The sequence below is a fragment of the Pinus tabuliformis genome, chromosome X (genome assembly GCF_031772625.1).
Source record: "Pinus tabuliformis cultivar Carrire ecotype Pingquan chromosome X, CPIR1, whole genome shotgun sequence".
NCBI classification, from domain to species: domain Eukaryota; kingdom Viridiplantae; phylum Streptophyta; class Pinopsida; order Pinales; family Pinaceae; genus Pinus; species Pinus tabuliformis.
This window is the reverse complement of record NC_142308.1, coordinates 887,527,143-887,671,321: the sequence shown is the minus strand read 5'-3', so window position 1 is coordinate 887,671,321 and position 144,179 is coordinate 887,527,143. Positions and strand designations below refer to the sequence as shown.

The window sequence follows — 144,179 nt, the reverse complement described above, 5'->3', positions numbered from 1 at the left end:
GCTTCAAAGTACTGAAGGGGTTGTTCCCAGATCAACTCCTTGGATAATGAGCTGATGTCGACAAGGAGCGATCCGTCAAAGGAGGGTCTTAATGAATCCCACATCAGTGACATGGAACGGAGCTAGTGATTGTGATGAGGTGAAAACAAACTGTGATGTATGATTCAGGGTGGCGGTCATGAAATGGATGAAGGACAATGTATGGTAGTCGATGGGACACGGTTGACTCTTTGCAGAACAACATCTCTTGAACATATAATGACACTGATGTGATGGATCGGTAGCATTACCCCAAATGTGGATGGTTTGGTGAGGACCATGGTGATGAGACCAGTGAATGAAACAACCCAACCCGATGTGATACGGAGGACAAAGTGTCATGTTCAAGAGCGACTTGCTACCATTAAAGCTGTGAGGTTCTCCCAATTTTTCCCCAGTCATTGCTGACCAGTACCTCTTTATTTTTGTAAAGCTTGAGGAGGATAACATATGCTTGTTCTATAACCTGCCCTTCGGGCAAGCCCATCGCTATGTTTTAACGAGCCTAGCGATAGGGAAACTTGTTCTCGTCTAAAGACAAGTTTGTCGCTATTTAATGAATTTAACGAGTCTAACGACAAGGATAACTCGGTCCTTTTCATTTTTAGAGAGTCTGAAAAGGTACATAAAGTCAACTCCAGAATTCCTTTTTCGTCATCTAATCCCTTCAGTCCGAAAAAGTATAAAACAATACAGAAGGGATGAATTTTCGATTGCTTTAACGAGCCGAACAAAACAAGCGCTCGATCTTTTTGTGCAATAATCCCTCAGGTCCAAAAAGATTAAAATCTAGAGGAGGGATAACTTTCCGGTCGCTTTAACGAGCTGGAAGGCCAAAACTCGGCAATCTTTTCATATTTTATGAGTCAGTGAAAAGAGCTTAAAGACGACTCGTCTTTCGAGGAACGAGTGATGAACAGGGCAGCAACAGATTCCAGGTACGGGTTGGAATATTCCAATCACGGCAGTGTCACAAGGATGGCTTAGTGAAATCACTCTTCGCAGCTGTTCCTCAAAATGGGTAAACAAACATATGGAGATGAACGATTGGCCAAATGAACGGATGGAGGTGAGACTGCAAGAACACGACCAAGGGCTTTAATATGGCTGTCAAAGGTTACATTTACCAATGTTATTTACCGGTTCATTTTTTCTGGGTGAGCTTGAACTCTAGGGGAAGATTGCTCACAACTTATGTTTATTTTTTAACGAGCATGAACTATGTGCTAAAACTGCTCGGATCTTGCGTTTATTTTTTAACGAGCATGAACTGTGTGCTAAAACTGCTCGATTATACCAGTCTTAATACAAGGAACGCCTCAGGTGAGGTAGTCATATTTAAGGAGCTATACCTCACTAGTTACTCCAATTTGGCAAGTTTTAACTTTTGCCCCACATCCTTTCTTTATGCAAGCTGGAAACAGCTAATCCTACGAGTTTAACGGGCTAGACCTACAGGTTTAAAGGGAGGACCTAAAAATTTAAAAAAATAAATAGTCGTCTCGTGTTTACACTCCAAAAGGTTCGCATGCCCCCAGGTATAAAGTATAATTTCAAGGCTACCCCTCCTCTGTCTCACCTCTATTTTTCTACTTGTCGTCTTGCTATATTTTTAACGATACTTGTCTTCTCGTTATTTTTCGGTGCCGACGGTACTTGTCTTCCCATCAGTTCACTTTTTGATTTTTGCAAGATCACAGCAGATAAAACATTGGCATTACAGAGGGAGGTTTGGCTCTTACTTATTATCCGAAAAATGGTTTTGTTCGCTGCCGCAAACTAAACTCTTTTTTCCGGCGGTGTCTATTACTAGGTTACTAAAGACGGTGACCACTTGTTGCAGCAATTTCATCTCTTTCTTTGGAGGCTGCCCCTACTTATCCTTCAAAACGTATGTTTTAATGGGTGAGGCTTGCCTTCAAAGATGGTGGCTACTTACCGCCACAAATGGATCTCCTCCCTCGGCATCCTACTTACCTAGACAAGGGGAGCGAGAAGCTGATTATCTCACTCACATAACTTTGACAAAAGAACCTTATCCTAGAACAACCCTCTCTTCCATGCCGGACGGGGTATGGACTAGTCATATTCTTCTGCGGAAATTAACTTTATACCCAAGGTTTTCTCTGCCCAAGGCAGGCCAGGGTGCATGCCCCCTGGGTCCCAGTTCTTTCTCCCGAATCACTCGCATTCATCGGGAAGTAGAACCGGGGGTGGAGGCATTCCTTGAGTGAATAAACCGTTAAGGGATGGTATTTGACTATTTGCGATGCGTGATCCTGGAAATGAAAGTTGGTCTACGAGCTTGACCATCCTTCCTTCGTGCGGAAAACACATGACTCTGAAGAGTGAGGACATTATCGCCTCCATGCAATATATATAGTCTCGTCCGAGGAGTAAGTTATACACCAAGGGTCCCTGGACGACCATGACGTTCATATGAACTGTCTTCCCCTTCAATGTAACGGGAACATTGGGGAGAATCCCTAACGGGCGACTGGTTCCTTTATCAAAACCTGATAGATTTCTCATCTCAGGTAAAAGTGCCGGGGAACCCAGTGCTTTCCAAGCAATAGAGGAAAGGATACTCACAGATGCCCCTTCATCAATGATAGTTCCAGCCATCACCATTCTGTAGATTTGGACGATGATTCTGAATGGGGTACTGGCTGGTAACCGGGGTCTGCCTAGTTGATTCCAATCAAAGGACACAACCAGGGTGCTTGGTGGTGGGACCGAATATACGGCCGGATACGACCCTGACGATGTTCCTTCCTGCGATAAAGGAATGGGCGCGTTGCCCTGATGCTCATCAGAGTCTGTGTTGATGAAAAGAATCTGGATGGTGTCATCCTTGTTCTCTTCAGTGAGGGTGTCATTTGAAGATGAATCTTCAACGACGGTGTCATTTGAGGATGAAACCTCTGAAGGAAGAACCGGGTCAGCTGCCGTTTCGACCTTTAGACTTTCATCTGGTCTGGATTCAGTAGGTTCATTCTCAATGACCAACACTTCAGCTGACCTCTTGAGCGGGCCAGCTGGATTTTCAACTATCGAGGGACTTGGCGCGAGTTTTTGGTATCCAGGAGGAAGTCGTGACGGTGAAACCGAACGATCTTCCAAAACTCTCTTTGCCTCATCTAAGAATGGACAATGGTGGATGGCGTGATCGCCTTCACACAGCATGCAGGGTGATCTTGGTCTCCCTTTTCGTCTTTCACTCTCGCTAGTTGACGGACTGCAATCAACATGACCACCAGAGGTTGATGCTACCGGATTGTGCAACTTGGGGGACCAGTCCCTTAGTATCCGGGGAATACAAGGACAATCACGGTGGAAGTGGGTCCCTTTGCAAATGACACATGGCGATTTAGGCCCAGTCGGTGCAGTGTGTGGATTTTTGTCAGATGTCTTTTGCTTGCCCCCAGTCGCCTTCGCCATAGGCCCCTTCTGCTTCTTTTCTCTCTTCTTCTTTTCCTTCTTCTCCATGGGAGGCTGACTTCTGCCGGCTCTACCTTGTGAAGATGGAGGATCAGAGGAAGAATTGTAAGAAGTGGAAGGCTGGTGGGCAGCTCTAGACTGGTCTGACTGTTGATTCGACTGCTCAGGATTTGTGGTGGTCTGAACTACAATAGTTGAAAAGAGCCATACAGGTAGGCCAATTGTCAATCCTGGAAGTGACAATGTGGCCATATGGGGCGCACCAACATCTCCCCAAGAGGAGAAGGGACTGGGACTTCCACCAAGGTGACTTCCTTGGTTGGTGGGCTCCATACTTTTCAACTGAAAGATCAACGCGGGAATAAGAGGTGATTATGTTCCGTTTAAAATAAATTTTATTAACGACGCTTTAGACACAACTTTGCTTTTTCATGTTTTAAGAGTCGAGAAAAAGCTAAAGATGACTCTAGTCCCCTTCGATGTTTTAACGAGCCCGAAGTGACAAATGCTCAGATGGACTTTTTCAGTTATAGAGTTTGAAAAAGGCCAAAAGAAACTGCTCTGGAGTTCTAGGCAGAGGGTGTGCCAAACTTTTCGCGAAACCACAGAATACGTTTTACAGTACGGGTGGTCGATCTCCGTGAATGCTGTGTTCACTGCATCGCGATCAGTAGGGCGGCCGACACGGCTTCCTATGGATAAAGGCTTTGTTCCTATAGGGGTCTCAATATATACGCGACGGTACGTGGGAGCACAAGTCCGTATTAGTGCCACCGACTCTCAGGAGGAATCACCCACCTTCGTAGAGATCGACAGTCACTACGTTTAACGACGCTGGAACACGTCTCTACCTAGACCTCTATGTGTTTGCGTTATGTTACAAAGCGTTGTTATGTAAATTGAATTTATTTTAATGTTGATCTTGCTTAGCAGTTTGCCTTTAAGGATCACCACGAGATGTATGTAACAAATTCTTGAATGCAGTCTAAGATGAGAAGCAAACTTTTCAATCTTTCAACTTTGAAAATCTTAACTACTGAGGAGAAGAAAGGCAAATCTTTTCACACAGATCATAGAGCACACACTAATGCAAAATGTCCTAAATCAGCATGTAAAGAGTCAAATGCAAAATGCACAATGCATGTATTTTCTTTTCCCTTTCTTAATGTTGATGTATTACAAAAAGAAAGTTGTTAAATAACTTTGATTTTGATTTAAAGCGAAAACAAACAAGCTTGTCCAAAATCAAAAGACACCTTAAGATTTACTTGTTTAATCACTAGAAATACATGAAATCAAACCATAATGACGAAAGTAAAAAGACTAATCAGCTATGGACAACAAACAAGCTAACTCTTTAGACCAGCAAAATGCCTAACACAGGTTCAGATCTAAGAGGCCAAAGCAAGACTAATTCACTTTCGTTATGGGAAATTGTAAATGATGTAAGAAATACAAAAGAACAAGTACAATTTCATTATATAACAGAGGCGGAATGATGGCAAGTAAGGTTGGTTTCAGAACAGGTACAAGACTGGTAACTGGCTGCAAAATCTATAGTGAAAACAGGCAAGAAAAAGGGAGGAAACCCCACATGCACAAGGCAAAATTGGGCCAACGCAGGTGCTGCACAGCCAGTCTGGCTCTCAGCGCAGGTAGCCCCTTCGGGACCTGCGTTGCAAAGCAGGTAGCCTGTGTACTACCTGCTTTGGAAAATGAAAGTTGCGTTTTCTCAGTTTCCGGGTCACAATTTTCTCAAAAATTCACAGTTTTTGCTCAAATCAGAAGCTATCAGTCAAGCACACACAAAGGGATGACAAGGAGGATGAAAAGCTATCACTAAGAGCTTACAAGGATCTTTGTAGATCAGCTCTTCAAATCATGAACATGCTCAGAAATGAGCTAGAGTAGCTGCCCTCTACTTCGCTTTTGATATAGTCAAAAGCTTTTCGATTTGGTACTCTTTTGTTCAGGAAATGAATAGCAAAATACTACAAACAATCAAACAGATACGTTCCCCAGCGGAGTCGCCAGTTTGTTGTAGGGAAAAGTATCCGATTCGGATGACCCTATCCCACTCTAAGGGTGATAGTACCTCAGCAACAACTGTAAACAAAACTACTTAAGGTTTACTTCTTTATGAAAGCAAGAGAGAATGAAGAAATGCACTAACCGTTGCCTTGCGCTTAATATTTGCTCCAATCTCTTCTCTTTACTGCTTGCTCCTAGCTCTTTGCTCTTTTGCTGGCCCAGCTACAATGAGATCCTGCAAAATAACAAAGAAGGAAACTACAAGAAGCATGCATTCATAACTGATTCAAGGATTAGCATAAATCAAATATACAATCATCACAATACATCATTGAAACAAATGCATATAGAAGAACCTCAATAGCTTTTATTAGTGGAAGAAGTAAAGTTCTGAGAAGGTTACATCCATTGAAGGCCCCAATCCAGCAACACCTCCCAGCAGAAAGAATTTCTCCTCTTCACCTCCTTCAAGCAATCACCCAATAGTTCTATAGTGAAACCAACAGCGTGTCATTACTTTGCACAAAATTCCAGCCTCCTGAGCTCATAGGAGAGAGCTCAATATATAGATGAATTGAGAAAGGATGAGTCAGCTTGCAACTGATGTGTAGCTGCCTTGTGTCCTCTCTCTCTTCAGTTGATCTTCAGTTCTTGAGTCCACTTGGAGAACCTTGCTTCCACTTGGAGAAACAGAGCCTCTGACTCATCACAAGGCGAAATCCCTGATCCAAGTGTCATTTTTGGAAGATTCCAGAGCAATGACTCAGTGTGCCACTTGTCCCATCTCGCTCAGCGCAGGTGGCCTTTGTTCTACCTGCTTTGCAACGCAGGTACACCATGGAGGAGTTGAGTTTCAGCGCAGAAGCCTAGTGGAGCACCTGCTTTGATTTCAGGATTGCTTGTTTTTGAGTGTTTTCAGGTGGAGAACTTATCTGAGAGATGTTGGTTTGCTGACCTTGTTCCTCTAGGGGTAGGAACATCATGTTTAGGGACTTTGGATCCCTTGGATTACTGACAATTCATGCCTGATGCTGCAAGGCACAAAATTGTCTATAACACATGCCTTAACAATAAGTTCTTCAAATCCGAAGATGAGTTTTCATCATTGGCCTATGATCATATGATCCTATGAGTGTTTGACTTCAAATTCATTTTACATTGACAAATTGTACTGTCGTGCCTTGAGAGCCATTGTCCTTATTGGTTGTTCCTCTCATTCCTATTAACAGTCGACATCATTGACCGGTAATCAGGTGGTTTTATATCATGTTCAACTTCGACACATTCATTTGCATGTTAGAATTTGTAATTTGATCGGGTTAGGGATGGAGTGCAAGACCTTAAGTTTTATCTGATATGACTAGGTTGCGTGGAGTTATGTATTGTTCATAATTGTACACATGTTTCTTTTATATGGATGGTTGTGACCATACCATGGGACTTTATACTTATGATGATGAATATCCTTCTATATCGGGTGGTTGTGCCCATACCTTAGATGTTACACTCATAGATGATCCTTTCCATTTAAATGGCTACACCCATGCCGTGGATCTTTCCACATAGTCCTTTCTATCAAGATGGCTATGTCCATACTATGGATTCATGTTTTGGTATCAGATATGTATATGTATATGCGTCCTTGATTTGCAGGTCTCCTGATAGTTTTTGTTCTCATCCTTACAAAAGCTCGTAAAGAATATCAGCCATCACTCCATGTTCTGGCTTCATGCTTTAGGGGGCATCTATTACACGGTATTTAGTCGCGCCTCCTGCACTTCCTTGTGTCATATCCTGAAGTGCCCGAAACTTGGCAATCATGCAGTGTATCCATACTGATATGTAGTTCGGATCCTCCCTGAAACAGTGATGGAAACATCACTTAAGCCTTCCCTGAAGAAGTAAGCTATAAAACTCTAATTTTAGGATGAGTGCGACTCTGACACTGAAAACTAGAGTTGATGACAAGTTGCACTATACTAGCCTTGCACTGCTAGCACACTTTTTACTTGGAGACTCACACTCATCCATAAAAGGAAAGTTTTCCCAAAGAGGATAAGAGGCTTCATCATCTAGAGGCTTCCAGAATGACAACTCAGAGGTTGTTCAGTGTGGATGTGGCCGAATTCCCCCAATATTTCTCTTTGATCTTATCCCTCTGAGCTACCTTCTTCAGATGAGGGTCTTCCCCTATCTTTGGAGAGATCCTAACTCCCTTTACTTGCCTATATGTCCATCTTGTCCCATTCCCAAATGGTTGGTCTCTTATTATTTTCACCCTTATGCTGAGATAGTGCCTACATGCTACTCATTTGGCTTGGAGGAGTGCTTGGAGAGCTTGAGCTTGGACTTGGGCACTCACTCAAGGAGAGATTATTGACATGAAGGCTTGGTTGTATTTTTCCTCCTTTATTTCATTAATATATACAATTGTTGGTTTAATTTCCACAATTTTTTGTGTTAATTCATCATTTACCTTAATGCTCCTTGATCTATTAATTGGATTACTTTCAATTATTTTCGTTGCACTTGTATGCTTTGTTGTGTCTTTGATCTCTTGTGCAGGTATCAAAACATTGTGAGAAATAGAGCTGAGCCTGAGGAGGATCGATTGAAGATCTTCAACAAAGTAGTGAATTATAACATCAGAACAAGGTAGGCCATCTTCCTCTTCTCTCATTTCGATTGTAATTTAGGAAAGTGTCTTGTAGATTGCCATGTAGGTTACTAGTCCCACTCATTAGGCTAGAGGGATCATATCTATCCGCAAAGACAATTTACCTCGCCAACACTCATGATCATACGTCTTGTCAATTTCTTCGAATATTATGATTATTAAAAAAATACTCAATATATTTCGTTAACAAACTTGAGAATTCCTGAAAGATTATATAATTACTAATCTGTTGCATATTGACATATAACATGTTTTTTAATTTAAGGACCTATTTCCTTAACCAAAGGCTACATTGAACATGTTCCTTCCAAAAAAATATGGACATACCAATATCATAGTTTTTTGCATTCCAATGAACAAGATAGCCAAACTATGAAATTATGATACACAAATGTTAGGTAGATAAATCTCTCTTACTGACAAGGGTGATATCCTGAGATCGTAAAGGAAACTAGAAACAAACAAACAATTGAATAGCTCTTTCCCTAAGCTTACTTCATTTGAGTTATGGGTATAAAAGACGGTGAATAAGCTTGTCACTTATTTCTGAAATCCTTGATGAAGATCCCCTCTTCTCTTGATGTAGCTTCTCAATGCTTGAAAATACCTAGAACCAAAAACATAAGAAAGATCAAAGGCATATGCAACATAAAAATTCAAACAAGATTAATCTGATGGTCAAGGAGATTAGAAATTTAAATTGCATTAATGAATATCTAAAGAAGTATAAACCATTCATCATTTCAGTAGGACAATGTAATGGAAAAAATGATTAATTTGTATTAATTCAAGGATAAAGAAGAGCCTTAGAACCTTTTCCTTGATGTCATGAGGCTCCTCCCAAATGCCTCCAACCCTTTACTTAGATGACAAGCCTTCCAATTCAATTCAACAACATAAGTGTATATTTTCTGACCTCCTCGATCCGTCTACCCTCTGGTCGATTTATAGGCCAAGAGGAAAGTTTCAGATCCAAAAGAGGAGGATGAGATCCCCTAATTGGGGAATTAGGGTTCATTAATGAAAGGGAAATAGGTCCATCATTTGAGGGGTTTGGCTTGAATACTTATGACCTAACAACTTTCAGTTCGGATATATTCACCTAACAATTCTTTTATATCTCACCTTTTAATTTTACTTTTATTTGATTCACCTAGGTGGCCTATAGTGCTAGACAGAGCACAGTTATGCACTATTCTCAGGGATAAGTACAACGAATGTGGAGACACTTCTAGGAAAAGTGCGCAGGTCATACTTAACAAGGTATACAACCCATTTTTACCAAAATTATCATATTCTTCAAGGGATTTTTGATTGTTTGACCTCTAAGGGAGTTCAATGGAACATGTTCACGGATGGCGACAAAACCATTTATATTGATCAAGTGTCATGGTGAGAAAATGATTTGTAATAGATTTTCCCCTAAAGTGTGAAGTCTAAAAAATATGTTTTAAATATTGAAGAACTTTATCATGCCAAAGATCGGTTTAGATACTGTGGTCGGAAACCTGCAAGAAACATTGAAGGATTAAAATGCAAGCATATATAATCATCACCAAGGTAGGCATTCCCATACTCAGAGTAAAGCTAACCCAATTAACAAGTACCGAAAAAAACCAAGAATCATATTTATAATAGACACAGTACAGACACAACCATCTATTATGAATCGGTCTACATGATCATGAATATAAAACTCCTTGCAACCTGAATTGATGAAACTAGATCTAGGGTCTTGATCTCCTCCTCTAAATCCATAGTATGAATCTACTCATGTGAGTGAATGTCTCGAAGTCTAACATTGTAGAAACCACTTGATTATCGTTCAATGATGTGAATCGTTAAAATGTGTGAAAGAAACCTCAAATAATGACAATGGCTCTCAAGGTACTTCCAGTACAATCTATGAAGTGTGAATAAGTGATCTAGAGTCGAACACCCATAGAATCTTTCGATCAAATTCCAATGATGAGAAACTATCGTTGAAGGTGAGAAACCTACTTTTAAGTCATGTAGGCCTTAAGGTACTAAAGGTTTCTAGATCAACTTCCTAGATAATGAACTGAAGTCGATAGGAAGTTTCTCGTCGAAGGAAAGCATATGACACGAAACACAATGTCAAGTTTTAAAGAATAGTTTGCAAGGTCTGATTTAGAGATGGCCAATGCGATTGAAGGCTAAAGTTTTCAAAGGAACAAGAACTAAGGTTGAACTTCTCTTTAACACATAACGACATGACAATTGACTTGCCAATATTTAACTCAACGATAATACTCAAAACCAACTAAAGACTTTCAATGAGTTTTGTTTAACAATATGAAAAATGGATTTCCCAACCAGGACATAAATGTGACAGAGTGTCATGTTCAAGAGTGACATACTGCCTTTATAATGAATACCTTTTCCCAATTTCCCCCCACCATTACTGGAAAGTACCTCTTTATTTTTTAAAAGCTTGAGGAGGATAACATATGCTTGTCCTATAAGCTCATCCTTCGAATGAGTCCATCAAAGTATTTCTAACAAACCCTAAGAAGGAGTGGTTTGGTCTTGTCATGCTTAACGAGTCCTATACTATTTAATTTTTACAAGTCCAGAAAATGGGTATCTTGATGTTGTTTTATTTTAAGAGTTTGCAAAATAAACAAAAAGAAAAATATTTCATTTCTTTTATCATAAAATTCTAATGAGCCTGAAGAAGGTAAATCTCAGTGTTTTTTAGTTTTAGGGAGTGACAAGAAAACCATAAGTAAACTCCACAATGTTCTTTATTGTAAATTTAGTCCCTTAAGACCGAAAAAGGATAAAATAATGCAGGAGAGAACTCTATTGACCATTATAAGTCAACATATACCTTTTTCATAAAAATCTAGTTCAATCTGTAAAATAGGTAAACTTATACTAAATATTTGGTCAGTCATTTACTTTTACAAGTTCGAAAAATCAATTGCTTGGTGATATTTTCGCTTTTAAGGAGTTTGAAAAGGGCGTAAAGAGAACTCCATGGTTCCACTTTTTCATAAGTTTTAACAATTTTAAGTGATAAAAATATACTCATATTAATGAATTTAAATTTAATTAATGAGCAAGAAAAGACGAAAGGAACTTGAAATTTTCATGTGCCTTTTACGAGCATGAAAATATAGCAAAAGAAGCTAGGGATTTTCCTAAGCTTAACAACTCTTGAAAATAATAATCAAAGTGGAATTGAGATAGATTTCATTTTTACACAGGCTTAAAACATCTGAAATTTCTTCTTGAAATTGGTTTCATTCTTACACAAGCTTGAAATAGAGAAACTTGTGCTTGAGATAAGTTTTCATGCCCCGAGCATAATGACAGCAAGGGCACATTCCCCCCAAACTTCGTTTCCTTTAGCTGGGTAGACTACAAGCTACTAATGGGTGGATGAAATCAATGCTTGTTTGCAAGATCAGAAAGACTCAACTCAAATAGGGGGGGATTTGTTTCATTTTTTAACGAGCTTGAAACAGTAAAATAACTATGCTCACAATGATCTATTTCATTTCTTAACGAGGTTGACACATTAAATGAATCATCCTCAGAGCACCTATTTCATCTTTTAACGAGGTTGACATAATAAAAGAACCATCCTCATAAAGAATTGTTTCATTTTTTATCAAGGTTTACACAATAAAAGAACTATCCTCAAGGTGACCTGTTTCATTTTCAAATGAGGTTGACACAGTAAAAGAAGCATCGTCATATGGTACCTTGTTTCATGGCTTTTAGATGGAGGAAACATATTTCAAGGGATACCCCTTGATGATGGCTTCCATAAGGTCTTCATCAATTGGAAGAACAATTCTACCGAAGGAACACATGTCAAGGGGATCAATAGTGATAAGAAAATTGTATTCAAATGCCCCCATTGTAGTTTTGACCATGTCAATTACTAGATCTAAGTCAAAATAAGTCGAGTATATAGTGAGAGGATTGCTTACATCGGTAGCTAAAAACATGGGACATGTTGCTACATAATTAACTTTTGGTGGGGTAGGTACCACTTCTATATAGGGAACATTTAGGGGTGTCATATGACTGGCAGTCAAAGCAAGATCAACATATGAAAGTTAATCAATTGTCACAATGTTTCCATTGTGAGGGAGGGACATCATGTGAAAGAGTGTTGATACGACAATGTTCATGGCATAGACGTACTCTTGCCCAAGAAGAAAATCCAAATCTAAGGGACCTTGGACTACCATAAGATCAACAAAGACAATTTTACCTTCCAAGGTAATATTTAACTTAGGAAGGATCCCTAAAGGTTCACTAATGGTTATGTTAAAACATAATAGATTGAGAGTAACAGACACAAGATCAGGGGATCCCAAAGCTTGCCAAGCAGTTGAGGATAGAATACTAACAGAAGCACCTTCAACTACATTAGTGCGCCACACATTCTTACCATAAGCCTTCACAATAATTTTCAAAGGGGTGGAAGTAGAAAGAAGAGGTCCTGTCATTCTACTCCAATCAAAAGAAATAGCCTCATTACTTGGAGGGTGTTCAATTGAAACAGTTGAAATTCCTCCTGTGTAGAAGAATCAGAGGTAACATGAAGAACCTGAGTTGTATGACGTTCACTCTCTAAAGTGAGAGTGAGATTAATTGAAGATGGAATCGATTTGAGCACTTGATCAACAAATAGTCCATCAATGTGGGTGTAGTTAGATGTTTCACCCTCCAATGGAAGAGTCGGATTGACTATACTTGGATTTAGATCAATCACTTCCCAAATTGATGGTAGATGGCGAGAAATTTCACGGTAATTAGTTTGAAGTTGTTGCTATTAAGCAGTAATTTTTCCAACAATTTTGAGGCTTCATCCATGTCAAGCCAAAGGTGACTATGATGAGTCCCTTTCCATAACCTACAAGGAAACATGACCTTAATCATTTTCCCTGGAATTTGAGAATCACGGGTTGATGGATCAACAATAAGTTGATGAGAATTATTTGACCATAATTCCAAAACCTTAGGAGTACCATGCAAATTGATAAGGAAGTGGTCACCCTTACAAATATTGAAAGGGTATTTTGGTTTACAATGCATTGTAGAAGTTCCCTTAACATTACTAATACTTACGACTATGGTTGGTTGGTTGAATACTGTCTTATCTTGCTTCTTCTTCTTCTTCCCTTTATTCTTCTTCTTAGTCACTTAGTTACTAGCATCAACGCTTTTACCAAGGGAAGAAGAATAAAGTGAGGAGTACATGTTCGATGAAGAAGGTAAAGGGCCAATAATAGGTTGGTGATGTTGAGATAGAGAACTCGGTTGAGGTGAGAAACTTGGTTTAGCTGGTACAATTAGAGTATTTGGATTCAAAGAAGTTGAGAACATCCATACAGGTAAATGCATCGTGAATCTGTGAAGTGACATTGTAGCCATATAAGGAGGACCAACATTTGCAAAATGAGGGCAAGAATTAGGGTTCCTATTAAAAGGGAGGTCTTTATCGGTAATTGATCTGAAATCACTCATGAATGATCTCAGTTAATTAATGAAGGTATTACAGACTCATGTGGTGGGGTGTTTCTATGTTATTTTAGGCAACGGATCGATAAGATTACGAAATACACAGACACTTGAAACAACAAGAGAAACACACTAAGAAAATATAAAAACACAAAAGCTTTAATAAGGGGTTCAACCAATCCTCTTGGGCTACGTCTCCTGGTCCAGCCTTCAGTGGTGGCCTTTTCTATTGTGTCTTAAAGTAGAGATTTTACAATAAAGAGCTCAATTTGAGTCTCACTTAACAGATGATGATCAGTAGGGTGGTACTTAGATTCCCCAAGCCTCTAGAGGACACAGACTCCCCCTTAGTGGATCTCGACCTCGACTCGTCTCAATGGTATGAGTCCAATTTGGTACTCAATACCTGATAGGTCTACACAGAGGAGTTGCCTGAACCTCTCAAGCCGTCTCTGGATTTTTCAGACTCTCAGACTCTCTCTGTTCTGTCTGTTCGATGCTGCCTTTGCTCTGTAGGTCAGCTCAGATTCTTTATTCTTTGAAATTCAATTTTTTCTCTCTTCTTATGTGTCTCCCCCTAATCTTTGTCTGTTCATGGCTTAAAGCCAATCTACTCCCTAACTGTTCATTTCCTCTTCTCGGCTCTCTGGATCACCTACTTCTATCCGCTGGAATTCTCTACTCTATGTCATCATCGCTGTGTAACGCTACACAGAGAGGTGGCCACTTGTTGCCTTGTGAACTAACTGTCAATTTTCTTCAAATGACCGTTATTTCCATTACCCCAGGATTAGCCCATGTAACGGATTCTCTTACTAGCTCATCAGTCATGCCAGACCTTAAATCTTTATGTGCCTTAGTCTATTTTCCCATTGAATATGGTCATCCATCGGGTTACTTCCTCGATGTTGATCTGGAGCCTCTAGATCCTATGGTCTCCGTCTATATCGTGCAGGTAAGTTTCTTGACCGTCACTCATGTGATGTAAGCAGTTTTCTCTCTCATTTGTTGGACACGCGTTGCCCGGTGTATGCCATCGTGCTGATCTCAGCCAAACCTGCTTATCGCTCAAAGTGCACATGATATCCTACTGGTTTTGGGAGCGGGACCCACCTTCTGACGTTTTCCACATGGTTTCCTATTTTTCCTCGTGACCAAGCATTCGGGGCTTTCCTTCTCTCAGGGTTTTGTCCTGCCATATGCGATTAATGCTTTGTGCTAATCACGTATCAAAAACTGCCTCTGTTTCTGGGTCTGGGCTTCCTATTGCCAATTTGCATCCATGTGCAGTCCCCACGGGCCAACGGTCAGTGTGCTTTGACTGAGGGTTCTCATTGTTTTGTGTTGGCCACAATTGCCATTGTCCAGAGGTCATTTCTGATAAGCTTGTTATTCATAAGATTTGATCTGACATGATTTGAAATAGTGATGAAATATGTCTAAGAATCCCATTCAAATCAAGGCATTCCCACTGAAAAATATTTTGGACCACCAAAAGTTCATTTTCAAGCATTGACTAAGTGAGGATATAATTGTCTCACTTGTCCAATCTCTATCCATTTTGCACTACTTGGCTTTGAACCCTTGAGTCCAATCTTGAGGTAGTCAACATCTCCCCTACGCGTCATCCTCAACTTCCTGTCTAGAACTGTATCTTCTTGCAATTCATTGAGATATTCAGGTAACATATCATCAATAGAAGGCAATTGACTTTGCTCTTCGGGATCTTCAATTAATTAAGGTTCAAAAAGTTTCAAGCTATCTGCATTAACGACTGAGTAGATGTGTATGTAAGCTGGTAAATCAAAGCGAAAAGCATTCTCACTAATTTTCTCAAGTATCTTGAAAGGTCCATACCTTATTGGCTTTAGCTTTTTACCTTCACCTTGCATTCTGTCTTTGCTGATATATAGCCAGACTTAATCACCAACTTGGAAACTATGCTCCATTCGATGCTTGTCATGCCGTGCCTTGTATTTGGCTTGGCTCTTTTCTAGCTGTTCCTCTACTGCCTGGTGAATCTCTTGGATTTTTTGGATGAACTTGGTTGCCTCATCCACATCACTGTGTCCATCAACTACTATGTCTTTATCGAAGACAAAATCCAAGGGAGACCTTGGTGTGAAACCAAAATAGGTCTCAAAAGGAGATCTATGTGTAGAAGAATGTTTTTCTCGGTTGTAAGCATGCTGAACATAACACAAATGTTCATCCCAAAGTTTGGGATGCGTGCTGCAATAGCCTCGGAGCAACTGGATCATTGTCCTGTTGACCACTTTTTTCTAGCCATCTGTATGTGGATGAAAGGCTGTGCTTTTCTTCAGTTTGGTGTCCATCAGTTCCCATAGACTCGACCAAAACTTCCCAACAAATTAGGTGTCTGGATTAGATACAATGGAAGTGGGTAATCCAAAATGAACCCATACATGCTGAAAGAACAGCTTTTTAGTTTGTTCAGCTCTAATTTTCTTATTACAAGGTATCAAAATATACATTTTGCTGAACGTATCTACAACAACATATAAATAGTCATGACCTTTCCTCGATTTAGGCAATCCTCCAACAAAATCCATGGAAATAATTTCCCAAGGATGAGAAGGAACTGGCATTGGAGTGTACAAGCCTAGTTTTCTATTGTTGGGCTTGGTTTTAGCACACATGGTACACCCTCTTACATATCTAGAAATTGTCTCATTCATTTTTGGCCAATAACAAAATCTTTGTAGTTGTGCAACCGTTTTACTTACACCAAAGTGACCTGATATTAGAGAAGTGTGTGCTTCCCGAATTATCTTTACTCTTTCAGTTTGTGGAATGCATAGCTTCCCACAATGATACAAGAGTTGGTCCTTAATGTGATAATCCAATTCTTCTACTCATTTTCCTTGACTTAAAGTTGCATATACATCTTTGAAATCTATATCTTGAGCATATTGTTCAATGTAGCTCTCATGCAGTACTAAATTATGCTTAAGTATAGTGGATGCATTTATAATAGGTCTAGACAACATATCTACAACTTTATTGTGTATGCCCTTTTTATATCTGATGACTAAATGAAACTGTTGTAGAAAACCCATCCACCTATAGTGTCTTGATTGCTGCAACTTAGTTTGGGAGTGTAGATATTGAAGTGGTTGATGATCAGTATGTATGACTGTCTCTTTGCCCATTAAGTAATGTTTCCACTTTTTCACACTCTGTACTAATGCATACAATTATTTATCATATGTTGGATAGTTAACTACTGCAAAATTAAATGTCTCAAAATGATAACATATGGGTTTACCGTACTGTATCAACACTGCTCCCATGGCATAGTCACTGGCATCTGTTTGGATCTCAAATGGTCTTTGAATATCTGACAGTGCTAGTATTGGTGTTGTACTAATCTTTTCTTTCAAGGCGTCGAAGGCTTTCTGCTGTTTGCCTCCCCACTGAAACACCTTGTTCAATCCTATCAAAGCATGTAAGGGAGCTGCAATTAAGGAAAAGTTAGAAATGAACTTTCTCCAATATTGTGCTGCTCCTTAGAAGCTTCTCACTTCTGTAATAGATTTGTGTTTAGGCTAGTTTATAATGACTGCAACTTTAGAGGGATCTATCTTCAATTCACCACCCCCTACTATATGACCCAAATAATTCAAAGATGTTTTGCCAAATTCACATTTAGATAGTTTAACATAAATTTTTTCTCTTTTCAAAACATCTAGTGTCTGCTTAACATGCTTTAAATGTTCTTCCCACATTTTGCTAAATATAAGAATGTCATCCTGAAATACAATAACAAAATCATCAAGAAAATGTCTGAGTACATCATTCATTATTCTCATGAAAGTAGCAGGAGCATTAGTTAGGCCAAAAGGCATAACCAACAACTCATATATAATCCCTGCTTTGTTTTGAAAGCAGTCTTCCATGCATCTTGTTCTACAACTATGACCTGATGATATCCACTATGCAAGTCTAACTTGGAAAAATAAACAGCTTCCTTTAACTGATCTAATAGGTCATTTATGCGACGAAGGGGATAACGATTTTTTATCATTATCTTATTCAGTGCTCGGCAATCAATGCACATTCTCCATGAGCCATCTTTATTTCTCACCAAAACGATTGGTGACCCACATGGTGATGTGCTAGGTCTAATGAACCCCTTCTCGAGCAACTCCTACACCTACTTCTTGATTTCTACATTCTCTAAAGCGGACAACCTGTACATCCCAATGTTAGGCAATGGAGCATCTTGCTGCAAATTAACATCACGCACTATTTCCTTTTTGAGTGGGAGACCTTTAGGTTCTTGAAAGAAGATATCATATTCTGAAACAACTTTTTCTAAATTAGCTTGCTGTTTAGCATCACAGCCCTCAAATACATTGGTTTTATCAGGTTTCTTTTCCTTTACAACCATCAGTAAAAATTGTTTTCATGAATTTACAATCCGTTTCATCTACCCTGAATTTATGAGAGTATAATTATTCTTGAGCTTATGAGCTCTTACAAAGTATTCGATTCCATCTTTAATGAGTAGATACTTGTTCTCAGCTCTATAGAAAATAGATTTTCTATTATACAAGTAAGGACTTCCTAAAACAATTCCACATATATCCAGAGGAACTATATCTAACTCAACCTCATCTACAAATGTTGACCCAAAAGAAAAATTAAGTTTACATTGTCTAGTCACTCATAGTTGTGCTTTATCACTTAACCAACCTAAGGGGTATGGTTTCCTGTGAGGTGTAGTCAGTAATCCCAACTTCTTTACAATTGCTTCAGAAATTAAATTTACTTGTGAGCCATTATCAAACAAAGTGTCAATCTTTTGATGTTTGGAAACAACTCGAATATGGAAAAGCTCATGTATTTTTCTCTCATTTTTTTCATCATTAATAGATTGTGTAGAATTACTAGTAGATGCTTCAGAAGTTTTACCTTTTATACATGTGGCTGCAATGGTTGTTTCATCTCCTGAGTCCGTCCCCAAATATTTTTGAATAGCTACAACAATCTTCTTCTTCTTGCCGTCGAACTTCTTAGGTCTCGGCTTTGGATGCAAAATCCAACAGTGCTCATCATCATGCCCATCCTTTTTACAGTGAGTGGCTAAAGACTTTGTCTTTTGTGCAGTATTGGTCTTCCTTTCTTTCCATCTTTGCTTTCTTTTCTCCTTATTCTTGCTTGCAATGGGATTGGAAGATCCTCCAACTTCTGGGTTCCCATTCTTTCCTCTAGCTTCTATATGCGTAGCTTGAATAGATATCTCATCTATACTAGTGGGATTAAACATGAGGATAGTGTGATTCACGTAGCTATGTTGAACCCCTATATACTTCAACAGAATCTCAGGTGAGTCTAATGAAATTCCTAGAATTAAAGCTCTCTTCCTAAATTCTTGGGTGTAACCCTATACACTTTTCCATTTCAATTGGTGAAGAGTTTTCTAGCTCATCATGGCTTGCTGCATGTAAGCTAGTGGATAGAACTATTTTTTGATTGCAGAAACAAATTCAATCCAAACAGAAAAATTCTTACCATGTTTCTTCATGTCAGCTTGTGTCTTGCCTTCCCACCATACCAAGGCAGTGCCTCCGGGGCGTAGGTTGGCCAGCTGAATCTTACTCTTGTCTAAGTCTATAGTATGCACTCTGCAATAAACATCAATTTTCCTGATCCAATTATCCAGCTTCTCTACCTTCAACTCCATCATATATTGGTAAATCAAATTTAACATCTAATTTAATCAAAGATTCCTTCTTTTTATGTTCAGGGCTATTAAGAGGTGTGAGAAAGCTTTCTGCTTTCCCTTTGCCTTTTGAGTGGTCATGGAGGAGATATTCTTCTTCTCCTTTATCCTTTTTGGGGCCTGATGAATCCTCATCTTCATGCTTCCTAAAGTTATTATACATTTCCTCTACCATGGACCTCATCACTAGGAAACTATCTATAAATTAACGGTCTAGCCCCACGAGACTTTCTTCTGACATTTTCTTCTGAGGATAGACTCTTCCAATCTTTAGGTTAGTTTTGACCAGCTCCCCTTCTCCTAATTTAAGCTTTGATCTAGTTAGCATTCAACAGCAAAATCCAGCACAGGATTTTCTAACCTTAAACAACCTAGGAGCTCTGATACCACTTGATCTGAAATCACTCGTGAATGATCTCAGTTAATTACTGAAGGTATTATAGACTCATGCGCTAGGGTGTGTCTATGTTATTTTAGGCAATGGATCGATAAGATTGCGAAATACATAGACACTTGAAACAAGAAGAGAAACAAAGAAAGAAAATATAAAAACACAACAAATTTAATAAGGAGTTCACCCAATCCTCCTGGGCTACGTCTCCTGGTCTAGCCTTCAGTGATGGCCTTTTCTATTGTTTCTTAAAGAAAATATTTTATAATAAGGAGCTCAATTTGAGTCTCACTTAACAGATGATGATCAGTAGGGTGGTACTTTGATCCCCCAAGCCTCTAGAGTACACATACTCCCCCTTACTAGATCTCGACCTCGACTGGTCTCAGTGGTATGAGTCCAATTTCGTACTCAATACCTAACACATCTACATAGAGGAGTTTCTTAAACCTCTCAAGCCTTCTCTAGAGTTCGCAGACTCTCGAACTCTCTCTGTTCTGTCTACTCGATGCTACCTTTCCTCTGCAGGTTAGTTCGGCTTCTCTGTTCTCTACAATTCAATTTTTTCTCTCTTCTTCTGTGTCTCCCCTTGCAATTTGTCTGTTCATGGCTTAAAGCCAATATGCTCCCTGACTGTTCATTTCCTCTTCCCAGCTCTCTGGATCACCTGCCTCTGTCTACTGGAATTCCCTACTCTATGTCATCATCGTTGTGTAACGTTGCATAGAGAGGTGGCCACTTGTTGCCTTGCAAACTAAGTTTTAGTTTCTTCAAACGGTCATTATTTTCGTTACTCTAGGATTTTCCTGCGAAATTGATTCTCCTGCCAACTCATTGGTCATGCCAGACCTCAAATTTTCATGTGCCTCAGTCTATTTTCCCATCAAATCTAGTCATCCATTTGGTTAATTCTCTGCCATTGATCTGGAGCCTCCAGATCCTATGGTCTCCGTCTATATCGCACTGGTAAGTTTCTTGACCATTACTCACGTGATGTAAGTGGTTTTCTCTCTCATCTACTAGACACATGTCACCTGGTGTATGGCATTACACTGAACTTGGCCAAACCCACTTACCACTCGATGTGCATGTGATATCCTACTAGTTTTGGGCATGGGACCCGCCTTTTAACATTTTCCACACGGTTTCCTATTTTCCCTCATGACCGAGCGTTTGAGGCATTCCTTCTCTGAGGGTTTTTTTCCTACGAATCGCGTATAATAAACTGCCTCTGTTTCTAGATCTGGGATTCCGATTGTCAATTTGCATCCATGTGTGGTTTCCATGGGCCAACGGTTAGCGTGCTTTGACCGAGGGTCCTCGTTGTTCTGTTCTAGGCACAATTGCCATTATCTAGAGGTCATTTCTGATAAGCTTGTTATTCATAAGATTTGATATGACATAATTTGAAAAAATCATGAAATATGTTTAAGGATCCCATTCGGATCAGTAACTTCTGGCATTGTTTCCATTAGAGGCAATCGAAATAAGTTTTTATTATTAACATTAAATAATATTTACAATCCACAACTAAGGTCTTGTAAAAAGTAAAAACAAACAAGGTAACACATGCTAGAAAATCTAGGGATTCAAAGCATACAAACTGACTTATCACAAAGATCAATAACTACTCTTTTGTGGTGAAATCCAACCTCACAAAGATCAAAGTGGATTTGTTTTTATAGATATGAGTGTTTGGAACCAGTTACACTAACAACCTGTCACTACTACCCCAAGGGCACTTTTAAGACATTTTTTTAAGACAAAAGAAATCTTTTGTCTTAAACAGTCAATTTTTATTTTAGTTATTTTAATTCAAAATTTAATATCAATTGAATTGTCTTAAATATAAACTTTAAGACAAAAAGAGTTTGAGACAAAAATACTTTAAGACTAAACTTTCTATTTAAGAAAACATTATTTTAAGACAAAAACAATTTAAGACAATTATTTTAAGACAAAACTTTATATTTAAGACAAAAACAATTTAAGACAAAAATATTTTAAGACAAAACTTTATATTTAAGACAATAGCTACTTTAGATGAAACATATTTAAGACAATTAACAATTAAGAGTCCTTCATGCTTTATCTTTACATAGAATGTGTCATCTTTGGGCATGAGGGTTGTCGCTTGTCATGTAAAGGGAGGTTTGTTTTGCTTCAAGGGGAAATATTTGTGAGAATGGGTTGACCTCACAACATAGACATGTTTCGCACTCATTTCACACACTCTTACACAAGTGTCGCCTTTATCCTCACAAAGTATATCATTGGAGCCGCAGTTGTCGTAAGCTACCACAAAGATTGTTGTATTAAGAGAAGTATGTGTTATATGTTCTAGATTGTCTATGTTGTATTCTTAATTGTTCAGGTGTGTGATCATAGTCAAATTTTATCACTCTTCACATCAGTTCCACTAATCCCACACTTAGCCAAATTTCAAAGTTTCCCTAGCAACCTAGCCTCATCCAACTTTCTTGAACTGCTCACTTCACATCTCTAACCTTCAAGATTTTCCCTTGCCTACTGGAACTATGCAATGCACAGAAATCCCAACCTACCTTAGCATTCAAAACTACATAGTGGTTTCCTCCAATGTCCTTCCCTCAGCTGGAACCCACTATCTCCAAAAGCTATGAAATTTTGTCCCTTGACTACCATGTTTTCCTTACATCCCGAAACTTTGTAGATGTGTCCTCCTAAGGCCTCATCCCACAATAATCACTACCCACTGAAACTATGCAATTATGTCTCTCAGGGTCCACGAAGAAGGATGACATGTTAGATGACTCTCAAGGAGCTCAGGAGAAAGATGAAAATACCAAGGAACCCAAGGTATGATAGAATATCGTGACCACATGAAGAATCCATCTGATGCATAACCCTTTGGAGGGTAGGTATGGAAAAAAAGCACATATTCTGAAATACAACTCTTAGTGTTGCTTAAAGGAATTCTTATCATTATCGTATCATTCTGTCTTCAATGACATTCATGGTTGCAAGAACTGAAAGTCATTCCATGTGGTTTCTATACATGTCCTGCTCCCTTTCGCTTGTTTATTACATAGGTTAGAAGATGAAGAGTATTACCACTTGTTTATTTAAGCTAGGGAGGTTGTGACTGACATGACCTTATGACTAACCAGGCATAATTCAAGGTAGCATTAGTGGGATGGAAGATGTTTCATGATATGTAAATAGTCAATACACTCCTTTGCATTAAGCCTTTCTTTGTATCTTGCATGTACCCTTACTGCTTGTCAGATTTGGCTACCTACTGATAGTAGTCTCTTGGCTCTTTCCTAACAAACTAGGGGAAGGAATTTCCTTCAACCTCATTTATTTAAGGCTCTTCATAGCAAGTATAAAGCTAAGAGAAGGAGATGTCGAATTTCACTATCAAAATCTTGAAAACACTTTGCATGTTCGAATCTATCCAAGCGATTAAGTTGCCGCTCAACAACATTGTCAGTCTTGGAAAACTCAAGAAAGATCACATCACTAGATATTATAAACTTCTTATTCACTTAATCATAGAGATGGTATGCTTTGGAGGTATGAGTACCCAAATAAGATACATTCGTGACTCCTTGCACTAAGTTTATTTCTTTGTTCCTTAGGTATGAAGGCATAACAAGAGGAACCAAAAACCCTGAGATGCCTCATTGAAGGAATGTGGCCATACCACATTTCATAGGGAGTCTTGTTTCTGATAGCATGATATGGATGCCTATTCTTTATATACACAACACATAGAACCACATCAGCCCAAAACCTTATGAACTTAACATGTGCGCTAAGCCAAGTTCATAGTGAAAGTAATACATTCCATTGAACTATGTGTTGAAAAATGCAGCAAGAAATTCTCAATATGATTTTTCCTTGATTAAATTGAGAAAATTTCAATTTCCATGTCAACAGAAAACTTGGATGATGTTAACTTGTGTGACATGGCTTGTGTCACCCAGTTTACTCAGTAAATTCAAGTTGGAGGAGTTAGAGTTCAATTATGCATATGTGATTGCTAATTTGTAGCAATAAAGGTCAATTATCTCAGGTTGTTGTTAGTTAAAATAGTTCCAACTTTTGGAGGAACTAGTGGAAGGTCATTTAAGTAGTGGGACTTCAGTCAAACTTAGTGATCATCAAGTTAACTGATCAATCAACCCAAAATAGTTGGTGCATGCAGAGAAGTCGAGTTCCCTAATATTGGTGGATATTCCAAGGCAATTTTAATTTCTTGTAGCTCACACAATTGTAAGAACTTACTATAACCATAGTGGAGGAGGTAGCTTGAGTAGGAGCTTCTTGTGAAATTGGAGAGGGAATGATTGTTGGTAGCATTAATAGCCTACCAACAATTTGTTTTGCACCACACTTCAATTTATTGTCTAGGGTTTTTGAGGGTGGATATTTTTTTCTTATGCTTTTTGGTCATGCACGTCCTCACTAACTATATTGGAAGGTCTGTAATAGTTCCTTGCATGCATGTCCTCACTAAATATGTTTTGGGAGGTCTATACTAGTTCCTTGAAAATTTATGTTTGTCAAGGCTTAACTACTTATGATCTTAGGTGCTCACAATAGTCCGACTATGACACTCTCCAAATCATCATTCTTGAAAGGATCCAACAAAATGACTTGAGAGGAAAATGAGAATGGCACACTCTTATTGGAAATAGCCTAGAACTAGTGGAATTGGTTGGTCCCAATGGTTTTAGAGTTGTACTAGTCTAGTTTAGTGGTTCAAATTGTTTAAGGTTGGTCTTGTATTGAACTGACTTTAAAACACCAAAGTGACTAGTTCTCTACTAAATTGACCAATTTCGAGGAATGTAGTGCAAAATAACTAATGACCACCAAATATTATTTTTTAAATAAAAAACACTTAAAAGGAAAAACAACATCTTAACCCTAAGGCCCTACAAAACCTACCCTAGTAATTAATTGTAATATTTAATTTTTAAAGTTAGAGTAAAAGTTGAGATTCTCCTTATCTTTGCTTTTTGAAAAGGAAAGATAAGGATAATGTCAAATTTTAATCAAATTTTTAATATTAACATTAATTGTTTTAGGTTGTTTCAGAGTGGTTCCAACTTCATTCAGTTTGGAGAAAGTCAAATTTTAGATCCCATTCAAAATTTAGGAGGGTTAAACAGTTTTCAAGAATACATGATTGGTAGGATTGCAAGGTGTCCATTGGATTCTATGATGTATGATGTTATGGAATTGACATTGAATCAATAGCACTAGACCAATGTACCTTGATGTTGGTTGCATTGATTGTTGAACTCCTTTGTCATGACATGTGTGTCTCTGTGGCTTGAGTGAAGGTGTACATTTTCACTAGGGTCATGACAGTGGGGGTTCAAAAATCAATGCAACCACAACCAGACACTAGTACCATATGACAAGATTGTAAATTCTAAATTCTAGACTCTCAACTATGTCACTATAGTTACTCATTAGTATTATGCTTATTTTTGGACTGTAGAGTTCATTTAGAGAACCTTTGTTGATGTATTATGGTTCAAAGGTGTATGTAGTTGGTGTTGTTTTGGTTATATGCACTCCTACTTAATATAAAAATGATAAACATTATATATTTGTGTGTAAATTATTTGGATTCACATGGATGCAGATGAATATATATGTTTTTCCCTAAAATTTGAATATTTTATGTATTTTTTGAATAACCTTTTGCTCATTTTTTTTTTGTTGGCTCCACTCTGGTTCACATTTTTGGGTTGATCATATGAATGCAGATGAATGTACATGATTTTCCCTAAAATTTGAATGTTTTATGTATTTTTTGAATAATCAATTTTTTGGTCTAGTTTTGTTGGCTCTAGTCTAGTTCAAATTTTGGGGTTGACCATTTTGATGACTCATCTAGTTTTGATAACATTGAAATAGAAGACCCATTAATGTACCTCTTCATGACCAATGTTGTTTCCTTATAAATCTTGTCAAGCATAAGTTATTTTCATGGAGAAACAACTGTGGTGAATTAAGAACACAAGTGTAATTAGTTTCTCATTCAAAGGTATGAAACATATTTTGGGGCTTGTTAACAAAATTATTATCAAGCATGGTTTATTTAGAAAATAACGTATATTAAACTATATAATGAATTATTGAATTGATAACTATTTAATATGGGTTGACTTTTAGTGATATTTCTATGGATCATCTTATGACGTTGTCGACTATTCAGAAGTCTCGTCACTAGTAAGTCACGTTTTTATGTCTCCTTCCCATGTTTATACAAAATAAAGTAGAGAAAGGATGGGAATGTTTAATTCATGATACTAAAAATGGCATCACAAATTATCTTAAGTTTACACACAATATATTGACAACGTATCCATGTGAGAAGTACTAGAGTAGAGGGATTGGATCAACCAAGCCTTTTCAATATATGAAAATATTAGGCTTCAAGAGTTCATGTGTTGTACTGATGGATGCATTAAAGAGGGACAATCAAATTAACTCAAACTAATAGAATGGGATACTGATGGGTGGAGGCTAAGTTGTACCTATTATGGGAGCCTCATCTTTAGTATCTCCTTCGTCTATATGTTCTCCTAAGGTGATGGAAATGTTTCACTAAACTATTTTGAGCGTTAACTGTTAAGCCTCTATACTACTAGTGTAACCCCTTATTGTTATTAGTAAAACCCCCTTATTATATTGTTGTACCCATGTAGTCCCCATATTGTTACTATTGTGCCCCATAGAAGCCCACTATTGTTATTATTGTGCCCTTACATTATTATTGTTATGTCGGCTCTAATTATATTATGAATCCTTAGACTCCTATATATAGAAAGGACGTCTTTTCATTTGTATCATCCAAGAATTGTTCATTTATGTAATGTGAAGTAGGTTGCCCCCTTGAAGAGGCTGAATTCTAAGGCATTGATCTATCTTTTCTATCTTTTTGTGAGCTGGTTTCATAACATTTGGTATCAGAGCTTTGGATTCTAGGGTTTCACTACTCCAAACAGGTCATCATGGCATTTATGCTATAACTTATTTTTTGTGACATTTCAGAAGTGAAAAAAAAAAATTTGAGATGAAATCGCACTGAACCTCAGATCCAAATTTCAAAGCATTTCACGCTATATTTATAGAGATATGATCTGAGGAAATTGGTATTGTTTCAGACTCCTGAATTACTTTCCAAACAGGTGACCTTGGGAAAATCGCCATAACTTTTGTTTTGAGAATCAGATTGCAATTTCGTAAGAAGTTACAGAAAGAGGACATACTATAGTTTCCTTTGTATATTTTTCATATCCAAAGGTTGAAAAGGTGACACGTGGCACATCGCACAATTTCCCTCCACTGAACTAGTCTATAATTAGGTCATTGTGGGAGATTTGGAATAACTCTTCCTTGGAGAATCCAATTTGGATCAGATTGGTGGCATTGGAAAGAGGACATAGAGGAATACTGTAGATCGTGATTTCAGAACTGGAAGATTTGAAACTATAGAGTTACAATCATTTCAAGATCGAGCTTCTAGAATCAAGAAAAGTGAGATGAGAAAGTTTGATGGTAAGGATCCGATAAGCTGGATACTACTGATGGAGAAATATTTTGATCTACATGGTGTACCACTGTTACAAAAGGTATGTATTTCATCTTTATATTTAGAACGAGATCAATTTTTATGGTATAAAGGGCTTTGTTCTCGTAAACCGCTTGTTACGTGGTCAATTTTCACAGAGGAAATGATAACACATTATGAGGATAAAAAGAGAAACACCTTGTTTAGCCAATTGATAAATCTCAAACAAAAGTGTTCAATGGAAGAACACATTGAGGAATTTCAAAAATTGAATATAAGGGTAAATGATATTCCAGAGAAGCAAAGGACTGATGTCTCCATAAGTACTTTAAAGGATAACATTCAACATGAGCTTCATCTTTGGGAACCTAATTCATTGGTGAAGGCATTCAAGTGGGCAACAAAAATTGAAAGCGAAATTATGGTAACAAGGAATCCAACCATTCATGACTATAATTATGGAAGTTTTTATTCTCCTAGCCTTCGACAACCTATAAAGGTGACACCACAACAATTGGAAGAAAAAAGAGAAAAGGGACTTTGTTACAATTGTGATAGAAAATGCACTAAAGGTCATAAGTGTGTTGAGAAGAAATTATTTTACATAGATTATGAAGAGGAGGAAGAAAAGGATGAAGAAGCATCAAAAGAAGAGTATATACACCAAGAACCAACCCCAGAGAAAGGAGAAATGAATTCGACCATATCTTGTAAAGCATTGGCAAGAGTTAACACTCCTCAAACTATCAAGATAAAAGGACATATCAAGAAGAAAAAGGTTCAAGAAGTGAATGATCACATCGAGAAAGAAGAAATGAATCCAACCATGTCTTGTAATGCATTGGCCGGAATTACCACTCCTCAAATTATGAAGAAAGAAGGACATATCAAGAAGAAAAATGTTCAAGAAGTGAAAGATCACATCAAGCATCAAGAAATGAATTCGACCATATCTTGTAAAGAATTGGAAGAAATTACCACTCCTCAAACCCTAAAGCTAGAAGGACATATCAAGAAGAAAAAAGTTGAAGTAGTGAAAGATCACATCGAGCATCAACAACAAGTTCTCCAACTTTTAAAGGCCAATGCCACTTTGGTGCAAAATCGAATGAAACAACTGGTAGATCAACATCGCAGTGAAAAATGTTTTGATGTAGGTGATTGGGTATTTTTATGGCTACATCTCAAGAAAGCTATTTATGAGAAGGAAATGTCAGAAATACTACATGCACTTAAGAAATGGTGACCTTACCCAATGGGAAGACACTTCAAGGTAAAAATGGATCATGATAGTCTTAAATACTTTTTAGAACAAATATTATCTATAGAAGAACAAAAAAAATGGTTCACAAATAATTTGGGTTATGAGTTTGACATCATCTATAGAAAAGGGAAGCAAAATTTTGTTGCATATGCACTCTCAAGAAAGGATGAGGATGTGGAAGAATTGTTTTGTGCTATTTCTATTATCCAACCATATTGGATAAACGAAGCAAGGGATGAATGGAAGAAGGATGAAGAAGTGTGGCCACTCATTCAAAAGTTGCAGAAGATCCCAATTCAAACAATATTGCCAGAAATTGAAGATGAAGGAAAAATCATATTGGAACCTGGAGCAGTCACAGAAACAAGAACCCGATAGCTACGAAATCGATCAATTTCATAGTATCTCATCGAGTGGAAGAACTTACCCACTAAAGATTCCACATGGGAGGACAAGAATATTCTACAGAAGCATCAAGAACTACTCAAGTGTTGAGGACAACACTTTTTGAAGGAGAGGGGCATGTTAGGCCCCTATACTACTAGTGTAACCCCTTATTGTTATTAGTACAACCCCCCTATTATAATGTTGTACCCATCTAGTCCCCATATTGTTACTATTGTGCCCCATAGAAGCCCACTATTGTTATTATTGTGCCCTTACATTATTATTGTTATGTCAGCTCTGATTATATTATGACCCCTTAGAATCCTATATATAGAAAGGAGGTCTTTTCATTTGTATCATCCAAGAATTGTTCATTTATGTAATGTAAAGGAGGTTTCCCCCTCGAAGAGGCTAAATTCTAAGGTGTTGATCGATCTTTTCTATCTTTTTGTGAGCTGGTTTCATAACATTAAGATTTGTTGATTACATAGTTATCTTATTTCATTAATATAATTATATTTCTTGATAAAAACAAGTAGAAAAAATCCTATTGGTGTGTTGGGATTAAATGTAATTTTTCCTTCCCCTAATATTATTTTTTAACTTGAGGAGGTGGAGGATTTTGAGGATGGCATATTATGTTCTTCTAAGCAATGTGAGTAGGCCTTTTACTTAGATTCTCTAGGTAAAGAAATTTGTTCATATGTTCTTAGATATGGTCCAAGATTAAAGTATAAATAATTGTGGTTGGATCAATATATTGTTTTTTAGCCATATTTTACAGCAGCATATTTGGAGGAATCAACCTTATGTGTCCTTTTTACTACTTCTCCCACCTTGAAAATTTTTGGAGAAAAGCCTTAGGATCCATCTTAAGGCCTTAAATGACCAAATTTTTTGTTCTCAACCTTATTATGGACCTTGATCAATAATTCACATACTTTTTGATAACGAAAATTTTCCCAACAACAGTTTGTGACTCTCGCTAGTATGAGGTCCCAAAGGGACCTCACAAAATTTGGTATGAGAGGACCATTAAAATTTTGGCTCAGCTCCCATGCTTAGTTGTGTGTGATCATTACAATGATGGGTGCACCTATTGGACTAGTAGCTATACCAAATACAAGAATGCAAGAATTCTAACTTGTTTAAAGGGGAAAATTGATGAGAAAATTTGAGGTGATGGACTCGTAGAAAATTACATATATCAACATTTAAGGATTGTTTATTATAAACCTGGAAGGCATTGAACACTTAAAATATCAAAACAAGACATATAATAGTCATTGACCAAACCAATAAGTACCCAATGTAGAAGGCAACCAAATTGAAACCAAGTACAAGGGATGATACTTCCCAAGGATCAAACATGCAATTATTCTTCTCCAACAAGTCCTTATTAAGTACCTCTTGAATCTGAAATCAATTGCAGGTGGTTGTCAAATTCGTCAGCTAATAATTGAGGAGAATGTTAAGAGTATATAGCTTTCTCCATTGGTTCTCAGTGAATTCTTTAAAGAAATCTCTTTAGAAAGTCATGTGGCATGTTGCTCCTAAATCAAGCAACCAAGCATGTTTCCATGAAGCAAGTGAAGCATTAAATAAGTCTTCAATTACTCCAATGTTGCAATGTGCCACAAGATAATGAGCAGATTCAAATGCTTTTCCTTTCGCTTTACCAGGTGTTTTACCATGTTCAATGAAGGATTGTTCAATGTTGCTGCCATAGGCAATGCACCGATGCAATAAAATTATGATACCAAACAACACACAATGATGAACCAACAAACAGTGATGAACTGATGAACCAGCTAGACATCAACACAAATTATAGGGGTAGCATTCCAACACAGAGAGCATTGAATGCACCAAACAACATGGTTCACAACCATTAAAAAGGACTCACCACAACATTTAAACAACCATCCAACCATTCATACACACGACTTGTAAGCCTATTTAGAACTTAAATAATACTTAGGATTAGCAAGGGTTATGAACAAAGTAATCTATATGCCACGACTCTTTTATAATAGTGTTCGTTTTTAACAACTCACATTCTAATGCATACCAATCCAACACATTTCAATGCAGGGTTTGCATGCAGCAAATCAACGTTGTTGCAGGAGAGCACACACCATTGAAAGAATCAATCACAATTTGTAGGAATTCCAGGCACAATTCAATGGTCTTCTCAAGACTTCAAATGACCTCACATGGAATATACAGTAGGGGCACATGCTTGGAATAAGAACATAGCTATATAGAGCACAAAGGGATAGAATATAGAATGAAATAATGGTAGGGAATATGTCAATGAATATGAGTTACAAGAGGAGAGAGTTGAATTGGAACCTGTTGCTCTGATACCATGTCAAGCTAGGTTTGTAACTCCGAATCAAATTGTGTTTTTCATTAAAATAGAATATGAATATATACAAGGAGAGAGAGACTATTGGGTTTCATCTCCCAATGTCTCTTCGTCTTTTATCTTCCTTTATTTTTGGCTATTTAGAATATTTACATAAGTTTTCCTAATCCCAAAGATTGGGTGTCAACATTTCCAATATTGGGTGTCAACATTTCCTTTTTTGTGCATGGAGTTTCCCTAAAATTAGGAGTGCATGAGGCAGTTAACTGATGTGTTGAAGTTGAAGGTAGAGTTTTGATCTTCTAGTGTGAGTTGATTAAGGAAAAGAATGAGTGATTGAGTTTCAAGTGGTTGACTTGAAATAGGACATGTTGCATGAGTATTTAACTCATTCTAATTCATCAATCACAAAAACACTTACCTTAATTAGAAACTCACTAATTTTAGCCATTTGAATTGCTTTAAAAGGAGTGAAGGCACAAGATTAATCATTATTTTGGTGAGCATGAGTTGGTGAGGCCAAGCAATAGGAAGCACAAGTTTGTGCGTGGAGCTTGTGAGAGGAAGAGTGTGCGAGAGAAGCTTGTGCACAAGTTAGCAGAGGGCAGCAAAGATCAACAATCTTGTAAGGATTTCATTCTTAGATCAAGTAGGAAAGATACGTGTGTCTTTCATATTGAAACAATTGTATTTTGTAAGATATCAATTGCTCAATTTTTGTTATCAATAAAATTATCATCAAGCAAAGGGTTTTCCTAGTTGGATTTCCTAGTAAAAAAAAACGTTTTGAATTGTGTGACTCTGTTTTATTCTCCGTTCCTATTCTGTTGCACTCTAGTAGAGAATTTTTGTGTCTTATGAATAAAACTAGCCTCATATTGTTCATAGAAACATATCAAATTCATGGAAAATCTACACTCTGCATGTCTCGACTTTGCCCAATTGTCAAGTCATGGACACTGCTATGTGCATCGGAAACCCTCCTCCACAAGACCTCAAAGTGGACGTTGAAAACATGGTCCCAACCCTACATTTTTTTCATCTTTTCTACAGACTCTTCCACTTGAGGGGCCGAACAACTTTCATAGACGAAATCTATAAGAAAACAGAATCTCAGCCATCAGTAGGTCCCAGGAAAATCATTTCTAAGCAGCCTACTAGTTCCCTTCAGGCCACAGGATCACCATCTGTAACCTTTGCTGAGGTGCATAGTCAAACTGAAGAGCAGGACTTTCAGGAAATTGAAAATTCTACTCCAGAACTATTGCAGGAAGGGAATTTCAGTAACTTTTGTGAAGGAGAAGGAGAAACAGGGGAAACCGAGGAACCAAAATCTCCCATTGGAATAGATCAGCCATTAAACAGCCCAGATAAGGGGAGCGCTGCGAAAATCATTGTTGAGGGAATTCAATCTCCTCAGACGTCAGGTTTTCCTTTTATCCCAGATAAAGGAAGTGCCATTAAAACTATCCCTGCTAAAATCGTTCCCTCTCAACCTATGAATACCCACCTAGATATCCCAGAAGTTTCTTGGCACATATTCGATCCTATGGCTCAGAATCAGCCAAATACTCAAACCTCTACATTACAATATCCTATAGTGGATTGGGTAGCAAATGCGCCCATGAAAGCTATTAAATCAAAATTTAAATAAATAAATTTAATTATTTAATTATATTGATTTTAATTAATTCTAAATAAATTAATAAAATTAGTCAATTTATAAACTAAAACAATTAATAATAACCAATGATTAACATTTGATTAATAAATGAATAAAAGATTATAAATTAATTAATTGAAAATTAGGGCTAGATAAAAAATAAAAAATAAAAAATGGTAAATAACAATAAATAAAGTTAATAATAAAGAAATTTGGATAAAATTAAAATTAATTTAATTAATTAATCAATTAATTTCAAATTAATTAAATAAAAATAAAAATAAAAATAAAAATAAAAATAAAAAGAATTAAAAGGAATTATAAAATAAATATAAATAAATTAAACCTATTTATGAATTAAACTTATCAATTAAAACATTTTTAATTAATAAGTTTAATTGAGTCCGTGTTACCAAACAACGAATAATAACCAATGATTAACATTTGATTAATAAATAAATAAAAGATTATAAATTAATTAATTAATTACTTGAAAATTAGGGCTAGATAGAAAAATTGGTAAATAACAATAAATAAAGTTAATAATAAAGAAATTTTGATAGAATTAAAATTAAATTAATTAATTAATTAATTAATTTCAAATTAATTAAATAAAAATAAAATTAAAAATAAAAAGAATTAAAAGGAATTATAAAATAAATATAAATAAATTAAACCTATTTACGAATTAAACTTATCAATTAAAGCATTTTTAGGTTCTAGGTAAAACAATAGGAATAAATATATTAATTAATAAAAAAATTTATAGAACTATTATATAAAAAAATAAAATAATAAATAAAAATAAAATAAATAAGAAATCATATATATAATTGTCGGCTTCTTTATAAAAATTAGGGATCTAGGTTTATTTATTCCCAGGTCAGAAGACTCTTCTCTCAATAAGCTTTCATTCATATTCTATCTAATTTGTCCTGATGATGGACCCCCTTTGGGGTTTGAAACGTCGACAGAATGAGCACCAAACTGTGGATAATCCGGATCATGCCACTGTAAAAAGCTATTCCTCTTCAACATATCCCTAGCTTTCACGGTCTTACATCAGAAGATCCGGATGTATTTTTATTCGAATTTGATGTGTTGTGTAGGGGATATGATTACACCATCGATCCCCAGAAATTGAAATTATTCCCCTCGACATTAAAGGGGGCTGCTCTAAGATGGTTTATGGGACTAGATGGTGGGGTCATCAACAATTGGGATCAGATGAAAGAATCCTTCTTAAAAAAATATCAGGATTATTGTAGGTCTAGAGAATTGAAAGATGAAATATTTCAAATGACAGCCAAACCATATGAAACATTAGAAGAATATGTGGAACATTTTCAATATAATTTACAAAGATCTCCTTATGGATCACTACCTTTACCTGATAATGTATTAAAAACTGCATTGATAAGGGGCATGAAGGAACAGTGGATCGAAACATTAAACATTATGGGAAAAGGGGATATTTATCAAGAGAATTTTGCTGACATTATTGATTTATGCATCAGGAGTTCGAGAGGCAGCACAAGAATAAAACCGGCAGAATATGATCGGTTTGCAAGAGACAATAAAATAGCAACAGAAGGAGTAACGCATGTGGAGATTGGAAATTTATTAGAAAATTTTAAAACTGATATTCTAGGGACACTAACTACACAACTTGATATTATGCAGGCCAAACAGAAGCAGATGGAGGCAGAACAGAATTTGGCAATCTTCTGCCCCCGATGCAGAAAAAAACATAGTCACAAGGAGTGTCCACTGGATACAGTCCAAACATGCGCCATCTGTACAAATGATCATCTTACGGAAAGCTGCCCCTCACTTCCTGGATTAAAAGCAGTATACAAGGAAGCAGAGGAAGAACTAGAATCAGTGTACTTGATCAACCAGCATCGCCAGTGGCAGCAAAGACAATCTGGTATGTTTACAGACCCAACCTCTTCTTTTCAGCCTCCACAATATAATGCTCAGCAATATAATATGTGGCAAAATCAACCCTCACCCCCATTCTCAAATTGGTCACCACCACCGTTTCCTTCTTCAAACCCATGGCTGAATCATCCAAATCAATGTAGTTGGCCTAATTTTCCTTATAATTCACCATATTGGCAAAATAGCCCATATCCTCCGCAATGGACTCCCCCTACTTCACAAGGTTCATCCTGGCAGACAAACTGGCAAAGACCGATGCAACAGCTAGTAGGAACTATTCCGCTCCCTCATCCTACTCTGCCAGCTCTACAACAAAATCCCCAGTCTAATTTGAGACTGCAACTCCCAGCCCAACCCAACCCCAATCCAAATAATAGACCAGTCCAATCTCTTGAAATCATTGAATCACCAGAAATAGGACCTGACCTGCGGGAGTGTAATGATCTTCAATTATGATCTAGACGTATCATCGAAAATGAGGGAGATAAAACAGTTCATAATGAAGATCAGTTAGTAAGAGAACATCAGTTACAGCAAGAGGATGCAAATAATGAACAGTCTCATAATCAAGCAACCACATCCTCTCCCCCATTCCCAGAACGATTAGTCATACCTCGACCTTTACAATATCCTGACTTTGACATTCTGGGGGAATTACAAAATTTGTACATAAAAATACTGTTCCTCCAAGCCATTCAAGATATTCCTATATATGCAAAAACTATTAAAGAATTGTGCATAAAGAAACCAAGGAGGAATATAACAACTAATCCAAGAGTCCAAGTAGTTGGTACTTTATCTGATCTCTTATCTGGGAAAGAAACACCCATCAAATATGAAGACCTAGGAAATCCAATTGTCACTTTTCAAATTTACGGTCAGACCTTGTCTAATGCCTTAGTTGATCTAGGAGCTGCAATCAATATTTTAACAACCACCACCTGTCAAAAACTCGGCATTACATCTGTAGAACCTACCTCTACTTTGTTAGAATTAGCTGACCGATTTGTGATTAGACCAGAAGGTACTCTACACGATGTCATGGTCTCCGTAGACTCCTGGGAATATCCGACTGATTTCCTGATAATTAATCCAAAAACCCGACTTGATGGACACCCGCTAATCCTAGGAAGGCCTTGGCTTGCCACTGTCGATGCTTACATTGGTTGCCGGCAAGGAAACATGACCATAACTAAAGGACCTGATATTAAGAATTTGGTTCTATACCCTCCAGCGTAGCCAAGTCTCACAATAATTAAAACTAACAAGTATCCTGTATCATACCTTGCTGATAACATTAGATCCCCATTGACTTTGCAAGAGGCACTTGATTTTAAAGACCAAACAAAAGACGATGCCATTAACAATTTCATTAGTCAAACTGAAGCTGAATCCTACACACAATGTCACATGATAGAAGCAACATTTGATAATGAATTAGAAGAAGATCCTCTGAAAGACACACATGATCAAACAATACCTGTTACTTCTGTCGCAAATAGTAAAATTGTGGAAATTGAACTGGGAAAAGCTTTAAATATCAATGCCAACCTCACATCTGAACATGAAACTAAGCTCATCCATTTATTAAGAAAATATCAACAGGAATTTGCATGGGATTACCCTGATATGAAAGGAATCGACCCACATTTGTGTACACACCACATTTATATAGAAAAAGATGCTAGACCTGTCCGTCAACTGCAGAGAAGACTTAATCCTCATTTAAAGGATGTGGTGAAAGCGGAACTTCAGAAACTGTTAGATGTTAATTTTATTTATCCTATTTCTGACAGTAAATGGGTCTTTCCACTTGTGGTCGTACCAAAAAAGAATGGGAAATGGAGAATTTGTGTGGATTACAGGGAACTCAATAAAGCAACAAAAAAAGACCACTTTCCACTCCCATTCATAGACCAAGTGCTAGATACTTTGGCAGGAAAAACATTCTTTTCCTTCCTGGATGGCTTCAGTGGATACAATCAGATTCAGATTTCCCCTGAAGACCACGACAAAACAACTTTCACTTGTCCTTGGGGGACATTTGCCTACCGAGTTCTACCATTTGGCCTATGTAATGCTCCCGCCACATTCCAAAGGGCTATCCTTAACATTTTTGCAAATTTAATAAATGATGGACTTGAAGTGTATATGGATGACTTTATAGCCTATGGAGATGATTTTGATCAAGCACTAAATACCCTAGAAAAAGTCCTACAATGCTGTATAGCTACCAGGCTTTGCTTAAGTCACGAAAAATGTTACATGATGATGACTGAAGGACTTATTCTAGGACACTATGTTTCAGCAGCCGGCATTCAGGTAGACCCGGCCAAAATCCAAATACTTTTGCTTATTCCCTCTCCTACTACTCAAACAGAGGTACGAAGCTTTCTTGGATTTTCTGGATATTATAAACGATTTATAGAACATTATTCACACATTGTTGCACCTTTATATGCACTAATTGGTAACGTTGATTTTCTTTGGACAGAAAAATGTGAACGTGCTTTCAAGGATTTAAAGAAGCTTGTATCCATAGCCCCAGTGCTGCGAGGACCAAACTAGGATCTGCCATTGCAGATATCAGTTGATGCCTCAGATACAGCCATTGGCGCAGTCCTTGGGCAGGAAGAGGATAAAAAACCATATGCTATCTATTGCATCAGCAAAAATTTATCCCCTGCTGAATTAAATTACATTGTTACTGAAAAGGAATTCCTAGCTGTAATACATGCTGTCAATAAATTTAGACATTATATTACAGGCTATCCTGTTATTTTGTATACAGATCATTCTGCCATAAAATACTTAGCAAATAAGCCTGTCACAAATTCCAGAATAACTAGATGGTTAATTTTATTGTAGGAATTCGATATCACAATCAAGGACCGGCCTTGCAAAGAGAACCCTGTAGCCGATTTTCTCTCGAGAATGCTAAAGCCAATTGATGCAGCAGCAGTTGAAGATCAATTTCTAGACGAACATCTATTTGCTGTTGCTGTTCGAACACCCTGGTATGCCGATGTTGCCAATTACCTTGCAGTAGGTAAACTACCAAAACACTTAACCCCTAATGAGTGAAAACATATTGTTCAGAAGAGTACTCGATTCTCCTGGATTGGGGGCTATTTGTTTCATACAGGGGTAGACATGCATATCAGGAGATATGTTCGAGAAGATGAAATCTTTGACATCCTAAAAGCCTGTCACGACAGACCATGTGGGGGACACTTCGCTGAGCATAGAACGGGACACAAAGTATTACAGACAGGATATTACTGGCCCACGATTTTCAGAGATGCAAAGAAATTTGTCGAAGCCTATGACAGCTGCCAGCGAGCAAGATGTCTTGGTCAAGCTGACAAGATGCCTCTCAAAGCTCAATCAGTCATCGAACCATTTGAGCGATGGGCTCTTGATTTCGTTGGACCCATCAACCCCTCATCAAATCAAAGAACATATATCCTGGTGGCAACAGAATATGTCACCAAGTGGGTTGAAGCAGAAGCATTGCCAAGAGCCACAGAGGACTCTGTTATACAGTTCCTCTTCCATCTATTTGTACGTTATGGCCTTCCAAGGGAAATAATCACAGACGGAGGACCACAATTTGCTGGCAATAGATTAGCAGCAACACTTAATAATTATCACGTCCAGCACAAAATTACTACTCCATACCACCCACAGGCGAACGTACAAGTAGAAAGCAGCAACAAGGTAATAGAATCAATCCTAACAAAAACCATTGCGTCACATAGGCATGATTGGGCTGCACGACTACCTAAAGCACTTTGGGCCTATCGAACAACATGGAGAAGTACCATTGGTTACTCACCTTATCAATTAGTGTTTGGAAAACAACCCATTTTCCCTATAGAGTTTGAAATCCAAACATTACGAACAACACAGGAAGTTGGCTTAGATCTAACTGAGACACAGATGAATCGACTACAAAAGATCAATGAATTGGACGAAATTAGGCTCTCCGCACTACAAAATACAGCATTGATTCAACAGCAGCGAGCTAAATGGCATGATGCCCTCATCAAAAATAAAATCTTCCATGAGGGAGACTGGGCCCTATTATACGACACTCGGTTTCAGGACTTCCCTGGGAAACTCCAGACTCGTTGGTTGGGACCATACGAAATCCAGAAGGTACATGAAAATGGGACCATCACTTTAATCACCATTGACGGTTCTAGATATACCTTCAAAGTGAATGGCCATTGAGTTCGTCTCTATCGTAAACCACTCACTCGGGAATCCTTCTGCCAACAGCTACGCAGAGACGCTGATATGGAGATTTTAGGAGAGGAAGATAAATCTTCCTCACCTGTAATTCATTAAGGAATTCATTTCTTTTCGCAATTTGTACATAATTCTTTTCTTCAGACTTGTTTGTGCACACATAGATTTCAATTTCTCTGTCGTTCCTGAAACGAATGGCATTTGCATGTTTCTGCTGTTCCTTTTCAAAAGGAACAACACTTTTTGATTTTCTGCTATTCCTTTTCAAAAGGAACAACACTTTTTGATTTTCTGCTATTCCTTTTCAAAAGGAACAACACTTTTTGATTTTCTGCTGTTCCTTTTCAAAAGGAACAACACCTTTTGATTTTCTGCTGTTCCTTTTCAAAAGGAACAACACTTTTTGATTTTCTGCTGTTCCTTTTCAAAAGAAACAACACTTTTTGATTTTCTGCTGTTCCTTTTCAAAAGGAACAACACTTTTTGATTTTCTATTGTTCCTTTTCAAAAGGAACAACACTTTTTGATTTTCTGCTGTTCCTTTTCAAAAGGAACAACACTTTTGATTTTCTGCTGTTCCTTTTCAAAAGGAACAACACTTTTGATTTTCTGTTGTTCCTTTTCAAAAGGAACAACACTTTTGATTTTTGTTGTTCCTTTTTCAAAGGAACGACGTTCGCTTGTCTTGTTGTTCCTTTTCTAAAAGGAACAGCATTTTGATTTTTGTTGTTCCTTTTTCAAAAGGAACGCCATTGGTATGTTCTGCTATTCCTTTTTCAAAAGGAACGACATTGCTGTGTTCTGCTGTTCCTTTTTCAAAAGGAACGGCATTTGCACTTTTGAAACTTATGCTCCTTTATTGATCTAGCATTCTTCTTCTCTCTTTGTGAAACAGCTAACCTCTTGCTGGTCCAAGTGAGGATGCTTCTTGCCCCTATTCTTTCAAAGTCTTTTAGAGACAAGCGATGCACTTATGCAATGAATCCAAAATCACAACACACTGAAATCAGGCAATTATAAATCGCTATCTTTATAAGGCTATGTATTGGTAAGAGGACAGAAGGAAGGATGTACTTATCTTTTGTTGTCATTGTCTTACTAATTTTGCCCTGATTGGTTATCTTTTATCATGCCATTCTTTTTTTTATTTTTGTTCAGGAATAAGAGCAAAGGGTTTATATCCTCCTATTGAGATGATAAGACTTCTTCCACCATTCCTACTCTTAAGGAGTGTTGAACCACCCTTTGTAGATATATAAGGAAAAGTGCTTTATGAAAAAAAAAAAGAGAAAGAAAAAGCAAATGAATTATAAATTGTCAAATGCAGGATAGGGGGTCTCATCAAGAGCCAGCCTACCATGATCATGAGGATGGAAGCGAAGTGGCATTCCCACTATGGCCACCACACCAGGGATATGGTCCAAAAGGTATAGCAAATAAACAAACCTTGGAACAGGAGGTCTCATCATGAGCCGACCTGCCCACTCTTCGCCCCCTCCTCGTGAATGGCATTATGGCTAACTAGTTACCAAGCCAGCATAATGACCTACACTTTGACATCACATTCCTTAATATGCACATAAAGGATCATGGTTCCGGGGGTGAAATAAACAACTCTGCCAAGGTTATGGACACTTGTCGGCAGCAAAGCATTGTTAATGGTATCGAAGTTACATTAATTACACCAATAGGTACGATACTAATACTCTTTTGTTTCTTATATTCTAGGCACTAATCATGCATTACTTCCCGACTTATATACCGCATGGATATTTAATACACCAATCATGGCAAAGGAGGTGACAATGACCACTTGAGATTTAGTAAAGTACGACAGACGTCCTATCCCCCGCCCTCACATCATATCATAGTAGCCTCTTATGTAATATGCGATCTAACTTTACGCCTCGATTTCAGCAATCGGTTGTTTTTCTAAACATGGCATATTTTCATACGCTATTCCTTTATGACTTGGTTACAGATTGGGTGCCGCTCCTTTCTTTGACGGCTGGGGCAGCCTATCGCATTGTGGGGGGGAGCTTCACCTCATGATTCCCTGAGTTATGTGTCAGCTCACTATTCGGGAAAAATAGTGTACCAGGAAATGGCACGGTTTAACGGCATAACATTTCTATTTTTTTCTATACAAGTTGCTGTTCATAAGTCATTTCTGTTGCATACTCTGTGTTTTTTTCTAAATCCGACGATTACTACCCTCTATGTGTTTCAAACAACACAAGCAGTTGCTGTTCCATTGAGAATCCACAGTGAAACCATGGGAGGCAGGGCAGTTCGAAGTGAACCTCAAAAGTTGACAGTCTCCGCTGCTGCTCGGGAGATCCTGGAAAGAGCAGGGTGGCTGACTTATCTCAATCGCTTGAAGGAGTCCAATGAAATAGTGGCGATGGAATTTTTGCAGAACCTGTAGGAGGATCACTCCACGGTGCGGGGGAAGCAGATAGCAGTCACCGACGATATAATTGCAGAAGTCTCGGGACTACCAGCCACCAGACCTGTATGGACATTGAAGAAGGAAAGACTCCAGAAGATCATGGAAATTTTCCAGGACGAAGGCCAGAGCTTAACAATTAAAGGGAAGGGAGTCCTGCCAGCAACGCTAGGAGAACGCTGTGCAGAATTAGCGAGAACAGTGCAAAGCTACATCACCTGCGAGGGGAGAAAAGACGTGGTAACGCCACGACACCTTAAACTCATAGCTGTTTTAAAGCAAAAATGCTCTCTAAACCTTCCTGCACTTTTGAATTCTTTACTCCATGACGTCGCACGAAGCCTGAAAAAGGCACAACATGTAGAGTCAGTTGTCGGCCACCATGGATTAATCCGACTAATAGTTAGTCATAGCCTCACCCAGCAGCAAAGCAGCTAGGAAGAATTAATTGCAATAATTGAGGGGAGAGTGATAGCACCTTCCCCAAAACGTAGACATACTCTAAGTACACCTGAACGTCCGGAAAAACGCAGAGAATTAAGAAAACAAAAACATGTCGCAAGCACATCCGAATGACTAGAAACCCGCCAGGAATCAGCAAAGTGCAAGCATGACACTGATACACTGGAACAGCCAGAGAAACACAGAAAATTAGTTCGGTTAGCCCGGATAAGAGGAAGGCTAGAAAAACTCCAGGAAAGCACTAGCCAGTCAGTGGTAATTGAGGATGAACAGCCCTCACAACCAGAAATAGAAGAAGAACAAGTTAAAGGAGAAAAGGAAGGAGAGGCCAAGGAGGCTAAGCGATCCAAAGAGGAAAACGATGAAGTAGCTGAGCATTCGGAAACATAAGCTGAGCATCCTGAGATAGAAGCCGAGAATCCTGAAATGGAAATTGAGCATCCTGAGGCAGAAGATGGACAATCCAGGCAGGAGGAGGAAATGGGACAGTAGGTAGGTAGTCCACCACAAGACCCAGTGGGAGAAGAGGAATTGGCCGCAATCTTGGTCAATATGGGTGAGTATGGCCAACCTTCCACTCCATCATACCTCCACGAAAAACCCCAGGAAGAAGATGCACCCGAAAAACCACATGCAGAAGAGGCAGAAGAAGGAACTCTGCCCATTCATGATGAAAAGGAGATAGGAGATATTGAGAGGGGACAATCTGTTCCCACGGCACCAGAGGAAATTCTAGAGGAAGTGAGGATAGAAAGCGAAGCCACGGAACCAGTTAGGGTTCTTACCCCAGAACAGCCAGCACAAAACAGTGAAGAAGCACCCTAGGAGAAAGATCAAGGGGCTAGTCACGGCCCAGAACGCAGCAAAAAGCCTATTGTTCCTTCTAATAAAACATTGGAAATTAGAGAATTACGAAAGGAACAACGGAGGTTATTGAGCATAATAGCCCAGCTCCACCAGAAAATCAGGATCCTGAAAGCGAGGCAGAGGACAAGGAAGACCGCCGGGAAGAAAGAGATGACCACTGTAGTAAGAAATCGCAGGATAAAACGGTGGAGGACTAAAAATCGCTCTGTTGATCAAAACCCTGCCCAAAATCCAACTATTGTTCCAATTGAAGCTGAAGGCCCAGCTGCTGTTCCAAATGAGGCTGAAGGTCCAGATGCTGTTCCAAATGAAGCTGAAGGTCCAGCTGCTATTCCAAATAATGCTGAGGGACAGACTGTTGTTCCATTTGAAAAGGAACAGCTGCCAGCTGGTATTCATGTTAAAAAAGAAAAGGACAACAAGGACATTCAAACAGAGGCACCACCCTCAAGGGTGATAAGGGTTCTGAACTCGAAACAACGCAATAAGAAAGTTCAGGTAAAACTCCCGGCCTTCACTGATGTATGGAAAAGAGATCCAAAGACAAGGACCTTCCACAAAGGATTGAAACAGGCTTAGCAAGAAATGGAGAAGCTTAGAGAGCAAACAGTCCCTCGTGAGAAGTATGAAGAACTCTGACAACAACTAAGGAACGTCAATCAATCCGAAAGCCAGGCCTTTGAAGGGTGGCAAAAGGAACAGGAGAAAGTTGCAAAGGTAACCCGTAGGCTCGATACTATTATCAAACAGATGGATACCTTGTGTTCTTTATACAATGACATTTTAGCATGTAGGGCCCGTGCCAAAAAATATGCTCTGTTTTTATTGGAACGATACTTACAATTAAAAATAAAGGCTGTTAAAGCAGGTGCCCCGATACAAATTAATACTATCAATGACTTTATAGATTGTTGTAAACATTATGGAGTGAAGGTCCAGAGATTGCTATGTGAATTTTATTTGCATAACCTCGTGCTAGATTAGGAGACTGAGTTGAACCCTGGCCCTTTTGTTTGGGACATTCAATTGCAAGCATTCATTTCATTCGGGGTTAATCAGATTAAATGGCTCAAAGCCTATAACACCTTCCAGAGACAGGAAAATGGCCTAGACTTGTGGGTAAGGGCTGAGCCTAGGGACCCAGTACGGCTATGGAAAGCACATAGAAACCTTATGAGAACTCCGGGTGTCATCAAAACATTAGGACCCATGCACGAGGCACTCATTCGACAAAGTTTAGAATATTTTCTTTCTATCAAAGACCTTGCCATTGATGCAGCCAAATTATGGTACCGAACCTCTAATCCAAACATCCAGCTCAGGGAGCCATTTAAGTATGAGAATTTTCAATTAGCTGCCAATCGTTTGAACCTCTATGGCGAAAGCATTTTGAGGGCAGGGCCATCCTAGTTAGGATATAGATTCCGCAGTCCAATTATCTGGCACCCTGCACCCGGATATCAAGCCCTATATGAGATGTCTGAGGGTCAAACAGGGCAGTTCTTTGACTACCTAGTCACTCACCATGGCTGTAGGTCTCCGCATGAGATTCCTTCTCCAGCCTACTCTCTCACTACTTTGTATGTCAACTACAACGTTTTCATGAGGGCATGAAATAGGGTAAGCAGGGGGGGGGTGTGGAGTACTAAAAAGGTATGTTTTTAATGATCATTTCAGTGGCTTTTCAATAGGACTTACGAATCGTTTACATCATGAATGTGGAAAACAATAGAGAATTGTGGTAAAATATGTGGAATTAGTATGCAAAGACTCATCCGCTGATAGTTGTCATTCTCCTGTGCAGGAAAGGGTAAAAACGAGGAGCTGTTGTTCCAAAGAAGAAGATAAGAACAGGGTAACTGTTGTCCCTTTGACGAAGGACCGAGTGCAAACGAGGCAAAGCAGGCTGAAGCAAACCGGTCCGGAAAAGGAGGAGAAGGCACCAGCTCGGCGGAGGAGAAAAGAAGTGATTAGGGATTAACAGTTTGGCGAATCCCTCAGGATCTTCGATCCTGAGGGATCACTGCTTTATTTATCTTATCACTTAGACATCTCCACCGTTACCCTTATATAAAGGGATGGCACTGTTAGTCTGAGGGGATGCTTTTATGTAACTTTTTGTTAAAGACTGAACTTTGATCATCGAGTCTCGTTGAACTTGGCTCATTGTACTTTCTGTTTTATGCATTAATATAAACTTGGTGATTATCTTATCTTTGCGTCTGGATTAACTTAAAGCGGTGTACCCTTGAGGCTAAGGGCCCGGCCCCGGAGGACACTTGCTTCTGTATCACTATGATTTGATTTCTGCGTGGTTTGCTTATCATCACTAGTTGGTAATCTGATATGCTTTATAAGTTACATCACATGCTCTGCTAAGATTCATTCATTAATGTTCTTTCCATTGACTCTGCATTATATTATCAATACTTTCGGAGTGGATGAAATCTTATTAGACTTAATTGAACAGTGTTATCATTGTGTTATGAAGCTTCTATGCTGAGTATGTGTGTTAAGGTAATTATCTGAAAGGTGTGTTCTTTATGATTCAGGATTCATGCTGTTCCATTTTGAAACACAGTTGTAATTCCTGTTGATGATTGGTATTAAATCAGATTACTTCTTTAGAGTGTTATGTGTGTATGATTTTCACATGCTGTTCCATAATTAAGAGTTATTGCTGTTCCTTTAGTTGGTTGCGTGATTTGCTTGGAGAATGAAAGATTGGAGTTTTGATTACAATGAGAGCATTTGAGTTGATAGGGTAAAGTTGATTATTACTCGCGAGGTTTAGTTATAGCGATTGCTGTTCCATTTCAGAATTGTTGTTCCATTTTAAGCATTGTTGTTCCATTCTAGATTTTCTGTTCAATTTCGTATTTTCCATTCCATTTTTATCTGCCATTTCATTTACTCGCATTTGGTGTGAGAGACGGCCTGTGGCTGTAGTGAGCCTCTGCATTTACTGCCTTGCTCCCAGACCCGTGGTCCATGCTCTAGTTTCCTTTCCATCAGTTTCCAAAGGGATGGTCTATTTTTGTCGAACCCTTGACTGATAAAGTTGCTTAGCTTTAAGAGTGTGTGCTTTAGTCATTTGAAGGAACTTAGTCATAGACAAGCATTAGTTTACTCTTGTGTTTTTTTGGGACACTGTACTACTAGAATTACTCTGACAAATAGCCTCAGATTGAGTCACTCTTTGAAATAACCAAACGCTCCTGGATTGACATATTAATGTGAGGTAATTAGAGGTGAAAGAGACCCTTTTTATAGCTCTACAGCCTTAACCTTCAGATAATGCTTTGGTACGAAGGTGGTGGGTCTTGGATTTGTTGGTGGTTAAAAAGAAATTCATATGCCAATTTAATTGAGTAGGTACCATAGGTTGGATTTTCACACCAAGCATTTGAATCCTCTTCTCACCTTCTCTTGATTCTAGCCTTATTTGGTTGAAGCCTCATCTCCTCCCATTCGATTATTGCTAACTGTATTAGCCCCAAGTTGATATTACTACTCTAGACCTAATCTAGGGATTGGTGAGTGTGTGGGAAATATAGATCTACTAAGTTCTAAATGCCTTTAAAGCTTAAAAGGCTCCATGAGCTGACCTGGCATTTTGTAGTGTACCTCTTTGCCTATCCAAAAATTTGTAGCCACTTGGATGCTAGCCTTGTTTCCTACTTTCCAAATTGGGTAAGATCCAATTAAATGGTAAGAAGATGACATATCTTTCCAAAAAATTTACCCCCATTTTTGGTTCTTGTATGGGGATCTCATTCAATTTGTGATAGTTTTTAGGGAAATATAATTTAGATGTAGGATTTCCTGCCATAATCTTTTTCTTGTAAACAATTTATAGCCTCCAAATTTTTGAGCTTTACATTAACTGCTACCCAAACCTCCAAAGCCTTCGAGAGCAGCTTTAACATCTCTTTGTATATTGTAGACATTTCTTTACCCTTGGGTTCAAAATTAGGAAGGTCACTTTATTTTTTAACTTTCTTGGTCAAAGAATCTGGAAAGCCTGAAGCATCATATGGATGTTTTTCATGTACTCTTACTCTGATCATGTAACCTCCTACAACTGGAGTCAAAAGTGGCATATCCATAGACTGAACATGCCCCTCTATGTCTGATGTTGCCTGTGCTTCTGCTTGATGTTGTTTTTCTCATGCAACAACAAGCCCAACGAGCTCTATAGCTAGATGTCTATTTTCTTGGGGGAGTGTTTTGATACAGTCCAAGGTGACAAAGAGATTTTAGCATCTATGACACAATTTGGGCTTGGTAGCTATAAAACAAGTTTGAATGCCGTAACTAAGCTGGAAAATGTGAACCAAATTAGAAATTGAATGGCACTCTTCAACTAGTATTTCCTTCATATAATGGATCCTTAGAGGTATCTTGCTTTCTACCAAGAGAGATATATGTGATAGTTTTGGTATGAATATATGCAGAGCTCGGTTAACTATATCCTTGTTCTCTGGTTGGGACATTTTTTAAATCTCAAGAAATGTGTGAAGTATGGTTTTCACAAGAACTTCATGAGCCTAGAGATATTGGAAAAACATAACAAAGGCACACGACTTGCTGGCACTTTCCTTTTGAGTGAGACATTTTTCCACTAAATTTTCAAGTTCCTTTTTACGTTCCATAAGATCATTAAGGACATACTTCAACAAGTGCATTGCTAGCTACAAAAACTCTATCTTTAAGGGCTCACTGTATTTTGCACTTATCCTTTCAAGTGGATCAATCATCTTTTGAACAATGGTTTTTATAGTAGAAGAATCAATAGCATGACCACTTTGAAAGGAATGGACCAACATAAGAAGAATCAAAATTTGCATAGCAATGACTACTTCATCATGTGTTAGTTCCTTGGACCAAAATAAATTTGAAAAGTGCACCAAAAGTTCCTTCCTAATTTGACAATTGTATCCTTGTTTATTAGTTCTTTGACAAGCCTCTCACTTTCTTTCACCTGTTCCAAGATGAGTCTTTGTTCATGCCATATGAAATTTTGTACATGAAAATTATTGTTTAGCCAATCTAGCAGAAATTTAACCAATGTTGACACCTATGAAATTCCCTGGAGATGGGCATCCTGCTACATGGTCTTCCTAGTAGTTTCTATGTAACCATTACCCCAAACTTCCATCACCTAAACGTTGACATGCCCCTGTGAAAGAAGAAGAATGGAGCTTGTCTCCACAAATTTTCCATTTCCCTAAGTTACAAATAAAAAGAGTCTAATTCTATAGCCAATATACTAATAACCTCTTGAAATACCTTTAGTGAGCTATGCATAGCTCTCACCTATCTCTATGGCTCAATTTTCCCAGCTAGACTCACAGTGCAGAGCCCCAAAAATCTATTTTATGGGCTATTGATGCGACAATTCACTAAAGAAACTTTACCGACTACCTTCAATGGTTATGTGCTTAAACCCCATGATAGGAGAATAGTAGTATTCAAAGGTAATGAGTGAAGCCCAATAAATTCCATAAAGTTAGAGCTAGATCCTTCGAAGGAGAGTCTCAAAACTGACCCTATCTTTGTGACTCATCATTCTCACTCATGGCTAAGGTTGGATCCACACTTATGTTGACCAACCTATTGAAATTGATATATTAGCTTTTCCATAACATAAAATCAACAAAGAATTTTGAGACATAGAAATGGATTATGGAAGTGGGACAGAGCCCTAAGGAAAAACTCTCTAAAGGGTACTAAAGGAGTTAATTGATTGGTTGCGTGTAAGATCATATTATCGGGGGCTTATGGTGGTGGATCAACTACTTCTGGCACAAGGTAAATCGGTAATGGATCTCGTGGATATGGGTAAACTATTGTCTCTCCCATTTACATTCCACCAAATCATTCACAGATCATTTTGATGATGTGACATTATTTGATTGCACAATCCTATGGTACAAACCACTCAAGCTAGGACAATCTAATGCAATTTATTTAAATCTAACCATAAGCATCCAATAACCATGGTCATGCCATCTCACCAATGAGCATGGTTCATTCTCTGCAAAATCACTCTCAAAACTATCATTTATGGACAATATACAACAACCCAAGTCCCGATCCATGCTATAAATGGGAATTTTTTGGGTTACTGAGCATCACTCAAATAAAGCATGTCGAAACATAGCAGCGAATTATGGAAGTGGGATAAAGAATGCGCTAAGGAGTTGCTGCATCAGTTCAAGATGCTCCTTTGGTGATGAATGACTGTTGAGATTAGTGTCTGTATAAATGAATTCCTTAAGCCTTGAATAATGCCTCCAAACTCCAATCTAAACACATAAATTCAGATAACATTAAAATTCCTATTAGCATGAGGATGGGAAAGATGAGAATAACTAGCAAGAGAATGGTAAAGATGAGAATGGAGAAGTTGGATAAGCATACTACAACTAATTTCATATAATAAAAAGAACCATCTATTTTTTTTTTTTAAGCTTGGTAGGACTCTCATTTTTCGATTTTACATGTTCATTATTCACCCCACAACGATCGGAGGGTAGTACAAGATTTGAACCCAAGATCACTAGTTTAGTAAGACTTCATACCATGGCCATCGCCAGTTGAACTACCCCAAGCAGACAAAAGAACCATCTAATTTAAAAAACAAACATTTAAAATAATCATTCTATTTCTTCAATATATTTTTTCATATTTTCTCTAAAAAAACAAAAGTATAGTTAAAAGAACATCTTAAAAAATTATTAAAAGACTTTATATATATATATCTCTATATATATATATATATATATATATATATATATATATATATATATATATATATATAGATATAGATATAGATATAGGTATAGATATAGATATAGATATATATATAGATATGTGTGTGTGTGTGTGTTTCATATTGTTTTAAGAAAGTCAAAAAATAATGTCTCTAGGGAGAAAAATAAAACTATCTATTAAAAAATGTAATTAAAATGTATTAAAATTATTTATTTATTTTTTTAATATATTTTTATTTAAAATAATATATTTTTTCATCATTGCTATGAAGCTTTTAAGAAATTTCTTTAACACAAAAATATATTTTGATCTCAAAATTAGAATTTTGTATTAACTTACTCACTTTTCAATTATTTTAAATAAAAAATCGCTCACCTTTTCCAACTTCTCATGGTTGAGCATCCTTTCATCTTAAAATGAAATTTTTGTCTTAACGTATTCACTTTTCAATTATTTTAAATTAGAAATGGGTTGTAGTTTTCAATTTTTGGTCTTTTCTTAGAATTTTAGGGCTATAGGATTTATTTCTTTTGCATGGAAGTTAGTAGGGCATGGATAGTTAAGGGGGTTATAAAATTTTGCTTTCTTCACACCAGAGTTATCAAGGCACTAAATGGTAAGAGGAGAAGATCAACGCTGCCCATGGCTAGGGTCAACACACAATTCCTAGTGTGTGACTCATATACATCTGTTTGTAGCTGAGCGAGGGAGGGTTGTGAGATGTATCCTTAGGGAATCGATGAGCAATCCAAGAGGCAGTTCTCTATAGCCTAGTTTGTGGAAATCAGTAACTGTATATGTGAAATTCATCTGCACTGATTTTGCTTTTGATTCTTTTCCTCCAATTATTTAACTCAAGGGACCTCCTTTTCGATGTAGAATGTGCTTCAACTCCTTTCAACCACAACCCTCATGGGCTTCCACCACCAGGGAATGGCCTTTAAGCAAAGGGAGGTGAGGAGGAGGAAGCTCTCCTTCTCACAATCTATGTTTAGGTAATGTGTCCAACAAGACAAAAGAGCCTATGCTCATGGAAAAGTTCATTAAGTTTGGGGAGATGGACAACATAGTCATTTACCCACAACAGAACCACACACTTGTGTATTTCAAGCCCATTGAGCATGCTAGAGAAGCTAAGGAGTGTCTGCAGGGTTTTGCCATGAGAGGCAAATCTTTATTAATTGAATTTACCGAGGTGGTAAGTATTTTACATTTCATTCCTCTTTGTTTGTTCCTCCTCTGGTGGAGGTATTTCTGTTAGTTCTCCGTACACCCTTAGCTTAGCTCAATATTGTGATAAATGTTCTGCAAACCCTTGATTATCAAAATATACTCAATCTGAACACTATTGCCCAAGGGATTTTATCAAATTTCTTCTAATTTTTTTTTAGTTAAAGTATATGGGTTGAGTTCTTTCAATTTATTGTTTGGTTGTTTCCTCTTAATGCTTGTTTTCACATGAATTTGATTTATTTGCATATTTTAAAATTTACGGAAAGACAGGAAGATGCTATGATATTTCTTCTTTCTTTGGAGTACAAGCAGAAAGATTGGTTCAAGCACTTATGCATCCTGAAGAGCATATCTTCTATGATAGCTCTCATTAAATGTTTTCTCAAATATTGGGGCCTGGAAATGCATATTTTTGGAGACACCTACCAACACTTGTTGGCAGGTTTAGAAAAGGAAGGTCTTCTTGCTCACCATGAATGATACTATTAAAAAACCTTCTTGTGATAAATCTACTACTTTGAAGGATAACATAGGCCCAAAATTTGGATTGAACAATGTTGTTTGCTCTAGGGATAAATTTTGTACTAAAGAAGCTATCCTTCACCATTTTTAAGACAATAATGTGCCAGATCTAGGAGGAAGCTGCCAGGGTTGTCCTGATGGTGAATGTGAACATAATTAAGAATCTGATCCTCAAGCTTCACATATGTAACCCTAAATCTTTTCTGTTGCTTGTTCGAACTGTGCAATGTGCAGAAATCCAAACCTCCCTTACCATTCAAAAATGTGCAGTGATTTCCTCCAGTGTCCTTCCCTCAGCTAGAACCCACTGTCTCCAAAACTTGTGCAGTTTTTTCCCTTGACTACCCAATCTGCCTTGCATACTGAAATTTCATAGATGTGTCCTCCCAAGGCCTCATCCCATAGTAGTGCCTTACATCCTAAAACTATGTAAATGTGTCCTCCCAAGGCCTTATCTCGCAATAGTCACTGCCCATTGAAACTACACAATTATGTCTCTCACGGGCCACGAAGAAAGATGACATGAAAGATGACTCTCAAGGAGCTGAGGAGAAAAATAAGCAGACCAAGAAACCCAAGGTATGATAGAATATTAGGACCGAATGAAGACTCCATCTGATGCATAACCCTTTGGAGGCTAGGTATGGAAAACAAAGCACGTCTTTTGAAATACACCTCTTAATGTAGCTTAAAAGTTTGCTTATCATTGTCGTATCATTCCGTCTTCAATGACATTCATGGTTGCAAGAACTGAAAGTCATTCCATGTGTTTTCTCTACGTGTCTTGCTCCCTTTCACTTGTTTATTACATAGCCTAGAAGATGAAGAGTATTACCACTTGTTTATTTAAGCTACTGAGGTTATGACCAACATGATCTTATGACTAACCAGGCACGATGCGTGGCATCCTAAGTGGGATGAAAGATGTTTGATGATATGTATGTAGTCAGTACACTCCTCTACATTACTCCTTTGAATTAATCCTTGCTTTGTATCATGCATGTACCCTCACCACTTGTCAGATTCAGCTACCTACTGCCAATAGTCTCTTAGCTCTTTCCTGACAAAGCAGGTGAAGGAATTTCCTTCAACCTGATTTCTTCAAGGCTCTTCATAGAAATTATAGAGCTAAGAGAAGGAGATGTGGAATCTCACTATCAAACTCTTGAAAATACTTTGCATGTTCGAATGTGTCCAAACAATTAAGCTACCACTCAACAACATTGTCAATCTTGGAAGACTCAAGAAAGATCACATCTCTAGATATTATAAACTTCTTATTCACTTCATCATAGAGATGGTATGCTTTGGAGGTATGAGTACCCAAAGAAGATACATTTGTGACTCCTTGCACTGAGTTTTTTTATCTATTCCTTAGGTATGAATGCATAATATAAGGAACCAAAAACCCTGAGATGCCTCACCCAAGGAATGTGGCCATACCACATTTCATAGGGAGTCTTGTTTCTAATATCAAGAGTTGGACACCTATTATTTATATACACAACACATAGAACCACATTAGCGCAAAACCTTATGAACTTAACATGTGAACTATGCCAAGTTCATAGTGAAAGTAATACATTCCAATGAACTATGTGTTGAAAAATGCAGCAAGAATTTCTCAATTTGATTTTTCCTTGATTAAATAGAAAAAAGTCAAATTTCCACATCAACAGACAACTTGGATGATGTTAACTTGTGTGACATGGCTTGTGTTGCCTAGTTTACTCAATAAATTCATGTTGGAGGAGTTAGAGTTTAGTTATGCATATATGCGATTGCTAACTTGTTGCAATAAAGGTTAATTATCTCAGGTTGTTGTCAGTTAAACTAGTTCTAACTTTTGGAGGAACTAGTGGAAGGTCATTTAAGCAGTGAGACTTCAGTCAAACTCGGTGATCATCTAGTTAATTGATCAATCAACCCAAAATAGCTGGGGCATGAAGAGAAGTCAAGTTACCTAAGATTGGTGGAGATTTGAAGGTAGTTTTAATTTCTTGTAGCTCACATAGTTGCAAGAACTTGCTATAACCATAGTGGAGGAGGTAGCTTGATTAGGAGCTTCTTGTGAAATTAGAGAGCGAATGATTGTTGGTAGCATTAATTGCCTATGAGCAATTCATTTTGCACCACACTTCAATGTTTTGGGCATGGTTTTTGAGGGTGGATATTTTTTTTTATGCTTTTTGGTCATGCATGTCCTCACTAAGTATCTTGGGAGGTATGTAATAGTTCATTGCATGCACATCCTCACTAAATATCTTTTGGGATGTTTGTACTAGGTCCTTGTAAATTTCTGTTTGCCAAGGCTTAACTACTTATCATCTTAGGTGCTCACAACAATTCGACAGTTTATGGCACTTTCCAAATCACCATTCCTAAAAGGATCCAACAAAACGACTTCAGAGGAAGATGAGAAGGGAAAACTCTTATTGGAACTAGCCTAGAACTAGTGGAATTGGTTGGTCCCAATGGTTTTAGAGTTGTACTAGTCTAGTTTGGTGGTTCAGATTGGATAAGGTTGGTCTTGTATTGAACTGACCTTAAAACACCAAATTCACTAGTTCTCTAATAAACTGACCAATTCTAAAGAATTTAGTGCAACATAGCTAATGACCACCAAATAATAATTTTTTAATAAAAAATATTGAAAAGGAAAAAAAAAATTATTAACTCGAGGGCCCTACAAAACCTAACCCTAGTAATTAATTGTAATATTTAATTTTTAAAGTTAATGTAAAAGTTGACATTCTCCTTATCTTTCCTTTTTGAAAAGGAAAGATAAGGATAATGTCAGCTTTTACTTAAATTTTTAATATTAACATTAATTGTTTCGAGTTGTTTCAGAGTGGTTCCAACTTCATTCAATTTTGAGAAAGTAAAATTTTAGATCCCATTCAAAACTTAGTGGTTATTGTTTGAACCGCTTCTTTATAATGAGTCCTAGACTTTGACTTCCAATTTTTTAAGTGCAGTTATTGCATAATCATATTCCTCGTGAGACTTTGTAGTAGAAGTTGATCTTTAATCCATTGCAAGCACTTGACCTAGCATAGGGAACCATCAGCTACCCCTCCCAAGTTGCACCTCAACATTGAAATTTTCTTTTTCAGTAGACATTCATTTTATCCATTAGATCATTTCTTCCACTGTGACAGTCCAAAAACACCCCTGCCAGCATATGCTTGACAATCCATCTCATCTTTAATGCTACCTTATAAACACTCTTAAATCTTGTGTCTCCAATATAAAAGAGGAAGAACCAGAAAGGGCCTTCTTGGCCCTCTTCACAACCCACAATATGTTTAGCTTCTCTCTTGTGCTTACACTCTAGTCTTCTCGCAGCTTCAAAATGGTGAATCTCAAACACAGTCTCATGATGTCCACTCAGGGAAGCATAATTCACCCTTTGTTTGAATCAAATTACCCCCCTAGCATTCCCTTTACCTTTAAATGCAAGCATATATTTTCCTTCTAGATGACTGTTAAGCTTCCCATCTCTATTGCGCCTACCTCTCCTACCCTCATGAACCCGATAAGCTGAATTTAACCAATCTCAATGTATCTGAGATAAACAATCCATCCAACGGGGTAGATTGAGTTGAGACCCTTTTAGAAACTAAATCCATCCCTCCACAATGATATATCCCTCCCCAAAAACATCATCATGCTCTGTTCGAGATCTATCATTCCCATGATCACTATAAATTTTCGAGTCCTTCACTCACATATTTGGTAACATCATCATTCAGATCACTTATACTTTGTTGTGTTGTTTCTTGTGTTATGATTTCCTTTAATGGAAATATCTCCCTAGTAGGCACTAGTAACTAAATTCAAGTTCTTATTGAACTCTTGTGTTAACATACTTAATTTTCATTTTGACCTATTCAGTTTCAAATTCGTGTGTGGTTGGTTTACTGGTTGACTACTAGCATTCACCAAGTGGTTATTGATGATCATAGTTAGTCTAGAGTGAACATTGGACTTTGCCTTGAAAACCAAGCCCCAAGAATAAGCACTTATCGTGGAACATTTCAGAGCCCAGACTAGTGGAAGGCCAATTGTGCAGTGGGACTTTAGTCAAACTCAGTGATCATCCAGTTAATTGATCAATGAACCCAAAATATCTAGTGCATGGAGAATTCGAGTTACCCAAATATGGTGTATATTCCAAGGCAATGTAACATCAATTGTAGACTATCCTTGAGTGTACAGGTGTTTCATGTAGTCACATGATCAACCTTGGGAATTTCACAATCCATTTTGTAAAAATTCCTAAATAATAGTGGCCTAATTTTTCAAGGAATTTCACAAGGAAATGTGGGCTCAAACAGAGGTAGAAATTTACTAAGTCTGGGTTATAGCTTCTCAGTGAGATGAGAGACAGGTTATTCGCTTTCAGGTTGTGCTCAGTTGAGCAAATAAATTGCAATACTTTTCTATTCATCATATTAATGCAAGCAGAGATTGGGTTTTTTAGCATATTTCATTCCTTGGGAAAAATTATGTGTGCATGTGTGTTATTTCTTATTGCATGTATGAAATTTTTGTTCTAAATTGTGAATTAACATTGATAGAGTAATAGAGTAGGTTTGTGTCTTGTGATTTTTATTAAAACTTCATAAGTAGTTGCAACTCTACACCATAATTTCTACAAGGATGGTGGAGGCAAATTACAGAATATTTGTTAGTAGACAATATACCTACTTAAAAGTATCTATGACAACTTTTGTGAGAAGAAGATGTTGAGGATAAAATATTGGATTGTGGAAGGATTAGTCACAAAATTCACAAGGGCAGTATTTTTGTTGCAGGTGTGGAGGTAGATGGATTAAATGTAATTGTGTAGTAGACAAGTCACAACTACTCCTTTGATATTTGTCGATGATGTGTTACTATTTGGTAGATTGACCTCTTTTGATTAGTATCTGCACTTCTTATGAATAATAATAAATCTCATATGATTTCTTCTTACCGAGATGATGCATTGGTACTAGAGATTTATCATAATTTTGGTGTTATCTCCATTGCATTGGATGCAGATTTTGAAAATATTAGATTTATGCTCCAACGTAATTGTTATGGAATTAAGGATTGGAGTTGACTTATAGAGAAAATCCACTGTAAACTTTTATCATGGGCACAGAGGTGGCTCTCCCTAGGAGGCAAGTTGACTCTAGTTCGAGCAGTCCTTCAGAGAATCTCTGTATATTGGCTTCATATTTTCGCTCTGCTTAAGAATATCAGTAAATGTATATTTTTGGCTTCATCTTGGCATGAGACAATGTGTCGTAAAGGACATAGTGGGCCTGGTTGTTGTTTACTATGTATGGAGGCGATGGATAGCCAGACTCATCTATTTCTTTGATTCTCCTTAGAAAAATCATTTTGGAATGGTGTATTTAATATGTTGCATTTACAGGCAGATTATAACTACTCTTTTGTGGTTGATTGTATTCGAGACTGGATTATTGAATATAAAACATTTGGATAACTTCCAATATACATTGGGGTTTCGACCCAAAGAATTCATTATTGTCTTGAGTTCCTTTGTTGTGATACATCCACCTCCATCCTTGTCAAAAAAGTTAAAAACCTCCCTGAACTTAGACATAACCTCCATCCCATATTCCTTTAGTAGATAAAACCCTTCTCTCATTTTCTAACCATGCCAATCTACCCTCCATCCCATATTCTCTCATCAGCCCTGTGTAAACCACCATTTTATTCAAGGATGGGGAATTTGATGCTTACTCTAACCATATTTGTTAGATACTTTCCCCCTTTTCTTGCTTATTCGTTCATTGCCAAACACTATACCACTAGTTCTAAGAATCTTGTGGACACTATCACCACAATAAATGTATATTTTATTTTATACGAGACAAGAATTGTATGTCTACCTTTGGGACACTCCAAAAATATTTTGATGCACCTTTGTGACCTTTATGACTTTATGACCTTAATTCCCATTCCATGTTAATCCATGTGGACACACTTTATGATGTTCTATGACAACCTAATGTCCTTGTCAACTTCCTCTCATCTTCCTTGTCATGTTTTCAGGACTTGTGTATCCAACAAGAAATTTGGGAGATGAATTCCATCAAGGTAGAAAATCAAGGGGGTTTCAAGTCATTTATTTAGGGTTCCCACTAGCATAGTCCCACCATATGATCCACCCAATCCCTAAATTTGGGTCTACTGCTATTTCAATTAATTATTAGATGATCATGGTGGGCCATCATTCCAAGTTGAATATTATGACTCTTCATATGATATTATTGGAGATACTTGAGGAGACATATTTTTGGATAAAGGGTTAAGGGAGGATTTTGAATTCAATTTCGACTCATCAACCATATCCTCAACATTTGTCCCATCAACCATATCCTCAACATATCTAACCAACAATTAAGAAGACAACTGAGGTGAAGCATGGGCATCCTCTCTCGCCCACGTTGTTCAGGATATATATCAATCTATGAATGCCTCTACACTCCACCAACTGTGCATCAATAAAATTTTAGGTTTCCCTACTGTCCTCTAAGATGGATACATGTTGTCCCTACATTGTGTCTTTGATTGCAGAGTGGCTAATAATCATAGTTTTTCGTGGATGATTGTGATCGTACGTAACATCCATGGTCCAATTCATTTGTTTGGTGCCCAATGCTGGTGAATCATTATATTGCATCATGGTAGCATATATTTCCTTTCTTAAAGAAAAAATATATTGAAAATAAATTAAGTTATGTCTCATGCAAATGTTCAATATTATTGTGTTGTGAGAGCTTTGCATATTATATGTATCATATATCTATAATCACTTATTTCAAGCCTACTTTAAGAAATAAAGGAAGAGGTGCAAGCCCTTGCCATAAGGACTCCCACCAACTTCTCTTCTCATAGAAAAGTTTCAAACGTTAGCCCATAAATCAAACACATGCCCTTGTTTCCCTAGTTTGGAAACCCTTGGATGTTTTTGACAATGAACTCCTCCCAACCACTACTTTAACCATCTATTGAATGCCTTTGATTGGTATGTGTATTTGATTGATTCCTGGAGAGGTGTGAAATCTAATTTTGCATTACATGATACAAACACCAAATTTAACCCGTGGTGGCCAAAATTTTAGCCTTACAACTCTCTCATCCAATATTAGATACTTCACTAATTATTCAATGGGTAATCTACTTAACAATATATTAAATATTAGAAGCATTCATATTAATATAAAAAATAAGAATAGTATTTAATATTAAGTTATAATGCAGGTAACTGCCAAGTTGAAATATTCTTGGCCTTGGAAAGTGAATAGTCAGCTTGACTTAATGTTCGATGTTAGTTTTAAAACAATTAAGATAAAATTGTTTAAGAGAAATCACATAGATCTATAAGTGTTGAGATGATAAATATGATGCAAAAATTTACTCAAAAGTTCACATTGTAAAAGAGGTTTTCACTTATAGTAATATGACCCCATTCCTCCCCTGATAGATCCAAGGTTAGTATATTTGTCCCAATATAATAAATGTGTTTCTCTTTTATATTATTAAATTAGGTTGCTTCAATAATCATGTCCTTATTGTTAAGGGGAGATTGTTTTAAAGTAAGTGTTGTCATAAGTAGTGTGATAGAAGTAACAATGGGAAACTATATCTATATATTCTTTTATACATGTGAAAAAGTAATCCCTAATTTACTTATGTCCATGGTAGTGAAAATCTATTTTTTATAGTGGTAGCTCAATTATTTGTCATGTTAGTATGAGTAGTGGTACCTTGTGGTCATTGTATTATGTTTAGTAGATATAGTAATAAATGGTGTAATTTAAAAATTTTAATTTAGACTACATTTACATCACAATGTGATACTCTATAATTGTACCAAAACTTAGCAGTGAAGACATGACAAGTAAGTAGATGTATTCAACAAAATTTTAATGCTTATCATTGTGTCTTCGAATAATATTTATAGTGCTAGCTAAATTGGGTAGTATTGACTTACTTTTACAATTCACATAGATATCATCATAACTCGTTGGTTTTGATACTTGATTATTTGAAAATAAATTCTAGTTTAATTAGGTAGTATTGACTTAGTTTTCCAATGCTAATTAAATTATTAACTCAGTTAATGCTATCTTGGAGAACATGTGTAGTATTTCATCTTTTACATGCTCCATGTGCCCATTTCGATTTCATGTTTTTCAGAGTTATTTTGTAGCCAGTGCACCCAGGTTCGTTTTGCCAAGGTTGATGTGCAAAGGTTTGATTTCATTTTTACACGCTCTATGTACTCATTTTTTATTTAATATTTTTAAGGTTCAATTTTGCAGGTTAGGGTTTTCCTAAGTATGATTTCCTCATTTTAAATGAATTAAATCGAACAAGGAACCAATGTTCTATTTAAATACCAATTTATTTCCAATTGCATACACAATAAATTTTAAATTATTCTAATATGGTGATTCCACACATAGATTCTCAAAGCCACTTGTAGAAACATGTTGATCTTCATTAACTTGCGACCATATTTTTGCACTAACGAATTCATCTGTCAACAATGGTGATGGCTTTGCAAGATCACTCATGACTCATTGGTTTGATACCTTAATTACTTTGGTTTTGCCAATTTGTATTCAAAAGTATATACAGGAACATAGAGGGTTTCAAGGAACAGAGGAACAAAAAAGATTGAGAAATGTTTGCAAATTCACGAAGATGGTGACAGTGCCACACCAATGTCACTTTGTTTCTGTTGTGCTAAGAGATGGCTAGAGAATCGCCTCAATTTGTTCTAGAGGGATTCTCTAGACGGCACGAGAAATTGGGCTTTTGGGAGGAATTGATGGAACGAAATCTAGCAGTGGGCCTGGCGGAACTACTCCATTCCCTACCTGATTCCTGCCATGACTTTCCATTACAAATCCACTAGAAAATGGTGTTGCATCTTCATCAACCAAACCTTCCTCCACACTACAATGAACCAACACCTTTGCTTCTACAACCAAACCTTCCTCCTCGTCATCAACCAAACCTTCCTCCTCGTTTGCCCCATTTCAATGGAGGGTTTGTCGAGAAAATGGAGAGACAAACACCAATGTTTGAGAGCCACAAGACTAGGGTTTCTGTGATGGGCATTAAGGGCATGAGGCCCAACGGCAGCAGAGTACATACTCATTTATTCGTGGGTGGAGGGAGATAGATATTAAGACCATCCTTATGAAAACTGGGAGACATGGGTGGGAAACAACAAGAAACAGTGGGCTAGGCCATCATAAAATGGAAACAAGACAACTGAAACCATCGAAACTTTTTTTGTGTAGAGGCCAAAAATATTTTAGGCGCTAAATTGTTTTAGTTTTTATATGCTGTGGCTTTCACTGTTATTTTGCAAAGGAACTCGAAGCTAAGCTAGAAGTTTCAAGGAAGACAGTAAAGGGTTTATTTTCCATAGGTATTTTCCTTTCAATTTGATGTATTTCCCTTGCAAAGATGTTGGCATTGGTATTATTTTCCTTGCGTAGCTGTATTCATTGGTATAGCTGTAGGAATTGGGATTATTTTCATGGTATAGATGTAGGCATTGGGATTATTTTCAGGGTATATTTGGGTTTGTGAGTATAATTTAACGTGTTTTCCAACTATGGAAAGTACTTTTGAATTATACTAGTGCATGAACATGGAACCCAAACCTAATTTGAATTAATTGGTCTCTAGCAGAGTCTATATATTGCATTCATGTTCATCAATAACATATTATTAGATTTTATTAGAAATTTGAATTGTCTCTCTCGTTCATTAGTTAATTTCTTAGTGGTTTTATTCTCTCTTGTTTCTTGTTTTGCAAGTAACTATCTAGTATTTTTTCACACTTATATCTTTCTATTATAGTTTTATCTTGGCTAAGAAACTCATCTTGGTACCATTTCCTAAAGTCTTGCATTATTGTGATTTGAATCTATTCTCCTTCAAGGAAGTTTTGTTCAAGAATGCTTATTTTTATTTTTCTTATGTAATTCACTCTTGGAACCATTTCCAAGAAGCTCATATGAATTGACTATCCCAACCTTAGACAAATCAAATAATGATTTGTTACTAGATGTATCTATCCTTTTAGCATGGTGTATTTTTATGGAGGTGATTTTCGTCATTTTATTTGTAGATAATATGTGTTTTTTAACCTCTCGGCAAATCTTTATCTTTGAAATTAATAATTGGTATCATTAGGTCTTCGGAGCAATTGCTTCTGAATTTTAGATAGATTTTCTAGTGACAATGCATTCAATTCTAACGATCTTTCTCTCTCTTGGATTATCCTTTCATTATCTATCACGTAGCTTTAGAGTATTTCTTTTAGGATCCTCACTATTTCTGCAAGATTTAGGAGTGTTTCTACTTTAGGATCCTCACCATTTCTGCGATATTTAGCGGTTTTTCTACATTCATCCTCTCTTGATATTCCTCACATTTGACATGGTTGGTTTCTTCAAGAGGACATCATACCATATTGGGTTTTTCTTGTGATGTTGGTTCCACTTTTTTCACTCAATTATATTTTCTTTTTAGTGTTGTAATGAAAAAAATTCAATAATTAGTTGTAAATTAGCATCACAATTTAAATTAATAATGGAGCATAACCTTTTATATGCAATTGTGTCTTATAACGTGATAGTGTTGCACCCTAACCCAACATACAACATTCTAACAATCATAGTTCCTTTGGGTGTGTTTTAAGAAATGAGGTCATCCTTTTATGAAAATGCACTCCCCATTGGCTCATTGCTATATAATTCAACTTCTATGCAATAAATGGCCACATTGTGTCACTTGATATCTACCATTCTAGGAGATGCACTGGGATGATCTTTTGCTTGGATATGTGATCATGTGTTTGGCACTAGACTCTAATTCTTTAGCATGAAATAGGTCCATATCACACACAACTTGCTTTTACCAGCAAGATAAAATCACATATAATATGGAAATTTTCTTTATCAACAATATAGGGAATGGTCCTTGTAAGTCCAATTGCAAATTTTGTAATCTATTGCTCAAAGTTAGTATTTTGTCTACAAGTTTGGTTCTTCTTGAATCCCCTTTACTAGGAACATTCATATCATCCAAAATAGTATAACCCTCAACTACTTCTCTAGATTCTATAGGATTTTATGTGAGGAGAATACTTTTAGAATGATCTATCCCATCCAAAACCGTAGCATCCTTCTCCATGACACACACATGGTCTCCAAGTGGGACATGCAGTGACAAATATTCAGTCTCTGATGTCACATCAATTTCTATAAGCTCAAGATTTTTCACTAGGGTATCATATTCTGGTCCCTCGACATGTTCAAGCCTCTTCAATGGATTATCCAAGGAAAGTTGCTGATTGCACACATCCTTGTCTTCTAGATGAGATTCATTCATACTTAAACAAGGGGATATATTGTATCTTTTTCTAAGTTCTTGAATTTTTGGATGGAATACTGGAGTCCAGGCCAAATCAAGTGCTTAAAAAAGGAGATATATTATATCCCTCCGTAACGTCATGGATCCTCGATGGAGTATCAAATTGGGAAGGTTCCTGCTTTCTCACCACAATCTGTATATTTTCTCCAACTTTGAAATTTTGGGTCCCTCCAGCTTCCTGGCCATTGTTTCCCTCAATTTTGGTAGGGTCAATGAATCACTCATGTTTTTTGTTGTTTTCCATATCAAACAATTGTTCTGTAATTGGACTTGCATCAGTTATGCCATCAAAAATAAAAATGCTTTCCTGGCATGCTCCATATTCAACTTCATTCTTTTCCACGACTATATTATATCCCTCTCTAACCTCAGTGGTCTTCAAAGGATTATCCAATTGGTAAAGTTCCTACTTGCATGCAGCTTCTGTAACAAACTCTGAGATATTTTCTGTAAGAGAATCAGCTATACCTTAACAAAATAATGCATCATTACTCTCCATAATCTTAGGCATATCTAATGAATCACTAATTTCCAATCCAAACAAAGAATTCAAGCAAGGAGATGCACTTGATATCACTTGAGTCACTTGATATCTATCATTCTAGGAGATGCACTGGGATGATCTTTTGCTTGGATATGTGATCATGTGTTTGGAACTACGCTCTAATTCGTTAGCATGAAATGGGTTCTAGAGGGGTGTTATGGAAATATGATTGATTCTCCTTTGAACATCTCAAATCTCCACAAATCTGCGCATAGGTATAATACCAAGCCATGATATTTGTAGCTTGGGTCTTTAAGAAGTATGAGGCATGAAATTGGCATTATTTGGTTTAATCCCACACCAACATTTACTCATGAATTGATGAAACCAGAGCTCATGGGCATTCACTACATTTTCATTCATTTCAATTCACTTATTCGATGTGTGGTTAACTATATTGGAGGGTTAAACATAATTCTGGGTTTTTATACCCTCTCTGCCACCAGTACTCTACATTATTTTATGTCTTTTCATTTTCCAAGCATATTTCAGGGTTCTTTATTGCATATTGGTGCTCTTCTAAAGCAGCACACCTTTATGTATATGGAGACATAAAGGTAGTGGTTCGCCATGTGGTCTTAAGTGGAGATTACCCATACTCTAACAATTAATCAATGCTCAAGCATAGATTTAGTGGCTGGGTTGTGTTTCATGGAGTAAAAACACTTATAAATGTGGAGAAAACACATCATTACTATAAATATAGAGGAAACCCATATTTTTTCTTGAAGAATAATACCTGAACAAGGGAACAAATCAGTATTGTCTTAAGAATTGATTTTATTTTGAACAGTCTCCTCAACTGTGACTGCTTTTTCAAGAACAGATTCATCCATACCTGAACAAGGAACACATCATTACTGTCGGTAAGGTTGGGCTTGTTTAATGGAGTATTGAAATCATTATAGCAAAGGGAACACATCATTAATATTAATACTAGGGGAACTAGAATAGAGTCAAGGCATTCCCGAACTAGAGAACACGTCAATACTACCTTCAAAACTGTTTGAAGAATCAACAATTCCTTGAGTTGTGTCTGGTTCTGTTTCTTTATAATTACATGAACAACTTAATTTCTGCTTTGAAGTATCACTCTCTATTTGTGTGTAGACATGAATCCAATCAACCTTGTAATGAGATGACTCACCTGCATGTAGGGAAACACTAGACATTGGCTCATACATACTAGAGACACTGTCCACTTTCGAACCATACAATTCATCAAGGCCATAAAACGGTTTGTCATTATATGGACTCTGAATAATGAAATTTGTCTTCATGAACTTCATCCTCAATAGCTGAGTTATGAGGTTGTAGACCAACATCTGAAACTCAAATATTCTCATAAGCTTCTTGAGGTTCATCGTATGATGAATGAATCAGTTGATGATCTCCAAATTTCAAAGAAACTGCATTAGACAACATGGGACAACCATCATTTTGGCTATTGTTATAATTCTTATGTGATTTTCATTCTTCATCATCGTGAGTTTCACTTTTGTAAACCTGTTCAATTTGCTCTTCTTTTTCAACTACATGATCTTGATATCTTTCAATTACATCTGAATTCTTAAACCCATACTCGTGAGTTTCATTATTAACAAGTGAGATGGGATTTTCCTAAACAGAAGTAGCTGAAATGTACTGTATGTTGCATTCTTCACCATCTCGAACTTCATTGGATGATGCCTCCTTTCTAAATAACAATTCTTTCTTATCAACGAAAAACTGTCTCCTTTCTAATTAAGACAAGAAAATGAATTTTCTTTATGTATCCCATTGAGTTTATTGTGTCTTATAACATGATAGTGTTGCATCCTAACCCAACATACAACATTGTAACAATCCTAGTTCCTTTGGGTGTGTTTTGAGAAATAAGGTCATCCTTTTATGAAAATTCACATCCCATTGGCTCATTGTTATATATTTCAACTTCTATGCAATAAATGGCCACATTGAGTCACTTGATATCCACCATTCTAGGAAATGCACTGGGATGATCTTTTGCTTGGATATGTGATCATGTGTTTGGCACTAGACTCTCATTCGTTAGCAAGAAATAGGTTCTAGAGGGGTGTTATGGAAATATGATTGATTCTCCTCTGAACATCTCAAATCTCCACAAATCTGCACATAGGTATAATACCAAGCCATGATATTTGTAGCTTGGGTCTTTGAGAAGTATGAGGCATGAAATTGGCATTATTTGGTTTAATCCCACACCAGCATTTACTCATGAGTTGATAAAACCAGAGCTCATGGGCATTCACTGCATTGCCATTCATTTGAATTCACTTATTCCATGTGTGGTTAACTATATTGGAGGGTTAAACATAATTCTAAGTTTTTATACCCTCTTTGCCACTAGTACTCTACATTATTTTATGTCTTTTCATTTTCCAAGCATATTTCAGGGTTCCTTATTACATATTGGTGCTCTTCTAAGGGAACACACCATATTGCTTCATCTACCATAATAATTATTTGGACTCTGATTAGTAGTTTCCATGCATGCTTAATATGCTTCATATGCATTGCTTTTCAAATGTTGATTTCACAGTTTAATATAAACTGGTGACAATCTATTTAAATATTTTATATACAAAATAATGCTTGTTTGTTAGGGACACTGTTTATTTTCTGAGCACCATATATGGAACCCCGTTGGTTTCAATCCATAATTGCAGAGAGTCAACCAACCAAACTTTCATTTAATTTTCTAAAATCTCTCACTTTAATCCAACTTCTGAATGTTGTTATATAAATGATCGAACAGACACTAATTGTGGCAGCAAACTATCTTGAGGCAGTATCTGGGTAGCGAATCATCCCTGAGACATTATCTGAGGCATTGGCCTATCTCTAAGGCATTATCTATAGTGGTACATTAAATCTGAGGCTTCACTGTGGTAGCAATATGTCTATGAAGCAATTCTGAGATAGAAAGATACCTCTGAGGCACTGTTGATGACAACAGATCATCCCTGAGGTATCAATTGTGGCAGCAAACCACCTATAAGGGATTGTTTGGGGCAACGAATCACCCCTAAGGTTTTTATGTGGCAGCAAATCATCTTGAGGTATGGTCTAGGGTTTTGAGGCAAGCAAGGTATGGTTTGGAGTTGATTGTGGCTGCAATGAGATAGTGAAGTAATGTTTATAGGGAGCAAGGAGATATTCTACATAGATTACTTTGCAATATGCGACAACAATTTAAGACAGTGCATTACCCTTTGTAATATAATCCAGAGAACTCCTCAATGAAATTAGTATTACATGCATAGAAGTTTAAACCAACATATTTTAGAATAATTTTATGGTTTTACACGTTGTCTTATATTTCAAAATTTATTTATGTAATGATCCTAACTAGTGTCCATAAACTTTTCTTTGCATATTTCTATTACATTATTCTATACAAAATGGCAGACCGGGCATTTATGTTGCTTTTGGTATTTGTATTATTTATGTTGTTGATTTAGTTAGAGTTTGGATTTGTTTTTAGAAATATCTTTAAAATGATACTTCAAAAGTTTGTTTGTGACAAGTTAAATGCTTGTTGGAACACTCTGATAAGCTTGCCTCAAAGTGTTGGACAGATCTTCAATGCTCACTCAACACATATTTGGTGTTACCAATTCTATTTTCTTATCGGTTTTTTGATCAAGGTTTTCTTATTTTTATGTTATTATGTGGTTTTTTAAGAATGTACCCATGGGTGTTACCGATGCTACTATGGGGGATTCAATGATATTCACTACTTTTATGGAAATGTTAACAAATGCACGAGGGCAAGATGCTGCTATGATGATGCATGAGGTAAGCTTGAATATTGTCTTTTATATGTTCAATTATCTTATATTCCTTATTATATTATGCTAATTTATGTTTGTGGAATGTAGGAAATCACTAAAGTCATTCCAACCCCTATAACACCTTATAAAACATCTAAGGTAATGATAGTGGTAAAACTTGATCAATAGTTTTGCGCATTTAGTTAACTTATTTCACTATATATATTTATTAATATTTGTGTTTTTACTAAGCGTGCATTTTGTTGGCATGTAGGATTCATTTATGCCCCTCAATACAACCAATGTTGGCATGCAGGGATCATTAATGCCCCCATATACATCTAATGTTATGCAAGATGTAAGATTCAACCATTTATTTATGTGAGTTTGATTATGTTATTTGTTGAGAAATCTAGGGCATATATTTAATAAAGCTTTTGCACAACGACTCCATGATTTATGAGGTGTTAAGAAGAGCTACATCATGCCTTCAAATGGATCACACCATCCGTTTTTTTCTTCTTGTACATACAATACTATTTTAACAAGTAACCCAAGCAATATATTATTCCAAAACATGATGTCAAGTTACTTTTTTAGGGTTTTTATGTAATCAAGAGGCCTTTTTAGGGTTTCTTAAATTCAAACCTTAGATCATACTCTTTTCCCTTTATGCCATTCTAGAGTTTATCCCATGCCCTAGAAATCAAATCATAGGGAACAAATACCTTAATATTAAGGTTTCTAAATACTAGGGTATTTCTTAAAATATAAACCCATAAATTCAACCCTACTACATCTTATGATAGACCCTTTAAAAGAAAAATATTATACATACCTCATGGACACCTATCTGTATTGATTAGTATTTTGGTTGCCATGATTATTTGCAACTTTACTATACATTTCATTGATCATTTTCCACCTTCATGACCTTCTTTTAATGAGTCTTCCGAGATATTGTCATTCTATAATGGGACTTGCTTCTTCATGTGTTCATGAAACCCATGCGTCAGTCATAACAAAAATAATCTTCTTTTTCCTTTTTTTACATAAATTACATAGAATTGTGATTATATATGTCATTATGAAGACCGAACCTAGTTACATATTTCAACATTATTCATCTGTTATTCCATCTTATTATTTATATTTGTGCCTTGAAGGATGTTTCTAGGGTGACTCCAACAAGTATACAATATGTTTGTATAGAGGGTCATGTTATGCCATCTACACCTAGACCAAAACCCCATAACATGCCCTTTACACAATCTGTTGGTATAGAGGGTCATGTTATGCCATCTACATCTAGAACAGAATGCCATAACATGCCCTCTACATCAAATTTGGGTCTAGTCAGCATTCTCCCACCAGGACCAGAACAAGTTTCTTTCAGGAGTCTTATAGACTCATAAACAAGAATGTTAAGGCTCCTACCAGATATTCCTGCAAATGCCCAAACCTGACAAAAAATAATTGAACAAATTTAGTTATGGGAAATGTCATTGTTGGAGAGTGTAGCTCCTGGAAGAGATCAACAGGTAAAATTATTTTATTTTTTTTATAATTTCATTTGTTATGTCTAGGATCATTATTTTAGAAGTGAAAAATAGTTTCATATTTTGGTTGGGTTCTTAATAGTTCCACAATTTCATTATAAATGCAGGAAGTAAGTGACACAGTGCCTAATGCTTCTATAAGGGAACCTTCCTCAATCCCCAAGCCTACAACAATATCATCGGTGACCACAAAAGGAATGCAAGAAGTTACAATATTGCTCACTTCAGAAGGAAATATCTTGAAGGATGAAATAGGGCTTGAATTTTATCACTTTATTTTTCTTCGTGCAGAACAATTATTTGGAAATACTGTCCAAATTGATTGGAGGAAACAAGCCAATGCCAAAAAAGAGGAGCTATTTAAACATGTAGTAATAGCATTTGATAATCCTGGATTTGATAAGGAACTTATTTTATAGATTGCAAGTAAATACATGCACTCAAAGAGGTCCAACTTAGTGACAAAGTTGACAAAAGACTTGATGTATCCACGTCCAGCTTGGATCACAGACCAAGTGACGTGGGATGAACTTATGAAATATGCCAAGTTTAAGAGGAAAGTCCTCATAAATCCAAACTATACGCCATATGTACAAGGAGGAGCTAAGAGACGCCTACGAGATACAAGAAAAGCAACCCAAGCTAGGGTGTCAAAAATTGGATCTCACAAATTAGGCTCTGGTGGATATAATAGTATTCGTGGTGGTATGGTAAGTGATATTTCCATCTATTATATTTTCTATTTTAGGCAAAGTAACCATGGTCACGTTGAGTTAATTGTATCTTATTAGTTATTTTACCTTATAGATATGATTATCTTTGTTAATGTAGGTTCACCAGTTTCAAAAGGGAGCCTCAGAGGAAGACCTAAAATATGCTTTATTACATGGTTCCCAAGGTCTTCGCCAACACATGATAAATCAAGGGGAAAAATTAATTACTGGTTATGGATCCGAGGTTAGTTGTTTATAATATTATATGAATAATGCAATAAATCAATTGGAGGTTTTAATGTTATTATAACAAATTAAAGTGTGTTGTGTATAGGAATCAAGTGAAACATCTAGGAGTGAGCATGGGGACGAGATACAAGCACATGATGATTTTCTTGTTGCACAAAATCATCCAATAGTCATTCCTGAACCTTGGTAGGAAACTATTGCTGAATTTCAGCGAATGGGAGACAGAAATAATGAGGAGGGTGTTCAATGTGATGAGCATTCCACACCCACAATTAATGTAGCACCTCCCAAAAAGAGGACAAAAAGGATTGATATGTGTTAAATTTTAATAACTTGAATGTGCATCGCTCTTTCTTTTAAGGAGCACACTAGGTTGTGAGGGTCCAAACATAAACTAATTATGTGTGCAACAAAACAAATTTTGAGGATACTTTGTTTTTTTCATGACTACTTACACATTATGGGCATCACTAAGACTGTTGTAGGTCCTAACTTGTATTATTTGTTTGATTATGATCAATTTAATATGCTTATATTTGTGTTGTATGTAGATGACCTGGTCCTAAAATTTAGTTAAAAGAACTCTATCCCATGGTGCAAGAAGAAACTGGCAAGCGAAGTTGACATGAAGGACTTACACCTCATGTGTTATTTCTTAGTCTTGGAGGTTTGCCTGAGTTGAGGTGAGGTGGTCCTCGAATAGGGGTAAGTAAGAAATTGAGATTCTGAAGAAGTTTCGGATAATGGACAATAAACCATAGGCTACTTTTATGATACATACTTTGAAGTTATCAGTAGATTAAGATTCAGATTTGGTTGATTTGTCAGCGTACAAAAAGTATATAGGTTCCCTAACATGTTTGGTAGAATTTAGCAGTCAAATTGTTGTGTGCATGAGATCCCTTGTCTCACAAACAAGGGGGGCTCAGACACAAATTTAGTGTCCATCTTAGCTGCTAATATGATTGAGCTGAGGTTGCTGCAAATATGCTCCATGGTCTGAGGTATGCGAGGTACTTAAAGGGCACATTGGCACAGTGCTTTGAGCTGCTGCATGCTTTAGTGGATTTTGACAGGGCCAAAAATGCAGGTGGCAGGAATAGTGATTCATGGTTTTGTTTCAGCTTGGGTTCAAATATAATATCTTTGTTAGGATGGGATACCCATGTGTGCAAGTTGAAGAAGTCCCTTTCCGGGCTAAAGTAAGCTCCTATGCTTGGTACTCATGGATTTATGAGTACTTAGAGATTATGGGCATCACTAACACTGTTGCAGGTCCTAAATTGTATTATTTGTTTGATTATGGTAAATTTGATATGCTTATATTTGTGTTGTATGTAGATTACCTGGTACTAACAGTTAGTTTAAAAAACTCTATCCAATGGTGCAATAAGAAACTGGCAAGTGAAGTTGACATGTATTATTTCTTGGTCTTGGAGGTTTGGCTAAGTTGAGGTGAGTTGGTCCTCAAACATGAGTAAATAAGCAATTGAGATTCTGAAGAAGTTTCGGATAATGGACAATAAACCCTTGGCAACTTTTATGATACATATTTTGAAGTTTTTAGTAGATTCAGATTCCGATTTGGTTGATTTGTCAATGTACAAAAAGTAGATAGGTTCCCTAACATGTATGGTAGACTTTAGCAATCAAATTGCTATGTGGATGAGATCCCCTGTCTCACAAACAAGGGGGGATGAGACACCAATTTAATGTCCAACTTGGCTATTAACATATGGTTGAGCTGAGGTTGCTGCAAATCTACTCAAAAATGCATTTGCCATCCTTAGATGTGTTTTTCCTCTCCAATTCAGTTCAAAAATTATTTGCTGTCATAGCAGTTTTGCAAATGGTTTTTATTATTCTGGATTGAAATGAAAAAGTAAACCTCTGGCTCATGTACCCACTTTTTATTTGGATCCGATTTTACAGATCAATGTCTTACAATGTTTCCAGTTAGCCTGCTCTGTTTTCATTTATCAATTTCTTATGCTTTGTCCGGTTATTAGGCCGATAGGCCTTCCTATGCATCAACAATTGTCAACACTTTTACCCTTGCTCCATTCGATCAAGTGAGACACTTTCAACCATTGATTTGAAGTGTGACTGCTTTTTCCAAATATCGGTTGAGTTTTTACTACTTTTTCCCATTCTTTTATGTCACTCTTGAAGATATTTTTACTGCTTTTTCCAATTCTTTTATGTCACTCTTGGCCTCAGAGTTAATCGTTTCTTTGGATATTTTTACTGCTTTTTCCCATTCTTTTATGTCACTCTTGGCCTCAGAGTTAATAGTTTCTTTGGTCTGCCAGTTGTTGTTGTTGTTCTTCTTCCCTGGCTTTTGGCAAGCACTGTTCTTCTCCACTTTCACTACTCTGTTTGAAGAATGAAGCAACCAACCATTACAGGCCTGCAGGTTTATACACTTCAGTTATTGGTTCTTCATCATAAACTAATGTTTTCTCCATTCCCATTCCCATTGCATTTGTGGAGCTGCAGCTGCTCAGAAGGGTTGTTGAACTCTTCCTCTAGGGTTTCTGCCTGATTCATTAATTGATAATATCAAAGGCATCATGGAGAGAAGAGAGTTAAAGTCTTCAGAGGGAAGAAGTTGCATGCAGAATTGCCATATGTTGATCAGGAATGCAGCTGGGTTTTTCTTGGCATTAACTATCTTGGCTATTGCATTTTCACCTGCAGGTGATGTTTCAATTCAGGGGTTAAATTTTGCTAATTTCCATTTTACATGTTTAAATTTTGCAGTTTGTTTTCTATAACACGCCAAGATTTATAATATAAACTTATTTTTACCATAAAATTTGGCAAAATTTTAAGTTTTAAGATCAATTTCCATTCTTAAACTTTTCCATCCTTATCAAGGATATGAATACAATATTAACTTAAAATTTATCTACATTGTGTGCTTTACAGGTGCTTATGATCCACTGGATCCAAATAGTAACATAACGATCAAATGGGATATTGTGTCTTGGACTGCAGATGGATATGTTGCAAGTAATGCCCTTTCATCAAATAGGTCTTGAATTATAATTCCCTTTCCTCATTTTCCTGAAATAGATGTTGAGATTTTCTGAATTTCATTCCTAGTAGCCTACAAGTTAAATTCTCAAAGCTTGACATGATGACAAATTTGGAAAACCTTCAAGTCAGGTAGAGTTTATTTTGATATTGATGAAAATTTCTGATAAATTGTGTTGTATTGATTGGTATGTTCGATATTTTGAGTAAATACTTCACTCATTTTTAATTAGCTTTATGTCCCTGAAATTAAGTAAGTATTCACTAGAAACATTGGTACAATTTACTAAAAATTCCCTGAAAATCTTCATGCTAGAACTTATTTTACTCTTTGCTGAGTCTAATGAGCTTCCCTCTGTAGGTGGTCGTGACCATGCACAATTTTCAGCAGTACCGCCATATACCAAGCCCCCTAGGATGGACTTTGGGTTGGCACTGGGAAAAAAAGGAGGTCATCTGGGCTGTGGTTGGTGGCCAGACAACAGAGCAAGGAGATTGCTCCAAATGGAAAGCAGGTGTTCCACACTGTTGCAAGAAGGACCCCACCGTTGTTGATCTCTTACCAGGTGTGCCTTACAATCAACAATTTACTAATTGCTGCAAAGGTGGAGCATTGGCATCTTGGGCTCAGGATCCTCCAAATTCCATCGCATCCTTCCAAGTTAGTGTTGTTATCGGGAAAAATGTCCATTTAGATCTACTCTATCCCACTAAGGTGTGACAGCTACCTTAGAAACAAATAGAGAAAACTACTTTTGTATTCTTCTTTATGAAATATAAACAAAGAGGAATAGGATGAACCAACCTGTGTCTTGCGCTAGTCCTTTGATCCAATTTCTCTCCTCTTTGACAGCTTCCAGCTACCTGCTCCCTTACTTGCCCAGCTTCACCAAGTACCTGTAAGATCACAGAAGAAGGAAACTATACAAAGACATGGGTTTATACTCATAAATAACTTAGGATCAGATTTAAGTTAACCATACAAATGTAACAAGCATCAATGAAACACAAGCATGGAGAAGAAACTCAAATAGTTTTATTGATATACAAGAAGATCAAGGAGGAGTTACAACCGATGATTCCTGACCCAGCATCAACCTCCCAGCAAAGAAGTCCCTTCTTCAACCCCAACAAAGCATAGATCACTCAATTCTCTGATATGTATCTCAAAACCAACAGCAATTCCTTACAATGTGCAAAATTCCAGCCTCTGGATCTCTGGGATGAGGGATCCATATATAGATGTATGCAAGGAGGATGAGTCAGCTCATGAATTAATTAGTGGCTTCTCTCTGTCATTTCTTGCTTCCACTTGGAGACTGAGAGCCTCTTACTCATCCTTGGTCGAATTCAGTGAGGCAAGTGTCATTGGAGAAGATTCTGGAAGCTTCCATTGTCTCTCCACCTTGTGGAATGACTCTGCCACTTGTCATTTCCCGCTCAACGCACCCTGGTAGTGCATTTAGGTGCGTTGCAACGCACCTAGCTAGTGGCCTTAGGTGCTATGCAACGCACTTGGCTAGTGGAGTAGCTGAAATGATCATGATTTGACTAATTCTGAGCAGTTTCTGGTGGAGAACTTCTGGGAGAAGCTGTAATTTGTTGACCTTGTTCCTTTAGGAGTTAGAACAACACTTTTAGGGACTTAGGAGCCCTTGGTTTATGGACATTTCATGCTTAGAGCTGTAAGGCACAAAAATGTCTATAACAGTTGCCCCCTAAACTATGAGGCCATTTATCGGGCGAAATGCTTTATTAGGAGGATCCGAAGTTCTTTCAATGCTGGGAGGAGACCTGTAATAAGATACAATACAATACATTATCTTCATACTGTTTTCATGATCTAGCTGAGGCGGGCATTCCCATGCTCAGCTTTATAAATTCATTTTCATGTACATAGGACAGACAATCGTCTGATGGTAGAATGATGATTCTGATAGAGCCATCATCCTTTTGGTAGGATGATTATCTGTGCTGCAATGCTGTACACTTCAACGTCTTTATTTTCCTGAATATATATCGCAGCCCGGATGGATGAAACTAGATCCGGGGTCTTCAATCTCGTTCGATCTTCACTCGAAGTACAAGTCGATCCATGTGAGAAATGTTTTGAAGTCGAACATGGAAAGACATCGCTTGATTACCAGTCAATGATGTAAACTGTTAGCAAGCGCGAGAGGAATCACTGATAATGATAATGATCCTCAAGGTACTGCAGTACAATTCACGTGGTGTGAATAAAGGACTTGGCGTCGAACACCACGCAAAATCTTTCGGTCGAAGGTCATTGATGTATACCTGTCGCCGGAAGTGAGAAACTTGCCATTGAGGCATGCAAGCTTCAAAGTACTGAATGGGGTGTCCCTAGATCAACTTCTTGGATAATGAGCTGATGTCGACAAGAAGTGATCCGTCACAGGAGGGCCTTAATGAATCCCACATCGATGACATAGAACGGAGCAAATGATTTTGATGGAGGTGAAACCAATCTGATGATATATGGTTCAGGGTGGCGGTCATGAAAGAATGGAGTATAATGTATGGTAGTGGGCGGGACACAGGTGGCCTTTCTGGATGACTTCTCTTGAACATGTCGGCGACACTGATGTGATGGATTGGTAGCATTAACCCCAAATGTGGATGGTATGGCGAGACCATGGCGATGTGACCGGTGAATGAAACAACCCAACCCGACTGGGGCACGGAGTGGAAGTGTCATGTTCAAGAGCGACTTGCTACCAATAAAGATTCTTTGAGTTTTCTTCCCAATTTTTCCCCAGTCATTGCTGACCAGTACCTCTTTATTTTTGTCAAGCCTGAGGAGGATAACATATGCTTGTTCTATAATTTTCCCTTCGGGCAAACCCATCGCTATGTTTTAACGAGCCTAGCGATAGTAAAACTCGTTCTCGTCTAAAGACAAGTTTGTCGCTATTAATCTTTTTAATGAGTCTAACGACAAAGATAACTCGGTCCTTTTCATTTTTAGAGAGTCTGAAAAGGTACGTAAAGGTAACTCCAAAATTCCTTTTTCGTCATCTAATCCCTTAAGTCCGAAAAAGTATAAAACAATACAGAAGGGATGAATTTTCGATTAGCTTTAACGAGTCGAACAAAACAAGTGCTCGATCTTTTTGTGCAATAATCCTTCAGGTCCAAAAAGATTAAAATCTAGAGGAGGGATAGCACTTCCTGTCGCTTTAACGAGCTGGAAGGCCAAAACTCGGCAATCTTTTCATATTTTACGAGTCAGTTGAAAAGAGCTTAAAGAAGACTCGTCTTTTCAGGAACGAGTGATAAAATGGGTAGCAGCTGATTCTAGGTAAGGTTTGGAATTTTCCAATCACGGCAGTGTCACAAGGATGGCTAGTGAAATCACTCTTCGTAGTTGTTCCTCAAAATGGGTAAACAATCAAATGGAGGTGAATGATCGGCCAATGGAAAAGTGGAGGTGATGGTGCAAACACGACCAAGGCTTTAATGGCTGAAATGCTACATTCACGGTGGTTATTTACCAAGGGATAGTTAATTTTTTAACGAGCTTAAACACGGGTGGAAACATTTGCTCGATCTTATGTTTATTTTTTAACGAGCTTGAACTATGTGCTAAAACTGCTCGATTAGTCCAGTCATATGATAATAATGTCTCATATAAAAATGGAAATTTTTAGATTTTTGCCCCACATCCTTTCTTTATGCAAGTTAGGTGACGACTAATCCTACGAGGGGTTAGAGGTCCTAAAAAGTTAAAAAATAAATAGCCGCCCCTTGCTTGCACTCCAAAAGGTTTGCATGCCCCCAGGTATAAAACAGAGTTTCGAGGTCTCCCTCTATTCGAGCTGACAAAACAATCGTTTTATCAGGAAGGGTCACCCTTTATTCGAGCTGACAAAACATTCATTTTATCAGGAAGGGTACTACCTCTTACAGGTTACCCAAAGATTGTTCTATTCACGCAGCAAACAAAACACTTCTTCGGCAATGTCTACCGAGATAAACAAAGGTGAGTGGCGATGCCCACCAACTCACATAACTTTGACAAGAGAATCTTATTCTAGAATAACCCCTCTTCCAATCACGGACGGGGTATAGACTAGTCATATTCTCCCGCGGAAACCTACTCTATACCCGAAGTTTTCCTACCGAAGCAGAACAGGACGCATGCCCCCTGGGTTTCAGTCATATCCCTCCGAATTACTCGCGCTTATCGGGAGGACGGACTGGGGATTGAGACATTTCTTGCGTGAAGAGACCATTTAGGGATGGTATATGACTATTTGCTATGTGTGATCCAGGAAATGAAAGCTGGTCCACGAGCTTGACCGCTCTTCCTTCATGCGGAAAACACATTACTCTAAAGAGTGAGGAGACGATGGCTCCCATGCAATAAATATAGTCTCGTCCAAGGAGTAGGTTATAATCCAAGGGTCCTTGAACTACCATTACGTTCATGCGAACTGTCTTCCCTCTCAATGTTATGGGCACATCAGGAAGGATCCCTAAAGGTCGACTGGTTCCTTTATCAAAGCCTGTCAGATTTCTCATCTCAGGCAAAAGCGATGGCGAACCAAGCGCTTTCCAAGCAGTAGAGGAAAGGATACTCACAGAAGCCCCCTCATCTATGATGGTACCAGCCATGACCATTCTATATATTTGAATGATAATTCAGAATGGTACACTTGCTGGTAAACGGGGTCTGCCTAGTTGATTCCAGTCGAAGGAGACAACTAGGTTGCTTGGAGGTGGGACCGAATAGACGGCCTGGTATGGATCTGATGAACTTCCTTCCTGCGGTAAAGGAATGGGTAGATTTCCCCCATGTTTGTCGGAGTCTGTGTTGATGAAGAGAATTTGGACGGTGTCATCCTTATTCTCTTCAGTGACTGTATCATCCGAAGATAAAAACTCTGAAGGCAAGACCAGGTCAACTGCCGCCTCGACCTTTTGACTTTCATCTGGTATGGATTCAGTTGGTTTATCTTCAATGATAGGCACTTCAGCTGACCACCTGAGTGCGCCAGCTGGATTCTCAACTCGTGACGGACTCGGCAAGAGTTTTTTATATCCAGGAGGAAGTCGTAACGGTGAAACTAAACGATCATCCAAAACTCTTTTAGCTTCGTCTAAGAAGGGACAACGGTGGATGGCATGATTGCCTTTGCACAGTTTACAAGGAAATCTAGCTTTCCCTTTTTGTCCTGGGGCTTCACTTTCACTAGTTGACGGTGTGCTTTCAACATGATCACCAGAGGTTGATGACACCGGATTTTGCAAACGAGGAGACCAGTCCCTTAGTATCCGGGGGATGCAAGGACAATCTCTGTGAAAGTGGTCTCCTTTGCAAATGACACATGGCGATTTAGGCCTGGTCGGTGCAGTGTGTGGATTTTCGTTAGACGACACTCGTTTTCCCCCACCCGCCTTTGGCTCCTTCTTCTTCTTTTCTTTCTTCTTCTTTTCCTTCTTCTCCTTAGGAACATGGCTTTTAGCTTTACCAGTTCCATCAAGTGAAGAGTAAGGAGGAGAGGAAGAATTAGAGGAAGTAGAAGGCTGATGGGCAACTCTGGACTCGTCTAATTGCTGATTCGATTGTTCAGGAATTCTGAAAGACATTGGTTGAGAAGAGCCATACTGGCAGACCAATTTTCAGTCCTGGAAGCGACAATGTGACCATATGGGGCGCACCAACATCTCCCAAAGAGGAGAAGGGACTAGGATTTCCACCAAGGGGAATTCCTTGGTTGGTAGGCTCCATTTTCTCAACCCAAGATCAATGTAGGAAAAGGGTATGAATATTCCATTTAAAATAAATTTTAACACGCTTTGACACAACTTGTTTTTTCAGTTTTTAAGAGTCGAGAAAAAACAAAAGATGACTCTAGTCTCCTTCGATTTTTAATGAGCCTGAAGTGACAAGTGCTCAGATGGACCTTTTCCGTTAAGGAGTCTGAAAAGGAACAAAAGGGACTGCTCTGGAGGTCTAGGTAGAGGGAGTACCAAACCAATTGCAAAACTGCAGAATACTTTTTACGGTACGGCAGTCAATCTTCCCGAATGCTGTGTTCGGTGCATTGCGATCAGTAGGGTGGCCGACACGGCTTCCTATGGATAAAGGTTTTAATCCTATAGGGGTCTCCCAATATATACTCGACGGTACATGGGAGCATAAATCCGTACTGGCCCTTATCGTCTCAAAGTGGAGGAATCACCCAACCATCAGTGAGGACAACAGTTACCAGGCTTTACGACGCCAGAATACGTCTCTAGCCTAGACCTCTAAATGTTGTGCATTAAGTTCCGAAGCATTGTTAAGTTCATTGGATTTATTTTAAGTTGATCTTTCTTATGAAGTTTGCCTTTTGGGATCACCACGAGATGTAGATGTAATTCCTAAAATGGAATCTAAATATGATAAACAATCTTTTATCTCTTTTCAGTAATGAAAATCCTAGCTACTAGGGGAAAAGAAAGACACAATCTTTTCGCAAAGAGCAAAGAGCACACTGTAAATGCACTTTTCCTAAATCAAGCCAAACAGACTGCCAATATGCAAATGCACATGCACGTGTTTTGTTTTTCACTTTCTTAATATTGATGCCTAAAAAGAAAGTTGATGTACAAATCTGAATTTGCTTTCAAGTGACAAACACAAACAAGCTTCTTTTCGAAATCAAAAGGTAGAGACGATTACGACACTTTATGATTTTGAAATAAATACTTGTTTCGACACTAGAAAGTCACAAATTCAAACCAAAGGCAAAAGTAAAAGCATAATCGACTATCAACAGCAAATAAACTTTCTCCTATGATCAAAATCGACACTTGCGACAGATCTAAATCAAAGGACGACAGTACGACTATTCTACTTTTGCAATGGAAAACTGTAAACGACACCACAAACACATAAAAACATCTACAGTTTCTTTTTTACAACTGAGGCAGAATATCAGTAAGGAAAAGGGGTTTAAAACAGTGAAATACTGATCACAGGCTGCAAAAATTAGAGACAAAACTGAAGAAATGAAGCAAAGAACCTCAGCTGCACAAGGCTAGGCTGATCAGCGCACCTGTTACACAGAGAAACTGCATTGCAGCGCAGGTAGCCCTCTCAGGAAGTGCATTAAAATGCAGAACCTCTTCACAGAGCCTGCGCTAGGGCAGAAACGAGAATTCTATCCGGGTTCTGGGTCACGGTTTGCAGTTTAATATATGGTTTTTGGCCGAGTAAAAGCAATCAGTAATGCACAATCAGAGGTAGATCTAAGGGGGGTTCTAAGAGCTATCACAAGGGTAATCAGTTAGTTTATGAATCAGCTGTTCAAATCATAAACAGATCCAGTGAATGGATTGAAGCAGCAGATGTCTACTTTGCATTTGTTAATGGAAAATGCAGTTCGATTGCTACTTCTAAGTTTATGAAACAAACAACAAGAGAAACACAAAAAAAACTAACTAGACACGCTCCCCAGTGGAGTCGCCATTTTTTTATTGGGAAAAGTGCCCATTTAGATCTACTCTATCCCACTAAGGTGTGACAGCTACCTTAGAAACAAACAGAGAAAACTACTTTTGTATTCTTCTTTATGAACAATAAACAAAGAGGAATAGGATGAACCAACCTGTGTCTTGCGCTAGTCCTTTGATCCAATCTCTCTCCTCTTTGACAGCTTCCAGCTACCTGCTCCCTTACTTGCCCAGCTTCACCAAGTACCTGTAAGATCACAGAAGAAGGAAACTATACAAAGACATGGGTTTATACTCATAAATAACTTAGGATCAGATTTAAGTTAACCATACAAATGTAAGAAGCATCAATGAAACACAAGAATGGAGAAGAAGCTCAAATAGTTTTATTGATATACAAGAAGATCCAGGAGGAGTTACAACCGATGATTCCTGACCCAGCATCAACCTCCCAGCAAAGAAGTCCCTTCTTCAACCCAAACAAAGCATAGATCACCCAATTCTCTGATATGTATCTCAAAACCAACAACAATTCCTTACAATGTGCAAAATTCCACCCTCTGGATCTCTGGGATGAGGGATCCATATATAGATGTATGCAAGGAGGATGAGTTAGCTCATGAATTGATTAGTGGCTTCTCTCTGTCAGTTCTTGCTTCCACTTGGAGACTGAGAGCCTCTTACTCATCCTTGGTCGAATTTAGTGAGGCAAGTGTCATTGGAGAAGATTCTGGAAGCTTCCATTGTCTCTCCACCTCGTGGAATGACTCTGCCACTTGTCATTTCCCGCTCAACGCACCCTGGTAGTGCATTTAGGTGCGTTGCAACGCACCTAGCTAGTGGACTTAGGTGCTATGAAATGCACTTGGCTAGTGGAGCAGTTGAAATGATCCTGATTTGACTAATTCTGAGCAGTTTTTGGTGGAGAACTTCTAGGAGAAGCTGTAATTTGTTGACCTTGTTCCTTTAGGAGTTAGAACAACACTTTTAGGGACTTAGGAGCCCTTGGTTTATGGACATTTCATGCTTAGAGTTGTAAGGCACAAAAATGTCTATAACAAGTGTGGGCAATTCAGGGACCACTAACAAGACTATAAAATTGCCAAAGAATTTCACTTTGAAGGCTCTAGGACCAGGTTATACTTGTGGCCTTGCTAAGATTGTTAAACCCAACCTATTCTTTAGTCCAGATTGCCGCAAAACCACTCAAGTTCTGAGTAATACACTATTATAATCCCTCATAATTTATATATTTGTGAATTTCCCTTGTCCTTGTGTAGTGACACGGAATGTAACATGCACATATTCTTAGTTCCTGGCTCAGAAAAGTTCAACATGCTGTGTCTCCTTATCATCATTCTATAATGATACTATAACACCATGCCCTACTTGCGCCTGCGCTTGCCGGAACAACATAACTCAACCTGCTTGTATTGAGTATGATTCTTATTCCCTTGCAAATTCATTCAATTAATTTTAAATTTGCAGATTTGTGAAATATTTTAAAATCTGACCGATAGCAGCAACTTCTTTTTTCTTTCTGGTTCATTACATTCCAAAATATTTTCAACAATACGAAGTCATTTCTATCTTTATGGCAGATTGGTAAAATATTTTAAAATCCAATAAATATGTAATTAGGTTACTGTTAATAAGATTTCAAAATATTCTTAAAATCTTCAATCAAATTAAATTCGGCAAAAAAACCCTGATCTTCTACCAAATCTAGATGCATCAGATTCTAAACTGTGCTGTTAATTTGATGCAGTACCGATTCACCAGTTCTTAAGTTGCCGGGGACAAATTCTGCCACAAACACCTTGCAGCCACCACTTCTACGGTGCACCCGTCATATGTGCCCGATCAGAGTACACTGGCATGTGAAGTTGAATTACAAAGAGTACTGGAGAGTGAATATCACAGTGACAAATTTCAATTACAGAATGAACTACACCGACTGGACATTAGTTGCACGGCATCCAAGCTTTGATAATGTAACCCAAGTTTTTGGCTTCAACTATTAATCTCTAACACCATATGGATCGATCAGTAAGTACATATTTTGAAAACATTTACTGTTATTGATTTTCAGCATAGTTAATTTAACTATATCTATCAAATCAAATTTTCAGAATATTTTCGAATTTGCAATCAACTATACAGACTTCAGGTTAATTGTGATTAAGATATGAATTGATGCTATTCACCTGAAGCCTAAACTTATTTCAGATTTAGGGATATTTTAGAAATCTGATAGAAATGGTTAATTGTGATTAAAATATGAATTGATGCTATTCACCTGAAGCCTAAACTTATTTCAGATTTATGGATATTTTAGAAATCTGATAGAAATGGTTAATTGTGATTAAAATATGAATTGATGATATTCACCTAAAGCCTAACCTTATTTCAGATTTAGGGATATTTTAGAAATTTGATAGAAATGAATGCATTCATATCATTTCCATCAAATTTCCAAGATCTTTTGAAATCTGCAAAACTGTTAATTGTAATCTGTATATGAATACTAATACTGTCAATTAAAACTACCTACACTTGATCTGGTTTGACGTCTTCTCGTCCAATCCAGCCAAGACGCAGACCCAAACTTGGTTAGCTTTTCTGCTTTTCACCCGTCGGGTGACCAATAAATCACTGTTGTTTGGGTTATTGGGAGGGAGGACAGTCAAACATTCAATGCACTCTGCTGGAGTCTGAATGTGCAGATCCTATCATCTTAAATATTTCTGTCATGTAATTCTATCATCTTGGAATTTGAAATAGAGTTGGATCCTGTTATATTTATTTTGTTGCCCATAAATGTAATATTGGAGGGAAACTCGATTAATTGCAATAATTGATGTCGTCCATCATTCAATTTTGATGGCTTTCAAATTTTACAAGTGGTCCAGCCAAATCAAAGAAAAATGGAGGAGGTAGTGTAGGCTCTAGGGTTTACAGTGATAGTGCTCTGCTTCTTCCTGCTAGGTAAATATTGTGCTTCCGCAGGTTGCTTAAATTTTTTTTGTCGGTGAGTAGCCAGGCCAGCTAGCCTTTTCACTTGGTGGACTATGTGGATTACATAGTACTTGGCCTTCGTTCCTTCTATTTTTAATAGTGTAAAATGCTATTTAATTTCATTATTTTATCTCAATGGTTGAGTTTACAAGTTTTTGCAGGGCATGAAATAGACATGCTGTGATTTGTGAGCTGCTTTGCACATCAATATATTATTTCCGGATGACTAGGTACGTCTAGATTGATACCTTACATCTAAATTAATTAGAGAATTTGGTCCTGATTCATTTCACAAAGTTCTAACCAACCATATTCATTAATTAGAAGTGTTGAGAGTGGGGTATGTCTGTCAGAAGGAATCATAGTAGTTGACAAACATCATGGGATCATGAGAATATCCATGAATGGCTCTTGTTATGCTATGGGAAAGAAGAATGTTTCATGGAATTATTTTGCAAATATTTCTATTCATAGTATTCTCATTTCATCTATTCTACCAAATGTTAAATTGTTATTCTAAAGCACCTTATGATTGGACTGTACAAGAAAACTGACATTGTTGTATCTATTTTGTGATACTATATGTTAATCATTAACAATATTTGATTTCATACATCTGATTCCAATGGTTTTCTATTTTTTCAGGTGTTTATTTATTTTTCTGGCAGAAAAAAATGGATAAGGCATGGGCATGTCAAGATCATGGAATCAAATAGATGGATGGGACTTATAGGGTTTTGAGTAGTAATTATCATCTACTTCACCTGCCCACCAGCCAGGTAGATTGTTCAATATTTTACCTTTTTGTCCATGGTTCTATGTTTTCATCCTTCGGGCGACCAATAAATGATTGTTGTTTGGGTTTTATAAAGGGAGGGAGGGAACTTAAACATTCGATGAATTCCACCTCAGTCTGAATGTACAGATATCTTAAATATTCTCATAAGTAATTCTCTCATCTCAGAAATTGAAACAGAGTATCAATTCACATCTTGTGTCAGTAGGAGGACATGTTATATTTATTTTGTTATTAAAGCATGGTTTGAGTTTGACAAGCGATCAGTTGTGACTTGCCATGCGCCTTCAAAATCTCCAAGTTGGAAAGCATTTTGGAGTGATTCTACATAAGATAGGTCCAATTCTCCTCTCCACATCATTCTTGAGACATATGGTAGCTTTTTTTCCTTGAGCTTTACTATGTTATAAAAAATCCCTATTTCTTTCAAGATTAGTTCTTCTCAAGCAAGCGTGTTTGAAGATATCTACACGGATCTTTGGACATGGTCTTCAATTCTCTAAATTGGAAATTGGCTCCATGGTATGTTTGCATCTTCAAGATAGGTTTCTGAGCAAGATGAGCTCTTCGTTTTGTCATTTTTCCAGGGGAGCGTGAATCATTTCTTGATTGCATATCTGCTTCTAATCAGCGGATATGTCTGAATGTCTTCCTTGCCATTTTTATTGGGCAAGTGACAAGACCTTCCCGCCATTGCGAGACACATCCTTCAATTATAAAGTAGAGGGTGCATAAAGTACCTGGCCCTATTATGAAAAAAATCTGATCAGATTGCCACTGGGGAAAATATTAGGCAGATCCTGTTTCCGAAACTAGGTTTCCCAATTTTGTTTCACTGTAGGACAACGTTGCAGCTTTTGAAGTCGACATTTTTCTTTATGTGTGCGAGCATGAAGCCTTATGGGCGAAAGGCGGCCAAAGAAGCCCAGAAAAAAGGTCACTATCATCTTCTTAACTAGTCATCATCTTTATTTTCTTGATTTTTCAGATGGTAATGATTGTTTTGTGCAGTTAAGATTGTGGAACACTGGTGTTTATATTTGCTACTTCTTTGCTTTTGAATGGGGATAATGCTCTGGCATTGCAAGGCTGAGTTTTGTTTTTTGTGGTTCTATTATGGCTCATAAATGGATGTGTTTATGGATTGAAATTTAAGGAAAATATGGGTTTACTGTAGCATATGAATGTGATGCATCCAAGCATTGAAATTTCAGAAGTTGGGTTTATTGTGCATATGAAATGGCATGCGTTCATTCTTTTGAAATTTTACTCAGAGAAAAGAAATTATGGATTTGGTATTTCATATGAATGAGATGTATTCTTCGTATATGCTTGGCCAATGGCCATCTATAAAGGTTTCTTGATTTTGGGTAATTAACTTAACCTCTTGATTTTGGGTACTTAACTTACTCTAAAATGAAATAAGACATTCAATGTGTTCCTTGTAATATAGATATAAACAAAACATCTAAAGAAAAGTAATTGCATAATGATCCAGTCTAATAAAACAAGGTTTTCCACAAACCAATTTACTCTTCTAGAAAAATCAACAATTCTCATATAATAATCCTATCAGCCTCTCTTTGTACCTTTTGGGACAATTGCTAGTTATTTGGTTGCTTGCCTATATGTCCTCGAAATATTCTTGGATTTTTATCTCATATACAAACATAAGTTTTTGGTTTTCATCGTTTATGTAATTCACCCAATTGCAGGTCCAGTCAACTGTAATCTACCAAGGATCAACTGGTAGGCCTGTTACACATTTAGTTGAAGCAAAGAGACTTGTTTCACTGTATTCAAACATGACTCCACCTAGTGCTGATGGTCTAGCAAAGATACCTGTTCCACCTAGTGTTGAAGGTCCAAGAAACGGAGGAGAATCATGCTTTCCTTGTCCACCTCTAAATGAAAGGATTCTTTCATCTCTATTGCGATTCGGCATATACATATGTATACTTCCATCCATTTTATCTTGCGCTGAGTGGATGTATGCCCAGGGTGTCTTTATATCATATTTTAATGTTTTGCTTCAATTCCTGTATACATGTTGTACATCCACCATTGTTTACATCCAACACGGAACAGGGCTACTAGTCATCCCTTTTGTTCAGGAGTTGGAGCATACAAAACACATGCATCTATTTAAGTTAGTATTTATCGAATGTCAGAGTCTCTTCATACAAATTCCCTCACAATTGCTTTATTGAGGCTCGCAAGTGATGATGGTCAATGTTTTTTTCTATTAATCCTAGACTGCCAGCATTTCCAAACATTTTTGAGGTGCTACAAGTCTAATTCATGAAATTGTATATATTCGTATTGTTGATTTTGCTAGAAATCTAAGGTTGCCAGCATTTCCATGCATTTTTGATTCTTCTACAATTCTAATTCATGTATACGCTCTATATATACACCATTTTTCACATCCAACTGGGTAATAGGTATATACAATTGTTACACATTCATTCTGTTTATGAGATGGAGCGTGCACAACACATGCACTCATCTATTTCCTGTCAGTCTTTTTCTAATGCTCGAGTCTCTTCATACAAATGCCTGTGCTATTGTTTTATCAAGATTCATAAGGGAGGATGATCGATGTCTTGCTATAAATGTAAGGCTACCAACATTTCCAAACCTTGTGACCAGAGGATGTGTTCTAAGCCTCCATAGGTTTTTAGTTTTTAGTTTTACCGTTTACAGGGGGTTGATATAGGTGCACCCAGTGGACAGTTAGAAAAATGTCCATATTCATTTGAATATTTTCAAGATTACAATGACCGTAGGGCTCACTAGAGGGGTCTTCCATGGCAGATAGTCCATGCCATGCTAGAATATGGACTCCTAAAAGGTGTGAACCCTGAGTTTAACCAATAGAAATTCAAAATCATATAAACCAATTCTTATTGGGCACAACATTCTTAACATTCATTGCAATCAGAACACCTACGAAACCTGGTATCCAAAAACAACATAATAAAACAGAGGAGAAAATATATGGCTATCCAAATTGATATCAGGTAGCTTTTTATTTCGCATCTAGAGGGTACCTTAAACTTTTATTTAAAAAAAAAAAAAAACTCACATACATTGGATGTTTTATTCATTTTACGATTTTGTTATCCAATGCTTCTCATCTCAAATCCCTCACATTTTAGTCTGGTTGGTTCTTTTAGATTAATTCTTCTGCTTCTCTGTTTTAGCTTTAATGCTTCACCTATTGCTTCTTTGTCTAGGATATACCTGTTTGTATTCTTTATTTCTGTTCCTCGTCATTTCTGCATCTAGGAGATGGCTTTAGCACTCCCTCATTGCCACTATGACATGATGTACTTTATATCCCATTAACTCTTTTCGACATCTTTTTTTCACATGCTTCGTAATACTAAGTAGTTTTCCTATCTATCAGTGGAAATCATGAAGTTCGATGCATGCAAAGGAGTGTGCTTCTAGATATCCTTGCAAAAGAATTGGCTCCAGGAACAATCAGATTCAATGCTAAAGTCGTTTCCATTCAACAGTCTACAAATTCTTCTTTAACTATAGTAAAACTGGGAGATGGAATGCTTATCAAGGCTAAGGTAGCATCTTAAATCCAAAATTCTAACTCCCATTTGAAGTAGTAAAACTTGGGCGTAAATTTAGTAATGAATTGAATCCCCTCTTGCTAAACAAAGGTAATATTAATAACCCATATGCGTTGGTTTCTATCAGACAAGAATTTCTGTGGTGGTTTCTCTCATACACGAGTACTAGATGTCCTTTTGTATTTGAGAAAAAATGACAGGGGTCTGTTGAATGCAAGTTTGATCATTAAATATATCTTCTATGTTATCATGTTTCTCTCAACCATTTGGAATTTGTTTCTACTCACAGGTACTGATAGGTTGTGATGGAGGGAATTCTGTAGTCACTGAATGGCTGGGTCTTCCAGCCCCTAGTCTTTCTGGGAGATCTGCTATTAGGGGATTGGCAACATACCCTGAAGGACATAAGTTTGGGCCAAAGGTGCAGCTATTTTGGGGAGCACATTTGAGGGCGGGTTTTCTTCCATGCAATGAGAAGGATGTTTACTGGTTCACAACCCAGAGTTCACTTCCTTGTGGTATAATATTATAGAACCCTTTGTTATAATTCTTCTATGGATCATGTGTAGGTGCAAGAAATCATCAATATTAAAAATAGATTCTTCAAAAATTATTGAAACCTTGTATTATACTCCTTTCAGATAATTTTGAACAACTGCGTTGCATTTCAATTTTTTATCTTGATATTATAATCCTCATATAGTAGTCACAACCTCTGTGAACTATTTGACAAAAAATAACAAGAATATAAGGCATGCCTAACTGGATGTGTTGCAGATTCAGATATTGGACGTGATCCAAAGAGTATATTGGAAAATGCATTGGAAAGACTTCGAGACTATCCAGAGGAGATTCTGGATATAGTAAAGAAAACTCAAATAGACACTTTAACATTAATGCACTCAGCTTGAGGTGGCCATGGGCAGTGTTATTCGGAAAACTATGTAAGGGAAATGTCTGTGTTGCAGGGGATGCAATGCATCCTATGACTCCAGACTTAGGACAAGGTGGATGTTCTACACTTGAGGATGCAGTGGTGCTAGGAAGGTGCTTGGGAGAAGCAATGACAATCACAAATGGTCTAGAAGAAGACAAAAGAATTGAAGCAGCACTGAAGAAATATGTGGAGGAGAGGAGATGGAGAGCATTTGGGCTGATAAGTGGAGCATATATAATAGGAATAGTGCAATAAGGATCTGGGGGCTTTACACATTGTTATAGAAGCTATAAGGAGACTCACAATTTAAAGTAAGCTACTTTAGCTGTTCATTAGGAATTACTCAATTATACTCTTTATTTATCTGTATGCTCCAAACCCTACATTCTAGCACTTGCCTCATGAATTCATAAGTTACATTCTTTGTTTAGTGACTAGTCGATATATTCAAACTATCATTTATGTTTACAGGGTACTATGGGAAACTCTCGATGTTCTCGGTGTTGTAGAGTCCCTTCACCTAAAGCATCCATAGTTACAGGGGTATTGTCATTACATCATTCAATTTGATCTTCTGTAGTTTACCTCCAGCTGCTCTTCCCACTATAATTTAGCTTATTGTATGCCAATTTATAGGGCACAGGTGACTTACTTCCCTTTAGCATTTACCAAACAGCTCTTGTACACTGGCTTTGGAAAATGGTAAGTACACTAGCATAACTCTTGGCTGATAAATGTCTCGGAATGCATGCAAGACCATAGAAAACATAGATGTAGAAATTGTAAAAGCTCATCGTATTATTGTTTCTGCCCTCATGCATTCAAGATTTGATCACCAAAACAATAAGACCACAATGGCCAACACACAACTTATCTCAATGCATGCAATGTTGTGTTTAGAGTAGAATCTATAAGGAGACTCACAATTTAAAGTAAGCTACTTTAGTTGTTCATTAGGAATTACTCAATTATACTCTTTATTTATTAGTATGCTCGAAACCGTGCATTCTACCACTTGCCTCATGAATTCATAAGTTACATTCTTCGTTTAGTGACTAGTCGATATATTCAAACTATCATTTGTGTATGCAGACTACTATGGAGGGCTCTTGATGTTCTCGGTGTTGCAGAGTCCCTTCACCTGAAGCATCTATAGTTACAACGGTATTGTCATTACATCATTCAATTTGATCCTCTATACTTTACCTCCAGCTGCTCTTCCCACTATAATTTATCTTCTTGTATGCCAACATACAGGGCACAAGTGACTTCCTTCCCTTCAGCATTTACCAGACAGCTCTCGTAAACCGGCTTTGGAAAATGGTAAGTACGCTAGCATAACTCTTGGCTGATAAATGTCTCAGAAAGCATGCAAGACCATAACAAACATAGATGTAGAAATTTTAAAAGCTCACCGTATTATTGTTTCTGCCCTCATGCATTTAGGATTTGATCACCAAAATAATAAGACCATAATGGCCAACACACAACTTATCTCAAGGCATGCAGCGTTGCGTTTAGAGTAGAAGCTATAAGGAGACTCACAATTTAAAGTAAGCTACTTTAGCTGTTCATTAGGAATTACTCAATTATACTCTTTATTTATCTGTATGCTCCAAACCCTACATTCTAGCACTTGCCTCATGAATTCATAAGTTACATTCTTTGTTTAGTGACTAGTCGATATATTCAAACTATCATTTGTGTATGCAGACTACTATGGAGGGCTCTTGATGTTCTCGGTGTTGCAGAGTCCCTTCGCCTGAAGCATTCGCAGTTACAGGGGTATTGTCATTACATCATTCAATTTGATCCTCTGTACTTTACCTCCAGCTACTCTTCCCACTATAATTTAGCTTCTTGTATGCCAATTTACAGGGCACAGGTGACTTCCTTCCCTTCAGCATTTACCAAACATCTCTCGTACACTAGCTTTGGACAATGGTAAGTACGCCAGCATAACTCTTGGCTGATAAATGTCTCAGAAAGCATGCAAGACCATAGCAAACATAGATGTAGAAATTGTAAAATCTCAACGTATTATTGTTTCTGCATCTAGGAGATGGCTTCAGCACTCCCTCATTGCCACTATGACATGATGTACTTTCTATCCCATTAACTATTACCAAATAGCTCTCGTACACCGGCTTTGGAAAATGGTAAGTATGCCAACATAACTCTTAGCTGATAAATGTCTCGGAAAGCATGCAAGACCATAGCAAACATAGATGTAGAAATTGTAAAAGCTCACCGTATTATTGTTTCTGCCCTCATGCATTCAGGATTTGATCGCAAAAACAATAAGACCACAATGGCCAACACACAACTTATCTCAAGGCATGCAACGTTGCATTTAGAGTAGAAGCTATAAGGAGACTCACAATTTAAAGTAAGCTATTTTAGCTGTTCTCTAAGAATTACTCAATTATACTCTTTATTTGTGTGTATGCTCCAAACCCTACATTCTAGCACTTGCCTCATGAATTCATAAGTTACATTCTTTGTTTAGTGACTAGTCGATATATTCAAACTATCATTTGTGTATGCAAACTACTATGGAGGGCTCTCGATGTTCTCAGTGTTGCAGAGTCCCTTCACCTGAAGCATCTGCAATTACAGGGGTATTGTCATTACATCATTCAATTTGATCCTCTGTACTTTACCTCCAGCTACTCTTCCCACTATAATTTAGCTTCTTGTATGCCAATTTACAGGGCACAGGTGACTTCCTTCCCTTTAGCATTTACCAAACAACTCTCGTACACCAGCTTTGGAAAATGGTAAGTATGCCAGCATAACTCTTGGCTGATAAATGTCTCGGAAAGCATGCAAGACCATAGCAAACATAGATGTAGAAATTGTAAAAGCTCACTGTATTATTGTTTCTACCCTCATGCATTCAGGATTTGATCGCCAAAACAATAAGACCACAATGGCCAACACACAACTTATCTCAAGGCATGCAGCGTTGCGTTTAGAGTAATAGGTTTTTAGTTTTACCATTTACAGGGGGTTGATATAGGTGCACCTAGTGGACAGTTAGAAAAATGTCCATATTCATTTGAATATTTTCAAGATTACAATGACCATAGGGCTCACTAGAGGGGTCTTCCATGGCAGATAGTCCATGCCATGCTAGAATATGGACTCCTAAAAGGTGTGAACCCTGAGTTTAACCAATAGAAATTCAAAATCATATAAGCCAATTCTTATTGGGCACAACATTCTTAACATTCTTTGCAATCACAACACCTATGAAACCTAGTATCCAAAAACAACATAATAAAACAGAGGAGAAAAAATATGGCTATCCAAATTGATATCAGGTAGCTTTTTATTTCGCATCTAGAGGGTACCTTAAACTTCTATTTTAAAAAAAATCTCACTTACATTAGATGTTTTCTTGATTTTCCCATTTTGTTATCCAATGCTTCTCGTCTCAAATCCCTCACTTTTTAGTCTGGTTGGTTCTTTCAGATTAATGCTTCTGCTTCTCTATTTCAACTTTAATGCTTCACTTGCTGCTTCTTTGTCTAGGGTATACCTGTTTGTATTCTTTATTTCTGTTCCTGGTCATTTCTGCATCTAGGAGATGGCTTCAGCACTCCCTCATTTCCACTATGACATGATGTACTTTCTATCCCATTAACTATTTTGGTCATCCTCTTTTCACATGCTTTGTAATACTAAGTACTTTTCCTATCTATCAGCGGAAAAGATGAAGTTCGATGCGTGCAAAGGAGTGTGCTTCTAGATACCCTTGCAAAATAATTGGCTCCAGGAATGATCAGATTCAATGCTAAAGTTGTTTCCATTCAACAGTCTACAGATTCTTCTTTAACTATAGTAAAACTGGGAGATGGAATGCTTATCGAAGCTAGGGTAGCATCTTAAATCCAAACTTCTGACTCCCATTTGAAGTAGTAAGACTTGGGCGTAAATTTAGTAATGAATTGAATCCCTTCTTGCTAAACAAACGTAATATTAATAACGCATATGCATTGGTTTCTATCAGACAGGAATTTCTGTGGTGGTTTCTCTCATACACAAGTACTAGATGTCCTTTTATATTTGAGAAAAAATGACAGGGGTCTGTTGAATGCAAGTTTGATCATTAAATCTATCTTCTATGTTATCATGTTTCTCTCAACCATTTGGAATTTGTTTCTACTCACAGGTACTGATAGGTTGTGATGGAGGGAATATTGTAGTTGCTGAATGGCTGGGTTTTCCAACCCCTAGTATTTCTCGGAAATCTACTATTAGGGGATTGGCAACGTACCCTGAAGGACATAAGTTTGGGTCAAACGTGCAGTTATTTTGGGGAGAACATTTGTGGGCAGGTTTTGTTCCATGTAATGAGAAGGATGTTTACTGGTTCACAACCTAGAGTTCACTTCATTGTGGTATAATATTATAGCACCCTTTGTTATAATTGATCTGTGGATCATGTGTAGGTGTGGGAAATCATCAATATTAAAAATAGAGTCTTCAAAAATTATTGAAACCTTCTATTATATTCCTTTCAGATAGTTTTGAACAACTGCGTTGCGTTTGAATTTTTTATCTTGATATTATAATCCTCGTATAGTAGTCACAAGCTCTGTGAACTATTTGACAGAAAATAACAAGAATATAAGGCATGCCTAACTGGATGTGTTGTAGATTCAAATATTGGACGTGATCCAAAGAGTATATTGGAAGATTCATTGGAAAGACTTCGAAACTATCTAGAGGATATTCTGGATATAGTAAAGGAAACTCAAATAGACACTTTAACATTAACGCATTCAGCTTGATGTGGCCATGGGTAGTGTTATTCGGAAAACTATGTAAGGTAAATGTCGGTGTTGCAAGGAATGCAATGCATCCTATGACTCCAGACTTAGTACAAGGTGGATGTTCTACACTTGAGGATGCAGTGGTGGTAGGAAAGTGCTTGGGAGAAGCAATGACAATCGTGAATGGTCTAGAAGAAGACAAAAGAATTGAAGCGGCACTGAAGAAATATGTGGAGGAGAGGAGATAGAGAGCATTTGGGCTGATAAGTGGAGCATATATAATAGGAATAGTGCAACAAGGATCTAGGCGGCCCAACAAAAAATTACAAATATCAGATCCTATTTTTAGTGGTTCTGCAGTTTGATCTACACTGTTTACCATAAATATGCCCATGGACAAAACTTCAAATATGATTTTCTTCATTAGCAGGCAGATCTTGGGTTCTGTAAATTAGAAAGATAATATAATGCCTTAAGCCTTAAGGGAAATCTTGTTATTTCCCCTTTCATTCTCCTTACGTTCTTACAATCAGTTCTCTGATTAAATCACTCTAGCAGATTCAACCACCATTAATTGCTTATACTTATTTTTTGGGATTCTAGGAACTGAATCTTTTCCTTAATATGAAGAATCTTAATCATGCCTTGTCATAACTCTCTTTTTTGGATCCTTTGGTAGAGCAACGATCTCTTGGGAATTTACGAAAGTAGTGTTTTTTGTCATCCTCTGTAGGCGTAGTAGACACTTGTTGATTGGAGCACTGTACATTTGAGCTTTTGGGGTGCCTTTTCAACTTTTTGTTTAATAAGGTCCTACATGGATTTAAACTTGGATCGATCCCAAGAGAACTTTTGACTTATCAATTCTATTTTCCCGTGTTGATATGTATGTAGTGTGGGCTCAGTAGCAACACCTTTTAACCTCAATATCAATGAAAATGGAGCAACTATGAGCCCTTTTTTGGTTCCTTTTTATTAGCGCTCTGTTTTATTCGTTTATTTCTCTTTATTTTGAATTTTAATTTAATTTAATTTTGAATTTATAGACAGACTGTGTTATTGGTTGTTTCGATCAATACTAGTTTGCTTTTCCTGCTTCTGTTGGCATTTTCCTTGTTGAATTGGTGAGGGTTCTATATTTTTCCACCTATATTTATTTGAATTTTGAATTTATAGACAGACTCTGTTATTGGTTGTTTTGATCAATACTGGTTTGCGTTTCCTGTTTCTGTTGGCATTTTCCTGATTGAATTGGTGAGGGTTCCGTGTTTTTCCACTTCTATTTATTTGTTTCCTTCTTATTTACTGATTGGGATTTTGTTTGTTGTGGTATTCATGGGCAATGTGAAGTTAACATGTTTGATGTTACTACATGATTGACTTACAAGAATGTCCCAATGTGGCACAGAGATCTTTGCAGGGGGGTTGGATCTCTAAGTAGAAATGAAGGTTCCTTAATTGTGTGGTGGCACAACTACCTGAACCGATTAGATAAATATCTTTGTGAATTTCAGGGTGTGTGAGAACATTCCTATTGTTCTTTGTGGAAACAAGGTTGATGTGAAGAATATGCAAGTGAAAGCTAAGAAAGTTACTTTTCATAGAAAGAAGAATTTTTAGTACTATGAGATATCTGTAAAAAGTAACTACAACTTTGAGAATCCATTCCTGTACTTGGCACAGAAGCTCTCAGGGTGAGCCTTTAATCTAGTTTCTGATGCTCCTTAATATGAATGTTATATTAAAAAATTTGCATTGATTCTATAATGGGTTATTTTTATAGGGATCCAAACCTTCATTTTGTGGATTCACCTACTCTTGATCCTCCTGAGGTTCAGATAGACCTTGCAACCCAACAACAGTAAGTAGAATTCTATTTTCTTATTAGTTTTTGTTAACTTTTATTGAAATAATTTGTTCCATTTCTAAAAGATTGAAACTTTGGCTTACAATCTTTTATGTTGTTAGGTACGAGGCAGAACTTATAGCAGTTGCGGCCCAACCCCTTCCAGATGATGATGATGTTTCTCCTAAATAGCTTTGTTAAGATGCTTTTGCGTATTTAGGGATTGGCGGATTCACTTAGTTTTGTATCATTGGAGTTTGCTCTTGAGTTCCCACATCTAATTTTGATTTTTATTTGGGGCTTAGAATAACATTATCGCATCTCTCTATATGTGATTTGGGTACTGTGTAGATGTTTTCATTGATGGAGTTGGCTAAGCTAGCTTAGGTCAACTCCATTACAATGTTATTTTTATATGCTAAGACAGTTCTTTCCATTATATACTCTTGCACATTCTGCACAAGAACTTTTTGTACTCTTCAAATATTTCAAGAATTCTCAAGTGCCTTTCGTTGTGTACTGTTGGGGGAAATGCTAGTTGCGATGATTGTTGCTTGTAATATATTATGGCTTGTTAAAACTTTCTCTGAAAATTCTAGCTATGTCTGAGGATTTATTTTAACTCTGAAATTGGTTTACATAGTTGATAACTGTGGCTATCAAGCCTGCCTGGGTATTCTTATGGGTATGTTGTCTATCAAACACATAAAGGTATCGCCATTTCATTAATTGTGCTCTCGATTTATTTCTGCATTAAGATTCGCATTGTCTAGATCTAAAGTCGTTTCCATTCAACAGTCTACAGATTCTTCTTTAACTATAGTAAAACTGGGAGATGGCACGCTTATCAAAGCTAAGGTAGCATCTTAAATCCAAACTTCTGACTCCCATCTAAAGTAGTAAAACTTGTGTGTAAATTTAGTAATGAATTGAATCCCCTCTTGCTAAACAAAGGTAATATTAATAACCCATATGCACTGGTTTCTATCAGACAAGAATTTCTGTGGTGGTTTCTCTCATACACGAGTACTATTTGTGAACATTGAATGTGAAACTACTTTGATAGAACATTCAAAATGATTTTATTTATTTTTTTTAAAATAATTTTTTATATTGTCTCTAGAGAGACAATAGTTTGAATTATGGACATATAGTCTCTATAGAGACAATATGTTTTTAATCTCAGCTATTGTCTCTAAAAAGACAAAAATGTAATTGTCTCTAAAGAGACACAAATGAAGTTGTCTCTAGAGAGACAAATGAAATTGCCTCTAGAGAGACAAATCAAATTGTCTCTTAATAGACAATAATTCCTGTCTTTAAAGAGACAAGAATAATATATGTTCTATATTGTCTTTATAGAGACAAATTTTTAAGACATTATATTTTGAGAAACCCGCTTAAACACAATAATTAAGACAATACACAAGTTTCCTTTTTTCTCAAGTTAAGACAATTGACTCAAAAATTGTCTTAAATATTGTCTTAAAACACCCCCTACATGTAGTAGTGTGTTTAATGAAACGATCTGGTGCAAGTAACTTCACTTATGTCATCTTGAGTGAAGATTACCCTACAAAACATCCAAGTGACTCTAGCCAATGTCTATTCTAGGTACAACAAGACCTTCCCTCTACCATCACCTGTGGCAATATCCCAGGGATTATGGTCCCTAATGTTACTAACTACAACAATTTTACCTCAGGGAATAGTCACAAACTGGATGTACATGCAAGGGCATAGTAACAAAGTTCAATCCCCTTGAAAGCTTGTCAACATTGTTAATTGGAGGTTTACTTTCAAGTGACCCCAAGTACCTTATAACACCATTGTAATACGTGAAAATCGCTCTTTCATTGGGTACGAGCACTTCACTAGATCCGACATGATCTCGTACTTAAATCATGTATAAGAAGAGCTCCCCAAAGAAAAACTGAAATAATTGGATTTCTCTCCCTAACTCAAGATTCTATTTTTTTTTGTAGCTTTGGAAAGTTTACTTCACTATTCCAAAGCCCTGCACTTAAGGTATTGTAGGTGGTAGGAGCCCTAAAAATAATAAAAAAGCTAGATGAATTTTATTAACATTGTTTTATTAAGGTGCTATTTACTCAAAGGGTAAATGGACGTGAAACTATTGGTATTATGACTTGACTCAAAACTCTAATGTATCAAAGATGAAATTTGCAATCTCTTCATTTTGATGAATTATAGATAGAGTAAGTAAAAAGGTTCTTCTTTAAAATGTTAACTCCAAAATGTATCACTTCTAATTTTCAATGCAATTCAAAGCTCTAAGTTGCAAACCACATGATGTAATCTATGCACAATTTTCTTGAAAAGCATGCAAATGTAATCCATGCAAGAGAACTCTTCAAAACAGACACAAGATGATTGCAAAGTAATGAAAGAAAAACAAGACTATTTCCCTTCACTAATACAACTAAAGAACCAATCAATTGTAAGTAAAGGAAATTGGGTGAAAAATCCAAAGACAAAAAATAGTGAAACTAAAAGGTGATTAACACTCAGACACAATTCCGCCCTTGCATTGAGGGGGATATTGTTTTGAAAAAATGAAAATAAAAACATGCAAAAGTTGTTAAGAAATTGAGACAAATGCTTGAGCAATGACGAAAGGAATTCAAATTCGAAACACCCAATGAAATCCTTAAAATGAAAAATGCTTGAATGAATGTTATGAAATCAATGTTTAAAGTGTAATTTTGATTTAACTTCAGTACTGGAATAAAAATGACTTATGTTTTCAATCAGCAGAAGAAGCACATATCATCAAAACACTAATTCTTGAGAAACCCTAATTTGTGATTAAACAAATAAATTCATCACAAATAAGCAAGATTGATAATGGATCTAGTGTATTTGATAGAAAAAGACAGGAATATAGTAATCTTGAAGAAAACCTATCTCTTTTTTATCAGTCAACAAACAAGTTAGACAAAACCTTAACCAATTTCGCAAAAGTGACCAATTCTCATAAAGACTTCATAAAGCACTAAAACAAGTTCAAAAAAGTTATGGGGAAACTGAAACAAATATGATGACACTTTTAAAACAAAAATTAAGAAGATGGGTAGAGGAAAACTTAAAGTTTTAAAACATTTCTAGGAAGTGCACAAGTAAGCAGTGTAAAGCAATGCACATGCGCAAGTTGTTTAACACACAAATTGTGCATATTTGTGTTCTGTGTATGAAAAGAAATCGCCCAGGTATGGGAAATCCAAGAAAAATAAAAAGAAAGAAATCCAACCAAAAGGATTTGAAAGATCATAAATTTTCTAAGACTCTGCTCCAGCTAGACAAAGAAGATTAGAAAGTAAAACCAATAAAAGAGAAGAGAAGAGTAGCATTCCTTAGTATGGTCACCAATTTGTTAGGTGGGTAAATCCCAGAATTTCTTACAAGAGTGATCTCCCTAGACCCTAAGGGAAACTAGAAACAAAAGAACAATTGAATAACTCTTTTGCAAAGATTACGTCATTTGAATTATGAGTATAAAAGACGGTGAATAAGCCTCTAACCTATTTGCAAAATGCTTGATGAAGAACCCCACTTGTCAGATGTAGCTTCTCAATGCTAGAAAATACCTGAAACCAAAAACATAATAAAGATCAAAGGAATATGCAACATAACAATTCAGACAAGCTTAATCTAATGATCAAGCAGATTAGAAACTAAAATTTCCTTAATGAATATTTAAAGAACTATAAACCATTCATCATTTCAGTAAGATAATACAATGGAAAAAAGGATTCATTTGTATTAATTCAAGGATAAAGAAGAACCTTACAACCTTTGCCTTGATGTCATGAGGTTCCTCCCAAATGCCTCCAACCCCTTCATTAGATGATAAGCTTTCCAATCTCAATTCAATAACATAAGTCTATCTTTTGTGACTTCCTCAATCACTCTACCCTCTTCCCAATTTATAGGATAAGAGGAAGAAGTCTCAAATCCAAAAGAGGAGGATCACATCCCCTAATTTGGGGATTAAGGTTCCTTGAAAAAAGAGAGTTAGGTCCATCATCTGAGGGGTTTGGCTTGAATAGATATGACCTCAAAGCTTTCAACTGGGATATATTTGCCCCACAATGCTTCTAGATCTCACTTTATACTTTTATTTTTCTTTGATTCCCCTGCGCAGTCTATAGTGATAGACAAAGTGCAATTCTGCACTGTTCTCAAGGATAAGTACAATGAATGTGTAAAAGCTTATAGGAAAAGTGTCCAAGTCATACTTAATAAGGTATACAAGCCATTTTTCCCAAAATTCTCATCTTCTTCAAGGGAGTTTTTATTGTTTGACCTCTAAGGGAGTTCACTGGAATATGTTCACATATGGCAAGAAATCTATTTATATCAATCAAGTTTCATGGTGACAAAATGATGTCTAACAACAATTAGGTTGGTGAAAAGCAAGAGAACCTTTATTTCTTGGAGTGTCATGAAGTTTGGACAGTCCTCTAGTTATGATCCACAATTACGCCACTTAAAAGTGAAGGAACCTTTCTTTCTCATAGGGTTATGAAGTCTAGGCAATCCTACACAATATTCAATATGAGCACATTGTGGACAAGTATCAGTAGGAGCCCTTGCAGGATAAACCCTCAATTCTAGATGGAAAAAAAATCTTGTAAAACATTCAGAATCTAACCATTGGATGACGTGGTGCAGACTGAAATAATGTTGGCCCATATGCATTCTAGTTTCATTTTATTGATTTTTTGTATTTGTCCCTTTTCTTTTTTATTTGACTTCTACAATATAGAAACAAAGTTTTTAACATTTTGTATGTTTTCACAATGTTTCAAATGGTTGAATTGGTTTTGAGTGTTAACCGCATCAATGATTTTTTATCCAGATGTTGCTGGTGACACTTTCACTGTCATCATGGAAGAGTAAAGGATTGATGCTACTCTTTCCTATGCTACTGTCTTACGACTTTTGTTTTGCAACATGTGGTGCAATTATTAGTTATTCTCAATTACAATTTAGTTCATTTACCTTGTGTTCATGATTTTAAATTTCTATAAAATTTGGATAAAATAAAATTTGGCATTAAATATAACATACTATTATATATATATATATATATATATATATATATATATATATATGTTAAAATATTGATATATGATGTTTTTATATATTTACCTTTTATATATTATCCAAATATTATATTTCTATTATAATTATTTTTAAATATATAAATTTATATAATTTAAGTGTTTATCATATAAATAAAAAATTAACATAATTTTCTTTAAATACATGTGTTTTTTTATATAACTTTTTATAAATATATAAAGTTTTATAATTTAGATGTATATAATTTAAACAAAAAATGTAACACATATAATAAATGACAACAAAATTTAATATTTTTTTTAATTTACATGTAATTTTTTATAAATTTAACTTTTATATTTTATTAAAATATTACACTTCTATTTTATATATTTAAATATTGAGAGAATATAATTAATTTTTTAATATATATGTTTTTTTTTTGCATTTATTCAAATCTTACATTTTTACTATATTTATTTATAAATATATAAATTTATATAATTTAAATGTGTATAATATACCGAAAATAAATAAATAAATAATACATATCTTTAAAACTAATAAGTAGAAACAAAAATTTAAACTATTTTTATATATTTAATTTTCAAAATATATATATATATATATATATATATATAAATATATATATATATATATATATATATATATATATATATATATAATAAAAAATAAAGAGAATAATATTTATATATATGTTTTAAATACTAAATTTTTATATTTTATAGAAATATTATACTTTTATTATAATTCTTTATAAATATATAAATTTATAAAATTTAATTATGTATAGTATAAATAAAATATTAATATATCAAAATTTGAAGATCAAAATAAACACATAGAAATGAAAAATATTATTAAAAAAATAATTTTACTTTAACTTAATCCTTATTAATATATCCTTCATTGTCAAGATGAAATTCAAAAACAACATTACCATAAGATTAAGTAAGCTTTAGTCTTTAGGATTTTATTGTTCTTTTATAATTTTTTTTGTTACTTAATAAATTTTAAGGGTTTGTATTTGACTTATTCATGTTAAGTTTGGGATTTTGAAGAGTTCAATGAGCCAACTCAGTTGGTGACTATCAATAAGCCAGGACTTTGGTCAGTGGGGATCGGAGGGGATTGGAGTTTTTTTTGAAAAATATAATTAAAGTGATAAAAAAATAAATAATATAATAAAAAATAAACCATGGCTGTATATTAAAAAAAACTTGGGATTTGGAAACCAGTCCAAAAAAACTTGACATTTAGAAATTGGATATTAAAAAAAAAATTGGGATTTGGAAACGGGCCAAAAAAAACTTGAGATTTCGAATCCCATCCAATAAATTCAGCCAAATGAAATTGGGCCAACTGCAAATTTAATAATTTTATTCATAAAACCTAGTGTCTTCCGTAACCACATCAATTACAACTTGGTTCACATATATCAATATTATTATTTAAACTTAAGTTTTGAAGATATCGATACCTATCATAGAATAGATATCTATACTTATCATATAGATTCCATTTTGTATAAAAATGTAATAAGAAAACCGAAAAGGAGAATCGATGGGCAACTGTACACTTTGAAGCTTGCGCACTGAGCTTCTGTATATCTATCCCATGTGCATTTCTAATACATCTAATAGTGATTGAGAAGAGAAAGTATCGATAATAGCTCCTGTATGTCCCCAAAATTCAAGACAACACAATACCATATAATTTATTGCTGTTATTGTGAAAGGCCGATATCAGTCATAGCTCTCGTCTGCAACTAAAATTAAGACATCAAAATAAAATTTGTAACCATATGTTATTATATTTAGATGTACACAAGCTTTAAATGGTGTTTCAGAGAGCATTTCTTTCAATAGACAGAAAAAAACATTGAAAACTAAACTCATATGCACAAAATTTCATAAACAATTCCTGTCTACCACCAAAATGAAGGCAACACAATAGAATTTTGTAACTCTATTTTGTTACATTTGGGAGTATACGAAATTTAAAGACAGTACATGAACATAGCATTTCTTTTAATATATGAACTATATTTATTAATATGTGATCTAAAACATTCCCAAGTGTGGGAAATCAGCGAAGGACTCAGAAAAAAGAATTTCCGAAGGGAAGAGATGGTCCGTTCTACTTACATGGGAAGAGCCATGGAGGATGAATCAATTTTCCATGTATAAATGCCCACACAGCTCACTACCAGCCTCTTATAATTCTTGGTGGATGTATGTACAGGCAATACACATAAAATTAGGGAGGAGTACACATAGGTTGTAATAGCATTAACAGATTGAGTAGGCGGTCTATCACACGGAGTTAATATAACCGACCATAAGATTATTCCATGGAATAGTAGATCTGTGATGGCTTTCATAACAAGTGTCATATGGTGAAGGGTTGCCAGCAGAGTAAGTTGCCCCAGGCAGATCTGATCTAGCTATCCTCCTCTGAAGAAACAAGTAGAGGGTGCGAGCTAAAGTAGTAAGTTGCTTAACCATCAAGGGTATACTCCTGCTTGAGGGAATGCATAATACCAGCGAGGAGACGAGGTCCATCACTCTTGCCATATCACAACGTATTTCTGATGAGAGCGGTTCTTACAATCCTTTAAATACGCGGCAGAAACGAATTACCTGTACTTCAAAGCTCAGCCACTGAAACTGGAAGCGGGCTTTAACAATCCCCCAAAACCCTTTGACAGACAAACAGAATATGTTTGTTTCTTCCTGCGCACTTTCACCTTCTGTAATAGCTGCTTTTGCAATCGGTCTTTTTTTCAATATCGGGATACTGAAGGAAATCTGCAGGAAAAATGACTTATAAATTGATGACCGAAGGGCCCGCTGTCAAGGACCCTATTGCATCTGTACACATCAACTTGCTATATATTAAATAAAACAAAAGTGAAAGGTGCGCTTTGTCATCCAACCATTAAGGGATTCTTCCATATCTGAAATAATTTAATATAGGCAACTTACAACCCACTGTAAGGCGGATACCATTAACGATTGTAATTGTATGATCGTATCAGATTGCTTTGCTTCTATTCTAAGATTCCTGGAGAAAAAGTAACTCCCATGGTCCCATATTCATGACTACGCACTTTGATCAAAGGACACTCTACACGCTCTTTAAGGAAATATAAATTTGTAAACCTTGCATACTTTTTATCTCACTTCTATATATATAGACCCAAGAAAAAATATAAATACATAAAAATTATCCAACGAAAAGAAAAGAGATGCAGAAAAGGTCATTGATATCATCCCTTTGCCTTCGACGTGGAAAGAAATTTAATGAAAACGTAAAAGCTACGCACTTTTTGCAGAAAGAAAACATATAAGTACAAAGTTACAAAACATTACCGGACCGAAAGAAAAGGAAGATGCAGAAAAGATCATTGATTTCGTCGCTTTGCATTTGACGCGGAAAGAAATATATTTGAAAACATAGAAGTTATGCACTTTTTATATAAATTATATATCACTGTATATCGCGTTACATACAAAATAATTTTCACTCGCATGCGATGGTTGTCTTTTTCTTTTATTTTTTAGTTTAATTTTGCATTTGATTTATATTTAAAATTACTAATACACATTAAATTATAATAAATTATAAAAGAATTTTTTATAAAAGTAATAAGAATTAGTCCAGAAAAATTATTATAGTGCCCGATTCAAACAAGAGTATCATTCACAATCAACTATTTTTATTTAGTTATTATATAAACAAGTTAATAGCTTCATGGTTTGGTATTAATCTTGCATTTTTAGTAATTATCGTCGCTTTTATATAGACAACCTTTTTCTTTAAAATTATGAGATTTTGTGATATTAAGAACCACTTTCAAACGCATGAGAAATTTTGTGTCAGTTATGAACGCCAATAATATAAAGATAATAATCATTAAATTTTGGCATGTAATATATTCAAATTTGGTTTATGATAATTATGATTCGCAACAAATCTTTCTGTACAAGTAGTTTGCACTTGACATTTAACCTAGTTTAAATTCAAATTGTAGTCATGGAAGGAAAACTAGTCGGAGTTGCAATGGAAAATAATTATAAACTACATTATGGAGGGAGAAAAAGAAGTTTGGCTAGGACATGTTTTTAAACTCGTTAATTTTTTTTATGTGTGATGCTTATGGGTGCACGATATCATATCTAGGAAGATAGTAAGGAAGATTGAGAAAACTTAATAAATAATATTATAAATAAAAATTATAAGTTTTGTAGGATGGATTTTTTTAATATAGAGAGTAGGGATATGATAAGGTATGGGTGCACGATATCATATCTAGGAAGATAGTAAGGAAGATTGAGAAAACTTAATAAATAATATTATAAATAAAAATTATAAGTTTTGTAGGATGGATTTTTTTAATATAGAGAGTAGGGATATGATAAGGTATTTATTGTATAAATTGGATAATAGTTTTTTTATGTGTGATGCTTATGGGTGCACGATATCATATCTAGGAAGATAGTAAGGAAGATTGAGAAAACTTAATAAATAATATTATAAATAAAAATTATAAGTTTTGCTTTACCCTTTTATAGGATGGATTTTTTTATTATAGAGAGTAGGGATATGATAAGGTATTTATTGTATAAATTGGATAATAGGTAGAAAGTAAGTCTCCTTTCCATAGTACCGAATTATAACTAGCATTTGCACCAGATGTTGCAAAGAAAACGCGGTAGGGCATAAAGTGCGGAAATCCATTATCCATGTAGTGTGTGCATTATTCAACAAGGTAGATCTCTCTAAATTTGTTGTAAACATTTATGTTGTTGCATTGCTAATTTATTTAGAATCTACTACTACCTCCTCTTCTTGGAATATTAAATTTCTTATCACCCCATGATGACAATCCCTCTAATTATTGGCATCACAATTTTTGCACTTTAGTGGCTTTACCTTCAACCTAAAGAAACATGAATTTAAGTCACTCAATTAAAAAGAAATTGCTAAATTGCTATTTATCAGATTTTGAGTAAAAACAATTAATAACTCATATTTACAACACTTTAAATATTTACAACCTATTAAGTCTTGTATTTATAACTCATATTTATAACCCTTTAAAATGAAACTAACTATCTATATTTTTATTAATAATAAAAATAATCTTCTTTATAAATCTAACACTCACATGCTACTCCTATATATTTATCTTATATTTAATATTGAGTGTCCATCAATTGAATGACAAGATGAAAGCTCAACTTAATTGCACATTTTTTGAACTGCTTTGTGGGAATTCGTGTCCCATTAATTTAATGGCAAATTGAAGTTTCAAATACAGCACACATTTTATACCAGATTCAGAGAGTTCATGAACAAACTTTCAAGGTTTTAATGGATCTAGGTCATTTGTATTTTCTCTCATATTCTGGGTCGTTTGTATTTTCTCTGATGTTGACTATACTAGCAATTGTCCCAAAAGGTACAAACCTTAATGTCCTTTTAATGATCAAGCCTTATGTGAAAACAATCATATTGATGCACTAGTGTACATTGATTTGTTACATTTGTCTTGGTCTATAATAGAGGTGTAACAAATATGCATTGCAAGGTATGTTGAGAATTTGGTTATCTAGTAAGCTTAGAGTCATTCTTGAGTCATTATCTTTACCATCTCAGGAAGAAGAAGAAGAAGAAGAAAAGCCTATTGAATTGAAAAAGAGCCCTAAAAAGTATTAGGATCCATGGGTCATTTTTTTGCATCATGTAGCAAGATAACATGGCTAATTGATTATGCCACATGAAGAATTAGCCTTTGCCAATATTTAGGCTTATAACTAGGTGATTTTTTCTACTAATATTCTTATACCAATTTACCATGATAATTCTATTCTAAATTAAAACATTGTTTGCAGGCTATCGCGGGAGCTGAGCGTTTGCTCCCTGAAAATATACCTTCAAGGTTCCTTAGGTGGATAGCAGAGCTACTATACTTGACATTGGCAGTATCCAGTAGTTTTTCTAGCCCAAAATCTGCTATGTATGGCTCCATGTCAAAGCCCAGAAGGATGTTGCTTGGCTTAATATTTGCATGAACAAACTTCCTTTCATGTAAATAAGCCAGGCCTCTGGCTACTCCCTTTGCAATTTCAATCCTGGCCAACCATGGCAGATAAAAGGGAGAGTTTGATGACCATCCTGCAAGATTAGAGAGATATAGCGTTAGTCAAAGGATCTGAAAAGGATAGGCCACTAAGAACCTTAGAAGCTGAACAAGATGATTAAGATTAGCATGCAACACGAGGAGAATAACAATTCAAACCCTACATGATAATGGACTCCCTTTTGCAATGATTACAAAGAACTGGATTTGGTTATCCAGAACGCTGAAATTGAAAAGGAATCAACACTCTTTGATAAGCAATACTCTTTGATAAGCAAGGAAAGCATTATACTCGACCTCAGGGAACTCAGTGGGCAAAATTATCAATAACTAGTTATAACAAAATACAGAGAACCCAGTGAACAAAATGACAAATATCCAATTTAAATGAACCACAGAGAACGTGGTGATAAAAAAGATAAATATCCATCTTAAAGATAAAAGAGAAATGAAATAAACTGCAACATATCCTTGAAACAAAACAAAAGGGTTGATATATATTCTAAAGAAGAGAAAACAGGGATAGACTCTGCAAAATCCAATAATACGGTATAATGGACCTGTTCAATATATAACAGCAGAAACATTCCATAGAAACTTATATAAATGCTGCAGCCAATTGTTCTCTAGCTAAGTAAGAAGATGTTATGTAGAATAAGATACAAATACAAGCACAGGGTCACTTGTCTTATTTCATGGTCTTCCTAAGAAGGCTTATGAAGGAAGTTGTGTAGCACTCTCATGGTTTTGATAGATTATCATTTGTTGCTGAGATGAACATGTATATATAAATATTCTAACCTAAAAAAGGAGCAGTTTCTTCTTTGTATATGCAAACTATAGCTGAACCAATAAATCTAATTTTCAATATTGATTTGCATCAATTTCTTTTGGTCCAACCAGCAATTAAAATCCATCCCCTGCCACTGCAACAATAATACACCATATATCACCTTCCCATTAAAACTGAGAATGAGCTGCAAGTAAACTGTGAGAACGCGGATGCCTCATAAGCATGGAGTTAAGTTTGATCCCTGAGTTTTGCTACAATCCTCAACTGTAGAATACTGAAATTTTTAAGAAGACTCTAGAGATTTCATAAGCAGCTGAGTTGACAACAGAGTTTGTCTGAGTCCCAATCATAGAGGTGTCTATGTCAGTTATGGCAATGTCTAAGTAGAGTTGTTGAATACGGAATGTGGGTGTAAGTCCTCATCTCTGTCCAACTTATGTCAAAGCAAGGATGATACATAGGAAGAAAGAATTGGTTAATCGGTTGTGGATGATGGCATTTTTTCTAGAAAATGCAATGCCTCCTTCATTGATGGTCTCTTTTGAGGGGAAGCAGAAGCACAATTCAATGCAATCCCCACAGACACTGAGATTTCTTCCCTTCCTTCAACCTCTGGTTGAAGAGTAGGATCTATGATGTGCAAAAGGCGATGCTTGTCATTAACAAAGTTTTGACCGCATGCTGTAAAATCCTTATCTGAAGGTGGCTTCCCAGTAAGAATGTCCAGAAAAATAACCCCAAAGGAATAAACATCCCACTTTTGGTTGGGTTTGAGATTTTTCAATGCCTCTGGGGCCTGGTAAGGAGATACAAAGTTCTTGGATGTGCCTGGACTGCTCAGCAAATCAGGTGTTGTTTGCAGGCTATGGCAGGAGCCAGTGGAGCGTTTTCTCCCTGAAAATATACCTTCAAGGTTCCTTAGGTGGATAGCAGAGCTACTATACTTGACATTGGCAATGTCCAGTAGCTTTTCTAGCCCAAAATATGCTATGTATGGCTCCATGTCAAAGCCTAGAAGGATGTTGCTTGGATTAATATTTGCATGAACAAACTTCCTTTCATGTAAATAAGACATGCCTCTGGCTACTCCCTTTGAAATTTTAATCCTGGCCAACCATGGCAGATAAAAGGGAGAGTTTGATGACCTTCCTACAAGATTGGAGAGATATAGTGTTAGTCAAAGGATCTGAAAAGGATAGGCCACTAAGAACCTTAGAAGCTGAACAAGATGATCAAGATTAGCATGCAACAAGAGGATAATAACAATTCAAACCCTACATGATAATGGACTCCCTTTTGCAATGATTACAGAGAACTAGATTTGGTTATCCAGAATGTTGAAATTGAAAAGGAATCAATACTCTTTGATAAGCAATACTCTTTGATAAGCAAGGAAAGCAATATACTCGACCTCAGGGAACTCAGTGGGCAAAATTATCAATAAGTAGTTAATATCGATTTGCATCAATTTCTTTTGGTCCAACCAGCAATAAAAATCCATCCCCTGCCATTGCAACAATAATACACCATATATCACCTTCCCAAGTTGCGCCTCAATGTCAGCTAAGAGTTTTTCCTAGCTTCTAAGAAGCTACTCACTTGAAATAGAACTCTGGTATTTCACTTTCTGACTGGAATAGCAGAGCTCCTGAATTGAGGATGCAACTAATAGCAGTTACAATTCTTGAAGATAAACAATCCGCAGAAATTCATCTTCAACAGCCAAGGCAATTTGCAAAGCTCAACATTTTGTCATTTATTGGGATAGTTGATGCAGCAAAAATAGCACATGGAATAACCACACAAACACCTGTCTAACCTTAGTGTCTCACCATTCTCGTGTTCTCTTCTACAACCAATGTTTTCACTAGTTGATGATTGAACATGCACAAGATATTAATCCAACAATATAGATCTTTGTAATTTCTGCATGCACTAGGATGAAAGGACCAACGTTATACAAAGAGCAAAGATAATGGCAGATAAATAACGATAACTGACCAGTTTCCTCACTTCAGGAGCAGGATCCTGAGAAAGAGTAAATAGGCCCTGAAGATATTGATCCATTGATATTAACAAGGCCTGCATGCACAAAAATATAAACCTTAGAAACAATTAACTTTCTTATTGAATCTAATACATTGCATTTGTTTAACAGCATAAAGATATGTAGACAGTTAGACCCTGACTGTTATTTCACATTGCATTGTGGTTACAGAGAAACTTACTGTCGGCATAAACACAATAAATTGATTTACGAAGCTAAGTGCTAGTTTCCTGAGAGAAACATGAGGTGACTGGAAGAACTGCAAAGCAATTAAAAGGTTGTAAATACATTGGAGCTTAGTTGGAAGTTGAAACCAACATAAAGCATTCTCCTTTGATAATGAGTTATGCTAGTTTCCCATCAAATCCTGACAAAACAACTATGTAATGCTATCAACAATCTAGAACAAATTCTCCAATGGTATTTACCTGAAATAATCTGGGCAAGAATATATTGATAGCTCGCTCTGGTAAACCTGGCACATCAGCATCTAGTTCCTCTGGTATATCTTCACATATCTACATGGGCAACACATTGTTATGTTCATAAATAGGCTCCCTGTTGTACAAAACCTACTACAAAGTTGTAAAAATGAATCAACACTTAGAAAGCTCATCCCCATGCATTGCTGTGGTCAAATGATTTCATATCCAATTCATTCTCTTGAAAGCAGAGATATATTGCAGCTGCCATGCACATTATGGATCTCATAAACTCCCGCAAAATATTCCCATTTCAAAACCACATCCCCCCCACCCCGCGATTTCCCCGTCCACCTGCATGCACTAGGATGAAAGGACCAACGTTATACAAAGAGCAAAGATAATGGCAGATAAATAACGATAACTGACCAGTTTCCTCACTTCAGGAGCAGGATCCTGAGAAAGAGTAAATAGGCCCTGAAGATATTGATCCATTGATATTAACAAGGCCTGCATGCACAAAAATATAAACCTTAGAAACAATTAACTTTCTTATTGAATCTAATACATTGCATTTGTTTAACAGCATAAAGATATGTAGACAGTTAGACCCTGACTGTTATTTCACATTGCATTGTGGTTACAGAGAAACTTACTGTCGGCATAAACACAATAAATTGATTTACGGAGCTAAGTGCTAGTTTCCTGAGAGAAACATGAGGTGACTGGAAGAACTGCAAAGCAATTAAAAGGTTGTAAATACATTGGAGCTTAGTTGGAAGTTGAAACCAACATAAAGCATTCTCCTTTGATAATGAGTTATGCTAGTTTCCCATCAAATCCTGACAAAACAACTATGTAATGCTATCAACAATCTAGAACAAATTCTCCAATGGTATTTACCTGAAATAATCTGGGCAAGAATATATTGATAGCTCGCTCTGGTAAACCTGGCACATCAGCATCTAGTTCCTCTGGTATATCTTCACATATCTACGTGGGCAGCACATTGTTATGTTCATAAATAGGCTCCCTGTTGTACAAAACCTACTACAAAGTTGTAAAAATGAATCAACACTTAGAAAGCTCATCCCCATGCATTGCTGTGGTCAAATGATTTCATATCCAATTCATTCTCTTGAAAGCAGAGATATATTGCAGCTGCCATGCACATTATGGATCTCATAAACTCCCGCAAAATATTCCCATTTCAAAACCACATCCCCCCCACCCCGCGATTTCCCCGTCCACCTCAAGCACAATCCCAATGCATTCACTATTCCTGCTGGGATAATTTCTTTCTACCCTCGCTATACATTCCCCGACCCATATTGCAAGATTGCCCTTAATTAAAGAACACCTTTTGAAAGATCACTTGGATATGCCAAGTGTGCTTGATAAAAACCTTAGAGAGAATGTATTAAAGTACATGTATCGAGACTGTTTTTGACCCACATGCTCCCCTTCAAACAAGAGGAACTTTCAAATCCATGAATATTAAATCCTTAAAGGAACGAATTATATTGCATGCAAAACATCTACTTATGAATTACATATCCCTTGCATGAGCAGAACCATTCATACAGCTTTAAAAAGCATTTACCAAAAATAGAGAAATCTTTGGCAGACAATAAAACCATTTGCCTTGTTCAAAAGTTTTTAAAATCAACAGCCAAAAACATTAAAACAAGGTTTAAATCCCATAGCATCTCTTATATATTGTTTGCTGCGTCTCTTATATATTGTTTGCTGCAACCTTTTCTACTTCTGTATTGGAAATGATAGACAAATGCCCATTACTTCCACAAGAAACTTACTTTATATGACTTTTAAAACAAGGCAATCTGAGAGAAAGGCAGACAAGTCTTAATATGTTTAAAATGGCAACCTTGAAAAAAGACAGCCCAGGATCTACTTTAAAAAAAACCTAAAATCAATTCAAATGCTTACATAACAATGTACTCTGCTTTAAAATTCGCATATTCATGATCTGTTTTTGTATGAGAAATTGTGCAACCACAAACAACACAACTAGATCATTCTTGTCACCACCTGCACATGGCAATGATCCAAATCTCACAACCTTCATGCAACTTAAACAGTTACATCTTCCATGTTAACAGGATAAAAATGTCACGACCATTCAGAAATTTCCCTCACTTCTGAAGGGTGCTATAAATGACATGATATACATGAAAGATTTTATATTATTGCTACAGCATCATTAATAAAATAAAATTTCATATTCTCTCCATTATCAACTGTTCATTTCTAAGTGTGCACTCCAAAATCTAACAAACATTGGAATTGGAATTGGTTACAGTAGAAGCTGTGACCAAAAGGTTGAATATAGGTTAACGAGTTTTTTCTTTTATTTTTGGAGGGGGTAAGGGGGTGTTTCCTAAATCCTTTGGGGTTCTCAGAAATGCAAGTGTCAGCAAACGAAATCTGGGACATTATTACTCATCAAACAAGAAAATTCCATAACTACTCCACTCTCATGGCTTGATTAGAATTTAGATCTATTATTAAAAATGATAATTTCCAAAAAAGATCCAAAAGAACAAATCCAGTTTTAAATGCAGCTCTCTGAAACATAGGCAAAAGAATTTTAAACATACAACTTTGAATTCTTATGAAATACATAAAATCTGTTGAGATAAACAAAAAATATACTCTGGGAATATATTACAACAGACGGAGAGCCAAAAGTGAGACCTTGAGTTACCTTTGATAGTGCATCAAGAGCACCTTCCATATGATTAAAGTCATTGCTGTCAAAGCATTGAACCAGTGCCTGCATTAATTCTGGCCAACCCCGCACCTGTACTTGCTGAACAATAACACTGACAACAGTTCCTACCGTTGAACGGAGGTGTCTATCTGGTGCCCCCAGACAAGGTAGCAACTCTGATTTGATATATTGTTGATAAGAAGCAATCATCAGATGAAAACTTGTCCTCAGATTATTTTTCAAAAGCAGTCCTGCTGCCTATCGTACTTCAACAGATTTTCCCTGTCCATGTGACATATCACACATGTCAAGCTATTAGTAGATGCATCTAAAATAAGGCCAAGTAAAATCAGGCAATCAAGTTCTAATTAAAATCCCATAGATGCCTCACATCTCACCAAACAAAATGCAGATCAATTATTATTGATAATTATAAAACAAGGGAAGGCACCATATAATCAAAAAGCAGCAGTGACATCGCAGATATGAAAAAGAATTCTAATCCAAATCTATAAATCCCTTGCAACTTGCAATACAACTTTTTGCTACAATATCTTGAAATAGAATAACCCAAACCATGTCCTCATTTTATAAAGGGATTTGAAAGACAGTTTTCTGCTACAAATTCTTACCCAATAATAAAAAGAACTATATGCTGCTTGATCAGATGGCATGTGTGAAAAAGTATTGTAATACTCTTTTTTCACATTTTATAAAGGAGACACTATAATTTAATAAGCTTTACTTTACATCCACTTTAATTATAATTTCTTTCTGACGGGCCTTCCGCCGATTCTCGGAATAGATTTGCCAGACCCTCTTCTAGACAGATCTGATATTTCATTCAACTGGTTCATTCAACATTCCCTTCGGCTTCAGGAAGCTCGTGGAATTCTGATAAATACATGCCAAGAAATGGAACCAGCGCAAATAAAAGCTCTCAAGGAAGGAAGGTTCTGATTGCTGTTGAAATGACCCCTTCTATTTATCCCGTTGGGCTGCTAATAGCTTTGCCTCTATCAGAATCTGAAGAGAAGTTTGAAAAGGAGGGCTGCCTCAAATGGCTGGACCGCCAGCCCGCCTCGTCAGTTCAGTTCGTTTCTTTTGGGAGCCGCGGCACCCTGTCGGAGAATCAGATTCAGGAACTAGCTTTGGGGCTAGAAGCAAGCGTGCAGCGGTTCCTTTGGGGGTTGCGTAAGGAGCCTCCTCCTCCAACTGAATCCATGATGACTACCGAAGCAGATATGAGGGAGGTTCTTCCTGAGGGTTTCGAGACTCGAATCCAGGACCATGGATTTGTGGTGCATTCATGGGCGCCTCAGATTGCTGTCCTCTCTCATCTATCCACAGACGGTTTCCTTTTTCATTGCGGTTGGAATTCAACGATCGAAAGCATCTTACATGGAGTGCCGATGATCGCTTGGCCTCTCTTTGCTGAACAGAGAATGAATGCCTTCCTTCTAGTGAAGGAGATGAAGGTGGGCATTGAAGCGTAGAAGGGCGCAGATGCATTGGTGAAGAGAGAGGAAGTGGAAAGAGCGGCGAGGGAATTAATGGAAGGAGAGGGGGAATGGAAATGAAGAAGGGGATGGCAAAATTGAGGGGAAGGCCCATCATTGAGTGACAACTGTCTTAAGGATGGAAAACATTCCAATAATCTGAACCGCCTACAACATTTTTCACCGACGATCTAATGGCTGGAGTTTATTCCATCGTCTAACAATCGATCTAAGGGCCCATAATGAGACACCGCGGCATGGAGAGGAGTTCCTTCCAGAGAGAATGCCTTACGGCGTAAAAATAAATGTTATAATGGGTTGAATCGAACATAATTTTTTTATTGTCACAATGGGATGAACACCACCTTTCATTAAAAACATTTAATGACACTTTCTAGCACTGAAATATTACAATACGTCTTGTACAAATATTACAATACGTCTTGTACAAGCACTCATCATTTAAAGTAGTGCGATTATCGACCATGGCGATAAGGCAAAAGGGCATAAACATAAAAGACGCCATTGTTCCTTATGAATCTATCCAGAAAGTGAGTAACAACGAGGCAAACCAGAATGTATGGATTCATTCAACCTGTTTCTAGAAACATTCATGATTTATTTCTTGAGAATCCATAATGAAAAGTGTTGGGTATTTTTCAATGGACAAATACCAAAAACCAAATAAAATTCACCACAGAGACAATGCTCTGTTTACTCTGTCCAGGATCTTTTGACAGGGATCCTCTTAAAACCAAAATGACTCACAAGACAGCATTACACAGTCACAAAGCATTTCCATTAATTAAAAACAAACATTCTGTTACATATTTCTTCCTCTGTTCAAAGAGGGAATCACAAAAGCTCTGCTGCACTCACAGATTTTCCACTGCTGTGGATTTTACAAAACAGCTCTGTGTTCTTCAATGGCAGAAATCAAAATATTACAGTTCCATTTCTATAACGCACTGCTGTGCAATTACAAAATAAAAAAAACACACGCTCTCGTGCGTAGCCACTCCACTCACTACAAAAAAAATATCGCGCGCATGCACCTTATGTATAAACTACAACACACAAAACCATTTTAACATATGACGTGTATATAAAAAATAAAGAACGTATGACATATGGGACATATGCCCATAATAGAAATTAAAGACATGCCCATATCTATATTAAAAGCCTTCACCATAATATTAAAGGCCGCCACCAAACACACTACGACAAACATTAAAATCATAAATTCCTCCTACGGCGGTCAACGCAAACGAGACTTCCACTTCACTCAAAATCTGACTTGTCGGGGGCCCGTGCACCTTCCGGAGATCGACGGCGAAGGACATTCAACCAAATCGGACGGTGGAGAGGATATCGGAAGGCACTTAACTGCTGAGCTTTACCTTTCGATGGGTCAAAGTTGCCTACGTCAGGCAAGAGCCACGTGCCAGCACCAAATTGCATCGGAGCAGATAGTACGGAAACAGCTTTTCGTTTGATAGCGGTGCGATATGCCCTGGCCGGTTTGTGGTTTCATGCTGGCGGTTTTGGGCTGCGTACGTAGGGCGTTGAAATTACATTTTCAACACTCCCCTTTAATTTCAACTGCTGGGCATTCGGTCATACCCAAACACTTCCTCAAAAATTCAAAGCTTTTCTGATCCAGCGGCTTTGTCAAGATGTCCGCAACCTGTTCTTGAGTCCTGCAGTGTTCTAGGACAATTTCTCCATTGTTCACCAATTCTCTGATGTAGTGAAACCTTGTATCAATGTGCTTCGTTCTCTTGTGAAACACTGAATTCTTTGACAATGCAATAGCTGAGCTATTGTCACAAAATATCACTGTCGCTTTTGCCTGCTCTTGGCCTAAGCTTCTCAACATTCTTCTCATCCACACTGCCTGACATGCTGCTGCTGTAGCTGCCACATATTCAGCCTCTGCTGTAGACAATGCTACAATGGACTGCTTCTTAGAAGCCCATGAGATGGCTCCTGAACCCATGTTAAAAACATAACCGGAAGTGCTCTTCCGATCATCTATACTTCCAGCCCAATCGCTGTCAGTGTATCCAACCAAATCTGAATGTTCTGAGGCATGATATAAAATTCCAAACATTTTAGTGCCTTTGACATACCTCAAAATTCTCTTTGCTGCCTGCCAATGTGCCTCCTTCGGCCTCTCCATGAACCTGGAAATTAAACTAACAGCATACATTAAATCAGGCCTAGTTGCTGTTAAATACATAAGGCTGCCTACAATGCTTTTGTAGAGGCTAGGATCAAAATCCTTGCTGCTGTCCTCTCTGCTGAGCTTTAATCCCATTACTGTGGGAGTGATGGCTGCCTTGCACTCTTGCATGTTAAATCTGCCCAAAACTTGATTTACATATCTTGCTTGAGATATAAAAATTCCTTTTTCATTTTGATCTACTTCTATGCCTAAGAAGTATCTCAACAAACCCATGTCAGTCATTTCAAATTCATCTTTCATGACTGATTTAAAATTCTCAATGAGCTGATCATCATTACCTGTGAAAATAACATCATCTACATACAAGACAACAATTAAAATCTTACCATCCTTTTCCTTGATGTAGACTGTGGGTTCTCCTTCACACTTGTCGAATTCATTATCCAATAGATATGAATCTATCCTGCTGTACCATGCTCTTGGCGCTTGCTTCAGCCCATAAAGAGCTTTCTTCAATTTGCACACTTTGTGCTCTTCACCTTTCTTCTCATATCCGAGAGGCTGTTCCACATAGACCTCTTCCATTAACACTCCATTTAGGAATGCTGACTTCACGTCCATTTGGTAGACTTTCCATTTGTTTTGAGCTGCTATGGACAGCACTGCTCTCACGGTTTCCATTCTTGCAACCGGTGCGAAAGTCTCCTCATAATCTCTCCCATACTGCTGCTTGTAGCCTTTGACAACCAGCCTTGCCTTGTGCCTTTCAATCTTGCCTTCAGCGTTGCTCTTGGTCTTGTAGACCCATTTCACACCAATGACTTCTTTGCCTTTTGGTAACTCAACCAAATCCCATGTTGTGTTTCTCTCTATGGAATTCATCTCCTCATCCATAGCTTCTATCCATTTCTTATCTTTAATAGCTTCTTCAAAATGAATAGGATCATCAACATGACAATACAAGGCAAATAAGGAATTCATTCCTTCTTCATAAATTTCACTTAGATTTCTAAACTTCTTACCTCGTTCACTTGGTGTGCAAGTGCTTGAAGATGCACTTGAATTTCCTCCTTGTGGTGTGCTTGGAGAAGCACTCTCATTGATCCTCAATGGTGTACCTTGCTGTCCTTGTGTTGGCGCTGCTGTTTGGGGATTCATTTCAGCCACTTCCTCTTCATCTTCATCATGAGACAAACAGTGTTTAACATTAACTGTCTTCTCTATGCTTCCATCCCAAGCTTCCTCTTCAATGAATTGAACATCCCTGCTTACAAAGAACTTCTTGGTAGATGGAATGTACAGCCTGTAGGCTTTGGATTCATCACTGTATCCAATGAAGATGCATTTCTCCCCTTTGCTGTCCAACTTCCTCCTTAGCTGATCTGGAATGTGTGCATAGGCCACACACCCAAAAACTCTCATGTGGGTGACTCCTTGCTTTCTCCCACTCCATGCCTCTTCTGGCACCTTGTTCATGACTGCTTTTGTAGGACACCTGTTCAATATATAAACTGCACAATGTACAGCTTCAGCCCAATACTCATTTGGCAAATGCTTTGCCTTTAGCATGCTCCTCGCCATATCCATGATGGTCCTGTTCTTCCTTTCAGCAACTCCATTTTGCTGTGGGGTGTACCGAGTTGTAAACTGTTTATTAATTCCATTTTCTCTACAGAATCTTAGGAATTCCTTGGAGATATACTCACCTCCTCTATCAGTTCTCAAAACTTTAATGTGCAGCCCGCTTTGGTTTTCAACAAGTGCCTTGAAGTTTTGGAATTTCTCAAACACTTCACTTTTGTTTTTAAGGAAATATATCCAAGTCTTTCTTGTACAGTCATCAATGAATGTCAAGAAATATAGGCTGCCAGCTAATGATGGAGCTTGCATTGGTCCACACAAATCTGAATGGATAATCTCTAAGGGTGTCTTTGCCCTTATGCTCTTCCCTGATGGAAAACTTTCTCTATGTTGTTTTCCCAAAATGCAGCCTTCACATAGACTGTCCGGTTTCTCTATCAATGGTAATCCCTTTACCATTCCTTTTCTGCTCAATAAGTTTAGGCCTCCAAAATTGAGATGTCCAAATCTCAAGTGCCACAACCAATTCTCATCCTTTGGCACGCTTTGGAAAGCCTCTTGGGTAACTGCTGCAATTTCTCCTTTGTTTTTCAAATCTGCCCGGATCCTGAGAGGGAACATCCTGTTCCTTGTCATCTTCACTTCAGCAATGCATCTTTTGCTGGGTGGTATGTCCATGATGGTGCACACATCATTTTTAAAGAAAACATTGTACCCCTTATGGACAAGCTGTCCAATACTCAAGAGATTACATCTCATTCTGGGGACATAGTATACATCTGCTATGGTTTTCCTTTCTCCTTGCTTTGAAAGTATTTTTATTTCTCCTTTTCCCATAACAGAAACTTTACTATCAGTTCCTAGTGTGACTTCTGATTTCACATTTTTATCTAGGGCAGAAAAGAAGGCTATGTTTCCGGTCATATGGTTGCTGCAACCTGAGTCTAAAAACCATATGTCTTCACTATGTGTTTCAGCCATGTTACAAGCTAACAGAACATTGTCTTGACTGCTGTTTTCTCTTGTAACATTTGCATTTTGTCTGCTGTTCATATCATGTTGTTTCTTTCTGCAATCACTTGCATAATGTCCATACTTTTTGCAATAATAGCATTGAACATTAGATTTATCATACCTTTGTCCTTGAGCATGATATTGTCCTCCTTGTTGGCTGCTGCCTTGGCCTTGGTTCTGATTTGTATTGCTGCCTCTTCCTTGTGCATTTGATGGGTTGTTCCTTCCACCTCTGTTCTGGCTTCTGCCTCTTCCTCTTCTGTTTCCTCTGCCTTGACCTCTTCCTCTTCCAAAGGACATCTGGGTCTTGAAGGCTTGCTCAAGGGATGAGTTTTCATTCCTACTCAACCTCTGCTCATGAGTTATCAGTGATGCATGTAGCTCATCAACTGAATAACTTGAGAGATCCTTTGTCTCTTCAATGGTGGTGACTATGGCATCAAACCTTGAGGGTAAGACCCTCAATATTTTCTCCACAATTCTTCTGTCTTCAATGGTTTCTCCATGAGTTCTCATTTGTGTGATTACACCAATCACATGAGTGAAGAATGAGTCAATGTTATCTGACTCCTTCATGTTCAAGTTCTCAAAATCCTTTCTCAGCAATTGTAGTTTTGCTGTCTTCACTCTCTCCATGCCTTGATAGGCTGTCTTAAGGGTTTGCCATGCTTCATTGGCTGTCTTAGCTGCTGCTAACCTTGGAAACATACTCTGGTCTACTGCTAGATACAACAACACACGGGCTTTTGAGTCCTTCTTCCTATTGTTCTTCAGCAGATCCTTCTCTCCCTGAGTTAATGCATTGAACTCAGTTTCATCTGCTGGTTCTTCAAAACCTTCTTCAACTATTTCCCATAAATCTTGGGAAGCAAGCAGGGCTGTCATAGTTATTGACCAGTAGTCATAGTTCTTCCCATTAAACTGTGGGAGCTGGGTGTTAAACAAACCCATGCTTGTGCTAGCCATTCCTTAACTGTGTATATTTTTTTTAAAACAACTAACTGTCTTCTGCAATAACAAAAGAAATGCTTTTGAAGAATACCTGAATCCTGAGCTGTCTGAGTCTTCTAACTGCCTGAGAGGTTTTGCTGCAGCAACAACCTTCTCCCTTCAGCTTCTTTGTCTCCTTCAAAGAGCCTAAGCCTGCTCTGATACCACTGTTGGGTATTTTTCAATGGACAAATACCAAAAACCAAATAAAATTCACCACAGAGACAATGCTCTGTTTACTCTGTCCAGGATCTTTTGACAGGGATCCTCTTAAAACCAAAATGACTCACAAGACAGCATTACACAGTCACAAAGCATTTCCATTAATTAAAAACAAACATTCTGTTACATATTTCTTCCTCTCTTCAAAGAGGGAATCACAAAAGCTCTGCTGCACTCACAGATTTTCCACTGCTGTGGATTTTACAAAACAACTCTGTGTTCTTCAATGGCAGAAATCAAAATATTACAGTTCCATTTCTATAACGCACTGCTGTGCAATTACAAAATAAAAAAACACACACTCTCGTGCGTAGCCACTCCACTCACTACAAAAAAAATATCGCGCGCATGCACCTTATGTATAAACTACAACACACAAAACCATTTTAACATATGACGTGTATATAAAAAATAAAGAACGTATGACATATGGGACATATGCCCATAATAGAAATTAAAGACATGCCCATATCTATATTAAAAGCCTTCACCATAATATTAAAGGCCGCCACCAAACACACTACGACAAACATTAAAATCATAAATTCCTCCTACGGCGGTCAACGCAAACGAGACTTCCACTTCACTCAAAATCTGACTTGTCGGGGGCCCGTGCACCTTCCGGAGATCGACGGCGAAGGACATTCAACCAAATCGGACGGTGGAGAGGATATCGGAAGGCACTTAACTGCTGAGCTTTACCTTCCGATGGGTCAAAGTTGCCTACGTCAGGCAAGAGCCACGTGCCAGCACCAAATTGCATCGGAGCAGATAGTACGGAAACAGCTTTTCGTTTGATAGCGGTGCGATATGCCCTGGCCGGTTTGTGGTTTCATGCTGGCGGTTTTGGGCTGCGTACGTAGGGCGTTGAAATTACATTTTCAACAAAAAGTTAAATGCCACCCTCTAAGAAAATTTAAAGAAAATGAAAAGTTAAATGCCGCCCTCTGAGAAAATTTAAAGAAATGAAAAGTTAAATGCCACCCTCTGAGAAAATGTAAAGAAACGTGTCAGGATTTAGCATCTCTGGGAAATCATGATGGATGTGCGCTGAAAAATGCAAGCGCACCAACGAGAGGAGCGTTGATGTACATCTTGGGCTCCGATTGCTGAAATTTTGTTCGATCGGCTGGAAACTGGTCGTGTTCATCTGGTCCTCCAATAACTGCTCCCATCAGAAGATTAGGATTGGAACCATTTCTATGGACGTAACAAACCCCACTTTTGCATGCAATGAATTCCGGGTGATCGGCAATAGAAGGCAGGGATGAGGCTCTATGATGAATCCGTCGGGGGAAGCGGGAGCCATATCCCACCATGTATGATAAATTCAGAGGATTATCCCCTAATATATAATCAATCTGCAACTCCATAATGGCGATACACCAATGTCAAATGCATTCTTGACTTCTACCAAGAACCAGTTATAGTGAAGTAGGTGGTGCACCTACCTGTCGTTTTGCAAAGGCGCGAATCCTTGCCGGAGTTGCCTCCACGCCCCCACACCACAACACTCGAGACGCGTCGCTCAGGTACTTGGCATACGTTAATGCCAAAAACGATACTGACGTCGCAATCTTCATATTGCTTGCATTACTTTTGTATATGAGCCCACCTGTAACACAACATCTCTCCAATTAGCTTATTCATCTTCCCGCAGCAGCACGATGTACACAACAAACATACAAAATCCCGGGAAAAAAAGAAAGAGAGTCTATTAGGGGAACCTGGTGTGTATTGAACATGTGGTCGATAAGGTGTTTGAGGAAAGAGGGCACAAATGAATTTGTCAGCGTATCCCTTGTATGGTTTTAAGAACCATCCATTCCCGGACAAATACTCCTGCGTATAAAAAGATACACGAGTATAGATGGCTTTGAAATTCAATACAGTTGATATGAGCACTGTGAAGCTGCATGGAGTGATTACCTTGGTGAGCAGTACATGAATGCCAGCATGCTTATTGTTCCATCCAAATTCATGTAACTCCTCATTGTCTCCCAGTGTTTTGCCATTGCTATCAATGTACTGCAGATACGAATTGTTGGCCGATGCTTTGTGCAACCATGCAGCAGCCCACAACAATTCATCCTGAAATCCCCATTAGTATTAACTGGAAGTTAGGTTGGGTATTTTGACGGGACTTTTCCGGGTGAGAATAAATGAAACAGAAAACTTACTTGGTATCCATCAAAGCCGCAGTTAAATGAGCAAACTCCAGACTTAAGGCTGTCACAATAAGATCCCCTGTATCTGTCTGCAAAGTCGAAGAGCTATGGAGGACAAATACGCGTACGAATGGAATGAATAAGTAGCGGTCTACTTAAATTCAATATTAATGGCATTACCAATCTCACCGCCCATTAAATGACCGAACTCCAGCACGCTCCAGGCTAACAGCGTAGTACTAAAAGCCATTGGAAACGTAAATTTTACGTTGTCGCCTGCATTGTAATATCCTCCAACCAAATCAACCTGTATTCAGTTCAGTGATTAGGTCATTGAAATCATATGAAAAGCTGAACCGTGCAACCAGTTATCTGATCTGCGGGTTTAAAGCAGGAATATTATGAGCAAAAATTGCATACATTCTGATCAGATCCATCTTTAAGGGCATTCAACGATCGAAAGCATCTTACATGGAGTGCCGATGATCGCTTGGCCTCTCTTTGCTGAACAGAGAATGAATGCCTTCCTTCTAGTGAAGGAGATGAAGGTGGGCATTGAAGCGTAGAAGGGCGCAGATGCATTGGTGAAGAGAGAGGAAGTGGAAAGAGCGGCGAGGGAATTAATGGAAGGAGAGGGGGAATGGAAATGAAGAAGGGGATGGCAAAATTGAGGGGAAGGCCCATCATTGAGTGACAACTGTCTTAAGGATGGAAAACATTCCAATAATCTGAACAGCCTACAACATTTTTCACGACAATCTAATGGTTGGTGTTTATTCCATCGTCTAACAATCGATCTAAAGGCCCATAACGAGACACCACAGCATGGAAGAGAGTTCCTTCTAGAAGGAACGCCTTACGGCGTAATTAAATATGCCCATAAACAAAAAGAGGATGAATTATGGATATTTCTTTCCCTAAAGAGAGCATGGACTACGGATACTTTCTTGTTTTTATGTTTGGCAAATAAGGGAAGATGGTTCTTTTTACAATGTTAAATATAATAGTACTACTAAAACTAGGTTTAGGAATAAATTAAGGTGTTGCAAAGATGTTGACCATAAGAAACCATGATTTACTATGAGGAAATCATTAACCCTTTAAGATAGGAAAAAAATATTTTTACTATTCCTTGATTTGAGAAGAAAATAAGTGTTACAAAAACATAGACATAATTGATGAGATTTACAAGGAAATTGAGAGTTCGTGAAGGCATAGATTAAATATTACTAAAATAAAAAAAAAAATAATGAGCTTCATAGAGAAATTGAGTGGTGGAAGACCTAATGAGTGTAACCTCAAAATTGATCAAGAGGAAAGTATTTTAATTTTCTCATATGGCTCACAAATATTGGATCCCATTACTAAACATTCATTAGAGATATGTATAATGTAATAACCCATCAAGGCCCACAGGGCTTTCGATTGACGGTGAATGGGTGCATTGTTAAGGCACCCCTTGCGATAGGCCACAGATTAAAATCCCCTACGTGTGCTAACGTACAATCACTTGCATCTCGCTTCTCTTCTCTGAGGAACCATAATCACTTGCCTCTAAGCCAATGGGGATTATTAGACAATGGGTCAGGCTACTCGACTGGGCTCCGCTAAAAAGAATGTAATAACCCATCAATGCCAAAGTGAAATTATTGATGTTATTATTAAGTTATTTGATCTTCAAAACAACAAAATTCAATATAAAATAGAACGTTTCTTTATGGAAGTCCGACTCACCATTCGTCATATCATTTCTTGTTAACCACATTAACATCATCATTGATAAAATCATTAATAATGAATATCATATTATTATCAGTATTTTTATTAAGGAAAATAAAATTAAACATCAATTAAAAAGGTTTATACAATTATTTAAAATATGGATTTCATATTTAATTATAAGACAACCCTTTGCCTCCACAAAAAGTGCTAGTAATTCTTGATTAAATTGAGCTTTGTAGGTTACTCCCATTTATATATAATTATTAGGTATATGATTTGCGCTTTTAAAATAACTAGGTGTTCTCTTGAAGGCACAATGAGTTTTACTCCTTTTCCATTTCATTTTCCTAATATATTTTGAGTCTTTGGATGTGTATACAATCAATGGAAGAGTAGTTAAAACTACATCTAGTACTGCATCTAAGTTGGACGCAGGCTCTATTTCCTTTCATAGATCTAGTTCTTTTGGACCATGAAATATCTTCATCCCACTACTAGGGGTAATGCTACAACTATTAACATTGAAGGGAGAGGTATTGATGGAGTTGAGCATGTGTTATATTATTTTTGAAACTACCTCCACATGTTGTAGATTACATTGGGAATAATGGCAAGATCACGAGGTAGCGAATCCTTGAGCCAGTAAGAAAATGTTGGCATTCTTTTTGCATCCATTTTTATTAGGTTACATCACACGGTTTTTGTCTTTATTGGTCTTGTGGTGCATGGTGGTTTTTCCAATGGTTTTGTAGTTTTGGTTAAGAAACTACAATTTTATTTTAATCCATGGTAAATTGATTCATGATCTATGGATGTTGCAGTATATACATATACATACATGCATACATTCATACATACATACATACATACATACATACATGCATGCATGCATTCCTGCATGCATGCATACATACATACATACATACATACATACATACATACATATATATTGAATATTTTCATTAATATGTATGTTAGTAGTTGCATCTTTTCCATTTTTTAGAATCTTTTTGCTACAACTAACTATACATGGTACATTTGGTATCACAAATAAATTGGCTTTAAAGCAGTGATTTTTGGCTAAGAGGTTTTTCTCGTGTCTATGTCAGAGCTTATTATAGTGGGAGATTTATCTAATTTATTGTTATGGTGAAAGGAAATCATGAGAAGTCAAAAGATAGAAATCAAGGAAATTAATGGCCATAGTTTTAAGTTGTGGAAGTTCAAATGGAGGATCTTTTATTGGGTAAATATTAGTGGATCATTATGGATTTTTGTTACTACATAAACAGTGATGTCGACGGGAGGTTTGACCATGTTGGATCAAAATAAAAAGAGCACAATACAATTATGTCTCTTATATTTAGTATTACTAAATGTTTAAAGGAAAGCTACATTGAAGGTATTGTGAAACAAGTTAGGGACTTTGTGTTATTCTATATACCTAACTCACAAATATTTCCTATAGAAAAGGTTATATTGACTTGAGGATCAAGGACAAAGACTCATTGAAAGAATAACAAAATGCTTTCAATAGTATATTAAGTCATCTATTATCTATTGATATTAATGTTTTAGGTGAAAATAAGTGTACCAATTAATTGTTTTATTTACTAGACTCATGGGATAGCTTGGTTGTGGCCATAGGTAATAATTCGTCTTCATGAAGTTTTGATGATATAGTATCATCCTTATTATCAGAGAATATGAGATAAGAAAACATGGATATTCAAAGCATATATGCCTTGTTTGTAAGAGGATGCACATAGAATAGAAATAAAAATAAGTTATAATGTTAGTGATCTAAATCTAGAGGAAGATCTAAATATCTTGGAAGGATCATAAAGGTATGTTGGAAATGTTGAAAAGAAGGGATTTACAAGAAAGAATCTAAACAAAAATTACCAAAAAAGGGAAGGGATCTGATGATGCTCCTTCTATAGAAGAAAAAATCTCCTCAAATGTAGGAGGTAATCTGTTCTTCGTTTCTTCAAGTACGCATGTAGATCATGAGGCATGACTGCTCAAATCAACCACATCTCATCATATGAATCCACATAGGAAGTGGTTTTATGAGTACAAAAGATATGATCGAGGTAATGTTTTCTTAGCAGATGATTTGATAGTCAAAACCATAGAACAAGGAAAAGTCGAGTTCAAACTCATGTGTGGAAGGAAATGAAATCTCCTTATTGTTTTTCACGTCTTGGGATTGGTGACAAATTTGATTTATGTAATCAAAATGAGTGATTTAGGTGTAAAAATAATGTTTGAAATGGATACCTACATGATGGTTCAATAAGAAATGGTATGTTTCAGGGGAGGTCAAATTGTAAATATCTATAAGCTATTGGTAAGTGTTGTTAGTGATGGGTGCAACTAGTTCAATGTTCCTGGGAATGGATAAGAAGAAGGAAAACCACCTATAGCCTCTAGACAAAATATTATGTTGTTGCATCAAAGAATAGTATATATCAAAGAGAAATTCCTTCACGCACTATATCATAATGGTATGGTAGAAGGTATGTCTAATTTCTCTCAAATTTTTTATTTATCTGAACTTTGTTTATAAGGAAGGAGAATTGGGTTAGATTCTCCTATGGTTCAATAAGGTCAAAGGAAATATTACAATTGGTGAAAAGTGATGTGTTTGGACCTATGTTGGTTTGAGGACTAGGTAAATCTATGTATTGTGTCTCATTTATAGATGAATTCTTGAGGAATAAATGTGGATATATTTACTCGAGAGGAAAATATGATGTATTTGGAATTTTCAAACAATTTAAGGTTGTTGTGAAAAGCTAGATGAAGAAGAAAATTAAGGTGTTGAGGAGAGATAATGGTGGACAATTTTTTCTGAGTTAATTTGAAGAATTCTCTAAGAAGTGTGGTATACAAAAGTATAAGACGACTTGTTCAACAACTTAGTAGAGTGTATTTGTACAAATGATGGGTAGTATGTTGATGGAAAAGGAAAGGATCATGCTTAGTGATGATGTGTTAGGATACGAATGATAGGAAGAGGGAGTGGACACCATGTGTTACCTGGTAAATAGCTAATATTAATCAATGTTAGATGAAAATACTCCATGTGAGGTATGGATTGGTAAGAAACCCTCTTTTAAATATCTCAAGGTATTTGGATGTTATGCTTATGTACATGTTCATTAAGAGAATAAGAGTAAGCTAGATAGGAAAGTTAAAAGGTGTGTCTTTATTGGTTATAAGGACGGTCTACAAGTTTACAAGATTTAGAAACCATAAATGGAGAAGGTTTTGTATATTGGAGATATATTTAGATAAATAAAAGATGTTGTCAAACACCAATGGATTAAGAACTAGAAAATATAGATTTTGAATTAAAGGATGTTGAATCAAAATATATAAGGAAAATAATCAAAATATGAAGTACCATATGCTATAGCATTGAGGAGATGAGTCTAGGAAAGAATGAATCAAAAAAGGTATAATCTACTTGATTTACAATCATATTTTTCCTTGTTTATTATTGATGATAATCCTAGAAATATTAGGGATGTAGTCGATTTAGAAGATGGGAAAACTCTAAAAGAGTGTCATGGTTGAAGAAATAGCTATCTATTGGAATTGTTGGCTAGAAGAAAGACCATTGATAGGAAATGGGTATCTAAGATAAATTTGAAGGCAAAAGGTAGAGTGGAGAAGAATAAAGCTTGGTTAGTAGCCAAATGTTATTCCCAAATAGAGGGAAATTATTTTGGTAGGGAGGTAGTCAATTAAGAAGATGGAAAACTCTAAAAGAATTCCATGGTTAATGAGACTGTTACCTAGTAGAATTATTGGCTAGACAAATGATTTCTTCATCACTGAACCTATGATAACCATGGCCTCCACGACCGTGATGCTCCTAATTCCTTAGTTGGTCTATACTCAATCTTTAGCAGATACATCAAAAATGAACCCTATCATAGTTTTCACCATTTCCAGGAAACAGAAACATTGAGATATCTTGACCTAAAGTGCTTGCATCGATGGTATTAATCTGCAAAGCCATCTTTGCAAAAAAGAATCGTGACTTTACCTAATCTAAAAGACCATGGAATCTATCAAGCCTTGTACATCAAATACACCTGGTCATGACAGTATTCACAAAAGGTTGAAGATTATTACCATTGATTTCTTTATTTCAAAAAAATGTCATTTGTCTGATCCGAAAGTCTTGAAAATCACACTCCCCTACTTATTCATAGATTGGAAAATCCAGAGGATGAAACTCCATCACTCATTAAATTTCATTTTTTCCAATCGCGATATCATTATTTTTCTTCATTTCACGAAGCACAAGCATGTCACAAGGTGCCATGAACTTTGGATTCTTGTTGACCTCAGCGAGATACATACAATAATTTACGGTAATAGGGAGGTGGGGATTCTAGATGAACTGAGGGATATCGACCCCTGCTAATGCGCAGGTGTGCAAAACTATTATGTCATTCACAATATTAATTGGGCGACCATCTTTGGTCACTACGAGAGACTCATCCACCTTGGTAATCTCCACGCTCACTAGAAATGAAGATATTTCCTGCATCCACACAATTATTGGGTCTCAATTCTTAACTCTATCATGTTGGCAACCAACGCCTCTAACATTGTACAAGCCGCTCATGGATTCCACTATCTCATAATAGATCCCCATAAACACTACAAACTGGCAATGGATCTAGTTGAGTCCGTTGTTCTCTTCTCTTTTGTTATAGATTTTCCCCATGGCTACATATCGCATGCCTCATTGAAAGAATTTCTATCGCATTAGGTTTCATCCACCACATCCACGAATTTCAGTATGGTGCATGGATCTTCCAAGTAGGCCTGTGCACTATTTCATTGTATCAACGCTCTCCTCCCAGCTTGCTTGAGAGTTTCCTTGGTATTCATTGCAACCCTCATTAAAAACCACCATAAAAATTAGCTTTGCACTTGTATGTGGCCTCACAAAAGCCTTCCTGATCCACATTATTCTCCTCATCCGCGATCATCAAGCTAGAAACCCTTGGCAATAGGAGCGTCCCTCTGAGGCGAAAATGGTTGTGATAACAAATGAGAAAATTTAACCTGAGAGCATTAATTATTTACTGAGTGGAACAAAGAAAAACCACTACAATAAAACATATATATATATAATGCACAAAGTATTTCCCTTGGGAAAACCCCAACTCTTGAGATAAACCCACCATAATGAAATTTCATTATCCTTGGCCAAAACCTTGGTCAACCAAACCAAGTGATCCCACACTACTCACCTCCCTCGCCTGCCTTAGAATGAAGTTTTCCCAACCTTTCATAGGCTCCATTACATGCAATACCATGGGAAGAAAACCATGAGTACACAATACCACATGCCACAAAACTACCCTTGTTTATCCCAGTCAACCTTGACTCTAACCCCAAGTCAATTTTCCTAACAGAATGGCCATTGGTAGAAAATTGGTATCTATGAGAAATTTGAATGAAAAAGGTAGAGTAGAGAAATATAAAGCTCGATTATTGGCAAAAATTTATTCCCAAGTAGAGGAAGTTGATTTTGGTGATATTTTTTTTGTTGTTGCCATGTTAAATTATACTAGATGTCTTTTATCTATTGGTCCTACTTTTGATTTTGAAGTATAATAAATGGATGTGAAGATAACATTCCTATATGGGTATCTAGAATAAGAAATCTACATGAAGCAACCATGAGGTTTTTTTTGTCAAAGGAAAGAAAGAATGAGTATGTAAGATGAAACATTCCTTCTATGGTTTAACGAAATCAATGACGATGTGATATCAACATTTTGATAATTATATATTGGCACCTTTGCTTCACAAGGAGAAAAGTACATCATTTTGTGTATTTAAAATTTGTTGGTGATCATCTTATTTGTTTGGTGTTGTATGTGGATGATATGTTGTTCATTGGAAAGGAGAACTAAATCATTGAGAAAATGAAAACATAGTTTTCATCTAAAATTGACATGAATGATATTGGTGCTTCCAATTTCATTTTGGGAATGGAAATTAAAAGAGATCGAGAAAAGGAAATTCGATCAGAGGAAATGTGTTGAGACAATTGAGGAAAGGATTGATATGTATATGTTATGAAACCAGCTCACAAAAAGATAGAAAATATAGATCAACGCCTTAGAAATAATCCTCTTCAAGGGGGCAACCTCCTTTACATTACACAAATGGACAATTCTTAGATGATTCAAATGACAAAACCCCCTTTCTACATATAGGAGTCTACGAGGTCACAATATAACCAAAGTCAACCTAACAATAATAATATAAAGGTACAAAAATAATAATAGTGGCATTCTATGGGGCACAATAATAACAATATGGGGACAATAGGGGAACAAAAATAACAATAAGGGATACACCGACAATAATAATGGGGGAATCACTAGTACTATAGGGACCTAACATGCCCCTCTCCTTCAAAAGAGTGTTTTCCTCAATGCTTGAGTAGTTCTGGATGATTTTGTATAAAATTATCATCCTCCCATGTGGAAGGCTCAACATGTAAATTCTTCCACTTGATGAGATACTCTGATATTGATCAATTTCGTAGTTGTCGAGTTCTTGTTTCTTTGACTACTTCAGGTTCCAATATGATTTTTCCTTCCTCATCAAGTTCTGGAAATATTGTTTGAACTAGAAGCTTGTCATTTATAACCTTCTTTAAGCATGAAACATGGAAAACTGGGTGCACTCAGGAAGCTACATGAAGCTCCAATTTGTATGCTATAGTACCTATCTTTTGCAACACCTTGTATGGATCATAATAATTTGATGATAATTTATTATCCTTCTTAGCTTGCTTGAGGGACATTTGTTTATATGATTGTAGCGGTAGGAATACCCAATCACCTACATCTAAACTTCTTTTTCTGTGATGTTGATTTTCCTGTTGTTTCATTCTATTCTATTGCAAGGTGAGGTTATCCTTTAAGAGTTGAAAAACTTGTTGTTGATGCTTGATGTGATTTTCCACTGCTTCAACCTTATAATTTTCTTGTAGATATGATGTGATGGATGGTGAATGATGTCAATAAAGTCCCATAAATGGTGTCATTTTTGTTGCATTATGGAAGGAAGTGTTATACAACCTTTTAGCTAGAGGCAACCATTTGACCCATTGTGTCTGTTTATCAGATACAAAGCAATGAAGATATCCTTCCAAACATTTGTTTACTGTCTCAGTTTGCCCATCAGAGTGAGGACGATAAGATGAGATACGAGCTAACTCACTACCGAGACAAGAAAATAATTATGTCTCAAAATTTCTAGTTAAAATGGGATCTTTGTCGCTTACAATAATCTTTGGGTTTCCATGTAGCTTTTGAATTGTTTCCATAAATGTGGTAGAAATTGTACTTGCTTTAAATGGATGAGATAATGCACAACAGTGTGCATAATTGGTAAGTATAGAAAATACCACCATGACAACACTCTTTCCTTCAGACTTGGGTAAACCTATCATAAAATCCATCAAAGCCTCCTCCCAACGTTGGCTTGGAATGTTTAAAGGGTGTAATAGTCCCGGGGTCTTAATTGTTTGAACAACTTTATTTTGTTGGCAAACCAAACCTTCTGCCACAAACTTTTGAATATCCAATATAAGTCCATCCCAAAAAAAATCCTTCTTAACCCTGCGGTAGGTTTTTAGAAATCATGAGTGCCCTACTAAGGGAGAGGTGTGCAATTCCATAAGAATATTTTGTTTGAGGTGGGAGTTCTTACATAGGTATAACCGATCCTTGTACCATAACAAATCATTTTTCAGCTAAATGTATCAGATGTACTGGGATCTTGTTGTATCTTTTGAATGAGGCACCATACTTCCTTGTCATTCTTCCATTCATCCATTGCTTTGTTTATCCAATTTGGTTGGATAATAGAAATGGCGCAAAGAAATTCTTCCACATCCTCGTCCTTTCTTGAGAGTGCATCTGCCACAACATTTTGCTTCCCTCTTTTGTAGATGATTTGAAAGTCATAACCCAATATCTTTGTTACCCACTTTTGCTGCTCTTCTGAAGATAATCTTTGTTCTAAAAAGTATTTAAGACTATCATGATCTGTTTTTACCTTGAAGTTTCTTCCCATTAGGTACAGTCATCATTTCTTAAGTTCATGTAGTATTGCCAACATTTCCTTCTCATAAATAGCTTTCTGCAAATACTTTCCTTTGATTGGATGACTTTCCGAAGAAATGGGTCTTTCTTCTTGCATTAAAACAACACCAATTCCATTTCCTAAGGCATCAAATTCCACAATAAAGGTTTTTATGAAGTCTGGTCTAGCTAAGACTAGTGCTTGGCACATTGCCTTTTTAAGATGTTCAAAGGCCTTCGTTGCTTCTAAAGTCCATGAAAATGCATCTTTCTTCAATAATGTTGTTAGAGGTGCTGCTATTCTCCCATAATTCTTAACAAACTTGCCATAATACCCTGTCAACTTGAGAAATCCTCGTAGATGCTTTATGGATGTGGGGATTTTCCATTCCTTAATGGTTTTAATTTTTCTAGGGTCTACCTTAACGCCTTCATGAGATACAATATGACCCAGATATTCCACCTCTTGTACTCCAAAGAAACATTTGGAGATTTTCGCATATAATTGTTTCTCCTCCAATAGTTTCAGCACCATGTCAACATGTTGGACATGATCCTTGCAAGACTTGTTGTAGATTAGTATATCATCAAAAAATAATAACACAATTTTTCTAAGGAAGGGTTTGAAAATGGAATTCATCAAACCTTGAAATGTAGAGGGTGCATTAGTAAGTCCAAAAGGCATGACCAAAAATTCATAATGACCCTCATGAGTTCTAAATGTTGTTTTTGGAATGTCCTTAGTATTCATTCTGATTTGATGATATCCTGAATGAAGATCCAACTTCGTGAAGTAAATTGATCCATGCAATTCATCCAATAATTCGTCAATGATAGGAATGGGAAATTTATCTTTAATAGTGAGCTTGTTGAGCTCCCTATAATCTGGACACATGTGCCATGATCCATCCTTCTTGTGAGCCAATACTACTGGAGTAGAGAAATAGCTTTGACTAGGTTGAATTATACTAGCCTCTAGCATTTCTACAACCATACGTTCAATTTCACACTTTTGGACATACGGATGTATGTAAGGCATGATGTTTGGAGGAACACTTCCTGGAATCAAATTAATAGCATGATCATGATCACAAATAGGTGGGAGGCCTTTGGGAGTCTCAAATACCTCGGAATGATTGTCCAAGACATTTTGGAGATCTGCAGAAATGGATGATTTCGATGTGGGAACCTCTAGTGAACATAGTTGTGAAATTATGCCTTGTTGTTCTTTATTTAGAAGCTTTTTCATTCCGTTAGAGCTGATTACCTTTCCGAGTTTCCCTACGATACCCCTTAATTCAACTTCCTTTCATTTTGAAGAGCATTTCATGAAAAGTTCTTGAAAATTAAAAGCTATTGTACCCAAGGATTGTAGCCATTGAACTCCTAGTACAACATCAACACCACCCATTGGAATGGAAAGCATTGGGATATTCAATACAAAGTCTCCCATGGATAGCTTGATATTACGGCAGTTTCCTGAGAAATTTATGGTTCCTCCACTTGCAACCATCACTTGACACTCTGGTGCAGGATATAGGAATCAATTCAATTCCTTGGTTATCTTACAACTAATAAAATTATGGGTACTTCCCAAATCAATCAACACTATTACCTTTTTCTTCTTGATATGCCATTCTATCTTGATAGTTTGAGGAGTGGTAATTCCAGCCAATGCATTACAAGATATGGACAGATTCATTTCTTCTTTTTCTATGGTTTGTTCCTGGTGTATATCCTCTTGTTTTGATGTTTCTTGTTCCTTTTCTTCCTCCTCTTCACAATCTATGTGAAATAATCTCTTCTCAACACACTTATGACCTTTAGTGTATTTGCTATCATAACTGTAACAAAGCCATTTTACTCTTGTTTCTTCCAATTGTTGTGGTGTCAACCTTGTAGGTTGTGGATGGCTAGGGGCAACAACACTTGCACCTTTATGATTGTGAGTGGTAGGCTTCCTTGTTGCCATAATTTTGCTTTCCATTTTCCTTGCCATCCTGAATGCCTTCTCCAATGAATCTAGTTCCCAAAGGCTAACCTCATGTTGGATGTTATCTTTTAAAGTCCCTATGAACACATCAAACCTATGCTCCTCTGGACTATCTTTTACCCTTATATTCAATTTCTAGAAGTCCTCAATGTGCTTCATCATTGAACCCTTTTGTTTTAGATTTATCAATTGGCTAAAAAAAGTGTTGCTTTTTGTATCCTCATAATGTGCTATCATTCCATCTGTAAAAATAGCCCAAGTGACAATTTGTTTATGAGAGCAAAGCGATCGATACCATACAAACTGATTTGGATCCAAATATAAAGTTGTAGTGCATACCTTTTGTTTTTTCTTCACATTATGGAGATTGAAAAATTGCTCCATCTATAGTATCCATATTCTGGGATCCTTGCCATCAAACTTCCTCATATCGATCTTTGGAACATGGTGGTTCTTTGATCCAACATTAGAGTCTATGAAATCATGATTAACATTTATTTTGTTCTCACATGAGTTTCCTTTACTAACCTTTCGCCATTAGTAAGCATTTCTTGTAGAAACGTTTTCAAATTTGTCTTCAAATCTTCCATGGCTTTCTTTAAATCATCCATCTTAGCTTCCACGCCATCCATCTTAGCTTCCACGCTATCCATCTTAGCTTCCACGTCATTCATCTTAGCTTCTACATTTTTCTTTAAACCATCCATCTTATCTTCCACGCCATACATCTTAGCTTCAACGTCTTTCTTTAAACCATCCATCTTATCTTTTGTTACCTTTTGTGTGAGTGAAATTTGTTGCACTTGGTCTTGTAATTTTGATATATCATGTTGCATTTATTCCTCTTCTTCATGAGTCATGCTAGATCTTTCAAGCTTCTTACTAGATGTTTCCATTTTATTTCTTTAGGTCATCAATTACCGATAATAACGCTTCACTATGCCCTTTGAATTCCTTCAAACCAATTTTTCAAACCAATCTTATGCAAAAATTTTAAAAACACTACACACCTTTTTTCACTTTTTAGGAGCTCGATATTGAATCTGATGTATCTTTGTAATTTTGGATCTCCAAGGTATGAAATTTGTTCCTGCGGTAACCCTCTGAGTAATCATTCTAACCCCGCAAGTCTGATCAAGATTGGATTCTCCAATGAAGAGTTATGCCAAATCTCCCACAATGACCTGAGTATAGATTAGTTCAGCAGAGCGAACTTGTACGACGTGCCACAGGTCACTGTTTCAACCTTAGTTTCTAAAAATGACACCCAGAAAACTACAGCCTGTTCTGTTTCTGTAAATTCTTATGAAAATTAAATATGATTCTCAGAGTGAAAGTTATGATGATTTTCCCAACATCACCTGTTTGGAATGCAATTCGACGGTCTGTAGAAACCCTAACTTCCTCAAAATATATCTCCAAAAATATAGTGAGAGAAGATCTGAAATTCGGGCTCAAGGTTCAGACCGATTCCTTCTCAAATGGTTTTTTTTTTTTTATGTTTTGAAACTTTGTAGTGAAAAAGGTATAGCGAAAATTCCATGATGACCTGTTTGGAGCAAAAAAACCCTAGAATCCAAAACTATGATACCAAATGTTATGAAACGAGCTCACAAAAAGATAGAAAAGATAGCTCAATGCCTTAGAAATAAGAATCTTCGAGGGGGAAACCTCCTTTAAATTAAAAAAATGAACAATTATTAGATTATTCAAATGACAAAACCTCCTTTCTATATATAGGAGTCTAAGGGGTTACAATATAACAAAAGCTGACCTAACAATAATAATATAAAGGCAAAAAAATAACAGTAGTGGGATTCTATGGGGCACAATAATAACAATATGGGGACAATAGGGGCACAACAATAACAATAAGGGATACAATGAAAATAGTAATGGGGGAATCACTAGTATTATAGGAACCTAATAGTATAAATGTAAATCAGTAAAGATCGCTAATCCTTTAGGTGTAACTATATCTATATAACAATGTTCCAAGAAATACAAAGTGGAATAGGACATGTCCCCTATTCCAAAGGCCAATATGGTTGGAAATTTAATGTATGCGATGGCTTGTACTACATAGGATGTTTCACATTCAATGGCAACGTTGAGCAAGTATTTTCCAAAACCAAGTAAGGATCATTGGACAATAATAAAGAGGATTTTAAGTTACTTTCATGGCACCACTAATTATGGATTATAATCCTAAGGAATACCAGTATTCCATAGAGAATTGAATCTACATGGATTTCTTGATGCATACTGAGGTGGAGATATAGATCGTAGAATATCTATAAGTGGTTATATGTTGAAAAACTTTCGATGAGAAATTAGTTGGATGAGTAAGAGATAGTATATAGAGGAACTCTCAACTACAAATAGTAAATACATGACAACCACTCATGTAATCACAAACTTCTTATGGTTCTAGAGCTTGTGTTCAAGTATTGGGTTGGTATAAAAATGATAGGTTTTGATAGTTAGAGTTCAATCCTCCATGCGAAGAATGAAAGATATCATTCTAAGAAAATAATATTGATGTTCGATATCACTTTGTGAGAGATATGGTCGATGAAAACAAGGATGTAATGGTGAAGGTAAGCACTTTAAAGAATGTTTCATATTCATTAACAAAATCTATGAACAATAATAAGCTGTCATAGCGTAGGTAATCCCTAGATTGTTGATCATGCACTCCTACATCGCTCTATTCTCAAAGAAAACAACACATGCAAGACTATTGGGTATGTGTTATATTCTTTGCACAAATACCTCCTCATGTTGTACAATGTGCTAGGCATAGTGTAGGGTCATTGAGGGGGCGGGCGTGGGAAGGCCCTTATTTCATAGGGGATTAATAATGGGGTAGGAGGCCCTTATTTTGGGGTTCAGGGGAAATTCCATCAAAAAAATATTGGGTAGATTTTTGTGTCCATTTTTGGTAATTTTTAGCATATAGTTTTCAGCTTTAGAAGTTTTGTGGAAAATATTGGTTTTTCCCATTGTTTTGCACTTTAATCTAAGGAAATATAATTACATTCTAATCAATGATAAATAAAATAATTTTTTTCTGATGTTGTATGTATGAATATATAGTGAAAAATCAATATGATTTTCCTAGTTTTTCGTTTCCAAGATAAAAAAATTGTTAATTTTTTAGAATTAATAGGGGTGAGACAAGTAAGCACATTGGGGGAATGGATTTGATGCCCTTATATCTTGTATTTATCTCAAAATTAAATTTATAATAGAAATGGACCTTCTAGATCTTCTAGATCACAATCTAGATAACACTGAAAACTCATCAGTGCAGCATCACAAAGATTCATTAACGTGCTTCAAATATTCAGATTCTTCTTCTAGATTTTCTTCCTTCTTTTGATGGCTTTTACGTAATTTGTTCTTCCTTTTATCGAACTTTCTATTGCTTGGAACGAATTCCCCCTTGAGTGATGTTGGTTCCTCCTCTTTGTGGCCTTCCTAGGGTCCCTTTATACTCAAACATGTCCTTCTAGGAAGGCCAAATAGCTCTTTTGGAGGCCGAATTGAAAGTTTCATATTGGCTTGGTCTTTGAGGCTCATTTGACTTTATTTGTCTCAAATAAAAGTTATTTTAAAATATGTAACATGCACCAAATAGGTAATTCATACATGATAATAACTTAATGACTTGTAGACTCAATGTCAAGCCCTAGAAGTTCACAAAGGGAGCTTGACCTAAAAACAAAATTCCTTGAGCATGAAACACATGCCTTAAGAAAAAAATAATAAATTTATTTTTCTCAATACATCAATTACATAAAATCATGATTACATGTGTCAGTATCAAGATAGAACCTAGTTACATATTTCAACAGTCACTTGGTTTGCATGTAAGCCTAACATGCCTAACAAGATGTCTCTATTTCTATGAATCCATTTGTCCTTTTTTTTACTTTATTTCTTTGGGATTACTTAAGCTTAATGTGACATTTTACAGTGGTATAACAGATTCCTATGTATAATTAAACACTTAAATCCAAATAGAAAAATAGAAAAAATTAATATAATTAAATATTAATGTAATACCCCCTCCTCCCAGGTCTACCCATGAAACCGGCTAGCTGAGGTAAACATGTCATCAGAGAGGCTACTATAAGGGATTCAAATTCCTTTGTGATGTTAAGGAAATGGAACTGACAAAACATATCAAACAAACACATCCACATCAGAAACAACATCCTCAGGAGACATGTCAACCATTCAGACATCCTGTTCCTGAGTCCCACTGATGATTTAAGCCTTTTAACCCCTGATTGCTCTCATGCTATAGGGAAGACATTGACCAAAATTCAAATTCTGTCTCACAGACCTATGTTCCAATGTCCTTGGACTTTTTCCATCATACATGTGCCAATGTCACCGAGATTTGAGCCACTTTTCTAGCCCAAAATCCAAGCCTCTACCTAGAACTTGTTATAACCTTCAGAATCCATCAAAAAATAAAAAATAAACCTGAAGACCAAGCTTGAGCATCCCCAACTGAGACTGTGATTCTTTCAAACACTTGGATTCAATGCAACCTATAGGTCTAGGATACAATACAAAGCATAAATCACTGAAAGAACCTATTAAACATAACCAGAAGGGTCACCTCCTTCTCTGTTGAACTATTATATCATCAACTAGGTCTTGCATCCATCCATTTAACAATTATAAGTAAATACATGAAATAACCATGGCATGAACCAATCATTTAACCATGATTATAACCAACATAAAACCATATAAATATTAGAGATATGACAACCATTAAATCCACATATAAAGTAGTGAAAAAGTAAGAGAATTTAAGTTTTATTAATAATAGGCATATCCAACTAGGTTTGGGACTTCCACGTACCACTCGACTGTAGACATGGCTAAAACAAATATCTCTTTCAGCCAGTCACCCTATGCCATATTCCAAAAATGAATGTGGGATCTCATAGAACAACTAATATGTAAAAAACCAAGGGAATCCAGTGGTTAAACTACCTCCACCCTCCTCAAACTGTGATCAGACCAAAACTAGTGGTCTAATCACAACTAAACAAAACTTGGAATGCCATCTGGAATCCATCACTATCCTTGAGGAATCTTCCATCTCCTTGTCTATCAGGTTTTACTTTAATACAAACCTAAATCACTAGGCCATAAACTGAGACCAGTCTCTCAGGCTTTACCACAATCAAATCCTAGAACACTAGGCCCTAAACCGAGACTTCTCCCTTGGGATTTACCATGTATCAACATCAAAACTGGTCAAGGGAATCCTAGGACTTTTGGAATGAACCTTGAGACCACCTCCACCTAGGATTTTGAAATCCATCTAGTAAGCCAAAGCTCAAAAAATAAAAATAAAGATCCTAACACCATGACATCCAAAAAAAGGTAAGGCTAGGCTGAAAACTAATGTCATAACCCGACAAAACCATGCCACTGACAACAATAGAACCATATGCCAACATGCAAAGACATGCCTGTCCATACCAACTAGGAAATCACAAATGCAAAAGGTTACCTACAAGTATTCCTGCTCAAGCTCCTTGATCCTTCTCTTCTTCCTTGATCCTTTGTCTTTCCTTTCCTTTTTCTTGCTTTTCCTTCCTTGATCCAAAGCTAGAGTGCTCCATGAAAACTCTAATTTACTAAGAGTGAGATAGAGAGAAAATAATTAGAGAGCTCCAAACTTGAACTGACAAAAGGTTAGAAAAAATCTTGCCCATTGATCCTCATAAGAATTTTTAATTAATTAGGCCTCTAATTTCTTCTTTTTTCATTATTTTCCTTCAATTTCCTTCTCACATGCAACATGTGACCTTTCACCTTACTTTTCTCCTATTTTCCTTTATTTTCATAAATAAATGTGCCAAAAATTCCTTTTTTCCTTTTAATGCCTTAGCCTTAGCCTTTGCTAATTTTCCTTGGCCAAAACACACATCTAGTGATGCCCACTAGGATATATTTTCCCAACATTCATCTTGGAATAAGTGTCCCTTAACCATGGTCTTATTTTTCCTTTATTAAATTTGATTAAACTGGAATTTTCACCAGTGCTATTACAAAACCCTCCCCCTTGGAAAACACCACACTCAGTGTTAAACCACACCATGACCTCAGCAAAACCATTAAAAAGAAAACATACTACCCATGGAGCTTTATAACTTAGCTCATTGCAGTATTTACAATGAAACATCATAACGACATGACAATATAATAACCATAATAACATGAGACCAATACTACTTATTGGAGCTTCATAACTTAGCTCAATGTAGTATTTACATCCGTATACATATACATACATATACCAAAACATCAACAAAACATATGCCAAACATATACCAACATCAAACCGAAACATCTCTACCTCAACCGACAAGCAATCAATGATACAGGGCCCACATCTGATCCACCGTATACCATGTAGGTTCTTTAGGCCTAAAGTGATTACACTACACTTTAACTTGCTCTATGGCTCTCTTCGTATTCATGAGATGTTTCTGTTTCAATATGCACTGAGGCTTCAGCTAGAACTCTCCTTATTGCTCCACATACAATACACACCAATCAATAACATGATCAACATCCATTATATACTTCTTAAACATTGAAATATGGGAAACCTCATGGACTTTCACTATGAGAGGTAGTGAAATTCGATATGTCATTATTCTAATCCTCTCAAGCATCTTGAAAGGTCTACAATAGCATGGTGCCAACTTGGTGCATGAACCAATCCTCAAAGAGATTTTCTTGGGCTTGATGCACAAATGCACATACTTCCCAACCTAAAACTCCTTTAATACCCTATGATGATATACATAACTCTTTTGTCTATCCATGTTGTCTTTAGATTCTTCTTTATAACTTGCATTCCCTACTCCATCTCTACCAACACGACCATTCGAATAAGTACCATATTCACTGGATAACTACAGTTGATGGGAGTGTTACAACTCCACCCATACAATGCCTCGAAAGGACTAATCCTCAATGACTCCTAATAATAATTTTTGTATGTGAAATCAACCAATAGAAGATACTCCTTCCATTTCCTCTGATGGTGCATCACGTACATCCTCATCATATCCTCTAAGATCCTATTAACCCTCTATGTCTGTCCATCTATCTATACATGATAAGATGTACTGAAGGCCAACTATGTGCCCGAGCCCTCAAATAGCTCTTTCAAAAACTTTGAAGTGAACTTTATGTCCCTCTCTAATACAATCTTCTCTGGAACACCATGCAATCTCATTATCTCTATGATGAACACTTGTGCTACCTCATTGGTTGAATAGGTAGTATTTACTGGAATGAAGTGAGCTACCTTGCTCAACCTATCAACCACGATCATAATATAATCATGTTTCTTTACTGTCCTCAGGAGACCTGTAATGAAATCCATGGAAATGACCTCCCATTTCCATTTCAGAATGGCTATAGGTTGTAGTAAACCACCTGGATTCTTACATTCCACCTTGACCTCCTAACAATCTAAACATCTAGCCATGAACTCTACCACTTCATTCTTCAGATTCGGTCAATAGTAGAACTTCTTCACCATCCTCAACAACCTTTGATATCTTGGATGACCCGATTATGGATTGGCGTGAAACTCCCTCAAGATAAGCTTCTTGAGCTCACAGTAATTTGACACATAGATCGTGTCTCTAAATCTCACTAAACCATCTCCTATGAGATGATAGTCTACGTCCCAATCGCTTGTACCTTTACCTACACCTATACCTGTACCTATACCTGTACTTGTGTCTGTTGTAACTTGTGCATAATATCCATGTATTTATCATCCCGTTGTCTTCCCAGTAAGATCCTATCCTATAAATTTGTCCCATAAGAGCTCATAGATGTTGTATGATTTACTAGTACATTCCTGCTAATAGCATCTGCAACCTAGTTCTCCTTCCCTTTCATGTATCTGATCTCAAAGTCGAACTCAGTAAGGGTAGCCAACCATCTAGCTTGCCGAGCATTCAAATTCAGTTGATCAAACAAATATCTCAAACCACGGTGATCACTCATCAATGGAAATCTACTGCCAAGAAGATATTGTCTCTGCATATTCAATGCATGTATAATCGTTGTTAGCTCATGATCATTTTTTGGATAGTTCTACTTGTGCTCATTCTCTTTTTGTGAAACATAGCACACTACCTATCCTTCTTGCATGAGAACTCCTCCAAGTCCTCTCTTTCAAGCATCAATACACACTACAAACTCCTTGTTTGGATCCACTATCTTTAGTACTGGTGCATGTGTCAACAAATTCTTAAGCTACTCAAAACTAGCCTCATATTCTTTTATCTATTCAAACTTCTTACATTTCCTCTACAATGATGTGATAGGATATGCAATGTGTGAGAAGTTCCTGATGAACCTTGTGTATTAACCTACCAATCCCATAAATGATCTCACCTCATGAACATTCTTAGGAGCTACCCACTCCATGATTACCCTTATCTATTCTCGATCCACTGCTATGTCATCCTTGGAGACAACATGCCCCAAATAATGTACCTCAGTCTAAAAGAAGATGCACTTGCTAATTTTAGCATACAACTGATGCTCTTTTAGCAATCTCAACACTCCTGCTAAATTCTCAGCATGTTCTTCCTCATTCATAGAATATACTGGTATGTCATCAATTAATACAATAAACAACGTGTGCAGATAAGGACGCAACACACTATTCATCAAAAACATGAATGTAGCTGTAGTATTAGTCAAACCGAATGGAACAACAACAAACTTGCAATGCCCATACCTGGTCCTGAACATAGTCTTGAAGATATCCTCTTCATTGATGCGTACCTGATTAAATCACGATTTCAAGTCAATCTTAGAGAACATTGTTGCTCCATTCAACTAGATAAGCAAATCATTGATGCTCGGCAATGGGTACTTGTTCTTCATCGTTACTTTGTTCAGCTACCTATAGTCACTAAACAATCTGAGAGTACCATATTTATTCTTCATGAACAACATTGTTGCGCCCGAAGGTGATACACTTGGTCTAATCTATCTCGTGTACACTTGGTCTAATCTATCTCGTGTTTAACATTTCCTTCATTTGGAACTTTAACTCAACCAACTTAGGTGTGCTCATCCTCTAAGGTGCTTGTGGTGCTAAAGCTGCTCCTGGCACCAACTTAATAGAGACGTCTACCTCGCTGTGAGGTGGTGACTCTGTAATGTCCTCAGGAAATACCTCATGAAACTACTGCAAAACTGGGTACCTTCTTAACACATCGACATCCTCAACCTCCTTACCCTTGTCACTAGAAATGTGTACTGCAAACATCATACAACCTTTTTTGCAACTATGCTTAGCTTGCATAATGGTAACCATCCTCGCTGATGTATAGTTCTTGCTACAAAGTCCTATTTTCCCCACTATCATCCACACACTCAGTGGCCTTGTCGAAGTAATCCACTTTGTTTCTATGAAGATATAGCTAATCCATACTCAAAAACATACTATACGATCCCAATGGCAGTACATTCAAATGTGCTATTATAGGCATAACATTTAACTCAAATGCACAAGCTCTTACCCAATGGTTAACTCGCTTCCTTGTACCTATATCCAATTGTGCCTACCAACATTATGCATGCACTTCCCTTCCAAAACCACACTTATCCACCAGGTCAGGATTAATATAAGTATAGTTAGATCTAGAATCAATAAAAATAAAAACAACTTGATCACAGAGCTTACCATCCATCTCAATGATTGATTCCTGATGGTCCACCAAGCTCTTGTCCTCAACAGCATTAATCTGAGGAATGTTATGTCCAACATCACCAACTGTATGCACCTCTTGAGCATAGTATATCTGGGGTGTACCACCACTATGTTACTATGGACAACAACTCTTACGATGATCCTTTCCACATATCCAGCACTACAATGATTCCCTACCATTACCTCTAGCCTT

The 144,179-nt window shown here is 36.8% G+C and overlaps 2 protein-coding genes and 4 pseudogenes across 2 annotated transcripts; 4 read left to right on the top strand and 2 right to left on the bottom strand.

Annotated features, from left to right (window-relative positions):
• The first annotated feature begins 43,223 nt into the window (after positions 1-43,223).
• LOC149142537 (protein COBRA-like) lies at positions 43,224-82,478 on the top strand (annotated as a pseudogene).
• A 2,426-nt stretch (positions 82,479-84,904) lies between these two features.
• On the top strand, positions 84,905-89,110 carry LOC149142536 (monooxygenase 2-like; annotated as a pseudogene).
• Positions 89,111-90,270: 1,160 nt separating this feature from the next.
• LOC149142535 (monooxygenase 2-like) lies at positions 90,271-93,941 on the top strand (annotated as a pseudogene).
• A 16,363-nt stretch (positions 93,942-110,304) lies between these two features.
• LOC149142534 (transportin-1-like) lies at positions 110,305-112,951 on the bottom strand. The gene is made up of 4 exons (XM_089451506.1): positions 112,670-112,951; positions 110,845-110,934; positions 110,598-110,675; positions 110,305-110,451 (listed from the first exon to the last, which is right to left on the bottom strand). Exons 1-4 carry the CDS (start codon positions 112,883-112,885, stop codon positions 110,305-110,307), a joined length of 531 nt encoding a protein of 176 aa, XP_089307632.1. The 5' UTR covers positions 112,886-112,951.
• A 629-nt stretch (positions 112,952-113,580) lies between these two features.
• LOC149142533 (UDP-glycosyltransferase 71K3 pseudogene) lies at positions 113,581-114,171 on the top strand (annotated as a pseudogene).
• A 7,035-nt stretch (positions 114,172-121,206) lies between these two features.
• Positions 121,207-122,922, bottom strand: LOC149142532 (endoglucanase 17-like). Its single transcript, XM_089451505.1, has 7 exons — positions 122,761-122,922; positions 122,558-122,647; positions 122,353-122,445; positions 122,102-122,263; positions 121,900-122,014; positions 121,624-121,787; positions 121,207-121,533 (listed from the first exon to the last, which is right to left on the bottom strand). The coding sequence occupies exons 1-7, from the start codon at positions 122,920-122,922 to the stop codon at positions 121,207-121,209; spliced, it is 1,113 nt and encodes a 370-aa protein (XP_089307631.1).
• Between the last annotated feature and the right edge of the window lie 21,257 nt (positions 122,923-144,179).

What these genes read in the sequence shown, in the direction of transcription:
- LOC149142534 (XM_089451506.1), bottom strand. Translation starts at nt 112,885, where the DNA reads ATGATTGCTTCTTATCAACAATATATCAAATCAGAGTTGCTACCTTGT. An exon ending in TCTTGCCCAGATTATTTCAG is followed by an intron (nt 110,676 to 110,844) that starts GTAAATACCATT and finishes ATTGCTTTGCAG; the next exon opens with TTCTTCCAGTCACCTCATGT. An exon ending in TTATTGTGTTTATGCCGACA is followed by an intron (nt 110,452 to 110,597) that starts GTAAGTTTCTCT and finishes TTGTGCATGCAG; the next exon opens with GCCTTGTTAATATCAATGGA.
- LOC149142532 (XM_089451505.1), bottom strand. Translation starts at nt 122,922, where the DNA reads ATGCATCTGCGCCCTTCTACGCTTCAATGCCCACCTTCATCTCCTTCA. An exon ending in CTACGCTGTTAGCCTGGAGC is followed by an intron (nt 122,446 to 122,557) that starts GTGCTGGAGTTC and finishes TGTCCTCCATAG; the next exon opens with CTCTTCGACTTTGCAGACAG. An exon ending in GCGCCTTTGCAAAACGACAG is followed by an intron (nt 121,534 to 121,623) that starts GTAGGTGCACCA and finishes ATGGAGTTGCAG; the next exon opens with ATTGATTATATATTAGGGGA.